Source organism: Oreochromis aureus, linkage group 7 (assembly GCF_013358895.1).
Source record: "Oreochromis aureus strain Israel breed Guangdong linkage group 7, ZZ_aureus, whole genome shotgun sequence".
NCBI classification, from domain to species: Eukaryota; Metazoa; Chordata; class Actinopteri; order Cichliformes; family Cichlidae; genus Oreochromis; species Oreochromis aureus.
The window spans coordinates 49,777,464-49,908,275 of NC_052948.1; the positions used below are offsets into that span (position 1 = coordinate 49,777,464).

Here is a 130,812-nt window from a genome sequence, read left to right on the forward strand (position 1 = left end):
GTCATACGGTGAGACCTTCTTACTATGAGGAAGCAAATTTTCCAAATCTTTTGCTTTGTAAAGATTTATGTTTGCTAAACGGGGGTTTGTGCAAAAAATGCATTGAATGATGAGCAGTGAAGTTTCCATGCTTTTTAAGGGATGAACCAGTGATGGATTTCAAATGTAGCCACTTGGGATTGTGCCAAAATAATTACTTAAATGTGTCATTATTAAATTAAAATATCAAAACATTAAATTATTTAATGGTTTCTGTGTTGCAGTGCATCATAAATTTATTTAATCTAATCTAAACCTCACCCTTCAAAGTCAGGGGGCGGGGCTAACTCCAGGGTGGTCCAAGCCATTGCATTTTTTTTAAATACACGTTTTCCCCAGTGTTTCCAGTTGTTTCTTGTTTCCAAGTACGCAGAGTTTGTACTTGTGTACTTGCTGCTTCCTGCCTGGCAAGTTGAAGACTCCAGACTTCTGAGGATGCAGGACACAACCCACACGTAGATAGCAGCTTATTTGATGACATCAGCTCGGCTTCATTGTGCACTTCACTACCTTTTCATGCTTATTATTAATATTTGTAATAGAAATAACTCATAGTTGACTGAATTACATGTGTTCTTTTAAGCTGTATGTGGAATTTTAAAGGCGAGAACTCAGCTATAGAAGGCACATGAATGTAAAATTATTTTGATAGTTCATAAATGCTGGATTGGTTGGGAAGAAGGTGGTAAAGAACTGTACACCAGCAAATTAAATTAGATGAAGACTCTTCACACAGATCAGATTAAAAAAAAAATTCTTGTAAACTTTGAAAACTTTTAACAAACAGTTGCCATTTAGAAGACAGAAAAAAACAGATAATTTGATCATTTCTGGAGCAGGCTTGACATCTTCAGGGTATCCATGCTGGGTACCCCTTCAGCTGGACTGAATGTTTCTGTTCTCTGTAAAATGTTCTCATTTTCTTCCCTCCCTATTTTTAATGTTAATTTTAAGCATAAGCATAACACAATTGAACATTGAACTAAATCATTTGTTGGTCCAAGTATACTGACAGCACTGCAGTGAGACTCCATACAGTTTAAATTATTGGATGATGCATCTCAGCACAGGAAACATAATTAAATACATTTAAAAGAAAATTATATTTTAATTATGCATTTAATAGATTAATCAAATTTTAAACAATTTAAATAATTATTTAATTTATTCATTTTGGCACTCTTGGCATGCCATAATCTTTATGGGCTCAAACTCAAATGAGCTGGGGGCCACTGCTGGCACTGTCATCTCATTGGAGGGCCACTCTAGTGTTTGACTAGAAAAAAAAACAAAAGCTGCACTTGCTTTGTAATTATAAATTACAAAAGAAATGTTTGCCTTAATTGTGGGAAAAAACTAACAAAGTAACTCCAAGAGCCAAATTGCATGAGATTTTTTACATCAGTATATTTTAATGTGCTAAAACTAGCACACTTGCAAATACTGCAGAAAAATGATGTGTAGACTTTATTATTTTTGTTGTTTTTACCTTCTGCTGTATGCCCAAAAAATATAAGCGTGAGGGAGAGAGAGGGAGGGAGAGAGACGATGGGATCGCCCGTTTTAATTTTAGGAAGAGAGCTGCTCTTAAGTACGGATGTGTGATGTCATCTCAAGTCCCATATATATGCTGAGCTCTGCCGACTCCAAGCCCAGACAGAGACGGAGCAAGAGGGAAACACGCCGGGCTGCTCCAAGGATATCACACACATACTGATTCATGCAGACAGGAGAACCGACACACTGTGTTCAGGTAAGAGCCAAAATGTGTTTTAAGGGGTTAAGTTGTGCACATATAGCTATACAAACACACAGAGCAGCATGTGCAGCATCCATCCTCATCACAGGAACACAACACTGGCACGATTCCTGCACTACGCGTGTGTCTGAACATGAATACACACAGAGCTTTGACATCATCACGGATGTGAAGGTTAAATTGAAGCTGGGATGCATTTCTTGAGACATCAGATGTATTGATGAATAATTAAGTGTCCCGTGGGAGCAGTTGAATATAAACCAGTATCAGTACAGTGACAAATGAGGACAGCAGAGGAGTCTTAAAGGCTGGCTTTAAAGAGGGTGGCCCCTGCTGTGTCCATTCACTGGGATGGGATGGGTGTGGCATGTAGCAGCAGACCACTTGTCCTCATCATAACAGGCATTTTTTTTTCACCCTTGGAACTAATGGCTCTCTGTGCACCACCCAGATTCTGCTGATGGAGCTTTGACAGTAGATTTGGGTGGTCTGGTACAGAAGAAAATTTCACTCAAGCATGGAAAAATGAATGTCAACATTCATATCGCGAACAGCCTGGGTCAGCTGCACAGATTTAGTTTTTTTCGTTTGTAAATTGTGTTGTTATTTTATAGAGTGCACAGAAACAACATGTTTTTCATTATATGGATGCAGCAGTGTAATGTAATTAGCCAGAATCACTCATGTAGGAGTGCCCAGTGTTTGTTTTTATAGCTATAAGGAAAAAACCTGGATCCTGCCTGGTTCATGCATCTATTTTTAATTCAGATTATGAACACTTGAGCGGTTACCCCATTTCTGCTGTCCTCACAGCACCCCTGTAGGTGCGTATTTGTTTTTGCAGAACCTTCATGTTTTTCAGACATACAGTTATGTTAAAACAAAAAATACAGCCTCTTACATTTCTAAGGTTTTTACATATCAGGACGTAAAAAAAATCATTTGGGCTTCATTGGGTTCTACAATTCATCAAATATAACCTCAAATAAACAAAAACGTGACATATTACACTGTATCATTATTTTATTTAACAAAAACTAAGCCCAAATGCAAAGGCAGTGTATAAAAACACATCACGTATCACATGATTCAACAGTTTCTATGGCATGCTTTAGCACCAACAACTATCTGTATGAATTTTGGCCTGTTCTTCTCTACAGTGTTGCTGCAGTTCATTGGGGGTTTGTGGGTATTTGTTCATGCACAGTTCTCTTAAGGTGCCACCACAGCATTTCAGTCAAGTTGAGGTCTGGACTTTGACTGAACCACTGCAAGACTTTGAGTCTTTCTTTTTCAGCCATTCTGTTGTAGATTTGCTGTTGTGTTTGGGGTCATTATGCTGTTGTTCTGTTGACCCAAGTGTTAGCTGTCAGACAGATGGCTTCATATTTGACTCTAGAATAATTTGGTACATAGAGGAGTTGATGAGTGACTCAGTGGCTGCAAAACAAGGCGAAATCATCACGCCTCTACCACTGTGCTTGGCACTTGAGGTGTCCTGATATGCTGTGTTTGATTTTCAGTAAGCGTGGAGCTGTGCATTACAGCCGAACACCTCCACTGGACATTGTTCCAGAAGTCTTGTAGTTTGTTCACATGGAGCTTTACAAACTTGACCCATATTGACCCATCAGTCTTTTTCTAATAAGTCATAAACTTTATTAAACATAAACTTGCTAACCGAACCCTGTAGAGTCCGAGATGTAGCTGTTGGGTTTTGTTTTTAGTTTTTTTTCTTAATTTGAAGTTTTTCTCCCAGATTAATGGGGAGACACAGATGCTTCTCCAAGATCATGGCTAATATCTTTCCTCCTTTTTGTTGTGTTAACACATACCTGAATGCTTGGGACCAGCAAACTGCCAGAACTTCAGTTTTTATAGAGGTGCTCAGACTCGTTGAGGATCAGTTTATCAAACTTCATTTGATTATCAGTTTCTGGCTGCTACCTGTCCACTTGATCCCCATGGAAGCAGTCAGGGTGTAGAACATTTTTTATACACTGCTTCTGCCTCTTGGTTTAGTTTTTGTTACGTAAATAATAAGGCGGTGTAATATGTCATCTGTTGTTGTTTATCACAGGTTGCTTTTAAAGAACCTGCTAAGGACCAGATTACTGGATTTTTATTTATATGGGATATAAAACATTACAACTTAAAGAGGCTGCACTTTTTTTTAACATGAATATAAACCAGAAACTGAGACAAATCTCCTTTTTTATCTGTTAGTTTTTGTCTTGATTTTCCATTTTCCGTTTCATATTTGTCTATTTTTGTATTTATCTTAGTCTCACAGAAAATATTTCATTGTGGATTGAGTGGTGTACAAAAAAAAGAATATTTTGCCCCTAAACTTAAAATAATGATTTTATCTGCCGCTCACTAACCTCTCATCCATTTCTCTCTTCACACATTTTTCAGATCTGCAGTGACAGCTATTCTGTATCAAGTTAAAAGACATCACACAGGAAGTCTTTAATTTATCAAATCATCAGTGTGAAGACGCCCTGTGGCCAAATCAAAGTGCCACAGTTCGAAGAGCACGTCACCAGATGAACCGTTTCTTCTGAAATGAGGGCGATTTGCTGGAGAGAAAGAAGCTCACTGACTCATCTCTGTATCTGACTTCTCTCTGTGAACTCTTCTTTTTTTCCCCCCTTTCCAAAAGCAACCGCTGTAAATATTTACATGCCGTGTCTGGCAGCTGTATGAGATAGAGAACACCAATTATGATTCTGGCTTTTTGCTTCGTGGTTAAGTCCTTCGAGCCTAGCAGGCAGGGTTGGTTGTGAATCTGATGTGTATCTGTGCAGTGCTTGCAGTTTGACAAGTAGCTTCACTTTTGGTTTTACGTCATTTTTTGGCGAACCAGCCTTTTTGCAACTTATCCATTTTTTTTCACTGCCTTTTATAGAAGAAAATACTGATTCACATTCTTGGGAAACAGGCATAGGGGTTGACAGTGACGCTGATGGTGTTTTACACTCATTAGCAGAAATTCGATACTCGAGAGCTCCTTTTCAGAAACATGACATTGAATAACTATTCAAATGTATTTAACACTGCTAATTCATTTTGCATTTTACCCCTATAATTTATGATAATGATGATATTATTTATATTTTTATGCCTGAAAACAAAAAATACGCCGTACACTTTTAAGGCAGACAAAACACGGGAACCAAGACAAGGAATGGAAATTATTGATGTTGATATGTCTTAATTCCTGTCTGCACCTGCCAAGTGTGTTGGTGAGTAAGTCACTATTTACCCTGAGACCTGCGTTTATGTATAGAGTCACTGTGCATATCTGTGTAATCTGTCCCCTCTACTGTTTGCAAACACCATGGGCTGTGCCATGTGTACGCATCTGGTTGACATGTGGACTGTGAGGGTGAGCAGGACTGGCCGCAGGGCCATGGAGCTCACCGCCTATCCGCAGATGCTCCAGGGAGACTACCACAGAGTGACGGGCCTCCACTACATGTCGTCCTTCTCTGATGCCGAGGACTGCTGCGACGACACCAGCTCAGGCAGCTCAATCACGCTGGACTGGCAGACACAAGGAACTGGCGGCTGACCCTCATCCAAGAAGTGTTATAATGCAAACATGTAAATAAACGTGGAGTCGTGCACAGAAAATGTGTATTTACAGTAAATGTGGTGATGCTTCCTGTTTCCTTTCATATCTGTACTCTCTGACAGAAAGAAAAATATGATGTGCAAACATTTGTCTTAAATCTTAAAAACAAATGAAGATTTTACATGAAAAAAATATCAGCCTACATGCAGTTTTTAGTAATTAATACAGGTTCTAGACTAAGATTCATTTAACATTATGTTAGTGTTTACTTATTAAAGCAACAGAGATAATATAATAGCAACTCAATGTATTCAAGCATGACAACATGGTCAAGACGTCAGAATGGGTGAGAAGGGGAATGATCAAAGTGACTTTGAATGCGGCATGGCTGGTGAACCCAGAAGGGCTGCTCAGAGTATTTCAGAAACAGGTGATCTACTGGGATTTTCCTGTCCCACCATCTCTTGGGTTTACAGAGAATCACCTGAAAAAGAGAGAATTCTGTAGCAGCAGACGAGCACACCGCTCCTGTCAGCTAACAGCAGCAAACTGAGCCTGGAGCTCACACAGGCTCACCAAAGTTGGAAAATAAAATATTGGAAAAACATTGCTTGGCGTCTCAATTTCTTCTGCAACGTTCAGAATTTGGTGTGGCATGAAGGCATGGATCCATATCGTCTTGTAGCAACGGTTCAAGTGACTGAGCGTATCGATCTTCTGATAACTGCTTACAGAGAGATAACGCACCATGTCACACAGCTTCAGACAAACTGCTTCCTTGATGTATAGATGTAGTTAATGGTAAATGGTACTTATATAGTGCTCTTGTCTAACATCCATAGACACACAGTATGAATTAAAAAGTAATTCCCTAAACATGAAATATTAAATTATAAAGTATTGGAGAACAAAAATCATCAAAAAGTAAAAAAATAAAGGTAGCTCCAAACACACTTAAGTGCAGTATTAATTCAGTAAAAAACAAAAAAAAAAAACCCCAAAACTTGTCTATGTAATATGATGACTAATCATGGTGTTGAGCAACTAGGCTACGTACAGAGGGCACAGCTGGATTGCAACAGAAATGTTCTGTTGTAACCTCTGATGGCGTGTTTTGCCAGCAGTCCTACAGGAAGTAATTATCTTTAAAAAGTTTATAGCATATTTTTTTGTAGGAGTCAGATAGCATGACTCAGTTTCAGATCATTCTGTGAAGTACATTCTTTCAAAAAATTTTTTTTAAAACAAAAAAGATTGACATTGTAGAAAGAGTTGAACCAGAGCCATCCATATTTGAGTGGAAAAAGCATTTAGTGGGGGTGAGGACAGGCAGGGACAGTTTTAAATATAAAGCTGTTGCTGTTGGATATATCGGAAAAAAATAGTTGCATTTATTGTGTGATGAAGTTTAAATATCTTAATAAATCTTTATAAACAGTGGACCTATTATCCCCCCAAAACCCCATCCCCTAAGAGACTGTGTCAGCTCCAAAACAGGCAAAAAACGATTTAAACATAAAAAAATCACAAAGAAAGAACAATACAGTATCCACATCTCCACCACAGAGTAAAACAGTGAAATGTGGATTATTAAACATTAGGTCTCTCTCTTCCAAGTCTCTGTTAGTACAGCGGTCCCCAACCCCCAGGCTGTTTGGTACGGGGCTGTGAGAGTTGAGGCTCGGGTGTGAAATTTATGGTTTTCAGGGTTTTTATCGTTAACTCATTTTCCCTGGGTCTTTTCCTGTGTTGTAGTTGTGTGTCTTATTTTGAAAGAAATATTTACATGTTACCATAGTGACCAGAGAGCATTAAGGGGCAGAGAGGAGGACATTACTCTCAATGTTGTTGGCACATTTCAGGAGGACGCTGCTAATAAAGTTACACAATTACACAGTGAATTTGTGTTTATTATTATATTTACAAAATACCACAGTTTTTCTCTGGGTCATATCATTTTATTTTGTTGTATTTATCCGCGACAACTTAAAATCCGTGTCCGTGAAAATATTGTCTGGCATTAAACCGGTCTGTGGTGCAAACAAGGTTGGGGACCACTGTGTTAGTACATGAGTTAATAACTTGATCAACAAATCGATTTACTCTGCCTTATAGAAACCTGCTTACAGCAGGATGATTATGTTAGCTTAAATGAATCAACACCCCTGAATCATACTAACTATCAGAATCCTCAAAGCACAGGCTGAGGACGTGGTGTGGCAGCAATTTTCCACTCCAGCCTATTAATCAACCAAAGACCAAGACAGACATAATTCACTTGAAAGCCGGATGCTTAGCCTTGTCCAACCCAGCTGTAAAACTCAGAAACCAGTCTTACTTGTTATCATATATCGTCCACCTGGGCCTTACACAGAGTTTCTCTCTGATTTCTCAGACTTTTTATCTGATTTAGTTCTCAGCTCAGAAAAAAATAATTATTGTGGGTGATTTTAACATCCATGTAGATGCTAAAAATGACAGTCTCAACACACACTGTCAACACATCCTGTCTTCCTTCTCTCCCCAACTGGTCGCGGCAGATGGCCCCGCCCCTCCCTGAGCCTGGTTCTTCTGGAGGTTTCTTCCTGTTAAAAGGGAGTTTTTCCTTCCTATTGTCACCAAAGTGCTTGCTCATAGGGGGTCATATGATTATTGGGTTTTTCTCTGTATGTATTATTGTAGGGTCTACCTTACAATATAAAGCGCTTTGAGGTGAGTTTTGTTGTGATTTTGCGCTGTATAAATAAAACTGAATTGATTTAAAAGAAAACAGGGCCAAAAATATTGGACAAACTCCTGTAAATGGTTCCCATGAAGCTAATATCAGTGTGTCGTTTGTCTCTGTTTTGATCATTTCAGTAGTTTTTGTGTTGCTTTTTGGGGTTTTGGGGGGGTTTTTGTCGTTGTTTAGCGACCCTTTGAGGTCTTTAGGCATTTAGTCCCATTTTGTGATAGTTTTCCACCCAATTCATTGTGGTCTTTTGATTGATTCTCGGAGAAGAACATTTGGCGTAGATGTTTAGTTATTCATTCATGACACACACACACACAAAAACAGCCTCTTTCTGACTCCATGCTGCTATTGTTGGAAAAACTCAGTTCTGTTTGTTGTTAGGCGTTGTTTCTTGGTGTTTCAGTATGCAGAGCATTTTAAAGTGCGTAGGTCTGGGAGGGGAGGCTGTGTAAATACAACAGTGATCAGTAGTGGGCATGGTTTTTTTGTGGGTGCTAGGATCTAGCAGAAAATGAAAAACAGCAACAACAAAAGAGTGATTAGTAGGTAAGACGGTCTACATTAGCCTGGTTGTTATGGGAACACTAACTAAAAAAATATTATTTCATCACTTGTGTTTACACATTAGGGCTTATTCTTCTTCAGATACCGGCTTCTATTCAAGAAAAATAATAAGACAATATTAGACAATAAAGTAATCTAAAACTCAACATTTTGCTGACTAATGACAACTTTTGATTAATTCAGTACATGTTGTTTTGGCAGTGAACATAAGCAGGAACATAAAAGGAGGAAACGTGACACGCTTCAGCAGTGATCCACCCACTCGTTATCCACACCTGAGGGAAATCAAGCCGGTGCACCAATCAAATCCTCTCATTGTCCCTGCAAAGCTCTCAGACCACAAGGACAAACTGTCTCAACGTAAGTAACAAGTAATTTTTCAAAGTTTAAGGGCAGGTAGAAAAGAGTGAGGCAACACGTGAACCATGTAGATTATAATCAAGTGCAGCAAATATCTTAAACAATCTTTCAAAATTTAATACAAGTGGCAAAAATGGTATGTTTGTCCAAGTGTAGCCAATGTTTAAAAAGAAAATAGCCACAGGAAATTTCAAAATCTGACCATTGTTTTTATCTAAGAAACAGCTGCAGCATTTCATCCACTGGATAAATTACAGAGCATTAACTCTGACTAAAAGTATCAAATTTCTTACTCAAAAAACTTCGTCAGTGTTTCGTCTAATGACGTTACAGTAATTATAATTGTACAGTTTGGTGCAAGTGGAATTCCATTTTAAGCCTCTGACAGCACTGTGATGTATACAGCTAGGTTCAGACATTCACCCAGTGGCAGTAGAGTTACACTGTTTCAAAAACATTCATGTATTTGACGCGTGAAGCTTCCTTTACCGTTGATTCAGCTGCCTCATGCCCGCACTGAGTTCATGGCAGCCTATCCCACACACTGGGTGAGATAGCGGATACACCGTGGATGGCCCGCATGTTTACCTCCACAGCTGCTATAGAAACACCATTTAACCTGACCTGAAAAGCAGGTCTTTGAACAGGTTCAGGATTAAAACCTTCTTGCTGCAAAGCGATTTTTACACCACTGTCTCCACTCCTCTCATCCCCAACCATTTGCGACAGATAGCCGCCCGTCCCTGAGCCTCGTTTTGCTGGAGGTTGTGATTTACACACACTATGTGTTAATAGACCTCTCTGCATCGAATCATATCTGTTATTAATCTCTGTCTCTCTTCCACAGCATGTCTTTCATCCTGTTTTCCTTCTTTCACCCCAACCGGTCGCAGCAGATGGCCGCCCCTCCCTGAGCCTGGTTCTGCTGGAGGTTTCTTCCTGTTAAAAGGGAGTTTTTCCTTCCCACTGTCGCCAAAGTGCTTGCTCATAGGGGGTCATATGATTGTTGGGTTTTTCTCTGTATTTATTATTGTGCGATCTACTGTACAATATAAAGCGCTTTGAGGCGACTTTTGTTGTGATTTGGCGCTATATAAATAAAATTGAATTGAATTGAATTTGGTGTTATATGAATAAAATGGAGTTGAATTGAACCACAGTGCTGCGAGGCTTCTCGTTATATTGGCTAACTCATACTCATACCCCAAGTTGGGCCACACGTCTATTGTCTAATCTTCTGTGAGAACGAATAAGTTGGATCCCCCCCCACCCCTTTTTTTTTTTTCCATCGTCACACTGCAACCTGCTATCACAGACAGTTTTTAGACTCACACATTCATGCACACACATCAGGAGGGACTTAGGGTTGGGTGTCTTGCCCAAGGACACTTCAACATACATACAGACTGCAAGGAGCTGGGGATCAAACCTCTGACCCTCTGAATAGTTGCAAACCTGCTCTAAATTCTGGGGAAAAAAAGGTACAAATCAAAGCTGAACATGTCACATTTTGATATTTATCCTCCAAGATAACGGAAGGAGAAATCTCTCAGGCTCCATTTGAATGATTTAAATTTGCTACCTGTTTCCAAGCAGAAGAACAAAACGCCCCTCCACCACATGTTAAGTGTAGCCTCTGGGAAGCAATTTTGGAATTCACAGAAGTTGTGCATGGATGAGAGTGCTTTCATCATTACCGTGAGTGGGTGGAGGCACTGCTACAAAACGGCCTGCCCTCATTCTCACTCTCACTCTCCCTTTTATTTCAGCAGCACGCTGCAATCTCAGAGTTCTCCTTTAAGTGTTTTTTCTCCCCGGCTCTCGCTGCAGCTCTGCGTGGATTACAGCAGTCATGTTAAGAAACTCGGTTTTCTCCTGCTTTGTTTTCTACGGCGTGCTGCTGGTGTTAAAGATGTACGTAATAGCGGTCATAACGGGACAAATGAGACTGCGTAAAAAGGTGAGTGAGCTCCTTTAGATGCAGCTTGAACGTAAATCCTGTGTAAGCTTTTCTTCGTCCTGATTGTTCTCTGGTGGAAAGTTTTTTATTTTTTTCGTTTCTTCCCTGAAAGGCTTTTGCCAACCCCGAGGACGCGCTGAGACACGGAGGTTTACAGTATCACAGAGAGGATCCATATGTGGAAAGATGTCGGAGGTGAGCGTGCAGACGGGGGTATTTTGTAAGACTATACTGCTTGTGTTTAGGGGGAGGGGGAGTTTTGGATTGGATAAAAAACAAAAAAACAAAAAAAAAAAACCCCAAAACAAACTCCCTTGTGTTTGCTGCTTATGGCAAGTATTGATTTTTCATATTTTACGCGCTTTTGAGTCATCTTACAGCTGAGTGCATAGCTTTTACTTTTTGATTGAAAAAGAAATTCAATACACTGCATGAAAACTAGTTCACCCAGGTAGATTTTAAATGCGCACAGCGTTGAAGTAGTCGAGTAAAATACCCTTGCATCATAAAATGAAAAATTTTCTATAGAATATGAATGACGTGCCGCAGGTTTTCTCCTGCGCAGATACCTGATAAAGTGTAGATTTATTTCCATTTATTTCTTAGAACTTGTAGGCTACTCCTCCACTGATGTTTCAGTAGCCTGCAGGACTGTGTGCGATAGATTTGTTTAAACTTGTCAGAATATGATCTGAGACAGGGGAGAGCAGATGTTTTTCTTACTAGTAAAACTTTCCCCTCTGTCTGTCCTGAAATGTTTTTTTGGTTTTTTTTCCTGAGAGCTTGTGGTGGGAATCAACTCTGCACCAGGGGGAAAAAACATTTCAAACTTCCATTAATAACTGTAAATGGCTGCAGCAAGACGTATTCCCATATCCAAGCTTAATCATTTCTTTTATGTGCCCTTTTTGTTTGTTTTCTGGGCAAAAAGGGGCTATGATGGCAAGTGTCCGAGAACAATATTGTTTAAAAAGCTGTTCCAAGTGGGTGGAGGGGAAACAGGAAAGTGGTGTAGCTGATTAGAGAAGGTCACAGAGCCCTTGCTTTGGTTTGAGATGTGCTAGTGTGGGTTAAATGCATATTCTTTTAGTCATCCTGAATATACATTTCCAGGAAATCATTACCCCGAATCATAGTCACTCATGTGATGTAGTCACTTTACTGCATCATAGGTAGCTGAGTCACACAACTGTGGAAAACAGTTGTGTGTCAGCCTTCGTGTGCTGACTGCTGTCTTTCATTTCAGAGCTCATATTAACGACATGGAGAACATCCTCCCTTTTCTCTTCTTGGGCGCCATCTATTCCATGACCGGACCTTCACTCTGGGTGGCACGGCTTCACTTCCTCGTCTTCTTCATCTGCCGTGTGCTGCACAGCGTTGCCTACCTGCTGGCCCTGCAAGCACCGACACGGTCCGTGGCCTACACTGTTGCTCAGATTCCCTGTGTGTCCATGGCTGTGCAGATCCTGATGGCAGTCAAATCATACGCCTAAAAAAATAAATAAATCAAAAACAAAATAAATCCAGGAACAAGGGACTGAACTAACGGCTGTGATCTGGGACTCAAGACGGCTCAATATGTGTGACCTGTGTCAGAAAGTAGTGGGAGAAGGATTCCTGATGCACTTCCTGTAAAGACAAGTGGAAGTGCAATACAAGGTCTCCGATAACACCAGTGCTGGGTTTTGAGATTGACTATCAGTATTTTTTTTTCTTCTTTTTGGCAAAGTTTGAAATATAACAGTGTCTTATAAAGATATCTGAAGCTGACATCACGTGCAGTAGATGCAAATCAAGGTTGTTGCTCCTTTTTTTTTTCTTTTCTTTTCTTTTCTTTTCTTTTTTTTAAAGCCAGGAAACTTAGACCTAACTCATGGACAGGCTGCAGAGATAGAACTCAAACAACCTGGGAAAATTTTCCACCTCTGTGCTCCACTTTGGCCACTGATCTCTTGTGTTTACACAAACCGTAGACCACTATTCATGTATTGTCATGCCACCCCATGCTTTTGTTTCCTTGTGGATGGATGCATGTGCGTGTGTCTGTTCAACAACAGCATGATGGATCCTGGTATGATGATTGATATGTTGAAAGTTTAAATACACTTGATGCTCTTTGTGTGTGTGAGAAACAGGGCGTGTACTTCCGAGTACACGCCTTGCAACAACCTTCTGAGGGATTTTCTAGCGTATAATTGTGTGTAAATGTATCTGTGAAGGCACTCGGTGAGTTTTGTAATTTATTCAATTTAATGTTTTTGAAAAGTAAACTTGTAGACAATAAAAACTATGCACATCTAAGCACACCCAGCCTCTACCTTCACTTTGTGCTAAATGAGTTGTTCTTTTAGACAGCCTTGTGCTGCAGAATTGGTATGTTCTGGGGATAGGGGGCCCCACTTTATGTGCGAGCGTGAGATGATCCAAAAGGCACCGGCAGAGTTCCAGCATTCCTTTGATTGTTATGTAAGACCTGCTATGCTGTGCTCATTTTTCCTTTTTTTCCCACCCTGAGGGCAGGAGGGAGGTGCTTGAAGGCCGTATAGAAATATTTATAGAAGGTGCCCAGCCATGCTTCCACACTGACGAAAATTAAAGTTTGTGCGCCAACATAAAATGTTTTTCCATCAGTGATTACGCTTGATTTGGCTTTTCTCACTCTGGCGTGAAACTTTTTGCCCAATTCTCAGATGATGTAATCTCGTTTCCAGTGATTTTCCAACCCAGTGATTGTGACTAAGCTCGAACTTACAGAGCTCAGGTGTTTTTGTGATTTAAACAAAATGACTGACAAGGTGGGAGGACGGGGAAAATCCTTGGCTTTTAATAACGGCATTAACAATATGTGTAATCTGGTTGAAACATAAAGCTGACATGCCGGTGACAGGGGTGTGTCTGTATCCTTGCATGCGTCAGTGTTGTCATAGTCTCAACGTGCCCCCCCAGCCCTCGAGGGTAAAAGGAATTGTGGTTCTTGACCTCCTACCTACACTTTTCACTGTAATAAGATCAGTGTGAAGTTAAATGTTTTTTGTTTCCTGTTCATGCTGTATTTTTGTTTTGTTTTTTTTTTACTTCTGGATTGGAGGAAAACTCTGACAAAAGTTTGAGAAGTGCAGGCTCTCCTGTGGGAGAGAAAGTGAGGGTTAGTTCTGACTTCAACCAGTGGATTAAAAAACAAACTGGTCATTTTACTAAAGCTACCTAAATATTTACCCCCACCTTGTGGACACACACAGAGCACTTCTCAGTCAGATGTTTTCAGCTCTCACTTGTCAACAAAATGGCATCTTTAAATCTTTGACTTTTAAATTTGTTTGTGTAGTAACAGTACATAGGCACCTATTAGAGTTATTAAAATAATAGTTCACACCAGCTAAATAATTATCTAACACTCTTCTAACACCACAGAATCTAAACTTGGCTAACTATGATGTTCCACTGTCCTGTCTTATTTCAGTTGATTAAACTGATTTATTTAAGTTTAAATATTAATGTCAACATAAGCAACATGTGGGTCTGAAAGGTCAAATGCACAGTAACTTCAGAAAATGCCAGCAAATGCAAAAATAGTGTAAAAGCACACAAAACACAACGGAAGTTAAATAAAACACAACGGAAGGAGAAAAAACATCGCTCACAAATAAAAAGGATTTTGGGGAGACAATAATGTGACGGACCAGCTGTGGAATGGACAAGCTAACAGTAAACGGCTAATAGCAAACATCTATCTGCAGTATTACATGAACTATGTGATTAAAATACAATTACCTTTAATCTTTTTCTGCCTCACAGATGAATTGCATTCTTCTTTCAATCATATCTCTACTCAGTCCTTCGCATGTTTTGGTTTCTGTCGCTTCTGCAGCTGTTCTGTCACATTAATGTCTCCCCAGAAACACTTCTGTTTTGTGTTCTTTCATAGCGTTTTCCTGCTAGTCTTTTGTGTTTTTTTTTCTCTCAGATTCACTGTAGACATAACCAAAAAAATGCAGAGATTTTGGTCTGTGTGGGTGTGACGGTACCACACAGCTGCTGCAGATTTGTCAGATGCGACTCCATGATATGAATCTCCCCTTTATGACATGGCATGCTCTCCTGTTGGAATCAGCCATCAGAAGATGGGTACCCTGTGGTTATAAAGGGATGGTTTTTAAACAATGCTCAGTTGTTAGTGTGCCAAGAAAATATTCACCAAACCATTACACTACTAGCAGCAGCTTGAACTGTTGACAGAAAGCAGGATCCAGCTTACATGCCGTTTAGATCAAATTCTGACCTTATCATCCGAATGATGCAGCAGAAATGTAAGACTTATGAGACCAGGGAATGTTTTTCTATTCTCCTATTATCTAATTTTGCTGATCCTGTGTGAACTGTGGCGTCGGTTTCTTATTCTTTGCTGACAGGTGTGGCACTCAGTCTGGCCTTCTGATGCTGTTGCCCATCTTCAAGGGCTAACATGGTGTGCATTTAGAAATGCTCTTCTGCATACCTTGGTATGAGTTACTGTTGCCTTCCTATCATCTCCATGCTATCTGGCCATTCTCCTCTGACCTCTAGCATCAGCCGTTATTGCACAGAAAACTGCTGCTTACTGGATATTTTCTCTTTTTCCGACATTTCTCTGCAAACCCTAGAACTGGTTGTGCAGAAAAATCCCACTAAATCAGCAGTTTCTAAAATACTGAGAACAGACCAGCACCAGGAGTCATGTCATTCCCATTCTAATGCTCAATTTGAACTTCAGCAGGTCAACTTGAATGCATTGAGGAGTTGCTACACCAGCTGAACAGGTGTATCTAGTAAAGTGTTGCGTATGTATGACAAACAAAAACTCTATGTAGGCTGTAGTAGAAAGGTGTCTGAATGCATAATGCATCCCATCCTGTTGATTTTGGGTCTGGTCAGAGTGTCTGTGCTGAGCCCCAATACCACAAGGGCTGACAAAGCAACAGAAAGCAACATTGGCCACGTTGTAAAGCCAAAAAGCCCAACAGCGTCTCTTCTTTCTGAGAAGACTGAGAAAGGCCCAGCTTCCACCACCGATCCTGACCACCTTCTACAGAGGAACTATCGAGAGCATCCTGAGCAGCTGTATCACTGTCTGGTTTGGGAACTGTGCCATATCGGACCGCAAGACCCTACAGCGGATAGTGGGAACAGCAGAGAAGATCATCGGGGTCTCTCTCCCCTCTATTAAGGACATCTACAACACACGCTGCATTCGCAAAGCCACCAGCATTGTGGCTGATTGGACACACCCCTCTCACACACTCTTCACACTCCTGCCATCTGGAAAAAGGTACCGAAGCATTCGGGCACACACATCCCGACTGTGCAACAGCTTTTTTCCACAAGCCATCCGTCTCCTCAACAAAAAGGGACTGGACTGATAAACACACACACACACACACACACACACACACACACACACACACACACACACACACACACACACACACACACACACACACACACACACACACACTCTCTCCATCACTCAGCTCAACTCAACTACCTCAAAGCATCAACCTGTAAATGCTCTTTTTTGCACAATATTATTATGTTTACTGTCCAACACTACCTACATACCAAGTATGTTTACTGTTACCTTTGCACTACCTACCTAGTTAGATAGTTAGTTTTAGTTAGATAGTTAGTTTTTGTTTTTTGTTAATTTATGTTGTAATTTATGTTAGGTCAGTCTGTCCTGTCTCTAGTTAGCTAGTTTAGTGTTTTTCTGTTAATTTATGTTGTAAATTTATTTATGTTGCATGTAGCACCTTGGTCCTGGAGGAACGTTGTTTCGCTTCACTGTGTACAAACTGTATATGGTTGAAGTGACAATAAAGCCAACTTGACTTGACTTGACTTGTATGCTTTTCACTTGGGGAAGAGATGGCAGCAGTGATAGGTGTTGAAAAGGGCAAGTGAGTAAAAGGCAGTGTGATGCTAGTATCGGTGTTCTGCTGGGCTTTGGCAGTTGTGTGTACTTCGCAATGTACTACAAACGTAAACATTTACATTGAACATCATAATCAGATTATAGCTGGGTGAAAAATCCAAACAGAAAGAAATGCTCCATTTAAACAACTCAAGAATAAACAACCCCAGACCTATGACTCAGTCAGCTACAGAAAAGAGGGTTAAAGCAGAAATGTATGTTGACATTAAACCTTAACATGACTTACATTGCTTTCAGCCTGTTTAAATATCTATATCTATATCTATCTATGCATGCATGTATGTATGTATGTACGTGTGTGTGTGTTGTGTGTAAGCCAAAGAAACCACCCAACAGAAATTTCATAAATATTTATTACATATCAATGAACAAAATCAACTACTTTCACAGCAGTGGTCTACAGCACTTGTTTAAAATAACTGCTCAAATAATATTAATATTAATAATAATATAGTTCAGTTTCCTTTGAGGCCACATTTGATACACAAACATTTACAAGTATTACTTGGCATTAAAAACGATGGCGATACAATATTTTAAGACACTTGGTGTTTTTTTTGTCAATTTTCTGTCATTTTGATATCACAGAGAGGTTCAGCAACAGTCTAAACAGTAAATATAGATTCAAATACAAAAAAACCCAAAACAAACTAAAATACCAACCAAAACAAACAAAAACAGTGAAAATGCCAAGGGGAGGTAGAAACTAAAGACTTGACAAAAATACAGAAGGATTCGTAACAATGCAAAGCGGGAGAAGCAGCATTCCCCGAGTCATCCACCCTCATTCAGACACTAAAGAAGAGTAAAAATCCCTCTTTCTTCCTCCTCCTCTTCCTCCTCTTTCTTCTTCTTCTTCTACCCCCTTTTCCTTTTTCTGATTCACGTTATGCTGTTAGAGGGATTCACACAGAGGCAGGCAGGAGAACAGAGCAAAGGTGTGAAAAATGAGAAAAGAGGAGGCTCATGCTCGATCTGAAGGCTGCTATGATGTGAAACAAGCACACAGAGATGCTCTAACACCTACATCAGGCTAGTCACCTTTGCCAAACATTTCCCTTTGTATTACTGTCACTTTGATTAGCTTTTACATTGACACAAAGCACCATTTAACCTTTTCAGTGCGTAATTATGTGTTATAAAGTGGGTTCTTACTAATATTAAATGAGAAGTGTAGTTGACCCTTCATGTTAGAAAGGATTGTGAGATTCTGTATGAAACTTCTTCTAGATAAAGTTACCCTGATAAAGGTTATTAGTGTTGGAGGTGCATTTACATCAGAAGTGGGGTGGATGGTACAGCTGGGGATGTTTCCCATGTTGAACCTGTGGTGGTTAAGTTTTGTCTCCCTCCTCTGGCTGTGACAGTAATTACACAAAGTTTGTTTGACCATGTTTGACCTTTTTTAAAACCATGGACTCTCACTTACCAAGTCTCTGCTCTCAGAATTACTTTTATGATTGCTCTAACGCCCATAGGTGCTCAAGCTGGGTTTAATCATGTGGAATGTCACCCTTTAGCTGATGTGGTGCATCCTTAGCTGTTTGGCATTCCCAGACTGATGTAATAATAAGAGCCAATGTAGATACTGATGTTTCCCTGTTGTCAACTCTACAGTAACTGAGCATTAGTGGTTTTATTTTTAATGGATTGCTTTAGTCTTTAATCTGAATGTGTGGAGTATAAAACGAGGAAACATTTAAAAGGTCGAGATGGTTTAATGAAATCTAGGATTGTTTTTAGAGTATATATACCATTAGAGACTTATCAGTCTCTTTTGAGCCCTCCAAATTTATGGACTGGATTTTTATCTGTATGACAATAACAAAAGATTTTCCAGATGGGCAGCCAATTAGCAATCTGATCATAAACCTCTACACTTAGTAAGGAAATGATATCTAAACTGTGAATTTAAGTGTGTGCTGCAGTGAGTTATCCCCTAACTCGTAACTCCAGGTGTCCCAGCTGTAAATCAGTGTATTTCTGGACCTCGGGGTGAAAATCAGCAGGGCTTCTGGGCCTTGAAGTTCCAAATTAGACCCAGTGATTTAAACAGCGCTACCTCCATTAAGAGCTGAATCCTTAACAGGGTTAGGCTTTCCAATTATACATAAATACATTTAGTTTTTTAAAAAAAAAGAGATGTTATGTTTTGCACTTTTAAAATTTTTAGTTTCATTTAGGCTTTAATTTTAGTTCAGTAAAAATCTAATTTTTCCTAAAGATAAAACTACTTTTTAACTAAGTGCACATTTTACTCTACAAAATAAAATACTTTTTCTTATATTACTAAGTTCAAATTGTCCTGCTTTACATTCCACATACAGAAAAAGACAAAGTAAAAGTAATTCACACTTATGGTTTTGTTTTTATCATCCCTCCTCTATCCATCTAACCACCATCTTGTTAAAGATACTCCTGTACTTTTTTTTTCTTGTCTCAGCTTGTTGTTTCTTTACTTTGTTTGGAATTTGGTATCATGTTACAGACCGCACTGTTTCCAAAGAAGCGATTTCTTTGCTGCAAAAAACACAACACTTGCAAGTCATGCAAATTTAAGGTCAGGTCTTTGTTATGGGATAAAATTATTTGTGCATGTGCCTTTGAGATTTTGCCGCCAGCAAGGGAAATCACCCGAGCTGATTGCAGTCGTTGGTTACCACTGTAATCGAACATGGACTACAATCACGGCTGCTACTGACACACACCAAAATCTGGTGGCTGTTGGACGTCTACTTGAATGGAGGACAGTGGCAAACGGCACTTGTGGGAGACTTCTTCCAGGTCTGTCTAACCTGTTTACGACGGATAAGGAGAACAATATGGGCGAAAATGTGCAGAGAGCATAAAATCAAAAATCATACTTTTACTAAATATGGGAATAAAATTGATTTTTATAATATATCTATAAATATGCATCACAAGCCAGACAGGCATATACGCCTGCATGTGTGCACTTTTGTGTATAAACAGATGTACACATATGCATATCATACAATACTTGAAAGTGGATCGGAAATAATCACATAATATACAACACATAAGCTCTTGCAACGTCAGAGGGAGTTGAGAATGCAGAGAGTTTTCTCATGCCTTGGTGCACAGATTTACATTCAGTTTGTGGTTTTGGATCAAACCGGCATCTCAAAGCTCTTGCAGAAGTCTGAATGCACCATGGCATCTTAGGCAACCTCTTTGGGTTATCTGCTGCGGGCGACACAAGCAGCCGACACACGGCGACTGAGGGGGGTACTGCTCATGAAAAAAGTCACACACGCACACAGACATGACTTCAAACCTCCACTGCACCCATCTCGTCCGCTGAACGGGGCCCCAGAATCCCAGGGTATGTAGGAAAAAAGCGCCAAGGTATCAGAGCTCAACAACAGAAAAAAAACAAAAAACAAAAAAAAAAAGGAGACCAACCAAAACAACAGAGTAAAGGCGACAGTACAGAAGTGGGCGGGCAGAGAAGTGCACAATGGGATTGTCTTCACTTTAGGTCCAAGACATCTTCTTCGAAGGATGTGGAGACGGAGAACGCACTGGTGAGAGGCGGGCTCTCTGGCTGCAGCACCGCCTTCTCTGGCTCCGCCTCCGAACTGGACGAACAGTGCAGCTGGACATCCTGATCCACTTCGCCGGACTGTGAGGCTAGCCTGTTGTGCACAGAAAGACTCATGTCTCAAGCTCAAGCTAGCATGAAGCAACCATCAAACGTGCAGCTGCTGTTCAGATGTGTCACCTGTCGCTGTTTGTGGACGTCAGCGCTCGAACTTTGGGCTCGTCCTCTGTGTTCTTTTTGCTCATCTTTCTCTGTTTCACCGATCCACTGTCTGATTTCCCACTCGGTTCCTCTGTCAAGCCTTTGTTGGTAGGAGACAACAGAAAATGGAAATGCATTGGAAACCTCAGAAATATGCTTTTTTTTGCCTTCCTGCTGAGACCGGGATGGTCAATATCCCATTTATATCTGTGATTTAAAAATGAAATACAATTGGTAGCTTAACTTAACATGAGCGTCATAGCCTTCAACCACTAGAATCCCCATAGTGTGTTTTGTTTAACCTGTCAAAAATGCATAGTACTATAAAATAACAGATGCCAGATGATTTCAAACCAAAAGTAGTAATTTTCTTGGACTTCATTTAATTTTTTTAACGACTTTTCAGTTTAATAAATCCAAAGTATATGAATATGAAATATGAAAGTATTTGAAGGTGGGGACGGATAGAAATGGCCTCTTTAGACAAAAGAGTAAATGTTCTCCATATGTTAAGTTAATGTTGCTGTAAGTTTACATTTAGTGTAAAAGTACCATATAACAGTGGGATGAATCTCCTCACACAACAGGAAGGCCAATAAGCACATTTTCCAAATGTCAAACTACTGATTTATGACTTATTACTCTTTAATGTGGAAAACTCTCAGTTTCTCTCATGCGTTTGCTTTTTGTCTATGTTTAAAAAAAAAAACTCAAAACAGATCTACTTCAAACACATTGTTTGGGATCTTCTCCTACAAAGCCAAATGTCTAAAGCCATGTGGTGATTTCATATCTCAGATATAGTCTCTAATGCTACAGTCACACTGGAGAAAACAGTAGTTAGAGATGCCGCACAACCAAAATGAATGCAACTGTGTGATCTCTGTGGTTTTGAGTGTTGCTTTTGACCACAGTTGACGTCTTCAAAGCAACTTTGGTGCATCAAGATGGTCAGAAAACAGCAATAAGTCTAAGTCAGTCTGCTATCAGTTTGTGACTGAATAAGGTCAGCTTGGAGACTGTATGCAATCTACTTGTGATAATATGATTAACTGTAAATCGTTGAAAGTCACAAACAACTACATACACAGAAATGTAACATTTAACAGAAATTCACATTAACCATTTACATTCAGAATCCAGCAATTTAACTGCAAAATGACACAGGTGCTTTTATATAGGACTATAACCAGAATACAACCAGCTGGAAACCAGTTGAGGCAAGTCTGCTATCAAAAACACACACGTAGATGATGTGTCCAGACTGACTCACACTGATTACAACCTGTTGCCAATCTGTCTCCAGGGAACCTTTGCAATCACTCTGTGATCAAAAGTGGTCAACTACAGGTTGTGGGTGTTGCATTCTTAACCTCTGGGTTACCAGTTGGTCAGTGCAACTACTTGTAATCGGCTGCTAAATTTCAAAATATTCAATGGACTCACTGGGCAACCACCAATTTTTAGTAGTTGCAAGGAGATATAGTCTCTATCATATCTTTACTCTACTGTGGCTGAGCCACTAAACTGCAATATCATCTGAGACCAATAATGCAGAGTACTTCAAAGATTTTAGAATTAGTACAGTGATGTCTCCCAGAAAGTTGATTCTGTTTATCTGGAGGTAGCCTTTTCACTGGGAGGCTGTGAGGTCACTTTCTTGATCATTGATCAACAGCTACTGATCAATGACCATGGGTACCATTCACAGGGAGTTGGGCAATGGCTGCCTGTCCTGCCTTAGACATCGAAGATACCACATATAATGTAATAACTGAAATAACACAACCAGAAATGAATAAATAAACAGATAAAAGATTCACATGAACAGGAGGAGCCTATTGAGATTCTATATAGCTGTTCTTGCAAAACCAAAATGTGTTTGTGGAATTAGCTTTTTTGAGGAAGATTTTAGAATAAAACATAGAGACGGCAACTAGATCTAACTAAAAATAAAGGAATCTCTGTATGTGTTTTTGACTGACTGTGATCTCGTCATGTAGCTTTGCTGTTGCTAGTAAGCTCAAATGTAGCCGTACCAGGCAGGAGCAGATATGTGAGGGATAATCCAAAGCTGCACCAATGGGTACTACTTCCATAAAAACAACTTAAATTTCCTATATGGCGTAAAATCATTTTCCAGTTTACCGAGCAGCTCCTTCCGTGTGCGACTGGCTATTTCTTTGATCTCCATGCGGGATAAGGAAAGCGAGTGTGTTGCAGAGATGAGGGGAGCTGGGGCCACCATGGTGGGGGCTGGTGTCGTCAGCACCTTGTTGACCAGAGGGGACTTCAGGGGTCTTTCGATGCTGCGGCCCACCAAGTTACACAGAGGGATCTTAAAAATGTGCTTGCATGCCGCTTCACCTGGGAGGAAGAAACCCAGAGGAAGAGGTAGCAGTGAGGAAGAACAATTGTGGTAGATGACTTGAGAGCGCACAAAATGAAAACATAAAAGAAAGAAGGCTTGGCTTTAGTTCTTTAGAGAAATTCAAAAACATACCATATGTTTTCAGTGATTGAACCTTTTATTTTTGTCAATATTTCAACACTTTTGCATGGCAGTGCAATGAGAACTAAATACTTTATTTTTGACTATTTGGCTGCATTAGTTACCACTGGGAAGCTACTGCTTAGCTTAGCTTAACGTAAAGATGAGAAACAGAGGGAAAGAGCTGCCTGTGCTCTTGATCTTTTTTGAAAATCTGTACAAAAACCCAGGTGGTAAAACATGTGACTACATTAGTGGTTTCCAAATTTCTACCTCTCATACAGTACTGTGCAAAGATTTTGAAGCATCCCACATTTCTTAGTAGTTTGCTTCTCAGGACCCGATTGTCTTTCTTTATTTCTACTTGACTCAAACCTTGGCATATTTCATCATGGTATGCATGTAGTTCTTTAAACATTTGAGCACACTGGACAAGTGGAAGACAAAAGAAGTTGTTCAGGACAGTGAGTGTCTACAGCTATCTGTAATACATTGTGGGGGTCTGTCATGATTTGGGGCTGCATTTCAACCAGTGGTGCTGCAGGTTTTTTAAAAAAACTGATGGAATAATGAATGCAGAAAAGCATAGTCAAATTTTGATACTCCATCGGGTGCCTAAAAGATTTCAGAAGAAACAAGGTCATACCAAATACTGACTTTCAGGCTTGTTTTAATTGTACAAACTCTGTTGTTGCTTTTTAAGTACTGTATTTCTCTGCATGTTTGCACATTTCAATATATCACTGGACCTAGTTCCCATTTCTGAGTAAAATATAAAGAAATGAGGGATGGCTCAAGCCTTTTGCACAGTACTATATATTAACTTGAACTAAATTTACAATACATCACACTCACATACATATCATCTGCAGGCATTTTCAGTGCAGCTTTAGAATACTCCAAAACTCTCGCCTGAAATTCTGTTGTTGGGTATTTTGAAACATACTCTTACCTCTGAGACTAAAGCAGCTAACCCCGTTTCACGAGACGCACATTTGTAATCTTTATGCTAAACACACTTGAAATAACCAGGAACTGGCTTCAGACATGTAAATATTGGCATCTATCTTGTATATCAACTCTAGAGGCATATTTCCGCCTTTCTGGTGCATTCAGGGACTCGCAAAGATTCAGCTTATTAACATTGCACACATGAGGTGTGCACATTCTATGTGCCAGCCACTCCAACTCACGAAAACGTTGTAAAGGTATAATGAGAAATAATTTTATTTCACTGGAAATAAAAGTCTTTGAATGCACCAGTAAGGACCAGTAAAAACCAGATAATGACTGCAAAAGCAAAAGCTTACAAAACCTGAAAAAGCAAAGGTGACACAGCTTGATCAAGTCTTTAACTTTTGTATTTTCGTAGCGCAGTAAAACATCTAAAGTCTTGTGGCATGTGTTGCAAAACAGTCAGCTGTAATTTTAATTCTGTATATAATTAGGACTCTATCAATGCTGATACAACAGAATCAAACGTCCACATTTAAATGAAGCCACTTTAAAGTGATTTATAGTGCTATTTATTGAAACAGCACGCAGTCTTAAAATTAATCTTCCTTACAACAGCGAGCTAATGTAACTGTTCAGTAGACATTTATAGCAGGCCATCTATTATTCAACAGAGACTACAAAGTCTGCTCGAGATGCATTGAATGGATGTTTGGAAGTTTTCAAGTGACACAATCTGCCCGCAAAGCTGCAGTGTGCCCACTGGCAGTGCCCAGCCATTCCACTTGGGAGCAGTGTTGGAGTTCAGAAACTGCACACTGCTCCGGTGAGGTAGGCTGGTGATAGTGAATGAGAGTGAATCGAGGCGGAGACTATGCTGCAAATAAAAAGAAAAAAAAAAGGGTCTGTCTCATCTGAAATGTCAGCGGGTGAGAGGAGAGTTAAAGAGCCACTGTGAGAAACAAAGGGTCACTGCTGATGCTTGACAGGTACACTGTGTTAGTGCTGTTACAGATCAGCTCTCACTTGCCGTTGTGTCGTCCGACGGCAAAAGGAAATAGCCAAAAATGCGGCAAGGCATGCAAGTATTTGGAATATATAGTTGCAGAGATCAATATATTCCACATGCGTTTCTGGACCAGGGGAAGTGTCACGCTCCAGCACACTGGCAAAAAAAAATCCAAAATCAAATAAATAGTTGTCAGGGATGTTTTTAGTACTAAATGGAGTCAAATTCACCAGAACAATGTGGCGTCTTTAAGCCAGTGGAGGTGGATGGTGGCTAGCAGCCACATCAGTGACATCTTGCTCGCATCACTGATGTGATTACGTCAGATGAAAACCTTCCCAAGGAGCAGATACGGCAGGCGCACAGGCAGTTAAGAGGATGGGATTTTTGTCAGCACCCTTCCACCTTTCTCCACCCCCCCCACCCTCCAAACACCCCGCCCGACCGCCCACCCACCATCAGACTGTAGCACCGCTGTTTGGACTACTTTGGATCGAAAAAGAGGGCTGACAAAAGTCTCCATGGCGACAGTGCAATCTGTAAATCATGCTGCAGCAGACGTGTCTTCTCCTTCCCTCTTTCCCTTTTCTTGCTCCTTTTTTCACCCCCCCCTCCCAGCCTCCATAACCCCTCCCTTTCTGCTCACACTCCCTGCATACCTATTCTTCCTCCCCCCCTTCCCAGTAATTTCATAACTCTTTATCTTCATCACCTCTGCCTCACTTTTGTACTTTGAGCTCTAGCACCTTCCTTTCTCCCTTCTCATTCTCCCCTCACACTAATGCTTTAATTAGTCGTCAGACAGAAAGGGGGGTGGGTGGGGGTGGGGAAGACATAATGTTCACTTAACATTCAACCAACGTTCAAGTCAACATGCCGCTTCGGAGCAGACAGGGGTGATACACTCTGGGTGCACGTGCATGTTAGTAGGTCAGCGTTATGAGTGTTTTTATGGACAGAGGACAAGTTGTGGGAGAATCCTAAAGTACCTTCAGCATCCTTAGACATGTACAGGGAAAGCTTGGTACCATAGGGGATCCGTATAGAATCTGAACCAGGGATGAAGAAGAGGGTTACACAAACTGAACACACACAGTAACATACATTTAGGAGCACACGCACACACCCACACACATACATAGTAGGTTCTCTATTATGTCTACATCTTCCAGTAATGCAGAATTATTTGCACGGCCAGTTGAATCAGAAAAAAAAGAGAATTCCTTTAATAAAAATGATATAAATAAGCAGAAATCCTGCACTTGACTAATTGCAGCAGCAACAGCCAGACCTTCCTCCCCGTTAGCCTTAATGGAACCTGTAAATACCCACTTCCCTCAGGAAAAGACTGCCTGGATGGTGCAGCGGCAGCAGGAACACAACCTTTTTATTTATTCTTCTTAAGTCTCGCTCTTCCGTGCAGTTCAGACTTACATGGACACCTTTGTGTGTCTTTAACAGCTGGACTGCACTGTCCATCAGTCAGCTGACAGACAGGGAATGACAATCTTGTACAAGCTGTATTAATCTGGAAGAGACCAGGAACAGCAGGATGGGGAGGTGGTGGTGCTGGTGGGGGTGTGTGTATTAAATGATCAAACATACAGTGAAAGATGTCTGGGAGAGTGTGCGTGCTATATTGTAACTATGATTCACAATTAAAAAGATCACAATGATGCTTTCAAATGTTCTCGTCCTTCAACTACAAATCACATTTAGCTAAGGCACAAGCTTTTTTTCATACACCTCATACTACATATGGGTATAAAACTCATATGATGCTTGTAAGTTGTGTAAGGAACGTCATATCTCAGTGAAAAGTTTGTCTCCTTGATCTTTTGGCATCATATCGATGAACAGGAGGCCATGTGGATGCCTGTTTTGAAAAATGGTGTGTTCAAGGATCCTCCAAAATTCAAGAGTTCACTGCCTGGTGACAACCCTAAAACAAAAAGGGATTCTCAAACTGTCAGGTCTGAGACAGAAACATTGGAGAGTGTGGTGGACAACCATTGTGAAAATAAGGAGTGAAACTTTAGTAGAATAAATATGATTTACAGCTAGATCTGGAAGTATTTGGACAGTTTTGTAATTTTCCCTGTATACATCACCATGTTGGACAATCAAGATGTGACTGAAGTGCAGACCTTCAGTTTCAGTTCAAGAGATCTAACAAAATATTGCATTACCTCTTCAGGAATTACAGCATTTTTATACACAGTCTCTCAAATCTTGAAATCTTAAAAAATAAATCTTAGAAAAATAAACAATAAAAATGACAAAGAGGAGTCACAGAGGGTTACAAGGCAGAATAACAATTTGTAAGTGTTGGTCTTTTTTTAAAAGAAGGCATATTCTGCAATATTCACTGTGCTTATCTGTCTAATGTTTCTTACAACAGAGGTATCAAACATAAGGCCTGGGGGCCAGAATTAGACACAGACTCCAATCTGACCCACTGGGCAATTTTAAAAATGTGAAGGAATAAAAAGGCATAAATTTTGGAGTTTTAACTATATTTTCATAAGTTTTGGAGCATGATAAAGACCTCCCCCATGGGTATACTACACCAAAGTAAATACAGCAACAACAGCAACATTTCTATATCATATAGAAAAACTGAGATTTTTTCTTATATTTTTTCTTATAAACTATCCCAGGGATTAAATGTGTAGTTAAAGTTATTTACAGAAAGGGTTTCTGTCCGGCCCACTTAAGATCAAAGTGGGATGTACTTGGTTCACAATGTAAAATAAGTTTTTGACATTCCACCCCTGCCCTACAATATAGGTAAGCAAAGTTCATCTAAAGCAAAGTTTCAGATGATGAGTAGGTCCTTGAACACACCAACAGGCAACATTTTTGTACCGGTCTTGGGTCGGTAAAAAAGATAATTAAACAAAGGCAACTTTCTACCTCATGTTTAAGTGCCACAAAAGTAATTTTTTAAGCATAAAATTTGTTGAATGAATGACTTTTTTCTGAAATAATTGTAAGCAAGAAGGTCGGTAATAAATAAAAGTAACCACATTTGTAGGTAAAATTATTTGTAGGTTTAAAAGGTTGTTGACAGGATACTTATTCGTCTACTGCTACTCTAAATACCCAGCAATGAGGACATTATAATGTTTCTCATAAAAAAAAGATGATGGCAGAAGTGATTAAAGAAAAACTTACTGTCACAGAAAACTGCACGTTATTAACCTGAACTAATGTTCGCAAATGTTGTAGAGCTTGAAGCTAAGAGAGACTCCAAAGTCAAACATCCTGCGTGGGTCTTACCATCGCCGAGCGGCGAGGGGAACATGGGCATCTCATAGCCGGTGGGCGTCTGTGGGGAACTCTGGGAACTGGTGTCTCTCGAACTGCAGTTGGAGGCTGAGCTCACTGGAGCCGATGAAACGAAATAGATGTCTGACTGTGGGTGGAAAAAGCAGATGCAAGCAGAGAGGGAAATGAGAGGGAAATGATGGACGTGCCGAGAAGGCAGGAAAACAGAAAGGTTTGAAGCAGGAGGTGAAAAAGAAAGAACAAAGAATGAGAATGAATCATCTGATCTCAGGCGCACTGTTCTGTTTGCAATTATCGGTGTGTATAAATCATAGTTGTATTATTGCTTTTGCAGCCATGCAGATTACCAGCCTTATTTCCCACAGGGATAATAAAGACGGATTGAAATGAGAGACATCTTCTTCTACAACAGAGTGAAGCCTGACACTAAAACTAAATTCACAAACTTGAGGATTCTTGTTCAGTGGGTATGATATGTTGTCATTTATACAGACCCGTGAGGCAGCCAGCTGCAGCTCTGGGACCACTGCTGTGTACACAAGATTGCCATTGACCACTAGTCGAATCTCAATGGAGTCCGTGGTGAAGGCCAGGATGTAAGGAAATGCACAAACTGCAAAGACACCAGGAGCATAAGAAAAAGTATTTCATCAAAGGGAAGCAATGTTGATCTTTCTTAATACTTCAAATTTGTAGTTATTAGTTTCAGCAAGAATTATTACTATTAGATTATTGGCTAAATATATATGCAGAAATGCCCAGCTTGTACTATAGGTGCCTCAGTGGTGGTCCCTAATTCTTTATAGTTTTGTCTCCAATGAGACAGACTTTCTGTAATTTGCGACAAAGAGATGATTCAATTTGATATCCAGACAAGTGGAGAACACAACAGACATGGAAGACTATCTGATATGGAAGCAATGTCATTAAGTAATAGGAAATAAAAATCCAGCAAATCCATCTATTGTTCAGCAAGTCTCACCAGAAACGGTCTGAGCAGGAAGATGGCTGTCAAGAAGCCATTCTTAAGGAAAGGAAGCAGGGAGAAAAGGCTGAAGTATACCAAATTATACAAGAACTGACTGAAAATCAGTGACAGCAGGTCTTAGAGTGTTGAATTCAAATTTAAAATATGGAGGAGGTCAGGAGAGAGGTGCAACAGTGTGTAACTACAGCCATCTATCTATAACAGCGGTCCCCAACCCCCGGGTCACGGACCGGTACTGGTCCGTGAGTCGTTTGGTACCGGGCCGCGAGAGTTGAGGCTCAGGTGAAATTTATGGCTTTCAGGGTTTTTATCGGTTTTTATTGTTATTTTTTATCATTAACTCGGTTTCCCTGGGTCTTTTCCCGTGTGTTATGAATAAATCTTCTTCTTTTTGGTACCGGTACTGGTTTTATTTTGTTGTATTTATCCGCGACACCTTAAAGGCCGGTCCGTGAAAATAGTGTCGGGCATAAACCGGTCCGTGGTGCAAAAAAAGGTGGGGGACCGCTGATCTATAAAACACGGCGGAGGCTCTGTCATGGTCTGTGGCATCGTCTTGAGTCAGTGATGATGGAGATCTTGTCAAAATTGATGAAATTATGTACACAGAAAATTATAGATTTTGATCCAACATACTATATCAAAAGGGTGTGATTGCTTTTTATTTTAATAATGAAAATCAAATTTTTATGCCAGGGGTGTGAACTGATTTTAAATTGAAGATCTCCCATGTTTTAATACATTTGTGTTATTACTCTGCACTGTTGGCTTTAGTGTGTATGTGCATATTAAAGCAGGACACATTACGGATGCACAGGAGGCCAGAGGGGCAGCATTTTGTTATGAGCAGTGCCAGCTTTTTTTCTTTTTCATCACCTTCTGCGTTAATAATAAAATGTACACAGAAACACACACACATGTGCGCACACACGCACAAGTAATCACTTAGGCCTGTCGAACGCTTGTGATTACACATGATGTTTCCATAGTGACACGAAGCTCGGCCAGGCCAGCGGCAATGGGCAGGGTGGGGCCCCGAGAACTGTTGCCGTGGCAACCTACCAATAGCATTGGGCATCTGGTTCCAGCTGAAGTGGAAATCCGAGGTGTTGGACTGGATCATCGGTGTGGAGCCGTTAAACGGACAAACTTTCTTATAGTAACAAATATCTGCAAAAGACACACAGGATTCAGGTTAAAGGTATTTATGTTACACCACGATCGACAGCAGCCTTTTATTGTGACTCGAAGAGGGCAGACAGCTGTTTGTCCTTTTATACAACTGAAGCAGAGGGAAAAAAAGCTCCCTGACTCTTAATATTCTGGAGCCGTCTCCGTGCAATGATTTTTATTCCAGTAGCAGAGGAAAAGGCTTTGACAGTAGAGGCAGATAGCCGACATTACACAACATCTGAAATGGTTGGAGTCAAGAGAGGGATGGTAGGGAGGGGCACTCACAGTTGTAACACAACAGCAGACCTGCCTCCCCGTCTTCATACACATCAATGGCCGCTACAAAATTTACCTGCAGGCACAAAGAAGTCAGTTTAGTGAAATCAAAGACGGTTCAGAGGCGAAAGGTCAAATAGGAGACACTGTTTTTAACAAATAATGTCAGGTCAGTACCCTTAGGCCAATACAGAAGATACACTGCATGTCAGCTACAGATTTAGTTTTCTCTAAATAGAAAGCAGAATGAGATGCTTTATTAAGGCAGCTGTTCATCCTACAGCCTGCTCATCCATTTCTCCCTTCTCTCGCCTCCCCAGCTGGTGGCTGTGAATGACAATGTGTTGATTCACCAAAGCAGGATGGTAATCAGCAGGTAAATAAAGCCGCTAACTAAAGGTTTCAGTCCTGTTTGGCTTCAATAAACATCACATAGAAATGCAAGAAAGCAAAGAGAAAGCCGCTAATATGTGTCTGTGTCTGTGTGTGTGCCTCACCCTGTTGGCCTCTGCGTGATGAAGCCGGTAGGCATCTCCAGTGCTCTCATTGATCAGGTCAAATTGATGTTTGTAGGCCACACAAATCATATTATCATTTTCCCCGGTTGGACCGTCCACCAGCGACATCACCACCGGCGGGTCGCACAGACAGATCTCCTAATGGGAGCGTGGTACACGTGGTTAACATTAACACTCTTTACTTTTACACTCCTGTCTTCCTTCTTCTTTCACCCTCTTCTGTTTGATAGATAATTAGACTCTTTTTTTAGCCCCCATTACCATTTGGGTATTGAATACAATGTACATGCTTGATTCATATGCTGTTTTTTCCATCTTCTCTTTGCTCATATGGACTTTGATTTACCCGTATGTACTGAAACTCCTCCACTGGAGAATCCGCTCCTGTGGCGACGGCGCTGAAACGCGGATGTTTCCTGGTGATGAGGAGGAGTTTGTTCCTGATGGCTGCTACTATCCTCAGCTCTGAGCCGTGGTGGGTGTTAATAGAGTACAAATGGCAACCTAGGACAAAGAAGATGAGAGGGGAGGCTGACAAAGAGATGGAAACTATAATGGATGTTTGCCGCTGCAGGTGCCGTTCCCTGGCATCGTCCCGCAGATCAATGCATGCCGCTCAGACAGCTGGCATGACACCAGTGGATATAACACTGTGTGTGTATTTGTGTGTACACTGTAAAAAGGAGATTCATTAAGGTTGCACTTCAGAATTGATTAGATACTTGTTAACCTTGTAAACAGCCTCATAAACATATTCAGATAATCCTTCAACAGGTCAGAAATGTAGATGTTTACTTCTTTAGGAACATTTGTACATTTTTCGATACAGATGTACAATATTTACAGCTCAAAGACATTATTTATGTCTGTAAGCCAAAAGCTCAGGTTTCAATCTGCTCGAGAAGCTTGTTTTCCAAGTTTTTCTACTTGCGTTGAGCTGTTGTCAGCTTGGCATGGATTTCTTCATATGGCCATCTCAGGCCAGCACTGTGGCTTTGGCTGCGCCTAATATGATGAGCACAGGCCTGTTCCAGAAAACAGAGTTTGCTAACCCTGAGATGAGGACTCCTTAATCCCTGGTCTATTCACAGACTCTGCTCGCTGGCAGGTTTTCTTTAACAAACCCAGAGTTTCTCTCTGACTCCTCCCCTAATGTTGTCCCTAAAGCAGCTGACTGAATCTCTCTTTCATTTCCACATTCATGCAATTGATAGCAAAACGATCAACTGTGTTAATTTGCAGAAGTTTATGTCTTTACAGATGCTAATTAGATTACTTTTTTACTTCAAGCTGTGCTGGTTGCTGAAGCCACCACATTCTTCCACATTTATGGGGTGACCGTAGCTCTGGAGCTACAATGGGCGCACCCATCGCAGTGTGATAGTTGGCAACACCTGCCAGAGGCCAGTGGAGAAGTCGGTTCCCAAGTAGGAACTTCTTTATCTCCTGTTTATACATACAGGAGCATTGGGGAGATGCTATCAGTCGATCCAATCTGTCTTAAAATAGGTTTTAACGTTGATCTGAATGTATGAGGGTTAGGCTTATCATCATCAAATTAGCTCTTTTCCACAGTATGCCTTTTTTCCTGTCTCCCTCCCCTCACTCCCAACTGAACCTGGTTCTGCCAGAGGTTTCTTCCTGTTAAAAGGAAGTTTTTCCTTCCCACTGTTGCCGAATCCTTGCTTATAGCGGGTTGCCTAAATGTTGGGATTTTCTCTTGTGTTATTTTAGCGTCTTGACCTTACAATTTAAAGCGCCTTAAGGGGTAATAGACACACTAGTCCACCACATGCTAAAGTTCCATTACCAGCAGGGGGAAATAATAGATTTAAAGCCAATGACCAAGGAATGTATGAAGTACATTTCAGGCTTCTTTTATGCCAGAAATGATTGAGCTAGGTAGCTGATATGTGTCAACAATTAAATGTCTTGGAAATGTCTGTTTAAATGTTTTTACATTTATTTTCATGATGGCTTGAATTTAAGCATGCATGTCCATTTCACACTTACGAGAGGCAAAGTGTGACATCCACGCAGTGGACCAGCGTGTTTTTGCTGTGATACTGGGTTGTGCGCTACTAAAATCAACTCGATTTCTTCTAAACTTCTAAATTCCCTTTTGCTTTCCTCCCTTGAGCTGCTGTTGAAGGATGCTGACAAAAAGAGCAATCTTGTAGTCTCATATTATCCTCAAATAAACCTAAAGGTATTAACAGGGGGAAAAATTTATCACAAGTGTTCGGATGGGGAACTATCTGATGCTTTCAACTTCAGTCAAATTCAAGCAGATTTTTCTATCTTGCATAAGTGTATTTACCTTTTTCACTGTGAGGATTGGTTTGCATTCTGTGCAACTGTGTGCATATTCTTGCAGATCTTGTGCGTTACCTTTCGTTTTCTCCAGTTTGTTTTCCCGGCTGTCGCACTTGCCCCTGATGAGTTGCCTCTCCTCCAGGCCTTTCTTGATCGTGCTGAGTCTGAACACATAAAGCCGAGCATCCTTTCCTGGAAACAAAACAAAAAGCTCTTCTGTTTTTTCTGCACAAAGGCTACCCTCAATTTGCTAGCTCTTATTTAGCATCCTCCCACGGCCAGGCAATGGCGTGGTATTGCAGGAGGATTACTAGAAGGCTTCTTAAAGCTGGCGCACTCGCAGAAGCTTCATCAAAGCCCACACACAGTCGTGACAAATGCCTGCCATCGCATAATGACTATCAAACCTGGACGATCCCTACTTGCTAATCATCTGCAGATCAACCATTTACATTCTTTCACAGTTAAAGCAAACAGACAAGTCCAACTGCTGTTTGTTAGTACACAGCCACTTCTCGGTTAAACTACTTGTGTGTTTTTTAAATCTTAGTCACCCTCTTTGTTTAATTTTATCCGTCTGCCTGTCTGGATATCTCTTAGTACTTTATAACCCCCCTGTGCTCTCACAGTCTATGTGGTTCTTCAGACAAACAGACACTCTTTTGTATACACATGCACACAGAACCCCTTTAGGGACTGGTTCTGTGTAGGTCAGCTTCCTAAGATCTCGGCAATGGATCGATGTTTTCACCGGACCAGTGGAGGTGGAAAGGGTGAGCGTGTACACACTAACGCACATAGGAAAAGACAGATAAAATGTAAGGCGAATAAAAAGAACAAAAATAAAGACAATCTGCCGCAAATAGTGCTGTGAGTCAAAAAGAGGATTTCAAAGGATGACAGGAGATCTCTGATGTGCAGGGAGGCAGTGCTTAGCAGTATCCTCCCGGTGGTCTAAGCCTACCTTTGTCAGTGCGGGTGATAAGCAGGTCCTGAGGCTCGAGAACGTGCATCTGCTTCACCACCATGGTTCTGTCAAACACGTGCACTGGGGGAAGGCTCTGTGGCTCTGAAAGACAAGACACAAATCACATGATTAAAGAAAGATTCAAATTAAAAAGAAAAATCCCCACCCCAAGTAGGGATTAAAAAAAAGAAAGAGCCTTTAAATAAGAAAATATTGATTGTGTCACTCACCAATGCCTAACCCTGCTGGATCAGGGCCTGAAACAGGGACAACATCATTACCATCATCATGTTAGCTGCTGCTCTCGACATTCTGCTGAGTATTGAACAATTATGCATGGGTGCTTTAATTTAGATGGCACAGGGCGTATTGATTAGAGTGACCTCACCATCGAGCAGCATGACCCCTGCTGCGTCTGTGGCAACCAGCACCGACTGACCCCAGGAGTCAGCACACACGATATCATAGGGGAATGTGCTGCAGAACAACTGGGACTCCCATGGCTGGAACACACATATTGATACAGCGCACAATAGGATTAATATTCACTTGGTTTGATAGGACTACAAATAAATCATAAATTACATTTAGCTCCCAAGAGAGATACGCCAACCCTCCCCCCCAGTTTCATTAAGTGCTTTTTAAACATTTCAAACATGAAGTTGTTTTGTTACGGCAAAAAAATTCAAAGGTTCTTTCAAGTATTAAGATCAAGGCGGTGAGATGCTTTAAAGATGTGCGCCTCACCTCTTTTCTGCACAAGCCTGTGGTGACGAGGCTAGTCGGCGCATCGCCTCTCACTATGGTCTTCAGCTTGAGGGCCTGGGGAAGAAACGGCATCAGATATGACACACGGCGTAGACACCTCTGAATTCTGCAATGATGGAAGTCTGAAGTCTTGCATCACCACAGTGTCTGACATCAAGATTTGCTCCCATGTAGCTAATGTTAGCATTAAATTCACGCTGTTGCCACGATGAGAGGGTGGCATTTAACCACCGTGGCGAGGTAACGATGATTTCTTTTATAAACAGATTTATAGTTACTCTGTATTTTCCAACCTCGAATGAGGCAGGACAGAATGAAAAATAAAGTTCAGACCTAGACAAATATACACATTTTTTTTTTAGATATTTCTTTAACTCTTTTCCCCATTAAGATGATCTACCCTGCATCATTAATAGCAAGTTTTGACGCCTTAGTAAATATCAATAAAGATGCAGTTCAATGACCATTAGACTAAATGGATTTCCCTAGGGTACCTGCATGAACAGAGACCATCCTCAGTAATTTCTGATGCACATCCAATCATGTTGTTCTATAGGCAGGCTGAAATATGACATGAACCAATCAATTCAAAACAGGGTTGCTTCTAACAGGCTATTGAGGGGTAAAGAGTTAAGATATTCTTTTTCAGCCACTGGGTTTGAGTTCTTTCAATAAACAGGATACATCTCTGTGCTACTAAAGGGACATTTTTAAAACATATATTTTGATGTTATATGTGGCTATTATGAGGCCTTGATGAACTGCTATGTATTTTTCTATCTTTTGGGCTCCATCATGTAGCTGTAAACAGGTGGCTTGCCAATGAGCTAGCATCTATCACAGTCATTCTCTGTGTTTTTTAATGACACACTGGATACTTTATATCCTTTCCAACATTCTGCTCGGTGGAGGAAATTACATTTTACGGTATTTATCTGTTATTTAAATAACATTTCGGCTTTCACACTCGTGGACCTTGCGCAAGATAAATGAGCCCTAACTTGCTGAAATACGCATGCTGTTTTCTATTACTGCTATTTGGCCTGACATTGCTTGTTTTTCATGCTTATTTAGGTTCTGAGAACTGTGACAGACAGCTCAAGAAGGTGACTGTACAAAAAGAAAAGTCATAATGCATCAAAGGTTAAAGCCGTTTCAGAATTCAAACACAGTTCGTACAAATGTGCAAGCTGCAACCATCTGACTGAAAGTGCCAATCCAAGCTGCACAAAGCATTACCATGCCTGCATAAACAGGCAATCTGGAGATGATGAGATCAATACAAACCACCACTGCGGCGGCTTAGCCGTACAGCATACTAAAGCATCCTTCAGAACAGATCCATGAGAAATCATATTCAGATTTATGAGACATTAATGGGGAACATGACATCACTGTGTACTACGTGCATAACACAGTGACTGACCCCACTGTGAGTCAGTTTAGCTGACAAATGGCTTGTCCCTAAAATAACTGAACAATCAATGACCGAAGATGTTAGTCTTCCATTGTTTTAATGCTTTATAGGAGAGCACGTCGATACCTAAGCTTTGTATGTATAAGTCGAGAACAGTAGAAACGAGATAGAACAGTTACGTAAAGAAAAGGAAACAAGGACAACAAACAAAGAGAAAAAGAGAGAATTACTAAGATTAATAAACAGCTGCTTGTTTAGAGTCGACTATAAATGGTTTTGACTTTAAAAACTAATTTCCTCCAACAGGTTTTTTCTACAGGGTACAGCTGTTATAACAAGTGTCTAGTTTTCAAGGCTCATATTGACTATTATAAAACAATGAGTGAAGATGAAGGCATTATTAGTGCTACTCAGTTCAAACCTTTGGATTTTGGATATATTTTTCAAGTTGATAAAAAAAAGACCTAATTGTAGTAAAATTATTGATGTATTTGGTTTATGAAGGGAATTATTGATTTATTATAATTTAACTCAGCTGACAGTCACATTACTCTGAAACTGTATGAGTGATCACATCAAAAATACCCACTATCTCCCAGCCTCACACAAAAAATAATTTCAAAAAATGGTCATCCGGTTCATTGCCATGTATGGTGCTTTGTAAGGTTTTTTCCCAGTATGATTATATCAGGTATATCAGCCACACAGTGACCTTCTTAGATTATTATTCCTTCTTTATCCTCCTGCAAGCAGGTGTTCAGTTCATTCAGCCTTTGAAACCCAATCAGTACAAAGAGCTTCCTCATTAATGACTGAGAGAGGGTAGTTTCTCCTGCAGTGGTAGGCAGCACTCATTACATTTGCATTTTTAGAGGGAAACAAAGAGAACAGAGCAAAATATACTAACCCATGCTAGACAGTTTCATTTCTAAAGACCAGACTAAAGTGACTCGGGTACCTTTTCTGTTTAGTTTAGAGTTATTGTTTGACTTCCCAGGCAACTCCGATTAGCATTTACTTTTCACTTGCCTTACAAATTATTACCTTTCTTCTTAAAACATCAAACAGAAGAAGCTGGTAACTGTGGAAGCACTTTTTTCTCTTATGAGTAGGACAAAATTTAACACCCCTTTTAATTTCTTTGAGTAGCTAAATCACTTGGAAAGTTTCCTGGAAATTACATCAAAACTACATGACCCATAAAGTAAATACGCCCCCACCAAAAAAGCCTAAATATTGCCACGGTGGAGAAATGGAGTGTATAGGGTGATATAAAGCTCAATGATGTTGTTTCTCTTTCTGAATTAAGCCTTTGATTACAGCTCAAGTCTGAAGTGTTCACTACAATAGAAGCTGATCAAAAAAAGATTTTTGTGAACAATAATCATGTAAAAATACTAGGACTTGTTCAAGGTCTGCAATGTCATTTCTACAACACTAAACCCAGATTTCTATATATGGAGCTGACCAATAGTTCTTTAGTCTTTCTGAACGTCTTTCAAAGCTTTTCTTTGGACATTGGCAGCTTTTTCACTCCTTTTCAGTTTTGTCCTTGTACCTGACTATTTTCTGACTGCTTTCAGTTTGTTTTTCTTGTTCTAATTCGCTTCTAATTTCTTTCTAATTTGCTCCTACTTCTTCAGTGAATCTACAAAAATGTTAAAGATAACACAGTCTGAAAGGCATAAAAGAGCATTTTTGCAACAACAAGGTAATTCCCAAAGAGCTATTACCCAAACTCTCGGCATGGTGTGCAGTTTGTTCTTAAAACATCTGAGGAAACTGGATAAGTGGAGGACAAAAGAAGTGCCAGACCTAAAATCTATCTACAGCAGATACATCTCTTTAGGGCCTGCCTCTATTTATGTCAAATAACACAAGAACTGGACCACAAATCAGTGGCAACTGATGTATCCGAATTTGAGACTTTTGGTTCAATTCTGTACATGTGAATATGTACGCAGGAGGTCAGGGGAAATCCACATTAGTGAAGCAGTGTGGGATCATCTTGACAGAGGGAAGGCAGCCAATGTCCAAAGAAGAGCTCTGAATGGGATTTAGCAAGCCTGGAGAACTTTTACTGAGAACGACTTAACGAAATGACAAGAAAACTGCCTGAGAGAGTTCAGAATAAAAGTAGTCATGCCAAATATTGACTTTCAAGCTCATTAAATTTGTACAAACTATGTTTTTACCTTATATATGCTGTATTTCTATTTATGTTTGCACATATTTCAATAAACTGTTGCACCTATCTCCTGTAGCAAAATGAATGAAAATGAGAGGTGGCTTAAGACTTGCGCAGAATTGCATGTGTACATACTCTTTGGTGTTTCTCACAGAACACATGAGGCTATTTTACATGTCTTTGTGTGCTCAGTACTTAGTTACCTGCCCTATTCTGACAAACTCAGCCTGGCGTGCCTCCTCCTTCTTACGTGCCGACTTTGGAGACTCAGGCAACACATCGCTGAAGGACCGTCTGTTTAACATGTTCTGGGGAGAAAAGGGAACCTAAACATGGAACGCACAAAATGTGACACATGCGCGCACACATGCAACCACACGGAGAGAGAAAAAGAAAAGCAACAAGGGTCTTAGAAGTGAAGTGAGAACAGCAAGAGGGAACAGTGCACTGCTTGAACTAAGCTGTATTAGGAGCAACAGTGAAAGGAGGGGAAAAAACAACAGATATAAGAACTAAAGTGATGTGAGGAGAGAGAGCCCTGCTGAGAAAGTCAGCATTGCAGCAGAATCCAGTGGAGTGTGGTGCAGTATGCGGAGGCTGCAGTGGAATACAGCAGAGGACAAATCAGCAGCGACTCCAGTCGCTGCAAGTGACTGAAGTGACTGAAGTGACTGAAGTGACAAGGAGGAGTCAGGAGGAGAAGAGCATAGATGGCCAAAAAAGTACAACAACAGGTCTCTGCAGCAGAGTCGTGGACGGAAACGCTGCTGTACCTTGTGCAGGTCAGGCATGAGGTCTTGATAGAGCGAGCGGATCAGCATGTCGAGGGTCCGCTGACGCTTCTGGGCAAACGTCGGTGTCTCCAGTGTGGCTTTCTCTCCATTGATTACTGAAGGAGATGAGGGAAGATCAGTGTAAGGGAGTCAGAGGTGCTGCAAATATGTCAGCATATCTGGCGAATTTATTTTTAACACTTTCGTACATTTGACTAATAAAAAGTCCCTGAATTCTTGGTGATCGGTAAATACAGGCGGAGATGGGAGAGGGGGTCCAAACAGTGGAACACTTTCCTCTGAGAAGATCTTTAACCTGCGGCAGAGAGCACACATATGAGGTCGTAAAGAGCCGCAGATCAAGTAACTTCATCGACTCTTCTGTAAACCAAACACACTCACCTGTAACTGTCATTCTGGCTATTGTACCTAACTAATGCAAAAATATCTTGACGTGAAAGTAAAGGAAACAATTAAACCACATACAGTCAAACTCATACAGTTCCACTGCTCTGATGTGGATGTGACTTCATTATCTGAAGCTGGTGTAAACATGACTCATGCTGTTGGCTACCACTTAATCTCTGTGACAGTCGCTGTCCATGTGAAGGATACGGGTGAAGTGTGATCGGATCATAGACGGCTTGAAGGATGACGAGGCGTCATCGCCTTCCTGGAATACTATGGTAACAATGTCATTTCCAATGTGCCTCTTTCTCTCCACCTGACAGAATGGATGAACAAGAGATACACAGAGATAAGGAAAAACACAGCAAATTAACCTCGGTACCCTTCAATTTATGTGTCACAGGAATTATCTACCATTAATTATGTTGTTTTTTGTGTTTTTTTGTGTATTTGGAATTCAAGATAACCGGATAGTTATTGGGCAGGTTCTGGAGCTATGGAAGCATTATTCCTATGATTTCCATTTCCTTGAAAAGGAAATTAGAGACAACGACAGCCTCAAAATTTTTAGGTGACACTAAATCTACAAATACGCAGTATGTGTGTTAATGTGTTTGCTAGGCCAAATCAGCCACCCAAATACTTCACCAGTGTCTTTGAGACCACAGAAATGCATGCACTTTGTATCATGCAGTGTGTTTGTCTTTAATTCACGGATCATTTATTGAAATTTATTAAGCTTCTTTTCTCCCAGGACTAAAACTAAGCCAAAATGTCAGATTTTAAACCTGTACAATCATGTAAAAATGCCCAAACTCTAGTCTGAGACTCCTTTGGCCTCTTTACCAGTAAGAATATATTTCTTTCACATCAAACAATACAGAAGTATTGCTGTATATGATTAACACAACACCTTCACCAGTTAAAACAATCTGACTTTACATTACACCAAGACTAAGGTGTGATATAGAGTGTGACTGGAGCTGCACCCACATGCACTACAGGCACAGACTATTCCTTATTAATCACTGCCAGAGTGAATATCTCAAGATGTGCCAGATTTGCTAAGCAGCAGCCCTTTGAAATCATACCTAATGCCCATTTCTTTTTATTCTTCTCCTCCTATACTAACAGGATTCTACTGCATTCGTGCCACAGCACTCACTTATGGATACATAACAACTGTATACATAAAGATACAGAAATAGACATTGAAAGGAGTACTGAACAACAGTGTTGTCAGTCTCCTGGTATTTTTGTCACTTTTGTATGATTTCAGTATTTAATGAGATGTGCTACAGACGTAGTAGCTATGTATGGCTCTCTGATGGGATCTTCCCAGCCTTCTGAGTGCAATGTCAGGTTTATGTCACAGCAGCAAGTGATTGAACTGGTCATTACCATTTTTCTTTCTTTTATTTGTTTGTGTAATGGTTAATGCATCAGTTTGAGCAAGCTCTGTAATCAAAATTATATTTTTAATGCTTAACTATAATTGTTGTTATTGATGAATTTTGAAATGTACCGTTTTACATAAAAAACAGGCAAAAATAGTAAAGGAATTATTATTTTTTGATTAAGATGCCAAATTACAGTCAGTTACTTGCATCCCTGAATGGAAAAATGAGCTATTATGGTTGAATTTAAAGCTTAATTAACTTCCAGCGTCTGCGTGAAGGCCAGTGGGCTGGCTGAAATGGTGCATGGATTCAGTTAGTTAACTGTCGAATAAATAAATGTGTTTCTGACAGATTTTTAAAATATTTGTGTTTTGTTGGTTTTATGACAGGCGGTCTAACACATATAAAGTCAGAGGTGGGGAGAGAGATCATTAAGACCCCTGTGCAGAATGGGGCAGGGCATCCGGAGCCATCAGCTGATGTTGGCTAAAAATCTAAAAAAGATATTTCACGGAAAACCACAACTTCAAGGTTTTACCAAAACTATTAGAATGATTCTTCTGGACATCATGAATGTTTGTACAAATGCTTATATCATGTATCCATACTACAATATTTCATCTAGACCAATGATCCGGAGAGACATAGTGACTGACTGTAAAAAAAACAACTATGTATAAAAATATATGAAATCGAGAAAACACTAAAAGTGTTACAAAAAAAGAGAGACCAAATGTGTACAACCACACTTGTAACGCACCTGCTGTTTGTTCTCTTTAGAGTAGGGTAACATGGTGGAGACGTGGAACATGAGCTCATGACCTTGATACACTGTGTAGATGGACTTAATTCCTGTAGTGTCATCTGCAGACAAAAACAGTATAACAATACACAGAGAAAAAAAAAACCTTAATGGATGGCCTCCTTTTGAATGTGATGTTTTGTTATGTGATCAAACGGTGCACATTCTTACTCTTGGTGTCTAACCCTCCTCGATAACCTGCCCATCCCTGCAGTGTAATGGTATCACCCAGCAGACTGAGAAACTTGTCGAAGTTCTCACTCCCCGTCTCTGCAACAACACAAGTCATTAAGCAGATATCTTCTATTGTGGGATGTAGTGTTTTTTATTCTACTCTGACATTTTGGAAAAAGTACACTTTTGGCGACCAGATCTACACCACTCTAAAGTTTATATGCTAAGCTTAGTTTAGCTTAGCTTAACATGAAAACTGTAAACAAGGTGAAAAAGCTAGCTTGGTTAGTAACATTAATGAGGTTATAGAAAGTCTTGTAATCTTGCTAACTGTTTTAAGCCTATCCTTTAACAAGGCCATCAGAGCTTATCTTATCTTTTCTACATTTTTACATGCTGTAGTGCCTTTTTTAAGAGTATTTCAAGTTGCTATGCATCAATACAACCGTTATATCCCAAATTTGAATAATATGTATGTATCAAGTCCATAGTAACTACATAAATTACTAAAAACTGTAATAAACTACAAAGAAATTGAAAATCGGTTTTGTTTTGCTTACACATTTTTTCTAGTTACAGAAATGTCAAAGGTGTAGCCCTCGAAATTTTAAATGCAAAAAAAGTTGAACGAAATAGTTTTCAACCATAGGAAATTCATGTTTTCATAATTTCAGTTTTACATTTTTTATAAACTGCAACAAAACAAAAATAGATATTATTGTGCAAAAAATCTGCATGTGCATCAAAATAAACTATATGGAAGAGGATTAGGACCACTGGGAAAAAAAAAAGTGGGCACGTCTTTCTTTGTCTTACTTTCCAGAATTCTGAGATTAAAGTAAAAAATCTGACTTTTTTCTCAGAATTCTGACTTTAAAAAAAAGACATGCCCACTTTTTTTTTCTTTCGGTGGCCCTAATCCTCTTCCGTAAAACTATTTCCAACAGTGCAATCAAAGTTCTAAGTGTAAAAAAGGCACAAAGTCAAACATAACTTTCAATTGCACCAGTGGATCTTTAAATGGCCCTGAAATTAAAAAAACAACAAAAACAACCTAAAACTACATTTCCTGCAAAAATGACATAATTTCTGGTTTTCGCAGTAAGTGGCAGACGTGTTAGTTCATGCTGATAACGTGATGATGTTTATTCCAGCTTAGGAAGTGCAATGGACAGTTGATCAGATCCGCAAAGCGTGTGTCTGGATTTCTTCTGACGCTATTTTTGCAAACCCATTAGTAGAAGGAAACTGCGGCCGGCGACAAGTTGAATGCATGATATGTAAGTAAACTCCTCTGTTTTCATGTCAAAATGCTCTAACTTATTTGATTGTGGGTCTACCGGGATTTAAAAATAGTTACGCAAATGGAATTGAGGGCACTCCCGTCAGCGTTTAAGGGCTAAACAAGCTAGCGCTAGTGACCAAAAATGATGACGCCCAAAGATGGCAGCAACCTAACTGTTCATTTTAAGCTTCAAAATGATAATCCACTCATAAATGGTTGATGTCACAGTGACTGTGTCCTTTTTTATATACAGTTTTTAATTTGAACACTAAATAATAAATGAGCATAGCAGGATTTACCATTACTAAACATCTCGTCATCTGTGAGCTGTCCATCTTTGGCATACAGCACACCAAACTTAAAGTTGACAGAACCCTAAAAGAAAATTTAGTTAGATTAGAGATTAAACGTGCAAAATAAATTCTACATTTTTTTTAAAAGAAATTAAAAAAACATGTAATAAATTAAACAAAAGATCCACAAAAGGTAACAAGAAAAGCTAAATACTGATGACCCAACTTGGAGACAAGAGAAATAGTGTATAGTTACTATGTAATCACATAAGAGCAAGAAACATATTAATCTGCATAACACTTGAAAGAACAATTGTAGTTGTACTCATGCAACCATTTCAGCATATAAAAAAGACATATGCACTCAAACATGCAGAACACTAGAAAAAAAGAAAATCAAACTGTATTAATGACAGAAAATTCCAGGATTACCACAGATATGCTAAATTATCCCATGAAAAGCATATCATATTCATACCTCCTGTTCCTCCAACACCAACAGGTCCTGGGGAAAGAGGACACAACAACTGTCACTGACCAGCACTGCAGCTAGAGATGACACAGCCTAAGGACATTATGAAGTTTAGATGTCGCTGATCCGGGTTGGCATGAAATCGGTCGGTGCTATATTTCATTAAGAGCCTGCCGTTGTGCTGGTGTCATTCTCACCTTCTGAATCTCCGGGTTGAGGATTTCCCTGGGGCCTTTCTCAAACCTGTCCATGTTCATTGCACTGTACGGGCAGAAGCAGGAGGGGCAGAAAAAGGAGGAGTGGAAGAAACAGACAAAAAACCCAAGTGTTTAGGGTTGACGAAAGACAAACAGCCCAAAGGTTAACACTCATTAAAACCTGATACAGGGGATTTCCCATCTAGCTTGAACCATTTGTATTCATTTAGAGTTTGTGGAACAACTTAGCCTTGAGGAATTTAACACCTCAAACCTTCTTTTTCGTACATATTTTAATATCTTGTTACCAGTCACTGATGACATCTGCTGATGAAAATAAAATGCTGAGGGGAAAAGAATGACCAGGAAATATTTGCAAAGTTCTGGTGAAATTATACAAATGTTGCATATTTTTTCAACATTTTCTTCCCTATTAGCCTCTGTTTACTGGCTCTCTGTTAAATCCAGAATTGAATTAAAACCCTCTCCTCACATTCAGGGTCTTTAATAATCAGGGCCCATCTTATCTTAAAGACCTTTAGTAACCGATCATATAGAGCACTTTACTATCATACTGCAGGCTTACTTGTGGCTCCTAGGTCATTTAGAAGTAGAATGGGGTGCAGCGTTCAAGTCCCTCTTTTGTGGAACCAGCTCCCACTTTGGCTAGAGGACACGGACAGCCCCTTTACTTTTAAGAGTAGGCTTAAAACTTTAACTCAGTTATACGGCACTAGGCCTAGGCTGCTTGGAGCTTCCCATAATGCACTGAGTATTTTTAATTCTCTCACCTTTCTTTCACTCTCTGTCTGTTTTTAGACTGCTTTGCATTTAATCATTAGTTCATTACTCTGGCTGTCTTCCACAGCGTGTATTTTTTCCTGTCTTCCTCCCCCTCACCCATCTGCTGCAGGTTTCTTCCTGTTAAAAGGGAGTTTTTCCTTCCCGCTGTCACCGAGCGCTTGCTCATAGCGGGTCATGTGTTGGGGTTATTTCTCTATTACTGTAGATCTTTACCTTGTATTACTGTGATTTGATTTGATTTGATTTGATTTGAATGTTTCTTGTGTTCTGAGTTAAGCTACATTGTGCAATGCAAAAATTACATCTCAACTGTAGAATGAGATAACAACAATATAAATTCTCATTCATGCATTGGAAAGAGGGTATAAAGTGTAGTGACTAAAAGGTCGGAGCTGCACGTCTCACCTTAGTATGGACTTGACTGATAGTGTTTTTGTTGGGCTGTAGGGAAGGGAGATCTTCAGAGTCCCCTGTGTGAACAAGAGTGACACAGATCAGTGATTATCATATTATAGCACAGTGGGTTTCATTCATTGTTCATTTTGGAAATAATTAGTTTTTTTTTTATGTGTGTATTTAGAAATTCAGACAACAAAAGAGATTTTTCAACTACTTGCAGAATAATTACAGAGGACTTAAAAGATTAAACAGAAGCAATTCAAGAGAAGACAAAGTTGTTCTGTTCAACAACAACATCCTGTACCAGTTAGAGTCTGACAGAAACAAGATAAATCAATGTGATCAGGCAGCGGAGGTGCATCACCCTAATCAGGTTCCAGACGAGGCTGGAGGGCAAAATTAGATCCAAGCTATCTTGGTCATGAAACTGAATCACAGAACTAGATGCTCACCATAATAATCATGCATCTCTCTCTAACACACACTCACACACCTACACAAACGGTGACTCAAAAGTGGAGTAGCATAGTGCCTTAAAGACTATTTTTAAGGGACTTTGCACATTTTGTGCTTTTCCATGTTTAGATCGGAGGAACAAAAAACACACCTCCCACAACTGTTTAATTAAGCAGAAAATGTCAGTGTTCAGGATTAATCTTTGCACCAGTGTGCTAAAACTTTTAATCCCTGCACTTTTAGTTGGAGGAAAGATTTCACATTTTATGGGAATTTAGACTCCACGACTACCGCTACATTTATCTAACTCGCTTTACAGATTAAGATTTTAAAGAGAATAAATGTTTGTGAATTATTCTTTAAGATTACACACAATGATTTTTTGTTCATCATCTAATTGGTCTGGAGCTATCTGATGAAACTATTGAAAAATATCTCAACATTTATCGGTCCAACAGTAAGAGACTGCTTACAAGACAATGAAATGCAGTCACGTCATATGATACAGTTTGCTGAAAATGCTTTCAATTAATGGTGCTTGCAAAAATATAAAAAGCTTATATATAATTTTACTCAGATGAAAATGTATTGCATACATCCTGAATGTCTAAGGTGCACAGACAGTGAACTCACCGTCTTTCTCCAGAGGATGGCTCGGTACTGAGGAACACGTTGGTTGTTCTGGTCCGAGAGGACCACCGATAGGTAGAAGGGATTCTTCTCTGCATCCGTGCCCACATAATTTTGGTGGACTATGGTGGACAGAGATCATTTACAGATATGATTAAGATTAAGAGATCAAGATTATTCAACTGATTAACTTATACAATAGTACAATGGATATTAAAATCAGAGCTCCTGCCATTATTTTTACTCTAGATGCAGAAACAAATGATAGATTGAGCTGGAAATTTCTGCCTCCTATAACATTTTGGATTTGGTCCTTACATAAACAGCTAATTCTATACATCTGTAATCACTAATGGACAAATATCCAACCCATTCAAATTAAACAGAGGTACGAGATAAGGATAATCACCATCTCTTCTGACACTTTTCATTGAACTTCTTGCCTCAGCCATAAGACAGACTGATGACATCAGAGGTATAGCAACAAATTTACATAATCACAAATTCACTTTATATGCGGATAACATTCTTCTTTATTAACTAATCTGACGACCTCACTTCTGTCAGTCCACACTCTGATCAACTGCTTTGGAGAGTTCTATGGCTACTCAGTCCACTGGTCCAAATCCAAGATTCTGCTTTTCAGCCATACACACTGGGACACTGGGACTTATACCTTGGAATATACGCTCCAGCTAATCCAAAGGATATCTTCAAATTCAGCTTTAAACCATTGCTTTATAAAATGCAAGAAGACTTTGACAGATGGAGCTTTGACAGAGTAAGCTATCTACTTGAACTGACCCGTGTTATTCCACCTCCAGGCTGGTTCTCCTCCTGGAGTTAAAGTTTTGATTAGTTTAAGTTAAAAAATTGAGATTTTTCTGTTATAGTAGGGGCCCAGTCATCTCTCTGCTTTTACTCTTTTGTTGTTGATGTTTTTTCACTTTTTGTCTTCCTTCCTGCCTTTTCTTTCATTAAATTCTCTTCTGTCATTCAAAACCTGGAGTTACACAGATCGCAGCAGAGTCTCACATTCATGCCTCTGCCTCTTTGGTTGACAGGGTAACATATCCAAACAATGCCAAACAGCCATCCAAACCCAATTAGATGCAGGTTCTCTGCTGCCTCTTTCTTTGTCCTCACCTCAGCTAATGCTTTCTTTTCCTGTGTATGTGTGTGTGTCGCTTTTATTCTATTTGGTTATAAGCTCTGTTTATTCCTAATCGGTGATGTTTTTAAGCTTAAGGTAAGCAGTAACGTGAAGCTGTGTTCCAATTATAGGCTTACTACTGAGCCTCGTTCTTTTTGAGCAGCCTCAAGAATTATTGTCATATTTAATGGAGTTTAATAGGGAAACAGACATAGAGAGATTTATTCTTATCAGTAAGATGTGTGCCACTGTGGGTGTTTCATCAAACGGGAAGCTTGTGTTAAAGTAGCTGGCCTCGAGTTCATAATGTGTTGTTTTGTGCGATGCAGTCGACTCTGCCCGGGCTGTGAGACACAGATGGCTCAGCTGCAGTCCAAAACAGGTCGAGCCAAATTTCTTGCGACGTGGCTCATTTTTAAACTGCCCGTGCCATAGTATGATTAGACCCTGGCTAGAAGAGGAAAAAGATGCCTCTTATTCTCTTATTCCATAGCTGATAGTTTTCCTGTCTTAACTTTCTTTCACAAGTATCTCTGCTCTTTACCTCACCTCTTAGCTGATTGTAATCTTCCTCACTGAACTCATTACAGGGAAACCTCAGCAATGAGCTTTTAAGAAAGAAGTAATGCAGAGTGATTCCCACTCTGCATTACTCCCACTCTGCAGGAAATTATGAAAAAGGTGCAGGACAGGTGACCAATACTAATAATTGTTGCTAGGTTGCTGCACAGTCTCATTTCAGAAGCTAAGGGTAAAATTTTAATTGTGCTATCTTGTGCAGCGTTGTCTGTCTAGTGATACTGTATGTCCTTAGTGAGCTTTCTCCTTGGGTGACGTATTGGACTGGGGTGTAGTTGAGACTCTCAGTGGGGATATGGTTAGATGCAAATACGTTTTGGCCTTGAATGAAAAGCGGTGCATGAGGACAAGGCTGATAACAAGCTTCCAAATATGGAGGCATTTCTTGATCTATGTCATGCTAGCTCTGTGCGTGAGTGCATTTTTTAAACAGAGCACAGCAGAGAAGCACTGACCTTTTCCCAAAAAGTATTTAAAGAACCATCTGGTGTGGTACTCTGGATTCTCCAGATGGACATCGGTTCTCCTCCAGGTTCCTGGAGTGTAGTCCAAAGTCTGTTTCAAACACACACACACACACACACGCACGCACGCACGCACGCACGCACGCACGCACGCACGCACACACACACACACACACACACACACACACACACACACACACACACACACACACACACACACACAACCACACATATGCCACAATGTTATAATGATAGTCACAGCTTGAGTCACAGCAGTCTTCATTGTGGAAAACTGTTACACAATAAAGCAGTACTGATTATATTACAGGGCAGGAAATCAGATACAGCAAAAGCAAGCTATGATGTAACTGTTTATTACTTGTATCATGGCTCTCAATTTAAAAATGTGGGAGGACTAAGGTTTAAGATTAAGAGAACCTTTGTCTTTGCGGATTGCATCACGTCCTAAATAATACCAAAATGTTGGACAAAATCGAGGCAGTAAATCATAATAGGGCGGCCCCATGATAGAGATGCATTGTTGCTGCATTCTCGGAAATTGACTTAAAAAGGAAACAAAGATCAGCAAATGCAGGAGCTGTTCGCAGTACTGGTGTACTGGCCAGCGTTTGTTTTGCTCACTCAAAGTTATCTCTTGTCATACATTATTAGTGACCAGCTGACAGAGGACAAATGCCATTGCCACAAATAATTTTATGTACGTGTGCATGTATTTCTTCACATAATAATCTTCCTGACTTTTCCACAACAAATGTTTCACAATTAAAGTCTTAATAAGAAATGGGATGGCTTAGTATAAAGGGAATTTAATTAAACACAGATATAGGAAATGTTGAGGCTGTGTAAACAGGATAATGCACTAACTCAAAAGGGACTAAAATATGACTATAGTTATCTAAAAAAGGAATGACGTATATGATCAGTTTAAGCAGATGAGGTAAATAAAGACCTGCCACAAGAAGAAAACAAACTGTGTTTAAATTTCATCATTTTAACTCTTCCCCACAAAAAACCCCCACCAGACAGACTAGATAAAAAAAATCATTTTGAAATCCCTGTACCCTCTGAAGGTAGCCTGCAGCTAACGGCAGCTTCAAAGTTGGAATGTTTTCTTGCTGTGCTCGAGCTGACATTGCAAATCAATCATCACATCAATATGACAGCTCTGACCAATTTGTCAGTTTGTTTTCATGGGCTGGCACAAAATAAGGTTTATGATAAATGTCTTTTATGATAAATGTGGCAATTCTACTTCCTCAGGGGAGAAAAAAAAAGTGTTTGCTGTGCTCTGGCACCACACTAACCCCTGTGCATATCACTATAAAATAATGGTGTGTCCACTAGGAGTGTGTAGATTGCTTGATGTGAACAATTTCAGCAGCTACAGAAGCAAACTGGCCTGCATTTAACAAGAAAAAAAACCCAACAACTACGGGAGAAAAGCCAGAATGTACGAAACAGGCCTGTTTTTTTGTCTTAATCATCCATTATTCATCTTGTGACCCCTTAGATATATCTTTTTGACCTAATGGATGAGTCATAAACCCAAATTTGGGAAGTACATGAAGAAGCAATTCGTAGCGGCAGAGAGTCATGTTAAAGGGATACTTATTGTCCTCTCTGCTGAGCATTAGATAAGAAAATCAATACCACCTTCATATAACATCGTAATTTAGAGCTTTAGAGGGCCTGGTAGGTGTTTTTTGTAACTTTGCACAGAACCAGGAAATCAGTTTTCCCATACTTCCAGTCTTTATATTACTCTACCCCAACCACCTCCTAAATTAGCTTTAATACTATTCAGTGAAAGAATGGCAAATGAAGAAGAGCTTAAAATATTTTTTTATGAAATTTTCTGTCACCTTCAATCAGCTTGAATAAAAACAGGCCTTCAAAATAATTACGGATCCAAAAATCAGTACAAGAAAACCTTGAGAGCCAGACTGAGACAAGAGACTTGTTAGGATGCATTTGCGCACAAAAGTGTGTGATATAGTGCGCACCTCGTCTGAGGAGCCATTCTCCACCCTGAAGCGTCCTGCCCTCTGAATGGCCCCATCTGCATCACTGGATATCAGCTGAGAGGAAGACAGAGACAGACATAGTGAGAGGGAGACATGTTCAAAATTAGACACCTGATAAACAGTGACTTGTGGCAGACAGTAATAAACCGGCTATAAATACACCAGAACAGGCTGCACTCACAGAAAAAAGAGGAACCATGGTAAAACATCACCTCCATGTGACAACAGCAGCATTAGCAACCCCTTTCCATGAATATGTTACCAACTAACCCTATTCACCCTTATTCACTCAAGTCTCCCTTCACTTTAGAAACAGTTCTTAACTTCTAAACTTTTCTCCTAATTTTCCTCAGGCACCCTCTACTTATCACCACAATTATCTGTCTCTTGCTGACTCACCTCTTACTACTGCAGCACCAGAGAGGAGACATCATGAGATGAAATGGGAAAGTTAATAGTGTGGAGACTGAGTGAAACAAGAGAGGACAAAGCCTGAGAGCAGCTCAGCTATCCTGTCTAACTGTGCACAGCTTCCAAAAATGGTCCCATATTTGGGCAAATTTTGATGCTTAGTCACTCTCTTGCAAAGAGTTGCCGCTGACTTTTGTGCAAAGTCAGTGATTCCAAATATTACCTAGAGTCATCATCATGTCACCATTTCAATTTAAGCACTTCAGACCTGAGGTGCAGTTATAGTTTTCTAGCTTGCTAACATTTCACAGCACTATGTGCACTCCTGTAAAACGCTAAGTACAGCCCATGATTCAGTAACTTGTAGAACCACCTTTAGCAGCAATAATTTAACAGTCTCTGTCATTGCTTTGGAGGAATTTTGTCCTACTCCTCTGTACAACATTGCATCAGTTTATTGAGGTTTTTCGGGAAACCAATCACAGCACACTTAAGATCCCACCAGAGCATTTCATTTGGGTGGAGGTAACAACCCAAATAATGACCCCTCCACCGCCGTGCTTGGCAGTTAGTGTGAGGTGTTTGCGGTGACATGCAGAAGTGTTGTGGTTTGTTCAGATGTACCATTGTGAACATAAGCTGTGCTGGATTTAGAGAGAAGAGGCTGGTAACCTTTCTAAGGAGAACATACTAGTTCAGTCTTTTTCTAACTGAACTGTCATGAACTTTATCATTTAACATGCTAACTGAGTCTCAGATGTAGCTCTACAGATTTTTTTGTAGTTTCTCTGAGCATTGCACAGGCTGATCTTGGGAGAATTTTCTGGGATGTCTTCTCCTTGGAAGATTATTGCACTGTGATAACACATATCTGAATGCTGCCACCAAATTTTTCGCTTTAATAGAAGTGCTAAGGCCCTCCTAACTCCCTTGAATGCAGTACAGATGTGTAGGTTTTTCACATGACTATAGCAGTAGACAGTAATTTGTGTCTTTTAAAGCATTTATAATGAGACCATGAGTCTAGCAGGAAAGATGAATGACCTGCGCAGGCCAAACAACAGTCAAATTGAACATTTCCACTAATCTTGATTAAACTAAGTCATTAAGCAATTGCTACTACACATCAAACTACACAAAATACACACTGAAAAATCATTCACAATATCTTAAAGTAATATGGTGTTAATATAAGCCCATTACACTTGGCTTGCAAAATTGTTTTTGTTTGCAAATATGTGTCTTTTTATGACCTGATCTGAAAAGTAATCGAAAAATATCTTTTATAAATGTGTATAAACAAATGCTGTGAAGTTATTTTTATAAAAGATCAAGAATATCAACAAGATCAATGATAAATAAAGAAAAATAGTCAGTTTTGCTGTTTTTTTTTTACAACTTTCTTCTTGTTGATGTGGACACATGTAAAACTCCTTTCAGTCTATTACTCTTCACCTCCTCATTCCTCTTTTAAACCCCCATTCCCATCATGGTAACTGATGCTCTGTTACCAGGGAACACATCAGAGACTCTTTCCTCCCATATGCACTTCCTTTGCCCTTTGCCCTTTGATCCTGTTGACTGCCGTGCTCTATTTTACTGCCCTCGCCGACAGAGGTCTCTGATCTGCCAGTACATTTGAAAAAAAAAGACAGATCTGGCATGGATGTATATTCCTGCATGCGCTACGGTACATCCAGATGGCCAGAAATGGTTTGGAGAGGCCAAGCAAAAAGATAATGACAAGCTAGGTCCTGAGAGGTAAGGAGCAAATACAGAAAACTACTAAACAGCATCCAGTGTTGCTGACCTACAAAGTTAAAAAGTTTGCAACTAATATAAAAAGCAGAGGAAAGCAAGTGTAACAATCACCTATAGACAACAAGAATATGGTCAAAAGCAGAATAAGACTATAAACTAGGACTGTGCACTTGTTACCTCAAATAAAGCTCAAAGTAGAGTGTGATGATGTAAGGAGTTATGAACAATGATAAACTAATAACCAACACAATATTCTGAGTGGCTGCCAAAGCCTGTGCAAAACCTGGGCAAGGCACAATGCTGATCAGTATGAAGAGTGGGTGGTGTGCCCCACTTCAACAGCTCATTAGATCAAGAGTGATGAGAGAGAGACAGAGGGTTCAAGTCCACTCAAAACATTCCTGTGGGTAAGTGAGGATAAAAGGCAAGAGCTTTGCATCCTAAATAAAATCATTAATAACTGTCACTCTGACTTTATTGTTCATACTAAATTAAATCTGATATGGAGTACTGTAGCTGGGGTTTTGGTGCAAAGCTCTTAAATTAAATTTTGCAACTGACTCTACTGGGGTCGGGTTGAAAATAGGCATTTGGATTGTAACAAGGCCAGTAAGGAAATTGTGGGTTTTATTTATATGTCATCCTCAGAGTTTTTGCCTATTGAGCATACAAGACACTCTTCTGTATCAGTTACTTTGTGACATTAACTGTAAATTCATGTGTTTTTTGCATTATATGCTTATCCAAGTGTTATGCAAAACAATATTTAAATTGCTGTTCTGATATGGTATGTGTACACAGTGGGGATGCCAACAGAATAAGTAAGGCAATCAGTGTTTGCTAAAAACAGACATCATGTTTGCATCCATCGTGTAACTTCCTGCCTTCCGGCCATGCTTGACTATTGTCTCTGGAAGCTAGCTTGAGTACAAGCTGTTGTCATTTTCATGGGTGCTGCTAGCAAGGGCAGAAGCCTGGCAAACTGAGATAAGGGAAGCAGTTTTTTTGGCTAATTTTGTGAGCACATCAAGGATTTACCTGTGATCCTTGATAGAGGATTGATAGGTGACTAACTACAGGCAATTTTGTGAGTTGCCCCTCCCTCAGCTTCCACTGTTCAGAGATCAGTTATGGTACTGCATTCAGTACTATCTACAACTGTGTAGATGTATATGGAAACTCTAAACTGAGGTAGCTGTAACAAGAAAGCAATGAGAAAATGACACTATGATTTATATCTGAACGGAAACATCTGCTGTGTGGATTTACGATGTTTTGCGAAGCAGTTTTTAACAACTCCTTTCGCATGTTTGGAAGGACCAGCATTATGACTCAGGTGATGGAGAGTAGGCTCCATGTGTGAAGACTACAAAAAGCATCTTCAGATTAAGCTCAAACGGAAAACAACGAGCGTCACTGGCTAATATCTAGCTAGCTATTTACAACGCTTGCTACAATTTTAAAATCACAGTCACCTTAATCCTTAAGTGAAATAAATCTCAAGCCAGTTAAAACTGTATGATCTTTTATTAAGGGCTTTGTCTGCAGGTGCTAGCAGTTGAACCAATTTAGCTCAACTGCAAGGCCAAAGCAAACAGTTAACCTTGCATGAGTGGAAAATGAGTCCGTCTGTTTGCTGTAACTCAAAGAACTGAGACACCGTAAGTGTCAGACACAGTGATTGCAAAAGAAATGGGAGACCTGTAAGTGTTGTGTGCATTTATGCAGACTATACTGTAGGTTTGTTGAATTTGATTAAATTGGTGATTCAAAAAAGAATTCTAACAACATATTTGCAACATTTTTCTTATTAATATGACAGTGATTTCACTCCGCCCTGATGTGCACACAAGTACAGCACTATAGCTGCATTTACTTCCTTAGGTAAAGTGTATATAATGGCATAATAAAATCAATACAGACCAAAGCATGTTTACTGCAGGTCTGAAGCTCTGATAAATGACAGACTTCTTTGCAATAACTCATTTTGTTATAGAAGAAACTGATGAAAATAAGATGCTCTCTCTTTTTATATCCATATTAAAAGGCATCAAAATTCCCTGCACATTTTCGCATGTCAGGGTATGGACCTGTACGTGCCCATGTTTATGGGTGACTGAATGAGCTTTGCGACTCTGCTAACATCTGTATTTTGTATTCGAGGGCTGAAAATGGAAAGTAAATGTCGAAGCTGTTGGCCACCATCTCCCTCTATTTTTCGTGCCTCCTGCAACATTAACTGTCCAATCGCAAGATAATGGAGGGGAAACCAATGTAGCATTTATACAGAGCAATGCACTACCTCCCTGGTGGATGTGTTTGTGTGTGTCGCTGGATGTGAAGAAAAAGGAGAGAGACATTCAGTATTAATTGTGTTTTTAGGTAAGTGTTTGTGCTGCAGTGTGTGAATAGGCTTTCAGTTGTTATGGGGTGAAAGAAAGAAAAATGTCAGAAGAAAAGAGAGATTAAGCTCTCTGGGGAGTCTGTGTGTGTGTTTTTGTGTGTGTCTATGCATTGTGCAGCCACTGCTTTTAAATCATGGAACAGAAGAGTGGCAAAGAAGAAAAAGCTGCACTCCAACGAAACCCGGTGGGCTGGGGGAGGCAAAATGAGGGGCAACAGGGGAAAAGGGGCAGCCTGTTATGCTTCTGCGCTTTAACAAACAACTCATAAAACACCTCGACACTGCTGGGAACAATACTGGAGACACAGGAAAAAGAGGAAAAAAAGGAGGACCAAACCTATATAGGGTGGGGGAAGTAATTATTTGATTCCCTGCTGAATTCCAAAGAATTTTGATGAAAGTTTAATTTTAATCCAATCCAAAATGCAAAAAACAAAAACATTATTACATAAAAGTTAACAAAATTGATTTGCAAGTCAGAAACTGTATATAAAATTATAACTGTATATGTAAATAAGTATTGGATGACCAAGTAAAACATGACTTAGCACTTGGTGGAGAAACCCTTGTTGGCGAGCACAGCGATAAGATGTTTTTTGTAGCTGGTCACCAGGTTTGCAGACATCTCAGGAGGGATTTTGGCCCACTCCTCTTTACAGAGACTCTCTAAATCCTTTTGGTTTCTTGGCTGCAGATTGGCAACTCGAAGCTTCTGCTCCCTCCACAGATTTCTTATAGGATTGAGGTCTGGAGACCGACTAGGCCACTCCATGACCTTAATATGCTTCTTTGTTGCCTTGGTGGTATGTTTTGGACACTGTCACACTGGAAGACCCATCCATGACCCATCTTCAGTGTTCTGGCTGAGGGAAGGAGGTTCTGGTCCAAGATTTTACAGTACACAGCATTTCTCCTCCTCCAACCACGGTAGGTTGAGTTAATGCCTGAGAGCTTCATTTTGGTTTCATGTGACCACAGCGCTTTCTCCCAAGCCTTCTCTGAATCATTTAGATGTTCACTGGCAAACTTAAGACAAGCTTCTATATGTGCCTTCTTGAGTAGGAGGATGTTGCAGGCCCTCTTACAGACACACTTAAACAGCTCACATTTTAGGGCATGACTTGAGCATTTCACACGTACACGCAATCGAGCTCGTACCAGAGCCTCTGATTTCCCCCGAGGCCCACGGGACAAAAAAGAGATGCAGTGCAGAGAGGGGGGTGTTAAATCAATACTTTTGTGACTGCTGATAGATAATTGATCTCATCAGCGGGCCTGTTCATGCACACCCACAACCCTCCAGGAAAGCAGGAAACACAGAGGCGTAGTTCAGTAGAGCAGGAGAGGATGTGAAAGAGGGTGAGGAGGGAATGGCACGGGGAGGGAGAAAAAGGAGAGAGGCAGGTGCACACTCAGTGAGAAGATATAAAAAAAGACACTGAAAGAATTAAGATGGAGATTAGGAGTGGGAAAAGAGAGAAGCAGAAACTGCTAAAGAAAAGGACTAAGCGAAAAAACAGGAAGATTAAACAGAGTTCCTTGATTAAAAATAAGTCACTGAATGGGAAGAAGTTGTCAAAAGAATCATGGAAATTCAGTCTCTTCTTTTCACCTTCCTCTTGGTCTACGGTAATAAAACTCTTCATTGTGTTTTTTATTCGGATGAATTACAGATGCAGAGTGGAAGGAGTTGAAGCACTATTAATTGCTCCCATATAATAAGTTATGTAACTTAAAATTGAAACACTTCCTGAGCTTGGATTAGCATAAAACCCGTCTTCAATCAGACCAAATTCAGTCAGGAAATGCAAGCTGAAGCTCACAAAAAAAAATCAGCTGTACATGCTGTTAGTCTGCAAAAGAAGCAAAATAATGCGCTGACATGACATTAAGCAAGCTAAACTCTGCCATACAATATTCCTGAAAGCTCTTAAGAAGGTGCCAATCTTCTAAAAAACACTGCCGGTAGTCTGATTCATCTATGCCACAGATATCTATTTTGTTCTTTTTTGTAATTACTGGCACACAGGATTAAGCTATGAGAGGCTACATAGAATTGTTAGCAGGAACATTTTATTTTCACTTTCACTTTTTATGAAACATGAAGGGGGGGTGCAGGACAAAAGACACACTGTGAAGGAGAGCCAGATTTTAATAATAACTACATGCAAAGCAGTGTATAAACATATGGAGAGTGAAAAGAGGTTCGAGAATAACTTTTCAGTGCATCATGGGAACTCTCCAGCAGCTTAAACCTATTGGAGCATAGCTAAGGGAGGGTTCAGGGTCACCTGATCCATCTCGGACTATAAGCTTTGTCAAAAAGTAAAAGATTTAAGACTAATCTTTTACTTTTAAATGTTAAGAACCACGAGTGAGTCTACAATCTGAGAGCAAACATCTCTATTGGGGTGATATGGTACTATGAGGTATTTAAGATAAAAAGGAGAACAGTTTTAAATCTGTTGGTAACTGTTTGTCTCTCCTTGGTTTAGGCACCACCCCTCTACTCCTGTGGTGCTGACTCAGGTGACTCAGCACAGAATACAAAAGCTAGGAGAAGAACAGGCAGCCCCAGCGAGCCATTTTCAGTGCTGTGAGTGACTAGTGAGTGGCTGTGTGCAAAGGAAAGTGTTTTTCTTTCTTTGGAATTTTATTTTGGGGTTTTCGATAGATGTAGTGGCTTCACCTGGAGCCTATCCCATCTATCTTGGGGTGAGAGGCAGCTTATACCCTAGATGGGTCACCAGTCTATTGCAGTGATATAACTTGTTTTGTAAGTGAACTTGCCTTATTTGACTATTTTCAACCGAGCACTTTAAAGGTTTCCTCCCCTCATCCTGTGTCCATTCTGCAAAACGTAGCGATCAGTGATAGCTGTGATTTGTTCAGTAAATATAAGCTAAACAAAAAAGGAAAAACAAAACAACAACAACAACAACAAAAACAGCACCCACCCACCTCTGCTCATTACTGACTTTTTAACTATTTCCACAACATGAATAACAGTAACATAACAGTGACTGAAGTGCAAAGAAATGAGGGGAGTTGCTTTTACTTTTCTGTTATATATGCTTAAGTGAAATGTTTGTTCGCTCAAACATGTGGATGCGTCACTTTGAGTCTGCACTGGCGACCCAAATATCAGTCGCACCAATCAAATTCAGATTCAGATCAGATATCGGTCCAATCCTGACTCAACGTGACAAAAGGATAATTTATGCAGCAAATCCATTTAATTCAAATCTGTGTTGTTCTATCTTTACTACACTATGGGTCACCAGCAGTGCATTGATTTGGAAAGAAGGGAAAAAAAGGATCAGCACAACCACCCACGACATCAGGCTTCTTAGCGTGTCTTCAATAATTTGCATAACACAACACAACTGTGCTGGAACATTCAAAAAAAGGCGATTTGAATGGCTGGCGTTCAAATGGCTGTGTGGCTGTTTGATCTTTTCTCAACTTTCTGCAAAGAGCCCACAATTCAATTTAGCAATGCAACAAGTCACCCCTTTTAAAATGATTATGACTCGAGACGACCGAAGCCTGAAACACGTACGTGTGATTCTGGCCTAATGGATAAACACTTCAGTGTCTGCGTCACAAAAGCAAAACTACACACAGCATACATCTATTTGCTTTTATCTTAATTGCCACTTGTGGCCAAAGTGTCTTCTGCTCGGCCGAATTTATGCAGTTAATAAGCAGACGAACAGACGCGTCGCAAACAGTGTGATACACGCTGAGAGTGGGAATAAATGCAGTGTGACAGTGCAGTCAAAAGCCTCTGAGGCAATGACAGTAACACTGGTAGGCAGGTGGGAGCGGAGCCGTCTGCTCACCAGTCGCTGTGCAAGACTGACAGCTAACCTCTCAGCACACACATGCACACGCACCGATTCTGCCAGTAGTGCCAGTCCCATTTAGTGTTGTGCACTGCGGCACATCAAATAGCACGAAGCTAAGCCAAATACAATGTCCGCACGCAGAAAAAATTACCATGAGAATGTGTGTCTGAAGGGTTTTATCCTATTCTTTTTCCCGTTTGGCGCACCAGAGACTGCCAGCGCCCACCTCACTGTCACCAACTCCATCACTCAGCCTCAAAGACAATTCAGTTCACTAGAAAAACGAAATTCCATGCTTTCCGAGCTGTTGTGTCAGGATAAAACAATGCACAATTAAGCTTTTTAAAGTGGACGGTGGCGTTGTTGCAGAATGAAATGACAAGACAGGGTGGGCGTCGCTTTTATGACTGTGTTGTTTGTCCCCGTCTATGAACAATGGTGACAGGATTTCTTGCTCAGTTCTGTGGATGAGCACTTAAAAATATAGATTTGTGCCTGTGTGCTGGTTATGAGTTCAGCAATCCAATATTTCTACTCATCCGGACACTTAAAGCTAGACTGCGCTGATCTGTAGATCTGATCTGCTGAATTCAGTTCCATATTCAGTTCCATATTTCATCACTGTTCACTACTGTGCGAGGAGGAGAGCTAACATTTGGAGCCCATCAGCTTTTCTTTGTGTGTTTTTTGACTTTAATGCAAACTGTGGCCGTGCCTTGTTTGCTTTAACTCTCGTTCTAAGTTGCTTTGTTCCAGTTAACATATATTGACTTAATATCACTTACAGTGCTATGAACATGTATTTGCCACATTAATAATTTCTTTTTTTTTTTTATATATATTTGTTAAACTTAAATGTTTCAGATCATCAAGAAATTTAAGATAAGACAAGATTATTAATGGAAAAAAGCAATTAGAGAAAAAGTAATTGCCCCCCTTGTTAAATCATGGGTTAACTGTGATTAGCCATTATTGTAGCCGTGATTTTTGGAAAGTTGGGTTCACAGAGACATCCGTGGGAGAGTTCCAAGGAAAATATTCTGTGGAAAGTTGAACTATGCGAAGGTTTGCTTCCCGTTACATCTGGAGTAAAAGTACCACAGCATTTCAGTCTGTCAGACATGGCGGTGGTAGTGTGATGGCCTGGGCTGGTTTGCTGTTTCAGGACCTGGACAACTAACAGAAAATTCTCAAGGAGAATATCTAACCATCAGTTCATGCCCTGAAACTCAAACTCAGATGGGTTATGCAGCAGGACAATGGTCTGAAACACACCAACAAGTCAACCTCTGAATGGCTAAAAAACAAAACAAAACCCAAATGAAGGTTTTGGAGTCTTGGAGTTTTGGAGTCAGTTATTAATGCTTGAAAACCCTTAAATTTGTCTGAAATAAAACAACTCTGCAAAGAAGAATGCGTCAAAATTCCTCCACAGCGATGTAAAGACTGATTACCAGTTATCAGAAATGCTGAAATTGTCATTTTTGCTCCCAAGGGTGGCAATCAGGGTTTAGAAGGCAATTGTTGTTTCACACTAAACCAAGTAGGTTTGGATAGGTTTTTTTTCCTGTGATAAATGAAATCATTTAAAAACAGCATTTTTTTTAAATTTACTCAGGTTATCTGGTTAAGATTTGTTTCAGATCATCATCTGAAACTGTGCAAATATGTTAAAAAAAACAACAAAAAAAAAAACAATAAAAAAATCAGCAAGGGAGCAAAAACCTTTCCAGACACTGTAACTTCACAACTCTTGTCAGGTTTATTCCACACTGCATGTGATGCATGTCAGTGTGAGGAGATGCACACAGAGTGAAACTGAGCGCATCAACCATGGTAACAGTAAACATGCACATATACACAGGAAATAAGAAAAAACAAACAAGAACCCCTTTAATATGATGCTGATGTCCATCTTTAACAGCAGAGCACTCTAATGACTGTTCAGTGTTTTGTATGGGCTCAAATTGTGGTCATAAATATTTTGTACTTGTAAATCAGTTTTGTACTTGTAAATCAGGATTTGTATGTGTAAAAAAATTTTGTGTGTGTGTAGAAAAGATTTGTATGTGTAAAAAGAATTTGTGTGTGCGTAAAAAAGATTTGTGTGTGGACTTAGCCAAAAAATACGTGTGAAACTCTGCACTCAAGTTTCAAGTTACAAGTACGAATTTTGACCCTATTTTTCTTCCTTTCATCTGATTGGTCAATGTCATGTCAATCACAAATTTAACTATCCAATCAGAGAACAGATGGGTTTGGCTGTCGGAGGGGCGCTTTTTTGAACTGCAGGTCCTTGAAGGGTAATACAGTTTGAAGCTGGAGGATCTCTATATAAATATCCGATAGAAGCTAGGTCCCCTAACTTTCAGTAGCTGTTGAAAGGATAAAGTTGTGGTATATCAGTGGTTAGAAATACCATTATTACTTTAGGATTAGTTTAACACAAAGTCAGGGCTGACCCGGGACCATTGCTGTGAGTCACAGTGTGCAGCATAAAGGTCCTTTCACATCGGATGCAGCATGTGCTGCTAATGCTAACTAAAAGCCAAGGATCCAGAATTTGTTGCGCCGGCTGCTGAGCTCTGTGGGGTTTTGTAGCAGCTCTACCTGTACTAGATGCACCTGCTCCTTGTCATTTCTATCTCTGACTTTATGTCCTCTACAAGAGTTTCTGTTTTTTTTGCTGGTTCTTCAAATGTTCAATAAAAACATGTATGCTAATTCATAACGAAGAAAGCTTTGTAACTATCCCCACTAGTGAAGACTGTCATTTGGCTAATCAGATGAAAGGAAGAAAAATAGGGTCAAAATTCGTACTTGTAACTTGAAACTTGACTGCAGAGTTTCACATGTATTTTTTGGCTAAGTCCACACACAAATCATTTTTACACACACACAAATTCTTTTTACACATACAAACCCTGATTTACAAGTACAAAACTGATTTACAAGTACAAAATATTTATGACCACAATTTGAGCCCATAGTTTTCACCATCAAATGATTTTAACAGTACAAAGTCTCTTATAATGCAAGTAGGCTGAAATGAAACCGGATCCTATACATATCTCTATAGTGTCTTAGTTGTGTGTGGACAAGAGTGAATCATATCATACATTGTAGGGAGCCCTGCTACCACTGCTTCCATGATGCCAAAAATAAAACAGACAGGGTGAGTCATGGCTCTGCTTATGCTGGTCTCTCTTATTAGGGAGTCCCTGCTTTGAATCAATATCTTCTAGTTGTGACATTTGAAAACATGTTCTTTAGTACTAAAAGAACTAAAATAAACCACCATCAAACCGTGCCCAAAAAAGAAAGAATACAAAGAGTGAAGCCACTGGAGCCTATCCCAGCTGTCATAGGGGGAGAGGCAGGGTACACCTTGGACAGGTCACCAGTCTGTCGCAGGGCTAACACTAAGATACAGACAACTATTCTCACTCATATTCACACCTATGGACAATGTAGAATCATCAATTAACCCAACCCCACTAACTGCACTATACCCGGAGAGAACCCACGCAAACTCCACACAGAGTAATGACGCATATAATGTAGTCACGTTTCCTTATGCAGCAAATGGTGAGATAATCGATAATTATGTTGAGTATATTCCTTCTCCATGCATGTGGGGTTTAGGGCCCATTTCAGCCAGTGTATTGAGAGTCTTATCAAAACTATGAATGCAGAAAAGTTCCATTAGATTTTGATTCACCGTGCAATACCATCTGGAAAAAATCTAATTGGCAACAGCTTTGTTTTATCAACATGATAATGATCACAAACACACTGGCAATCCAGTAAAAACATATCTGAATAGAAAAACACAAAATGGAACACTATCTGTCATGGATTGGCCTCCCTAGATCCTGGACTTCAACACTGCTGAAGCAGTGTGGGATCATCTTGACAGAGAACACAGCAAAAACACTGAAACTCCCCAAACAAGTCACAGCTTTACTTGGCCACATGCCTTAACTTCATCCTTCTTGTGTGTCATTGCAAGTGAGCCCCAAACTTAGTCTCTGCAGAAAGCTTTGACCTCAACATTGTCATCTCTGCTGGACACTACTCTGCCCACATTAACATCACACCACCACAGGCGCCACAGGTGAAGCCACAGCATCGCCATCACAGAGTGCTTGCAGCTCTGACAGCCCAGCAGACGTGCACTGAAGCATCTCAAAGATAGACATACAACATTTTAACCATCACACATATAACAGGTAATTGTGACTTTAAGAACAATTGAATAATTCTTTGCAGGAAATGTCAGGTCCTAATAACCTTCCAACACCACACTAGGGAGACAAACAGACACAGAGCACATCGATTCAATGCTGTCAACACAAAGAGCTGTTTGTTGGCTAAAAGGCAACATAACCTGAATTACCACAGACTCGTTCCCGACCTTTGCACAAGCCTCCCCCAGAGACATACAGCCTTAAGCAGCATGAGTGCCAGACTTGACAAAAACACTTTCTGCTGTATGTTCACACACACGCAATTATATTTCTTCTCCCACAGAAAGCCAAGAGCTTAATTTCACTACGGAGTTGAGGCGCAAAAATATACCACAGGTAATGTGGTTATACTCCCTGAGGTCCTTTGTGAATATAAAGGTGGTTTATCAAGCCCTGTATTTAATTTCCTTCTGCCCACTTCCTCGTCTCTTAAACATGCCATTTTGCCTTTTATCACACCTGAAATTGCCATGTCTTACTAACCGAATCGTCCTGGATGAAATGATTATTTTGAAGTTTTATGTGAATTTGTTTTAGCACCAATAATTAGTTGAATTATGCAACCTGAAACCTGTAATTAATCTGGAATACACTATAATAGCATTAGAAAGGCACAAAGGTGGCTGTACTAAAGTTTATTATGATTAACATAAGCTACACAGCCTATCCAGCTTCCTTCAGAGCATATGGATAAATGTGTTAACCATTCTGTCAAACTAAACTTCAAAAGTAAATCTCTAAAAGTTCTAGACTTAGGGCATATTCTCATGGCAGTTAAACAAATGCATATTATGAATGTTTGATGTTTTGCTCAGACTCTGGTGAGATGATCAATAGCAATCTCAGTGCAATAACAGTACAATACTATAATTGCAAGCATCCAGTTAGCTTAGCTTAGCATGGAAACTGGCAGAATAGGCAAGCAGCTAGAGGGGGTCTAGCCTTCTCATTGTGATGTTTCCAGGAAAGCGTGAACACCTGAGCAATTAGCCATTGCACCTGGCTAAGAAATTGTTCCGACACCTAACTCACTTTAAAATGAAAACTGTAGCTTTCACAAGAGATACACTGTGATGTTGCTTAGTAATCTTATAGCAGTGAGTAGATTTTTTTATACTTTAGACCAATTATTTAAGACATTATTTAAAGATCTGAGATGTCAAATGTCAGGATTTGCAACTTTTTGGACTTTCATAACATGGTAATTATTTTAAGAATATGCTATTAAATCAATAAAATATTCAAAATAGTTGCAGCCAAGGAGTTTAAGTGGGTCAGAAAATCATTATTTCTTTTCTTGTTATCATTTTGTATGCATTTAAATGTCAATAAAGCTGCAGTTTCTGTATTTTAGCATCTGGCTAAATAACAAAACTAAAATGAGCAGAACTGCTTTGCATTGCTTTTTTTCCTGTAGTGGCAGATGGCTGCAAGTTCATTGTTTAAAATACAGGTGAACAAATATAAGCAAATTCAATTCTCATTTTATTTCACATGTTATTTCACAACAGGTTGTGAAAAGGAAGAAGAAGGGTTATCTTGTTGAGTTATCTGGTTATTAATTCATATTGTGACGTAACCGTTATCATCATACTATAATGACTGCAGAGTATGCATGTCTGTATGTTTATTCCCAAACTCCTCCTAGATGATTGATTGGTGCTATCTAAGACACCAATATTTCTAACATCTACATGGTGACTGGGCAAAATATTTACTTCAAATAAAAAGTACTCTTTGTCTTTGTATCAGTATATAAAAACACTGGTTTATAAGTGTACACTCCTGTTTTTATGCACATAAAATGAACATAGCGTTTGCACATTCATAGGCACGTTACATGTACAATTTAATGCTTATGAGAGGGTTTAATTTTTAACAACAGGCAAATTTTTATTTCCTATCTGACGCACCTTTACAATTCCATGGCATGAACTGAAGGTGAAAGAGGGTCACAACAGATGGCAGAGAAAGGGGAATCTTTCCAGACATTTGCTTGCTACATTGAAAGAGCCATGCTCATGTAACCATACCAAGTTTGTCCCAAAAGGTTAATTCAGTTCATCTGGATGTAGCAAAAATCCCAAATCTTGGGATCCCAAATCCCAAAAGGTTGATTTTGTTCAGATGAATGAATCAACCTTTTGGGATTTGGATGATTGAGCATGCATCAAGACATACCAAGTTTGATGCCGGCATGCGAAAAACTGCCCGTAGGATGGGTTTTTGCCAGTATATCAAATGATCAACTGTGTTGCATTGGTCAAAGGACTAATGTGAGATTACTGGAACTAAGTAGTCTGCAGTATCTGTGGTAAGGCTTACAGTAAAAACTAATGTGGACTCATGCAGAAGAAGGCTAGAAGTCATCAATTTGAGTTTAAGCTCTTTAGTATCACTTGTCAAATTCCACCTTTATTATTGATTTTACAGTAGTTATTAATGCAAGACCTGCCAGTATATTCTAGGGTGTAGTTGGCTAAATTGAAAAAAAGAGCTGTAAACTTCAGTCTCAGATGAATCAATAACACCTCTGCCCACAAAGAAATGAAATCCATATTTTTAAAAAGGCTGTTTATAAATGACTTACATTAAAATACATAATCTACGTATTTTGTTTTACTACTATTAAATCCCCGATGCTAGGTCAGAGTCACTTTTTACCTTGCTTCGCATAGTGACGGTCTGAGCTAATGCTAGAAAAATACATTTTAAGGTGTAGCAGAGGTAATGAAATGAGAGGACACCACTGACCCACTGCAACAAGTCACTGAAGCTATTAGTGACCTCACCCTGTCTCACACTCACAGTTTCTGGATACTAGCCTCTCATTTTTTTCACTGACACTCCCCACTCACACAACTTCACTGTCCACACTGTCTGTATGCTAGTGCTGATAGGCACAATGTGGTTTCTCCTCATCACTAATCTGCTGAGCACGTGGTGCCCAACACTCATGGACAAACCCGCAATATGTCTCTGGTAGGAAGTACGATTGCTGCGTGAAAACCCTAGGACTTCCTGTCCCTCTGCGCTATCGGGAAGTACAGACTCAGCTCACAGTGGAGGGGCATACGCTTACACACATGCACAGACACATACACACATGCTCCCCCACGGCAACAATGACTCAACAGCTTAGTAATCAACCACAAAGACACACACTGTGCCGCAGCTTTACACCAGCAGCATCAAAACAAAACAAATTAAGTTTGGAGGCTGGTAGGCAGAAAGCATCCTGCATTGCTGTTGCCGAGCTCTTGCTCACAAACCACGGTCAGATCTGTCCCTATATTATCGTGAGATGTTTACCTTACACTTTAAAATCCCATTAGATTAATACACTGTGCTTTATTAATAAAAACAAAATTGAATTAAATGACTTTGAGTGGAGAACTGTTGTGATCCACACTGGTAAAGCACATGCCTGAACCACGCCCTGCATGTCATGACTCATCAGTCCCCCTCTGTTGACCATCCATGCCAACAGGGAGTGGGAAAGACAGATAGAGCAAGAGAGCGAGAGAGAGGGAGAGAGAGAGAGAGAGAGAGAGAGGAGGTCATCAACAGAAGAATCAATGATGAGGATGAGAGGAAAGAAGAAAAGGAGATGCTCATGCTGAGAAACAAAAGAGAGCAACAAAGACGTGAGTGCACTGTGGGTGGGACTCACCAGCTCGACCGAACCATAGTGTTTCCTGCTGAAGTCTCCACGCCTGCACCCCAAGTCTTCTGAGGCAGAGCTGTAACACAGAGGAACGGTCAGACTCAGATGCATGTCCTATGTGGTCTCATCACATACGTATACAATGCATAAACTGTGACATCATTCACACACAAGTGGCACTTGCAGCATCTGTTTTTCTTCAGTCTCTTTATCATAATATATACAATATAATATTACTAGAGAACACATTTTTGTGTTTGTCTGTGTTTCACCGTTCTTCACATTCAGACAGTACTTGGTTACAAGGCAATGCATGCAAAGAAGGCGTCTGCACAACTGGGTAACCTCTTTAGCTTCTGTTACTGAGCTGTGTTTTTTTACACTGATGAGGAAGACCAAAAAGAAAAAGAAGAGCTGTCTGACTTGACTGGTAAAGTCCTATGAGGCCCGGTGAATGGAGAAGCTGGAGACCACAGGTAAATACTAACAGGTTTCTGCTAACTCTTTCCACATGCACATGTCCTGCTTATTTTCCTCTGCTAACACCTACGTTTGGGTGCGCTGATACAATGATCCTGCCCATCAATGTGCTTAAATTTCCAGCTATTTCATCACACCGTGAGATATTGTGTCTTATTTATGCATATCTATGGCCTCAGGTATGTACTTTTACTGCTTTAAAAAGTTATTGAATGACAACTGCATTTGAAACACTCACTTTTCAGCTACGTGCTGTGAGGACAGGCAGTAGTGAATCACACTACAAGAATAAGTCATTGGAGCCACCTGAGGCTACTGGGACTCATCACTTAACCGCTTAATGCATGGTGTCCTCCTTACTCACATGCCACCAGTCAGTCTTGTGTCATATATAAACATTTTCAAGTTGTCTTTATAAAGTATTAAGTTTATTAATGCATTATAACACACCACTAGCCGTCTCCCCTCACACTACTGTCTCACTTTTCATCTAAGCACCACCTGGACAATTGTAGGAAAATCAGGGTGACTAGGTCAGTGAAGCCGCCAGAGGATAGAGCCATTTAATTATTCATACATGCCTATTACTTCTTTTATGCACTATGCTCATGAAAGGACTATAATACCATTTATTATGTATTTACTATACACTCACCAACTACTTCCACTGCTTATTAATGGATTTAGGCATGAAACATGGTCAGGACGACCTGCTTAACTTCAAACTGAGTATCAGAATGAGAGGAAAAAAAGGTGATTTAAGTGACATTGAAATGCAACATTAACTCAAACTAAGGTATGCAGAAGAGCATCTCTGACCGACTCTAACACGTTCAACCTTTAAGCAGATGGGGCACAGTAGCAGAAGACCACACAGGGTCCCATTTCTGTCAACAACAGAAGTGTAAACAACATGATATCCCGCTCTGTATCAAAGGTTCAGGCTGGTGCTGGTGGTTTAATGGTTTGGAGGATAGTTGCATCCCATCCCTTTGTCCCAGCATGATAACACACCATGTCACAAAGCTCAGATCATCTCAAACTAGCTACCTGAGCATGACATTAAGTTAACTATACTCAAATAGCCCCCACAATCACCAGATCTCAGTCTAATAGAGCAACTTTGGGATGTAATGCAATGGGAGGTTGGCATCATGGATGCACAGCTGACAAATCTGCAATAACTGTGTGGTGCTACTGAGCCATCATGTACCAAAATCTCTGATGGATATTTCCAGCACCATGTTGTATCTGTGCCATGAAGATTTAAGGTAGTTCTCACGGCCAGTGGCCAGTGAGTGTCTAAAGAAAAAAAAAATCAAATCCAGTTTTTCCACTTGTGGCCACTCCTTCAAAGTGAGTATTGGTAAGTAATCATCTTCTGCTTGTATTCACATTGGATTACTAACAAATGTGAACTGTGTACTGTAATATGGGAATTCTATGTGTGGCTGTCTGTGCTTTTATATTATTTGTCCTTTCCAAATTTACCACTTTAACTACTGCGTCTTGCCCTTTGCACAGGATATTTTTTAGAGGTAGGATCAAAAGTTCCAAGGGGAATAACGAAAACTGGGGTGGCGGGTGAAAGCAGTGAAGAGGGCAGGGGTACAAGGGTGAGACTCTTAGAGTTCAAGCAAGGGTCAGCGAAAAGGTTGCCATGACCCAAAGGGCACTTCTTTCCATTGTCAGTGATCCTACTTGTCCTTTTGTTGATTGGCATTAAATTCATATTCTGTCTTTCCTTCTTATGGTTTTCTTTTCTTTTCTCTGTCTGTTTCTCAGTATGGTGTGGCTGCCAGCAGCACGGTGACTGACCCGGGAGCTGTGTCCAACTCACTTCTGATTGAGATGGGGGTCCTGATTGAATTAAGCTCGAGTGATAGATGGAGATTGGTGTGGAGAGATGACTGCTGGTGATACACACTCGCACAGAGTTGACACAGGGACAGATTCAAACCAGTGCACACTCGTACACACACACACACACACACACACACGCATGCGTAAAAGTCAAAAAATACTAATACAAAAAATTTAATTGTTTCTCCAATATGAATAACGTTATCTGGTCCTAAAAGCATTATAATGCAGACATAAAGTAGTATTGCACAGAAGGGACAAAAGATAAGGAGCTGTTTTCTCTCTGGTTTAAGGAAAAATAAAATGATGACAAATTGAAAACACTAAAACATGCACAAGTGTAAGTTCTCCAGTTTTCATTCTAGCTGAGATGTAGATGAAAAGAGCAATAGCATTAGAGATCTGAGTCACTAAGCTTATCACAGCATAGCTCTGACTCTCAGCTATAACATATTTAACACAGACACGGCACTTTCATGAATCTCATCATTTAACACTGAGAGGAAGTAAACAAGTGGATTTCTTTCCTCTCAGTAAATTACAGCAAAAGCTGGTCAGTCATTCAAGTGTTTTTGTGTTTATAAATGTCAGGTTTGACACTCGGTGCGCCACACAAAAGACCGAATATTGGTTTCCGTCCCTACGAAAACTTTGCTAAGAGACTCTGACCTCAGTATGACAGCACTGAATTGCCCTACAGTACTGCTGAAACACCCATGTATCACTGCTTATTTTCAGTCATGACAATCGTGTTATTATCGATCCAACGCTATCCATGTAGAAGATATTCTTAGTAGCAATTTAAAAAGCCTCAAATCTTAAAGATGAATTGAAAAGAAAAAGCGAGCCGAGTATAATTCTAAAACGATCAATTAATTTGTCTATTCACAGCAGGCAGCGTTCTCAAAGTTCCCTTTGTGACGCTTTATGTCTTTGGAATGCTAAATGTCATAAGAATCTAGTTAAATCCTATTAGCAATAAAGCCATTTATGAAGCAATGGCACTGCCAAATAGAAGTGGATGTGCAATGCAATTCGTCATGCTGTGCAGTGTCATTCCCTTCCTCAAATGTTAATCAGAGAAGTTCCAGTAAGTGATTAGGTTAAGAGAAGAGTGGCAGAAACAATGCCTCTCTGTCTATAGAATTTTATAAGATTAGACTGAAGATAGAGAGCTGGATAGACAATCACAGGTGCTGCTACGCTACCAGTTCATGCTCACATATGAGACATGTTTTTCTTCACAAGCATACACACTGAGTACACATGGATCTGGGCAAATATCTCACAACTTGCAATATCACTACAGACATAACTGTTGGAGAGGAAGTTTGTGGGAGTTAAAAGTTATTCGGCTGTCACGCAGCAACTGCGTGAAAACTGAAGTTGCATGTTCTCATCGGTACAGTATGCTAGTTGATGCTTCAGGACAAACTGTTCAAACACAAGCACAAGTGTGTGTGACCCATCACAGAACTGCTTAAATCTTTAACGGCCTTTATGATTTTATACATTTAACTTATGAGAGTAGGATTAAAGGCAAGGGGTAACACCAGAAGCTTTCTGCTCTCTGTATTCAGTCCACCTGTAATCCATCTTCTCCTAACCAATCACATTTGAACGGGATCATACTGGGTGCAGTAAACAACCCACAATAAGGACAAAACATAAGGAGTGCAATTGCCAAATATTGTGGGGGGGAAATCATTATTTGATCCCTGCTGAATTTATACGTTTTCTCACTTCCAGAGAAAAGAAGTCTCTAATTTTTATGGTAGTTCCATTTTAATGGATAGACAGTGTTTTATTTTGTTTTTTTCTGGATGTTTGGTTGATATTCTAACTGGCTTTGTACACATGCGTCACACAGATTCCAACCAAACCTGTACAACACTGGAATGGGCTACAAGACCATCATGAAGAGGCTTGGTGAGAACTTAACAGCTATTGATGTGATTATTAAAAAATGAAAGAAGTATAAAATAATCAATTGCCTTTGATTTGGAGATCAATGCAAGATCTTGCCTTTTGGGACGAGGATGATCATGATAAAGGTGATGGATCAGTCCAAAACTACACAGCAGGAGCTCGTTAATGATTTGAAGGGACTAGAGACAGTCACCAAGAACATCATTGGGAACACACTATGCTGTAATGGACTGAAGTCTTACATAGCCCACAACATCCTCCTATTCAAGAAGGCACATATAGAAGCTTCTCTTAAGTTTGCCAGTGAACATGAAATGATCCAGAGAAGGCTTGATCCAAAATGAGGCTCTCAGGCATCAACTCAACCCACCGTAGTTGGCGGAAGTGAAATGCTGAGTATGGCCCAAAGAACAAAATCCCCACAGTCAAGCATGGAGGTGGAAACATTATGCTTTGGGGATGTTTTTCTGCTAAGGGTGCTGGACAACTTGATCTCATTGAGGGGGCAATGAACAGTAGTGTAGTGTTGGACCAGAACCTCCTGAACACTGAAGATGGGTCGTGGATGAGTCTTCCAGCATGACAATGACACAAAACATACCACCAAGGCAACTAAGAAGAAGAAGAAGCTCTTTAAGGCTACGGAGTGACATAGCAAATCTCCAGACCTCAATCCTATAGAAAATCTATAAAGGAAGCTGACGCTTCGAGCTGCCAAGAAACCAAAAGAATTTATAGAGTTTCTGTAAAGAGGAGTGGGCTAAAATCCCTCCAGGGATGTCTGCAAACCTGGAGACAGACTACAAGAAGAATCTTACAGCTGTGCTGTGAACAAGGATTTCTCTACTAAGTACTGGCATTAAAACCATATATAGTCTCACAATGCTGCTGCCTTTTATTAGTTTTTCAAAAGTAATCTGCATAGGAAACAATGGTACAGGAAGTCCTCAACTAGAGATCCACCGGCGACACCAGAAGCCCCAAAATATTAGCCATTGCTCCTGAAAGCTAACTCAACAGATTAACTGATGGGTGTTCAGCTTGATTCAGTGAACAACATTGTGCTATTAGCTGTATACCTTCCACATTTTGAATATCTTGTGTTACCATGTATCATGTACCACGACTGCCTATTATGACCCCCATGTTTAGGTTCCTCTTCCTTTTTAGCCAACGCCCTCTATTTCCCTTCTACCTCCATTTAACTCCTCCCTCTGTGGTAAGGTTTATTTGTCTCTGCAGACGAGATAAAGGCAGAGATAGGGCTGTTAATACATAATGCCCACTCAGGCTTAAAGGTTGCATGTGTGTGTGTGTGTGTGTGTGTGTGTGTGTGTGTGTGTGTGTGTGTGTGTGTGTGTGTGTGTGTGTGTGTGTGTGCAAACTACAGGATGTATCCATCATCTTCTCCTTACACTCTCCCATCCCTCATTCTTGCCTCTTCTACAGAGATGCGATTAAGAAAGTGGTCCAGCACGACAATACCTTGAACTATATGTGCCGTGGGTTTTTCTGCCCATAATGGGAGTCGCTGTCCTTCACTGTACCTCTGTGAGAGAGGGTCATGAAAGGGACTCTATCTTGGAGGAAGGTGATTAGGTGAAATTACTTCAACCATCTCCTTAATGAGAACCACTGCATCTCCCAGTGAAGCTCATTTTCTTCATTTTATTAGTTTGGAGCTTCCAGTGATGCATGAAGATTCTCATTTTTTGAGTTAGGGCTGAACTGTGAGAAAGATGCATGTACAAGTGGTTCTGCATGCAGAGTAATCAAATCTTTACAACTGATAATTCTTGACTTATTTTGATTTGTTTATTTTTTTCAAAACCTCATAACCTCCATAAGGCTCAAAGGGAAAAACATTGTTGCCAGACCGAGGCTACATCTTCGTATGTTCTGGAAAACACTTGTAAAACGAAAGGTATTTTAACACGTGTGAGGTGTAGCCAGTTGCTTGTTTGTGCTGTTTGTGCTCAAGGTGGTTTCAGTCAGACCAAACAGATAAGCAACATTCAAGCTGTGCTAACAAACTATTAGAGAGGTGGAACAAGCTGCGGGAGTGAAGTGCCCTGAATGTGATGAGGAACATGTACCTGTCAGAGAACAGAGCTGCAGGAGTGTAACACAGACAGGATTTCAAGTATATATTCCAATTTATACACATACTCACTGGTGACAATATGGGGTAGACCTGTTTAACTGATTGTTAATGTAGCTATTCTTTCAGCCAATCACACAGGAGCAATGCAGTACATTTTAACATGTAGACATAGCCAAGGACGACCTGCTGAAATTCAAACTGAGCACAAGAATGAAGAAAAAAGGAGATTTGAACGTGGCTTCATTGTTGGTGTTCTACACACACAGGTTCACAGACAATCACAGTTCTCTGGGTAAAAATGCCTTATTGACCATAGGAGTCAAAGGAGAATGACCAAACTGCCTTAAGCTGATAACCAACCAATACTAACTCAACCACTGGCTACATCTAAGGCATGCAGAAAAGCATCCCAACATGCCGAAGCTTTAAGCAGATGGGCTGCAGAAGGAGAAGATAATACCAGGTGCCACTCCTGTCAGCTAAGAACAAGAAACTGAGGTTATGGTTCACGCAGGCTCACCAAAATTGGACAACAGAAGATCAGAAAAAAGCTGCAAGGCCTGATTAGTATCGAGTTGTGCTGCAACATTCGGATGGTAGGATCGGAATCAGTTGTAAACAACAGGAATGCATGGCTCCATTCTGCCTTCTAGCAAAGGTTAAGGTTGGTGCTGGTGGTGTTATAGTGTGGGGGATAGTTTCTTGGCACACTTTAAACCACTCTTAAACACCACATCCTACCCGAGTATTGCTGCTAACCATGTCCATCCCTTTATGACTACAGTGCACAGATCTTCTCGTGGGTGCTTACTGCAGGATAATGTGTGACGTCACAAAGCTCAAATCATCTCACACTGCCTTCCTGTACATGACAGTCTGTTCACTGTACTCAAACTGCCTCCATAGTCACCAGATCACAGTCTAATAGAACGTCCTGGAACAGGAGATCAAATACAGCCAAGAAATCTGGAGCAACTGTGTGATGCCATCATGTCAATCATGATCATGTATAAGGAATGTTTCGAGCACACAGAATTAAGGACGTTTTTAAGCTAAAAGGTGTCCAAGTAAAGTGTACTGGTAAAGTGTATCCGATAAGGTAACCAGTGAGTGTATTTATATATTTCATAACGACATTAAAATCCTCAACTCTGAAATCAATATAGATAGTTAATCTATATACCATTCCCCCCACCCCCTGCTGTCTGTGTCTGTAACACAGTGTACTAAAAGTGTGTACATGATGAACTTTACACCTGCTTCACATCACCTTGTTTGCATCAGAACAGCTAGTCCACTTTCAGGCTTGCATGACTGGCTGTAAGCCCATCAAGCTACCTCACTCTCCTGACATGGTGTGTCATTACATGGTTTTGAGATATAGCACAGCTGAAATTATAGTCCCGCATTTGAAGCCACCCATATGTTTAGACATCATAGCTTGAACTCTGCACCACAGCAGCCCAGACAATCACTTTCCAGCAGCATAATGGCAGTTAGCCAAAGAAAAATGACTTTGAAAGCTCAGAGCAAAGAGAAATCGCTTCGAAACGAACAAGGTACGATGGATATTCATTACTCAAGTGCTGCCCTCAGTAATGCAGTACAGGAGAGGTTACAAATTGTGGTTTCTGTCACAAGACAATGGACAGCAGCCTTTGAAATGGAGTGAAATGTAGAGTACAACCATCACACGAAACCTCCAACTGCTCCGCGAGACTAAACCAGTCATTTTTTCCTATTACATTAAGCACTGTGTGACTCTTTAATCACAACAAAATGGGATTTGTTTATGAGAGAAAAGGAGAAACCTGCAATGCCAACAGGAGCAGGAACAATGCCAAGCAAAATACTTTTGGGGCCGACATAAAATGTCCATTAGCTGGTACACAATTCAGAAATAATGTCACATTTTGAAGGCTTTCCAACATAGGCTGTCATAACAACACATGAAGAAATACTATAAATATTAGGAATTACTGCAAAAATATGATGTTATACTACCAACTGGAAGACTATTTTTGGGTAGTATGAGAAATTCCTTAAACTAATTTGTTAATTAAACATTCACTATCCCAATTATAATTTCTTATTGTGCACTCTAGGATGTGATATAGAAAATTTGCATGTAAATATCAAGGTGAAGTTACTGACAGAGCTGGACAGCACACTACAGTATATGTATGCAAAGTAACTACTACTCATTAACTTTCTATAAGGGCTTATGAATTATTCCCAATAAAACTAAGTCACAATTTGCAAAGCTAAGATTATGCAAAAATCACACAAAATGGGGCAAAACAATCCAGATCATCGATGTTAGAAATCATTTTAAGAATGGACATTTCACAGTCATCTTCACACACACGCTGCAGTATGCTGCTGGCACCTCAGAGTATTTCCTATACACCCAGTCTCTGTGTTCAGCTGTCACTGCAGCCCAAAGCTCTTCCTTTTAAGCTGCTAAAAGAGCTGCAGCGGTGGCATTTCCCATCTACTGTAAAAAAGAAAGAAAGAAGAAGAAGCTGGAAATGAGCTCCCACACAGTAAGCAACCTTGGACTACATCTAAACTCAGCTGCTCAGCTTAAGCCAGATGCCTGCCTTCAGTGTGGCCCACATATGTTATACTGACACAAAGCCAGAATGCCGAATGCACCTCCACACCTTGAACTGAAAAGCAGGTTATGAATAATTCATATTTTTCCATGCACATAGCGCCTGTGATGTCTGTTCTCTCGGGGGAAAAAAATGAAAGACAATAAATGAACCAATTTGGTTTGCTTTCGTTTGTTTTTAATGTTTAAAACTAACGACAGTAATTCGTTAATTAAAAACTGTACGTTGAGGAGCTTTTTACTTCCAGACTGGAGACTTGTGGATTCAGCGGCGCTTTTAGTTAACAGAAGTAAATGAGCAAAGATCGATAAATCATGCACCTCTCATGTAAAGTAGCCAGAACTCGACCAAAACCTGCCAGTTAGTGCACAAACAAGTCGCGGATCTAGCAGGTGCCAATGCGCACTTTGCGCACCGACAAATTGTGACATCGCTGGAAGACACCAGAGCAGGTGTTTCCAGCCTAATTTGCTTTCAGCTGCGTAAAATATGCGAGTGCTGCAGGAGATACGACAGCATGCAATCAACAGATGAGTGAGCGGCATTCACACAGGTATGTCTTTTGTTTTTTACCGCTGATTGAAAGTCAACAGTTTGTTAGAGGATGGATCCACACTGCTCATGTCCCCATGCGATGTTAGTCCAGCGGACAAGGCGACAGCAAACGGCAAACGGACGTCTTTCTCCACCCCTAACCCGCTAAGAGCGCTTGGACATCACTGCGGCGCAAACTCCGACAACTGCTGATCAAAAAAACAAAAAACAAAAAAGCCCCACAACTGGTATTCCAACTGCTTTTGTTTTTTTGCAGCTCTTCCTTCAGAGCCAAAAAACTGTTCACTGCGTGATAGTGAAGCGGAACGGATCTGCCATAGGAGCTGTGCGTTTACTGTGTGGTCGCCCTCGCTCTCTCCCTCTCTTTCTCTCCCCCCTTCTCCCTCTCTCTCTTACACATAGACTCTTCATTAATGGTGCATTTCAAGTGGACACAATTTGTTGCTTGAAGCTCTGCAGCAAAAAGCACCATTCAGAGCGGCTTATTCTTCTCCAGGTTGCTGCCGCTGTTACATCACAGTCAATTATCCCGTGCGCGAAGCTTCTCGGTATCCTGGAGCGCAAAGTGAAGTTCAAGATGCATGACTTCAGGCTGAGGCTCACTTAAGAAAAAAAATGTGAATGGAAATTTAATTTTCGATCTCTTAAGTATCACTCCTGGTCCGTAGCAGGAAATGGTCCCCAGTGTAGAATTAGTCAGCTTAAACATGTAAATTGGAAATGTTTGGTTGTAAGTAAAAGATTTATTGTTGAGAGAGTTGTTGATGTTACTGTATGTCACTGGTTGTCTATCAATGACGAACAGTTTTGGATTGCCAGGTTGTGAAAAATACCGCTGTTGTTGCCAGTTGTAGTAAAAGATCCTGCCAAGTATTTTTCGACAACCTGGCTACTAAAATGTTAATATTATTATTATTATTGTTAATATATTAGTGGCCGATTTATAAAGTATTGGTAAATGAGCAAAAACATTAAAAGAGATTTTTCTCCTTCTCTCTATAAATCAATCACTAGTGCACAGCATGCTCTGGGGGACTCCCAGAAATCTGGCCATAAACTCATAGACTGTATAGAAAAGATGGATGTCACCATTTGCAAACTCATCATTTGAACTTCGAACATCAAACAAGTTTTGGTTACTTTAAGGGTTCTTCCTCTGTGTGCTGAAGAAATGCCTCAGGGATGGTATAACCCCAGTGTAAGTAATGAGGGTCTAACTCCACATTCTGCATTTTGTATGAACAAGCACTGTATTTAATTTTTTATTTTATTTCAAATGAATGTGATGCTGTGAAGAATAACTAGTTACAGAAAATAGAAACTGTGTTGCGGCTAGGTACAAGACACAGCTGATTTGAGTAAACCAGACCAGTGACATCTCAGTTAGCTACAGTTGGATCCATACTTTTTACTCTTTTAACAAAAGTATTGAATTGAGTGTTTGGGAATTACCAACATTTTCTTCTATACAGCTCAATTTTCAGACAAAGGAGAATCGACTAGACTTAACAAAAAATGAGACATTTATTGTGGCTGATAACAGAAATGAACAAAACAGGGAAATCAAATTAAACGAAGAACTAATCATAAAAAACCTAAACTGGGAAAACGAAATAAATAACACCTGAAACCTGGAATACTTGGAAATACCATGGAAACATGGAGACACGAGGGAGTGTTAACGGACGCACTGACAAGGGACTGAGGGAGACAGAGACAATTTATACACTCAGAGAAGACAAGGAAAGTGGAAACACATGGGAACACAGCTGGAACAAATAGGCATAAGTGATGGGGAAAGCAAAACTAAACACACTAAACACTGGACGATAGACTGTCAAAATAAAACAGGAAATAAAACACAGACTCAGAAACGCAGCTTGACACCAGGGCCAGAAGGAAGGAATGTACATAGGAACAAGACAGTCTGGGGAGACAAAGGGAGGAGACACAAAGAGGGAAACATGGAAACTGTTAAGGGAGACGAGACACGGAGGGAGGGAGAGAGGAGAGACATGACCGGTTGGGGAGAACACACATTGATGCACATGACAGACAGGAGAGACATGGAATGAAAAACAAGGAGGGGAACACAAACAGGAACATGAGATGAAATTCAAAGACACACACACACACACACACACACACACACTCAGAGGGCGAGGGAGACGTAAACACAGATGACGTGACAGACTCACAAGTAACACAGGGGTGAGACAAACACACACAAGGAACCTCAGACAAACCATAAACTGGGAATACCAGAAAACTTAAACACAGAAAGAACTAGACTCGAGGCTAAACTGTAAAAGTTGAACTTAAACCATCATTATAATACAAAGGGTCACAAAAACACAATAAAGTCAAACTCAAAAGACCCAGCAACCTGACAGTGATGGTGCCAGTGGAACCAACTGCTGGTCTAAGCAGTAGCAGGATGAATTGTGAAGCAGACGGGGCTGTACTCTCTAATCTGTAAACAATGCATCTAAAAATTGTGGAATCCTTTCAGAATAGTCTGTGAAGGTTCTCAGTCATCCAGGTCATTGTAATCTAAGGAGCTTGGAAAGAAAAGTGACTAGACTTGTTTAAGTTTCTTGAAGATGTTTCACCTCTCATCCCAGAAGCTTCTTCAGTTCATGAACTGAACATGAAAAGTCCAGTGGCTTTTCTTTTCAACCTCCTTAGATTTCAGAATCATGCTGGTTCATATAAAGTTACTAACACTAAGTATCTTATCATCTACAGTATATTATGAAAAGATTCAGACAATCTGGAGAAATCTCTGTGAGCAAGCCTGAAAAACCGTTTTGGATGCCCTGGATCTTTGGGCACTCAGGTGGCGCTGCATTAGAAACATTCTGTCACGTATGCATGGGCTCAAGAACACTATACGAGCACATGGTCCAGAAACTCCAGCATCTGCTGTGAGTCAAAGCTCATTTACATTGAACTGAGGCCAAGTGGAAAACTGTTGTGTGGTCAGACAAATCTAAATTTGAAATTCTTTTGGAAAATGTGGACACGTTGTCAGCGTTCAATTCAAGAGTCTGCATCTCTGATGATATGGGAGTCTATTAGTGCCTGTGGAATTGACATATTAAATTTGGCCTATTGGAAATCCCCTCACCCACAACCAGTCACAGCAGCCCCTCCCTGGCTGCCCCTCCCTGAGCCTGGTTCTCCTGGAGGTTTCTTCCTGTCATAAGGGAGTTTTTCCTTCCCACTCTTGATTCTTGGGGTTTTCTCTGTATTATTGCAAGTTTTTAGCTTAGAATATAACGCGCCTTGAGGCAACTGCTGTTGTATTTGTGGCACTATATAAATACAAATATATTCAATGGGTGAACAGAGGAAAATTACAAAAATTGCATCATTGTCCTTTTTTAAAGATAACAATGACTTTGGATCTGGTCCTCTATTTTAACAGATGAATTTTGTAATCAGAAACAGATCTTAAGGAGCAACCATCGAAACTGTTTTCACAATATTAAGAATGACTTGAGAAATTAATAAAGCTGTCGCTTAACATCTTAATACAACAGGACAGGAAAAAAGGAAGGAAAATACTTCTCAGGTCAGTACATGGAATAAATGGATGCCGCACAAAAACTAAGCAATAATGACACCAGAAACATGTGAAGATGGATTTTAAATCATATTTCTGAGCTCTCTCGCTTTTTTCCCCTTAAGCACACAGACGCAGCAGGTGAAATGTGATCTTTAGTATATATGATACCTTCACAATAGTGCAGCCACAGCCTGTGTCTCAAGCTCAGCCTACACACACACACAAACACACACACACACACAACATGAAAGACTGCAGGAATGCTCGGCTCAGGCTACATGGCACTCAGCTGCTCATCAATTTTTAATCAGCAGAAACCCCCCTCTGTGACATGCCATGCTACAGGAAAACACCTAAAGCTACCAACACACATGGGATTTTGTCTTGTTCGTTCTCTGGATGTGATAACCTTTATAAATAGCTCATGTTGAAATGCAGCTGTAATCTGCCACAGCCTGAAGCTTCAAAAACAAAAAAAAGAAGAAGAAAAAAACCCTTTTAAAGGAGACTGGAGTTCGTGTATGCAGTTTTCTCAGGTCAGGATTGAGTTACAATGAGCCAACCTGAGATAGCTCAACACCCCTAAGCTCTAATTAGAGCCCAGGGGCCAATAACTCGCACAAAGAGGCAGTCATACAAGTTACATAAACACAGCTCTGTCACACCCTCCCACTGTCACACCATATCGTGCACTGGCGTCCGTGGCCTTTGCATAAAGGGTTTATTCTTTTAACGGATGCTATGAAGTCGTTCTTTAACAAGGGAAGTGAGAACAGGGATAGACTTCCTCTTCACAGATCAGTCTGTTAATACGGCAGAGGGGGGTGGGGTTGGAGGGCGGGCATCCTGAATGCATAACAAAACGGGCTGAGAAGAAACACTACAGTAAGTGTAATGTAACAACAGCCTGCTTGAGGTGATGAATATAATGCACAGCTTACGTACAAAGTTAAATAATACAGGACATGAATCCACCAAAATATTGCCTTTATTTTAGTTTGTACAGCTCTAGTAAGTTTGACACAACCTGAACTCTTTTAGGCAGCGTGCTTCTAATTTCTTTAAGTAGTCTTCAGGAATAGTTCTACTTGAAGGATATTCAAAGCTCTTCTTTGGATCTCCGCTGCCTTTTATTCCATTCTTTGTAAAGGTGACACCACACTGCTTCGATAATGTTGCGATGCAGGCTCTGGGATGGGGTCAATCCATAACTGATAGTGTTCCACTCTATGATGTTCTATTCAGGTATGCTTTTACTTCTTTTGGGATCATTGTTATGCTGAAAAATGAAGCTGTTGCCAATAAGATGCTTTCCAGACAGTATTGCATGTTGGATCAGACAGGAACTCACCATCCTGTAGTGTTCATATTTCCATCAGCTTTGCAAGAGCTCCAACACCACCAGTGTTGGTCAAGTTACTTGAAAAAAGTAATCAGTAACTAATTATTGATTACCTCCCCCCCCAAAAGTAATCCCATTACTTTACTGATTACTTATTTTCAAAAGTAATTAATTACTTAGTTACTTAGTTACTTTTTAAAAACACGATTTACAACCTGAATAGGTGATAAAGTGATAGATCTTTCAGCCCAATTCTACTTTTTCTGCATAATCCATCATACAAAATGTAATCAAATGGAAATGTCTCTTTTTAAAACTTGTTTTATTAGTTTTAATCTTTTAACTTCATGCATCAAGCAAAAATTTAATTATATGCAACATTCTCTGACTGGAAGAAATTTGTTTAACATTTAAACCTATTTTCTGCACATTCCAGCACATAAAATAAAATATGTTTTTGTGTTTACACTCACTCTTTCAAATAGATGCAAGCAAAACACAGCAGAAAATAAATACAATCAAAGACACAGCGGTCCTTTGCTCTATTTTCACCTGTATAGCAGGCGGATGTTTGCCCTGGTGCAGGTGTGCTGCAGCGGTCAGTGGAAGAATCCGCGAGTTTGTCTGTGAATTTCCCATTCCGTGGCAGCGTACTCGGTGCATGCTCGGAAGTTAAGGGGTTGTTTCGCTGTAAAAAGAAGTTTTCTTTCCACGCAGTGAACAGCGGACGCTAATGTTTTCGTCACTTTTTACAGAATCAAACTCAAAGTAAGGTCAGTACTTGCACGCTTTAAACGCTGCATGCTCATACTCTCTCCCGCACTCGATATATTATCCATTGTTGATCTGCACACAGCTGTTGCCACGAACGTCGCACTCGCTTACGTCACTGTCATGAGACACTCTCGCAAAAAAATCACGGTTTTAGTAACGCAGCGTGCTTACGGGAAAGTAACAGTAATCTAATTACCTTTTTGCAATAGTAATCCCTTACTTTACTCGCTACTTGAAAAAAGTAATCAGATTACCTCTGAACACCACTGGCTGAAATGCAGCCCCACACCATGACCGTGGTCTACAGATGGCTGCAGACACTCACTATTGTACCTTTCTCCTGACTGTCAACTCAATGTTGACGATTAGAATCAAAAATGCATTTGATTGCCTATTGTCACTGATTTTCACTGTAACTTGGCATGCCTCAGCCTTTTCTATCTTTTTCTACCCTTCTATTGAGACTATTTCTGATGAGGTTTCTATGAACAGTAGATGAATCAACTGAATGCCCAGATGCATCTTGCAGGTCCTGTGTCAGATCATTTACTAAAGTCCCTAAAGACAAAATTTAAAATGGTTTCTTTACCAGGTTTAGTTTAGGTCAGTGTTAAATGGCTTTGCAGTCAGTTTGAAAGGTTGCCTCCTACCCGCGAGGCAACCTGTCCAATTAATTTGCAACTGGAAGTGGTCACCACAATTACTTGCAATTGATTAGCATAAGCAAAGAAAATTAAACATAATCACTGGACTATTTTTTTTCTAGCTGCAGAGAGTTACTGCAATATTTAAATTATAGCTCCTTTTTGTTGCAGAGCTTCAATTAAAAAAATAATAATTTCATTTCATTTTGTCTTCAGGACTTCAGCAGGAAGTTAAAGATCAAGGTTTAGAGTTTGTTTTTTAACTCTTGTAGGTGTGCAGGACTTATAGTCTATAGTATTGGACTTTCTCAGGCTCTTTGTTCCCCAACTTTAAAGATCAGGTTATATATGTAGGTGTAAGCATTACAGTGTGTGGATTTACCATGTGTCAATGCCAGTAAGGCAGAGGTGCAGAGGAACACTAATTGTTTATTCACTTGCAGGGTGAGCCACGGCAGTTGAAGCACATGAAGCTAGCTACAAGGTGGGGATCAAGAGCTCTTGACTCAATAGTGCGATAATCCCTTTGAGCTCCACCGCCCTCTCTCTGGACAGCTGCCACTCAGGCCCTGCAGTCTCACCAACTAAGCCACGGCACTTTTCCCACACATAGGATAAACGAGGCTTGTCTGAAAGTGTATAATATACAGTGATGGCCACATCACACAAAATCCAGTGGGAGTACCTTCTATAAATAAATTGGTATGGATGAAAATAAGCGAAAAGATGTAAACACTGCAGACAATAATATGCAAAAGTGGACGACATGCACAGCGGGGTTATTATCTGTCATGTACGCGACATGCAAATGAAAACACCTGCCGTGATGTCACTTCTTTGATGAGCCGCTGCTTGTGGATAATGTGTAACCTGCAAGAGGAACCAGTCATTAAAGATGGCTCCATTTGATAGTGCTGTGTGATGCTGCAGAATTTGGAATCCATCCGATACCAAGTAAATACAGTACTGCCAATACCAATACTTAAGCTGCCTTTGTCAGTTAAAAGTAAGGGAGAGCAGTGTGTCATGATTTATGAGTTGATCATAAATTTGCAAGTCATGAGCACATTTTAACATCCATCACATCACAGTGATTTATACTTTCCAGAATAATTAGAACACACGACAAAACACACCTTTCAGTTTTTCACCTATTTTGAAAGTGTGTTATTTTTTCGAAGACCTGGAATGTAAATGTGCCCGTTTTTCAAACACCGGGTAAGCTTCCATTGTTAGAATATGACAGGCTGTGAAAAAAACAAAAACTAGGCGATACAGGTAAGTAAGTAAGTAAGTAAAACTTTATTAAATAGCACCTTTCTAGATAAAAGATCACAAAGTGCTTCACACAAGGATAACAAAGCATAAAACAAAACAGACAACAGTTAACAAAATGCAATTCTAAAAAGATGTTTTTAGTTATTTTTTGAAAGAAGCTACTGAGTCCAGAGATCTTATGCTCAGTGGGAGAGAGTTCCACAGATGACACGTAGACATTTTTCATAGTGAAAAATGTTTGTTTTTTCACAAAGTATCAATCCTGTCATGCTAGTATCAATCCAGTACCAATGTTAGTATCAATACTATCGATATTTGGATCGTTCCGCCCTCCTTTTGAGCGATTATAATGATTACCACACTGGAAGAGGAGCTTGAACTAGCTTGGACTGTGCAGGTTTTTATCAATGGTGTAAATGAACTACTGTAAATGCTTGTGTATGCTTTGTGTATTTCAGTGTACATGTTGCAGCACAACATTTACATTACAGTTACAGTTGATTAGGTACCTATCAGAGAAGGAAGCATGTCAAAATGCAATGACTTTAGGACAGTGAAAGAGTCGTTCCCTAACTGCGGTTATGAGTTCCAGTAGCCCACTATATTTATATTTCCCCTTTCATAAATTTTTCCAATGCTTCACACACACACACACACACACACACACACACACACACACACACACACACACACACACACACACACACACACGATTTGGATTCAGGCCTTGGCTTCTCTGTTCTTAGTGCATCTCAAATGCCAGCAGGTCACCATGTGGCCTCAGTAAAATGCCACTATGTCAGGCTGTGTCGATTGATGATGGCAGTCACGTTAAATGTAATCAGGTGAATTAACCTTTTGCCTGTGACGCTCAGACCAGTCCTGGACACCTCTGTGCCCTTGGCACTTTAGCTACATGTGCATGCGCATGTCTGCTTTTGTATGTTTTTGTTTAATGCCAAAACTGTGTTTCAGACCTGGTCACTACCAAACAACACTGGCAATAACAACAAGAGCTAGAAGACTTTATTACCCTCAGATTTATGGGAAAATGTATAGAAACGCGTGATATAGAAACACCACTCGAAAAAGAGAGAACATAACTGCTCGACAAAATGCAGAGGGCTAGCCCACAAGAAACATATCGTTATTAAAAAGTGCCATATCCACAGTTAAAAACCTTACAATAGAGAAATAAGTACAGTATGACCGTTTCAAGCAACAGGAGTCAATGCAAGTGAGCAAAATATAATAGAGTATGCCCAGTATCCAAAGTGACAGATTATAGTGACAGCTGATATTGAAACCACTTGGGTTTTTTAGTTTATAATGACTGAATCTAATATGTTTCTCTTTGTAACCAAAATATGTCTCTATTAACATAAACACTGTTAGGAATTTGAACCTTGAAATCAAAGAAAAACATCTTATTCCATAATTTCCTTATTGGATATTTGTTGTTGCTTTTAGGCTCATGAGAGATAGGGAGCTCCTGACACACCGTTTAAGATCTGTAGATGAGTGCACTGCTTGAATGCAGATTAGACATGAGATAAATTCAGCTTTTTTCACGAAAATAAACACGGTGAGGTCGATGCCTGATATGAAAGCCTGGGCGGACTCCTCCTGGTCTCCTCACAGATGTCACTGCTTTTTAATGTACACCCTCCTCCTAGTGGAGAGACGCGATATCAAACATGCTGCTCAACATGAATTTGAACTCATCCTCACATAATCTGAGCAGTTATAAAATCTCACATTGTGAGAGGTGTGTGCCTGTGTGTGAGTTTGAATTCTTCAATCCTTCTCTTTTCAGCCTATATCATGCCGCCATATGGTCCCACTGTTTTTACAGGGAGAGTCTGCCCTCTTGTGGTTTTAGCTTTTATCACAGTTGAATGAGAAGGAAAATTGCACAATCACCAAGTATTAGTTCTTGGTGAATTCTGTGAGATGTAGGAAATATTATTAGCAAGTCTGCAGATATTGCAGCTGCACATTACTGCTGTGTTACCACATCCCAAAGGAGTTGTGATAGACTCGAATCGGAGACAGAAGCCACTGAAGTCCACTTAACTCTTTCTCATGTTCATAAGAGCAGTTTCAGACAACTTGCATCATCATACTGCGGGCAACCTTTGGAAGATGCGCACGGTCAGCAGCAATATTCAAATAAGCTTTGGCCTTTAAAGTAAAATGAGTGGGAACAGCAACTGTTTACACAAGCCAGGTTGGGTCCATAAATTCATGTGCTTGAAGCCAAATTTTCTGAGCCTACCATCTTCAGCCTCAGCAGAAACTGAGTTTGATCTGACTGTCCTGTTTGTCGTGTCTTAGAAAGCCTGTGTCCACTGTAGTTTCACATTTCTGTTTTTGGTTGACAACAATGGAGCCCAACATCATTTTCTTCTGTTGATGTGAGGTGAGGTGTGAGGTGTTTTGCATCCTGACATAATCTGTGGTTTCACAGCTGTTGTATCCGATTCACCCATTTTTCTCTGACCCATGCACAACTACTGCTCATTTGCAACATGATGGTTAAACTCCAGAAACTGTTTTGCTTGGAGATCAACAGTTTCAAGAACACTAAAGCCACGATCAAAGTCACTGAGTTTACATTTTGTCCCCACCCTGATGTTTCTGAGAATACATGACTTCTGACTTTAATCTTTAACTTTTTAATCAGAGTATAGCATCAAGTCATTTAAACTTGTAGGATCTGTGGATTAGTTTCAGCTGCTTTGGTGTTAATGAAATCAACAACAGGTGCAATAGAGCAGCAACAATGAGACAACAAACAAAACAGGAGTGGTGGAGGCCACTGACATTTTTTCCCTCCTGATCTTTTCTGACTACTTTTTCATTTGACTAGGGTGAGTATCATTACTGGTAGTGATACCTGGACCCTACAGAGGTTGTAGGATGTAGTCCAACACCTCCAGGATGGGGCATCAACATGTACCATTGTCAGAAGGTTTGCTGTGTCCCCCGGCACAGTCTAGAAAACACGGAGGTGATTCCAGGAAGCAGGCAGTTACTCTAAGAGCTCGACAGGGCTGTAGAAGTTCCAAACCCATCAGCAGGACTGGTATCTACTCTTTTGTGCAAGGATGAACAGGGTGAGCTCAGCAACAACGTGACCTCCAGCAGTACACTGGTGTGAATGTCTCTGACCAAACAATCAGAAACAGACTGAGTGTGGCCTGAGGGCATTCGCCATAGAATACCAGAATTGTCAGATCCACCAGTGGCAGCCTGAGCTTTTCACAGATGAGAGCAGGTTCGCCCTGATGCTACCTGTACCACCGTTCAGCATGACTGGTTTGGTGGTGGGTCAGTGATGGTGTAGGGAGGCACATCCATGGAGGGACACACAGCCCTTTACAGTTTAGGCAAAAGCACCCTGACTGCCAGATTTGGGAGGAGATTCGCAGGACACCACCTATTGTCTCATTAGGAGCATGTCCTGATGTTGTCAGGAATGCCATACAAACTACTAAGCACCATTAATACCATTAATTTTCATTTTTATTAAATTACATTAAATGGCATCATTTCATTTGTAATGCATTACCCAGTCCCCAGTAGTGGAGATATCCAGCATGTTTTTTTTTAAATTGAGATCTGATATGTTTTCAAAGTGTTCCTTTCATTTTTTTTTTTTTTTAGCATTGCACATTTGCATGTACTTGATTTCATAGTTTAGTAAGGCTGCAACGACTCGTCACCATAATTGATCACGCCTGTGTATAAACATTTGTACTCAGTTTCTTGTTATCAGAAATAACTATACTAACATGAGTCTCTTAACCTTCCAACTAATCCAAACACCACACCAAAGGTCATTTAAAAAATGTGGTTACTAGACACCTGAGAAAAAGTATGAAAGACACTAGCCTAATTTTCTTATTTTTCAACAGGTTATCTCAATTTAAAAGCATTAAACAGTCCCACTTACTTTAACCTCCTCTTGCCTTGGGCCATATCATTGCTGTCTCAACTTCCTCAAAGGGTGTTCCCACACTAAAATGCAACAATATATCACTTCCGTTCCTCATTTGAAAGAGAAAACCGGTTATGACACATGAGGTGCTAAAGCCTAAAATTTCTCAGAGGGGGTCTTAAAGACTCTGTGTTGGACATCTTGGCAACAATAGTGATGCACTGATGGGAAAATGCATCTGTGAGTATGCACCTGTGTTTGTGTAAACTAACATGCACGATTTCTTCATCCAAAACAACACAGAAGAAATGCATCATGCAATGTAATCTGTACGCAACTGCAGTATGAGACCTATAGTGGGGTGGAGTGGGGGGGTTTGAGACAACTCCTTTGAGCAGTTTTCTGAAATACAAGCTCAAATTTAAGCGAGTTTATTTCAGCTTTGCCTTCACAACCTCTGCATGCCCTTATTTTTCTACAAGTGCATTTAAACTGCACTTCCATCTCCTTCTTTCTTACATGTCTTGTTCTGTTGCTCACCCGCTAACCAAGAAGTGGTTTTGGCTGGCCTCCTACAAAACCGCAGGGTAAAAATGTCCAACAGTAACCCTTCACACGCTCCATTTCTCACACCATCTCTCCTGGATAACTTTTTAAGGATGACCACGATACAGCTGGTGGGTGTGAAACAGCATATGTTGTATTCTCAGTTTTTCTATATGTGCAAACTTCCTTTCAAACATTTACTTTCACTTTGAAAGTGACCTTGCTATAAAGGCAGTTTGTAATACTTTGAGAAAAAATAAAACGCTCCCCAGATTATGAGTCTTGTGTGCATGTGGCTTGCGGCTGAGCTTGAGGTGGCCACATCTCAACCAATACCCGGCTTTAAGTACAACTCACTCTATGCTTGGTCTTATTCCGGCCAACTATAATGGGAAATGTTTTCCACTCCAAGCTTTCCTGGAGCAGTGCGCAGTGCATTTTAATGTGTAGGTATGTGTCTAAAAAACCCTAAATGGAAGCAGATGTTTTAGTCAAAAGAATAAAAGTTTACATGGGGTTGTAATCAAGTGAGGGACTTTTCTTTCGTTTTCAGCTTCTTCTTTTTTTTTCCTCGTAGTAATTTGAGTCTATTTTTCTGTCAAAATGAGCCTGGTGCGCTGCATCGTGCGCATGGCTGAACTGAGCTGGGTTGTGCTGAGCTATGCAGCCACATATGGGAGCGATTACAGTCCAGTGTTTATCAGACCTTGCTGAGAGACCGACTGTGTGGCTGAGCAGAGCAGAACCAGCCATGTGCAGATGATTTCAGTTCCCAGCCTACAACCTTGTAGGGGAAATCAGACAAGTAATACAATATAGCAAAACAGCGTGCGATCGGGACTCCTGGGAGCAGAAACTGAAATAACTGGTTAGTTTACCAGTTGGATAATTCATTTATAGGAAATGTATGCACGATCATTTCCATACTATAGTTAAAAAACAGGGAAGGTGCCAAAATTCAAAGCCTCAAAGTGTGTTGACAGATCTGCTGCATATGTGAAAACAGTTGTATAAAGCTGCTCGTGTCTCCAGAGGGAGCTGTGTGAACTTGGAAATGTAATATAAAAAAACAACAAAAACAAATCGAGGGATGTGGAGTCACCCATGAGTGAAAGAAACTGTAAAAATGTTTTATAAAAAAAAGTATGTATATATAATCTTACATGTCATAACACATCTTATTGTCATGCAAGTATTTCCAAATGTTTTGAGCCACCCCTTCTTTATATTTTGCAGGGAAATGGGAGAAAGGTGGCATGACTTATTGAAACATATGCAAGAATTTGTGGGAATGCAGTATATAAAGGCCAAAACAGAGTCTGTACATCATACTGATGATGATTTCAACCAAAAGTCATTTTTACTCAATTTTGTGTGTAATTTGACACATCTCAGGCTTTTCTCCCTGTTTCCTTTCCTTAAGAATGGCTTCTAGACAGCTAGCCATACGTCAAGATCATTTGTGATAAAGCTACAGTGAACAATGGATCAACTGAAAGCCCAGACACATCTCTCAGACCCCGTGACACCTGTCAAACACTGTTATCAGTGGTGCTTCTTGTAGATTCGACTGCAGAAATGGGAAAAATTGTGTGTTTTTGTGACAGGCTTCTACTAACAAAGTGCTTAAAGATATGTCTTAAAATTGGTTCTTTGCCTAGTTGTCAAAAAGCACAACATAGTCCATCCCCTGGATTTTTATACTCATTCATCAGTCAGCGTTACGTGATTTAAAAAGAAAACAAACATTTCCCTGAAGATAAACAGTTACAAGAAGTCGATTGACAATGCATGAAAAAACAACCAATGTCCAAAGAAAAACTTTGAGAGACTTACATAAAGACTGGAAAACTATTGCTTAAGACCTCTTTAAAAATGACAAGAAAATGGAAGCAAAATATGAAGAAATTAAGGGTGACTCGAGATTTTTGCACAATACTGTATAGTGTAAATATGAAACCTTTCCATATGGGTAAGAAGGAAGTATGTTTAGCTGAACTCTAAGATACACTCCCTATCTGTTAGTAAATGTATCTGCAGCAGTTAAGTTGCATTCGGAGTAATGTTTTGATGGAATAAGAACCTTTTTTGTACTCTTGTAAACTGGCTGTAAATGTAAAATTTAAACCATATTAAGATAGCAACTTGAAATGATCACACTGGATTCCTTTTACATTTTAAATACATCTCTTATTAAATTTGTCAACGTCAGTTTCCTCCATTAACCACAAACACCTTAGATTAAACAGGATTTTGTATATTTTCTTTAACTGCTAGCTTTCTGGACATGTGATGAAAAGAGAGGAAAGGAGCCAATGACAGAGGAGGTTTCTGATCAAAAGGTCAACAAAATGACTTTGACCCACAGATTGAGAAACCACAGCCTGCTTACTGTTTAAAACCAGAATCAACATTGCTTTGTTTTAAAAATCTGTGACAATGAAGGCCCACTAAACCTTGAAAGGTTAAGAGACTAAACCTGAACAAACCATAAACATGGCTCTGTCACGTGACTCTGACAGATAGATCAGTTGAATGATAATATCGGTGTATTAAATGTTTATGTTAGAATTAAATGCTCTTCTTTATTTATTTTAGAAAACTGAACACAGTGGTTTCCCAGGCATCTGGAAGCAAGCTGGGGAGAGGGACCTCTGGGCATCTCCACATAGAGACGCGCCCTGGACCTCTGACAAAAAGAAGATCATATTAAAAATGTTGTCGTGAGTCATTAAAAACAAAATCATCAGCTTTAGTTGTTTGATTTGCAGGACATAAACAATCCTAGTTACAGTTAACCTTTAATGCATTAAATTCTAACTGTCTACACCGCTCCTGCGCTCATCTTTCAATGCAAACGCATACTGTGCAGAACAAGGTTTACATCTGTGTGAGAGAACGTCCACAGTATGCAAAGCAGAGGAGTACCTGAACTCAGCAAAAATGTCAAACCAGCCTCCCCCCTCCTCCTGCTGGGTGCTTTATGACAGACTGTAAAGCAGGGGGAGACCCCAGTAAACCAGCCTATCACAGCCACTTTCTGTCTGCATGAGAGTGCATCAGCATTGCCTCTGCACATAAACAGAAGGTTGGTGTATTGGTCTAAAAACAACCTACAGGAAAGCATCTGACATTCAAAGCGTATGTTCTTCATTCACATTGAGCTTTGAAGCCTACTATAAAAAATTCACCAGGAAACCACAAAAGGACAAACCCTAATATACGTTTCCTTCTTTTTTTCTTCTTAAAGATACATATGCTCACCACTCCCACTCCAGTTCAGTTACGAAGCGCACAGACAGAGAGCAGCGGATTTCGGCTTCTCCTAGATTCAGTCGTTGGGCAATGTGACGTGCAGCAAGCTACGGCAATCCCCCCCACCTCCCACACACACACACACACCCTCACACCTCTAGACACAAAACACTGTGGGTTTGGCAACAGGGAAGGTTAATGAAGACACTGACAGCACTTCAAAGTGCGTGTGCGCTCGAATAACCAATCAAGTGAGAAGTTCAAGGCAAGTGAGGATGAAAGGGTGAGCGACTAACATTCTGTGAGAGTTTCACAGCTCGCAGGCTACCACAGAGATCTACTGTATTTGCACAGGTGACGTTGGTACTGCACTGTTAGTCTAATGAGTGAATAGAGGCATACACAGGCAGATAAGGCAACAGAAAAGTGATTGATGAACAGCACAAAACAACTAACCCATGCTGTGAAAACCTAATCTTCCCCTGCCTATAATGCAAACAGGCTTCTTATCTTGAACTGTTTAATAGGTCTGTGTTACAAAATTAAACCATAGTAATCTATTTTTTACTCATGTTGTTCTCTGTTGGTCTCTGTTAGTCTCCCTTGCAGTCCAGTAACATGCAGCAACCACTTAAATAAACTATAGCTTCTTGATGAGGGATTGATGAGCGACCCCCCTTAAATTCTACACAGCGAGGTTTCCTCTGAGTTTTTTATTCAGGCTTCATCAGAGGATGTCTTCCTCCCTGTGGCCTCTTTGTTTTTCATCTTTGTGCTTACTAGTAGCAATGAGTGCTCACATAGTTCTCTTTGTCTCTCTTGCACTATTTCCTGAAGTTGCAATTGTTCTGCCAGTTCGTGGTCAGAGTCGAGCCAGCTCTTTCTTGGCTCCTTGAAGTGACACCTAGCCTAATCTCGTTGACACACAATTAGCCAAGGCTGGTGGGGAGTGCTCTGAGACAAACCAGAGCCAAGAGTTTAGTGACAGGCGGACTTGACAAACAGACGTGTTGCGATTGTTTTGGAAAACAATGGAAAAAGACTGTAATTAGGTAAGGATTTGTTATTCCTGGAGGATATCCAGACTCTCCCTCTGTCAAGCTCAAAGCTCCAGGGCAAAGACAATACTTTCTATGTACTTTCTTTGAGTGTATGCACAAGCATAATTAACCTCATATTTCTTAAAACATACTCCAGAGATTAGCAGAGCATTTCTAGAACACTGTCGGTCTCAGGCTGGATCCAAACAGATTCAGCAGGACTGGAGATAGTCTGTTTTTCCCTTCTTTTCTTCAAAGAAGCACCCTTTCTGTGAAAACCTGGTGCCCATGTTGTCCTGGAGTCTATGCCAGCTAACACTGGATGAAAAGGGCACACCTTAATCAGCCCACCAGTCTATCACAGGGCTTCACATCCACAGTTTGCACATATGGCCAAGTTAGTTTAACCAGTTCGACTAACTAGCAACCCCCCCTACACCCAACCAGTCACACAGGAGATTGCCCAGACCTTCATGATGAGACGTGGCAGTGCTAAGAACTGCAAAGCTACGAGACCCAATGATGCTTTTTAAAATTGATCTTCCTTCATAAATATCGACTGGCAGAGGGAACAGGAAGTCCTCAAGGCTACAGAGGAAGCTTTAAAATTCCCCCAAAGGCTATAAGTCAGCACACTTGGGTTCCCAAATTAGTCACTGTACATTTCATTGCTGAACTGGAGAATTGAGAGCATTATGCTTATAGCCAATGTAGGCTTGAGCCACAAGGCACAGAGGTGTGCGGTAGGCTAGATAGACCAGAGTGTAAAATCGGTGGACTTCCCCTTTAAGTCCAAACAACTTTAGACATGTGCACAACTGTACTTGATGCACAGAAATACACACACCAGCTGAACCACCTGCATCCCTCACCGAATAAATCGAGAGCAGCAGAGGAAAGTGGCCCAGTAATTGGTTTCAGTGGTCCATCTAAGTATTGCAGCTACATGCTGTCAGTGAGAATATCCACCAACTGGTGTTCCGCTGACTTTGTTAGATAAGGCTTAGTCATGATGAAGCAGTGTCCAGATCACAGTTGGAAATATTAATGGGACGCGGCATGTTTATACCAGAGTGTATTAACTCCAGCAGCTTAGCACCGATCACGACAGCTTTACACCGTTAACTGAGCTTTTGGACTTGTTGTGAAAAGACGACACGATTGACTGACCACAGACATGTGACATGTATTTAATTTGCCCATTTGTTGCAGAACGTCGTGGGGACTTTCATGCTTTCAGACATTTGATAAATGTCACATTGGAATTTGGGAAATTACGATCTTCATCTTTCATTGCTTTTTTTTTTCTCCCTCTTTTCAGATTTATGGGCCAAGCAACGAATGAATCAACTGAGAAAGTAATAACAAGATTAAATGATCACAACAAAATCATTAGCTAGTGCCCTAAAGAACTCCTTTCAAATGTTGCAAGATGTTTCCCACTGTCTGCAGCCCGGAGGAGAAAATGTCTAGATAAAGCTGCTTCATAATAGAGTTTCCTACACGTATGTGTAGAACAACTCTGCCAGTCTGTGTGAGAGAGAGCAAGTCTGATCCTGCCTGTGACAGCATGTTTCTAATGTACAGCATGTGTGGTCACAATGTGTCACATCTGTACGGTCAGATGTGACACTCTGCTCTGCCTCTCTGCAGTGCAATGAATTATACACAGACTTCTCAGCAGAAGCCTCTCACTTGAGTGTCTTCCATATCCCCCCCTCCACCTCTCAGTACAGCAGAGAATCTATTTCCCCACGCAGTCCCACTTTAGGCCTGCCTCTGATTGATTGTCTGTTAAACTGCTAGTGTCTGAGAGACAGAGTGCCAGGAAGCTTTACAATGTGACTCTGGGTCCAGCGCAGAACAGCATCGAAATGGAAGAAGCTCATTCACTGCACGAGATAGGTCTGGCTCATTAGAAGGGATGTGTAATTTGAATGTAAGTGGACACAAAACTAGCCAAATTTCAACCCACATATGCACCCTGTGTGCAAAACATGGCTCTGTTGACATAAGTCAGACGTGCAGTCATAGATTTAGCCATCTCCCTGACAGAAGTCTCACCATCCATAGACACATTGGGACAAAGTTATTAGCCATAAGAGCAATGAAGCGAGATCCGTGAGTAATCTTGCACTTGTGTACACCTCCACAGCTTGTCTGAAATGGCAGGAAATTGGAGTGAAGGTAGGAGTAGTCAAGATGATATGACCACAGTGATAAAACTTGATTCCTAACAATTCATCATTAATAGGGAAATCAATCATAGGAATCCCTTTTTAAATATGTATATTTATTTGCCTTTCCAAGCCTCACATTGTGGTAGATAATGGAAAATCAAACACAGATCAAATGGGGGATTCATTAAATGTTGATATCAGTCTGTGCTCTGTCTCTAGGAAAACGAACAGAGGAGTTTTTAATGAACAATAAAAGTGACTTGGCTCAATATTGCACAGACACAGCACTGTGACTGAGTACCTGCAGGTTATACTGCCACACTGTTGGACCTAAAGCTCAGAATTGTGAGCCTTCCATTTTTTATATATAAGCGTTTTGCTTTATACATCAAACAATTAACAGAGAAAGTTATCTTAGTTAAAACGACCACCTAACAGATCTGCTGTCACAAGTTCTCAACAAAGACTCTCCGGCATGGAAGTACAGTCAACAAAAAAGCGATTATGTAAAGAGGAAGGAACTGGTGTGATATCAGTAAAGTGAGAGTCTTTAAAGTAAAACTGCGGCTTAGTTGCCCTGACCAAGGTACCCAAACCATTTGATGAATGATGTTACAGCAGATCAACCACAGTAGGAGGTTGCCACAGGAAGCCACACGTTCAAGCACCAGCGGGAGGTTAAACCCAGCTGTACCACACAGCCAAGTCATATTAACTCCGCAGCCTGTGGTCTATTTGTCACCAAGGCCCTCCCCGCCTTCACCTGTTTGGATGTCTGAACTCACAGGTGCCTCCTGGCACCTCACTACCGCATGTGATCTCATAACAAATACCTGCTACGTGGATTTGTTTGTATTCTACAGTGCATGTTGGTGGCAACTGGGCTGCACGATCAGCACCTGAATCGGGCTCTAAAATCACCAAAGACCGCGTCCTGCAGCTGGGCAGCTCTGTCAATAATGCAGAGTCAGGTGCAGACAAAAAGAGCCCGTGCGTAACGCATCCTTCCACGGTCCGATAAGAAACGTGAACGCACGGTGCTGAGATGGAAACGGCATGATGGCCCCCAAAATGCATCTTTTCATTTGAAACAGAGGTTAAAACCTGTCATGGTTATGAATGTACGGTCTTTTTGGATCAACAATGCTTGTTTTTCCTTTCTCAGGGAATCCCTCTGCTCATCTATGCGCGCGCACACGCCAGATCCCGGTTAAATCACCGATCCGCAAGGTAAAACATACATCAGAAACTAAGTGCCAGCTCTTGTCACGAGAGTGCAGCTCCAGTGGGATACTCTGGCCATTTTTTGATCGCCCTCATGTCCCAGACAGAAATGAAATCGCCCACCGTTAAGAAAAACAGAAAAGAGGACCTACCTGGAAATCTCGAAGCTGCAACCCTTCCGAAGGAGCAAGGCTCTCTTCCGCATGATGCCTTTGTCTTTCCCAAGATACACATTTTTTTCTGAATTCATGGGTGCTGGGCAAACAGGTAGACTCAGGGAAATCGCAGCGCTTAAGAGAAAAAAAAAAAAGAAAACGTCCAATATCGAGCAATGGACTGCGAGAGGCGGAAGAGAGAGAGAGAGAGCGAGGGGGGAAAGGGAAAAACAGGGCAGAAAAAAGGCTCTGTTGACGCTCAGTTCACCTCAGTGGAGCAAGGAAAGTGGGCTTGCAGACTTTCCCCTCCTCAGGCTAGACAAAAGACTGCCCGCTGAACGCTTTCAGAGATGCATGTTGCCGGGGCTGGTTTCACTTCATGCGCGCTTATTGGAGCAGGCTGTAGCGGAGCTGCTGCAGTCGTCACCCTGAGCGGACTGCGCTGAGGAGTCTCCGTCGCTCCAGAGATCCCGATCCTGTTATCCACTAATGTGGAGCTCACAGCGCTCCTTCAGCTTCAGCACAGCACTGAGTGGCTGCTTGTCAGTGACCTCATAAAACCCGACGGAGAGAGCGAGAAAGAGGGAGAGAGAGTAAAGAGTGAGCGAGAATTGAGTCAAATGAAGTTATTTGCGCGTGAGTAAGGAAGATAAATTGATGAAGTGAGAGTTGAACCGCGAACGTGATTTATACTCTTGTTGTATGTTAGTAAAGGAAAACTGAGAGCATTCTCCACCAAACATGTAGACTGATGTGCTGAGTTTTGGACTGGCTCAGTAACACAGGTTCGTGAATTTGCTGGCACTAGGTGAGCTGGGGGCTTAAACCCTTCAATGATCCACATTGGACATTTTTATTTATATAACCTCTTAGTGAAAAACAAAAACTATTAAAAAGAAGAAAATTAAACCAGCGGTAAAACCTTTGGCTGCACATGTTTGAAAAAACAAACCAAAACAAATCTGTGCTGCTAGCGCTAGCTGTGGGTAACCAGCTAATGTTTATGGGTGGACAACTTGAGTTTTGCTGTTAAGATGCATCTCTGGGAGATGATTTTGTACATGATTCCTAACAAACATAAACATAAGAAACAAATGTGTTAAACTTAGAGTAAGAGCACTAACATTTTCTGGTCTGTAGCAGCTATAGATTGACTGAAGAACAGCAATCACTTCAAGAATGAACATTTATTCTTAGTGAGAGTGAGGGCACTTTCACATAGAACCAGCGTGTTCTGTGCTGTGCTCTGAACCCCATTTTTTTCTGTCACATAATAACATAATAACAGCACAGCCCAGGCACACTGGACAGGGAGCTCTTGTGTATCCAACATAGTTCAATACAGTCGAAAACTTTCTATTATTGTAGGGTCTTAAGTTTACAATATAAAGCATCTTGAGGCAACTGTTATTATGACTGGTGCTATATAATACAGCTGAAATGTATTTAGACACACTCAACACAGTGACATGACCAATAGAAATGCAGAATGACAGGGAGTCATGGTCACATGTGAAGACCATGACGCTGTACTAGTTGAGCACAGTTGCCAGCTCAGAACAAATTGTGGACATTTCACTCAACCTAACTATCGAGGGGACACAGGAGTTATTTGGAAGTTTATTGTCTTGTGCATATGTGGTAGATGCTAGCAGCTCTGACAACAAGGCACTATTTAATGCCCTGAGAATGACAGCAGACTGGTCCTGCTGTGCTTTTGTTTCTGCTGTTGTCTAAATTAGACTTGCAATAAAGCAGTTATCAAAAAAAATCAGTCAAAACAATACTAATGCATCTGGTTTTGTTGAAAAGAGCAGTGCCGTTTGTGAAAGAAAAGATAACAGAACCTGAAAATAAAACGTAGAATATATATGTATTTTTAATACCTAGGTATTAAAACATACCCCTGGTCATTTTAATAAATGCTGTCACATGCATTTGTCCAATCATCCATCCTGACACTAATTGGGTTCCAGGTCGCCCTGACAACAGTCAATGCTGGGACATCCTTCTCCCTGTCCACCTCCAGCAGCTCTTCTAAAGCAACACCAAGGCAGAACCAAGCCAGGCGAAGCAGAGTAATCTATCCAGCATGTCCCAAAGGCTCCTCCTGGTAGAACATGCCTGGGACACCTCTCCTAGGTGGCACCCATCCAATAAAATGCCCAAACCACCTCCTCTGCCTTCTTTCAGTGTGGAGGAGTAGAGGCTCTCCTCTGAGCTCCTCCCTAATGACCGAGCTTCTTACCCCATCTGTAAGGCTGCGCCAACTGGACTTACTATTGTATTACCTTTATCTCATATTTGCCAGTGTTAGTAATATGATTTTCACTTTTATTACTCATCTATACTGATGTCGTTATTACTGTATTTTGCATTATCCTGTAATTGTGACCACAGCTGCTGATGAGCAAACATGATTAAGTAAACATCACATTCAGTATTTATATTTCAGATGGGTTTTTTTTTTAAGTTTACTTTTTACTGAGTGTGGCGTTTTAATGAACAGTATCCAAAAAAAGTCGACTGAAAGTAGACTGGGATTTAACCCTGTGCTTTAGATTATTGTTCCTGTCTAAAGATCACATTATATCAACTTCTTTGGCACATTTGTAGAAGCATTTTAAAATTCACAGAACTGTATTTGTATAAATACAGAAGCTGTATTTAAGAAAAGAAAGAAACTTTGTGTAGCAAAGCCCAGCCCTGTAGATAACATGGAAAAGGCTACAAAGGTAATTCATCCAAAAGCTTTCTGGCTGTACTCGTTGCTTTGGTCCAGTTCTTTCATGAAGGTTCAAGTTGTCAAAACAATAAGTGAAAATTGTCACAAACTGAGCTTTAAAATAATAATAATTAAAAAAAACCCGTTTCCACACATTAACAAAAATATCTTTTCATTATATTTAATTATAAGAGCTAACACATGGAGTCTGTTCATACAATCCCCTGAGCCCTGTGCCTGTATCTCGGTTAAATGATTTACAAATCCTTTGCTTCTGGTTATATTTACATTTCATTTGTCTCATTTACACTACAATGTATGACAGAAATACAAAAGGGGGACTTTCGTAAGACATGTAAATCTTGTAGATTTAGAAATGAAGTATAAATATTAACTGTTATGTTTTTGATTTTTTAAAATATGAGTGGACAAAAATTTCACGGATTAAAGAAAGAAATTGAGCTTATTTAACTAAAGCTTGTTCTTTATCCAGTGGTAGAATTAGATTTTTTTTCTTCTTTTTTCCTGGTACGTTTGTACCTTTAAGTAACTCAGACGACTGGCTATCAGGCTTAGTCCTGACCAAATCAGGTGCCACTCACTGAAATCGCTCCCAGCTGCCTGAGTAAATTCCTCCTTGATGCCCAAAATCAAATGATCCACAAAGAACACAGCCGGGAGTAGGAGAGGAGAAGACTGAAGAAGGTCTCTGCAGTCAGCAAGAACCAGCAGTCAGAAAGTAACTAAAACTTCTGGTGCAAAAACCCAGAGAGAATGAAGGAGAGTTTAACTACTTTTGGCGTGTCTCTATTTTCAGAAGTCAGAGGCTAGAAACCAGACAAAATCCAGGACCAGAAGAAGCAACCTAAAGATTTTCATGTGATCTCCAAAAAAGATCTCATGCCATTGAATACAGAGCGGGGAAACTGGTGGTTTTTAAGGCAGGAGGAGAAGGTGGCAGCCTAGTTTAACATCCCACAGCAGAAATATGAAAACAAGGAAAGACCTGACATTCTTGAAAAGGATAATATTAATGCCCCATTAAATTTTTAAAACATAGCTCTTGAAACTGAGGTTCTGGAGAATTACCAGTAATAGAAATCAAGTCTCCGAGAGCAGAGAGGTGAAATCAAAATCAGGGATTTGGATTGCATGAAACACAAGCCCGAAGAAAAAGATGTGAGCTTGAAGAGAGCTCAGGAACTGCTGCAAGACGGCAGAGAGAAAAAGAGAAGAGCTGCAAACATCCAAGTGATCGTTTTAGTTCACAATGGTCACTGTCCTAATTCTAAAATCTTTAGCTTTTATTAGATGAGTAAAATCTCATTCTACGACATCATTGGTCACTGGCCCTTATCCAGAAACCTCACATTCGACACCCCACCGGTACACCTGCCAAGTCTGAAGCTGATTGGTTGACCGGCTGTAGAGAAAGAAAAAGAACAGATGGACACAGACACATACAGAGATTTCTGAAGTTATTGGAGCGATGACTCGGTGGATTAGCAGCTTGTTCTTGTGTCACGTTCGGTCTGCAGCAGACTAATTAATGAATGTATGTTTGCTTTTTGTCTTTCCAGAATCTTGCCCAACTGTCCAGCGAGCAGAAGGCCAAGATAAAAAAGGCAACAAAAGAGGCTGAAAAGATGACAATTTCTTCTTGCACCCTCTCAGCCATCTTCCTCTATCCAGTATCACTTTCACTCATGACCTTAACTTCTATCTTCTCTGATGCTCTTATTTCTCTTCAATCTTACTACCAACCCCCCCAAAAAGAACACATCCATTTATCCCCCGCCCCTCCACCTCCACCTTTTATCTCTTCAGCCATATCACTTAACCTTCTCGCACCCAGCTTTCCCTATCCAGCCACCCCCACCAAACCCTACTAACCACCTTCACAGCCCTTTATGTAAGAACTGATGTGAAACATAATGCAGTTGCAATAACAGAGAAAAAAAGATGCTGCTGTAAAACAGTTATTAAGAATTAGAACCAAAATGGATCTATTACAGACATCTTAAAAAGGATGCCTGCATAAAAATGGAAAATGAAATCAGGAAAGCTAAAATGAAGCATAGGAAAAATGCATTAGAGCAGTGGACATCTTGGAGCCACCTAGGAAAGTTTAAAATAATGGCCTTGTTGAATCAATGCACAAAGGAAACAAAACTAATCTATTTTGTGCTTAAAAAGGTCTGAGTTCACTGAAAATGTCTCCATGCATAAAGGGATATCTCCAAATGTGTCGCAGCCCTATTGGGAGGCCGAGCACAGGGAAGGGAGCTGGTCCTGATGCTGTCTGTAGGTGTACGCCGTGCTGTTGTGGGTCAGATTAATAAAGGTTTGTCTGAAAATTTGCAGATTTGTTCCAAGCTTGGCCAGAAACAGACCTAGAAAATTCTGGACTTCTTGAGAAGGCTGCTGTCTAAGGCTGCTGAAAATCTTCTGCGCTGTTATCTCGTCTTCAGAATTTGAACTCAGATCGTGGTTATGCTCTGTCTTTTTTAAATGAGGTCACGGTGACGTCCAAACAAACAAACAAACAAAACAAAACAAAACATTCATTTTAAGAAAAATAACGATGAACCAAATCATAGATTGATAAATAATGAGGATATTTGAACTGTTGACATATATAATAATATACGGACTGTGTTTGAGTTCACACAAAGTCTGTAGCTTCTCCTAACAGCTGTATATCCAGTCTACTTCAAATTTAGAAGGTATGCTGTGAACCCAAGTAAGGCCAATATCAGTTATTTGTCAAGTCATTTGAATGAAGCATAGTCTTATAACATTAGTATTAACACTCACCTCACCACTACTAATAAGCAACTCAAGCTAAAAGCAAATTAATTTACCCGTGCTTCACCTGTCCATCAGATTTCATGAAATTCAGCCCTGTGGCATTTGTGCAACGTTTCCTGACTGACAGAGAAATGACACTGAACATAAACCTCCATACACGCAACTGCAAGTAATGGCACATTACACCTGCTTCCTCTGATAATGTTACATCTTAGCTGTTTTATTGATGCATCCCCATTCTGGAACATAGAGGAATTTAGAATCATCACTTTTTCAATACCAACAGACATTATGTCATGTGACCCGATTAAGGGTTGTAAAACTGTCCAGGTAAAAACAGAGAAATCCACTTGTGATGAGATATTTTGAGCAGTAGAGGAACTTTTTACTAATCAGCTGCTGTATGCAATTCCCCAAAGGATTAGTTCATTTATCCAGCCATCTGTCTTTAATGTTATTAAGTTGTTAATGTTTATTCATGAAAAATAATCTGTGAGCAAGTATTTTTGTCTTTTTAAATGCACACACTAAGAACTACGGGTCATAAACAGCAGCCGATAACTGCAATCATTCATTTGAACTTTTCATCTGGAAGACATTATGTCAGTTTAAACTGCGCCGTTGCTGTGAAAGCTTACATTATAACTGGAAATGGAGCAGTACAGTCACCTGTTGGCTGCATGGTTCACTTTCTTATTCCAGTAAAAGGAAAAGTAAGCTGAATCCCCACGAAAATATGTCCACACACACACACATATACAGCATGTCCAATTTGTCAGCCCACTGTTTAGATGAGGAATTCTCACAACGTGACTCACAGCTGCGTTCAAAGGAAGACTCGGCCATGTTTGTGTGATCGGAAGGGCTTCAGTTTTGTTACTCAAACCTTCTGAGTTACTGTGAATCAGCAGTTTTCCTGCAACACACGAGCCAGTGGTAAGAAACACCTTTAAAGAGCTGCCCTCTCACCTCATATTTAACTCATTGTGTGTATTGGAGTGTTGGTGTTTGTGGTATTCTGCAGACTGTGACCTTATAAAGACGTTTTGTTATCGTAGGAAGGTATAAAATTCCATGTCCAATTGGATCCTTAATGCTACACTGTCGAATAGACTGTTGACTCGATAAAATGCAAACATTCAAGGTGAATGTTTGCATTCAGATGTGAGGGAAAGCGAGATTACGCCGTGTGTAAGTGGTTCATTTTTGTGTTTACTGAACAGGCGCAGATAAAGCTGCGAGGAACAGAAAGTCATCAGCTCTGCAGCAGGATGTAACGAAAATCTAAACATGTTTTGGCCTTTTCCAAATCCTGTGCTGCTGTGGACCACAGCGAGGAATAAAGAAAGGAAAGTAGTTAAGCTTAAGTTGTATTTTTTAAAGTAGATTTGCTTACCTGTGTTTTATGACAAAGGGGTTGTTGGCTGTTTAAGACACACTGAGATTAGCATTTGTTTGAATAAATATCGATGACCTCTTGAAGTCCAGTAGTATTTCTACTTTTTGCCTCTTACTCCTGTGGGAAAGACCTGACTGCGTAGTGATAAATCCCTCTGTAAAGTGCATTCACATTTTTAGCTGTTAACAGTTATTTGAAGTCCGACAGGTATAGCACCCTGACCTTATCAGAGTCTTTGTTGTTGTTATTAAAGACAGAAAATCAAAAAAGACTCAAGGCACTGAAGGGATTTCCTAGCAAAGCTAACCCCTGGCTTCTATTGATTCCTGCATGCCAAAGTTTCTGACCCAAATTCAGGTCTACAAGGCAGATGAAATGGTCTGAACGCCAGTTTAAACGGAAACAATGTGAAAACACTATCACCTTAATCAACACAGACAATACACGAGTCACTGGGAGCATGGCTTATGAGCTGTAGTCAGCCTCCGGCTCGGATTATGGCTCATACTCTACAACCAGACAAACCACTGACCTCTACAGTCATTCCAATCATACAACGGCAACGTAATTCTGAAAGTAGCCTTGGTTAGCCACCAAGAGACAGAGTGCTTCAACAACAGGAATAGAATATGAAACTGTAACAAGAAGACCAAAGGGCCCAAAAGCAGGCGTAAACATATGCACACCTTCAACAGACAGGAAACAAAAGGAAGACAGCATTGTATCTACACACAGAGAGCTAATCAGGGGAAACATACAGGTGCAGACGATCAAGCTAATGAGACAACGTACCAGACTCTCAACAGTACTGTATTTGTCGGGATCTTTGTTATTCATAATGATATGTACATTTAGTTTTGTCTGAACAGTCAGGTAAAAGGAACAGGTTTCTGTCGATTCCATTAATTAAGTTTGTGTAGTTGAAATAAATAATTTCTGATATCCCCTCCTATTGCTTCTAAGGTTCTAATGCAGTGATTGAGAGAGAAGAGTGCAATCTGGCAACATGGATATTGGACCCGCGTCCATATTTCTTTACCTTGTGCCTCAGCTGCCTGTATATTGACTAATTCATCGTGTCTTGCTGACTTGAGCAATAAAGAAACCGGGGGGGGGGTGCTGCAACGTGTTGCCAAAGCACAACAGAGGTGAGTCTATCAATGACACAGAGTCCAATGCCAGCAGAAACAGCATCCCGAACCTAAACTGCCATGTGGTGATATCAAGCAGAACGATGCCAAAACTGGCATCATTGCCAGGGTTTAGGAGGCTAGGTGGCTGCATGGTGGTTGGCAGCAGGGACACGTCGGCAGCCTGTCGTCCCCTGAGGAGACTCATTGAGCAACGCAGAGAGATGAGATGAGGAGGAAGAAACAAATGTCTGAGCACCACGCTTTATATGCGACTGAGAGGCTGTTATTTAACACTGAATCAGACTTTAATGACTTCATCACTCTTTGAATCTTGAACTGAAGGATGTAATATGGGATTGTTTTCAGCAGTTTTGACACGTGACCCCTCGAAATTAAATAATTGAGCTAGTGTGACCCCAATGACCTCTGTGCAATCCATAAAAGATGTGAAATGTAAAGCTGGCGATCACCATTATGCCACTATAAAAGGCGTTACATGTCATCTTTTGTCTATAGATGCACTTTCCTGTAAAAAAAAAAAGGAGTTTTAAGGGAGTCAAAAGTGAGTTTTTCCTTTCCATTGACGACAAAGGGTTTGCTCATTGGGGTCATCTGATTTTTGGGGTTTTCTCTGTGTTATTATAGGGTCTTTACCTTACAATATAAAGCACCATGAGGCATGCTAAATAACTAATCTATTTAAATTAATTTAAGTTGTATGCAACTTTACTGTGATATCTGTTTTGAATTCAGTTTTGCAAAGTAAAAAGAAGCCTCAGAGACAGCTCACAAACTACAGGGCAGCAGAGTTATCATCTTACCTCAAAGTTATATGCATCCAAAAATGTTAAAGCATTCACACATCAACCATGGCTTATGAAAGCAAGTCAGTCGGAGACTAGTTTCCACTAGAAACTAACACAGACACAGCAGATCTGATAAACAGAACAAATGCATCTTCATTCTGCATGTTTACACCATAATTAAATGTGTCAAATAATAATATTTTCCAATCTGAGGAAGAGAATTGTCCTCCAGAGCAATGTTTTCCATATTTTTTGTGAGATGATAATTGTGCCTCTCTCATTCCAGTTGGGTGCTATGTGAAAATTGCCTTTCCACTGGAGCTGAGGTGATGGTACTTTCATAATGAAACAACTAATGATAATGCAACAAATGTCTTAAAATGTATTTATTTTCTTTTTCCTAACAATTAAACATACTCCGTGTTATTACATAACAATAGCATCTCACTGGTGTTACCTTTACTTTTGCCAGTATTATTTCTCAGTCTCACGTAGTTAAAGTGTAATGATAAAGCAACAAATTTGGAGATGATCTTTTATTTCAGTGAGGATGGCAGCTCATAGCAGGACCTTTAGTGAGTGAGTCACAGTCAAAATCCAACATGATAATGGAGTTTATAATGAAGGCACAAGTTTTCCTCCCCCAGTAGAGCAACGTCCCAGCCACACGGCATCAACTGTTCTAAAACATCCCAAAACCCCAATGCCAGACACTACGAACAACTCTAAAGGTTCTGTTCATGCCCTTATCTGTTAAAAATGTTCAAATGTCCTAGTGCAGTCTTGTCATTTACTGGTTAAACTGGTCACAGAAACAGGAAAAAAAAAACAGCACTGGATAGACTATCCTTCTGGGATTGGCATTTGCTAGTGTCTTCCTTGTGGACATGCCTGTGGATAGAGGGGACAGCATGGATGAGTAATTAGTGATATATTACTTTAAGTTTGCTATAAAAAAAATCTGAAGGACTCCAGTTTAACTGGTGTTATACTCTAGTGTATGTGTGGAGGGTACCCACATGTTTTCACTGGGCCCTGTGTTCATCCTGCGATGATGAAATTTACCCGGACCAAAGTGGATCTTTCCATGCTTACGGATCCATAAACTATAACTTTAGGGTTCCGCCTCAGAAATACGAAAGTGAGGCTGTAGATTCTTAATTTATCAGTTTTCATTTAAGAGGCAAGGTCTATCTTGTGTTTCGTTAAAAGCATTTTTATGTAGTTGACTGGAATAAAAAGCAACTATTCATGTTTTCTTAAGGGAATAGACAGATATGCCCAGGAAATAATCAAGCCAAACACAAAAGCACACCAACAAAGAACAGGGACTCTTAAATATAAAGCTCAAATCAAGCGTCCTTGAACAAGCCACTCACTTCACAAATTGGGGCTCATGCTTGAGAGAGCACAACTCCAGTGATAGTGATGTGCAAACAAGAACTGCTAAAGCATCAAGCACTTTTCCTGAGGTCACCTACCAAAGTGTTGGATTGTGGACATGTTGTGATGTTTATCTTCCTAAAGACTTGCAAAAAAACTTCTAACTCAGAGACCCTACGTCTACATGACAACGAATGTCTATGACAGAAGCAACCTCTTATTGCACACATCATAATTAAGCATCTTTTATTCATTTTAGTGAGTCACGCCTGATCAGTTCAGAAATATTGCGGGGGGGGGGGGCATTTTTTAACATTTAAATGTTATTCACATTTAAAGTGTGAAAAAAGTGTGAAAAGCTGCGACCTCTTTTTGCAGACTAAGCTAAACTGCAGCTCTTTATCAGTCCTTAAAATGTAAAAAAGGAGTAGAAACCTTGCAAAAAGCCCTAATCATTATTCAAATCAATTCAGAGGAGACTCTCGGCTAAAGATCAATTGACAGCGTGTGTGTCTGCATGTAGCCGAGGATGAACAGGTGCAGGGGTTTCATTGGGGTGGACTGCCCTCACTCAGGCCTCAGGGAGAAAGACGTCAAGGGCACTGTTACTGCAGGAAGGGACAACCTTTTATTTACTTCTTTGCTTCTCCCTCCCTTGCCTGATTAAAAGACCGCACAGCCAATCAGACAAATGACTTTGCAGATGGAAATCATGATAACAAAGGAAACTGAGGAACTCTGTCGAGCAAATGTTATTAGGTGCTGCACTTGTTCATCAGCTACAAAATCAAATAAAAGAAACATCTCCTACACCTTTAAGCTTCCTGCGGCAACTGATTACACCGATATATGCATAACGTAGGAGCAAAATCTGAGCAATCGCAGAGACAAGCGCATTAAAGTGTCTGAATACTGATGTCCTGCAGTAATTTGCTATGAAATCACAGCTGAAGCCATCATTTCATAATTGCTGAGCCACTGACAGAGCTGTTTCTGCTTTCAAAAGCCATTAGCAGTTGAAGGATGAAAAGTCTAAACATGAAAAAGTCAAAATCCTCCTTCAGCTAAGGAGAGGGGAAAAAAATTGCTCTCTGCCAAGTATTTCTGACCCCCTGTGAAATAAACAAAACATAGTCTGAATGTCTTCTCTCTTCCAGCTGTGTCGAGCGTATGTGAATGGCTATAGCACAAAGATGTTTGTAGAATAGTCGTCAGCGTCCTTTTGTCTGAACACGGTGATCCCACATCCCCAAACCAGAATTAAAATGAATGGATTGATTAATATTCTACTGATTAAAGATGAAGGCTGCTTCGACTTCTGAATTGTAATGTTTTCATACATGCGTTTAATCTCAGTCGTCACAGGGAGATAGAAAAAAAACCCTCGCTACTCACGAATACATTCATGTATTAATTGGCGGGCTGTCAGTCACCTTCTCATCACTCTTCTACAAATTCTCTCACAGCTGCACGTACTTTACTGCGGGCTAGTCATCTTGAATGTGCTTCAGTTTTTTTGTTTTTTTTCCCCAGAGTGCTACTTTGTTTTGACGCTAATCCATAAACCTCTCTGCTGCTCCATTCCTTCTTTCTTTCTCTGGATTTCTATGCTCTCTTATCGCTACCCTCGTACTTTGTAGCATAAATTATCTGAGAGTGAAAGTACAGCACTGCACTTAGGTAGTTTACTTACATGAATTTCGTTTGCTACGCCATATATTTTGGAAAGGTAGTTATTCGGGACTTTAATATTATATATAAAACCATACACAATACTAAAACATAATAAGTAAATTGATAAAGATTAAATTGAGTATTTCCTAACCTTTTTCATTCGTGGTTTCCATAATAAAGCCTCTTCTTTCTGTCTAGTCAGAAAGTCAGATCATAAAAAGATTTGTCAAACTAGCCAGTACATTTTTGCAAAAAAGAAAGAAAGTCAAAGAAAAAGGACAAAACTAAATTATATGATCATTTGCAGTTTTTAACAATGGTGAGACCTTACCAGATGTGATGGCAGGTGCTATTTCTTGCTGAGATATTTTAGTGAAGCTGATCGCTAAGGTTTCAGACACACGGGCCTAGAGGACGGTTATTTGACCCCTCGCAAGCACCGTTAAATGGACCAATCAATAAGTGGTCCCTGAAGTTTGTTGGCTGTTTCTGGATGAAACCGGTGGTTGCCAAGTGGTTGCCGTACTAAAAACATCCCTACGATTGCTTTGGACACTAGCGGATTGTGCGGTCACCTAGTTCACACAGTCAGCTGCAAACACTCGCTATAGTGAAAATTCAAAAAAGTTTCAGATGATGCAAACCAGAAATGCAGAACATTCACCTTTAAACTAAAAGTTATGCCACGTTTCATAGGATGAAACTTTTTTCTGTGTTGCACTTTTTAATTCCACTACCAATTAGTGATTAGCTTGCAAGTGTTACCCTAAAACTAATCTTTCACTGAGCATTAGCAAGCAACCTCAAGCAACCAGCTGGCAAACACTTGCTTTTTCCCTAGCAACAGACAGTTGCCAGCGATTCCATAGATCGCTTTTATGGGGAACTAAACTCATTTAGTTTTATTATATTTTTTCTTAATGCAATGGTATATTAAATAAACAATATAATGATCTGTGAGTGCGGAAGTTCTTATTAACAGTTTATCCTCCAAGAAGTATGAATATTTGCAGTTTATTGATAATACATGTGATAAACCTATAATCAGCTAAGTTGTAAGCTTTTCTGCTTTAATTTTAACTTCCATCTCACAATATTACACAGAATTAAATCAACACCTATAAGACAGAGTCAAGAAAAAATCAATATTAAGCCTTCAAAGTGTGGATTTATCATAATACTGTGCTATTCGATTAGGTGCAGGTGTCCAAGCCTCTTTTATCTACTCAAGTGTCAATAAAAGCCCAAGCCCCCATCTGCAACAAGGCAGACAAAAGGACATAGTAATTACAGCCCGGTGGTCTGTGATCACTGATGTCGACTTAATGGCCATGTGAGTGTGTGAGTGCGAATGCTAACATTTGCACACTTAAATATGTGTTTTCCGTGTGCTAAGCTGAGAAAATACAATGTAAGGTCTCAGTATGCTTTCTTCAGTGTGGTGGGTTTTGACATTTAGGTTTGTAAAAAACAAATGTCAGCAGAAACATTAACACACAGTACTGCACTATGTGTATTCAATGAATTGAGGGAAAGAAATGGGTCTTTGTAATTTACTTGAGTTTATCCTGAAGAACCAGTGCTTAGCTGACTCACTGCAGATCCCGAGTAAACTCTGACTGCTTTCTGTGTGCCTATTACAGTGTTACCTTATCACTGAAGGAGGTACACTCAAACGCACAAACAAACACAGAAACTCACAAACACTAAGTCCTTGGTAGGGAGCCAGAAAATCTTCCTCCTTTCTTTCTTTCTTTCTTTCTTTCTTTCTTTCTTTCTTTCTTTCTTTCTTTCTTTCTTTCTTTCTTTCTTTCTTTCCTTTTTCTCCTTTTTTTTTTTTTTAACAACTCTTAGCTCTCAGGTTGGGGTCACCAAGAGTAGCAGTGTTTAATGGGGCAGATGGTGCTGCTCAAAGTTCCTTAAAATATTCTAATTCAAGGCTTATCTGAAATTGAGATGAGGGCGAGTGTCATTACTTTAATGGTCAAAGGACAATGGACAAATCTAATTTTTCATCGTTTCTTATTTCTCCTAAATACAAACTTAAACTGATAACTGAATTATTATTATTGGTACTGTTTTTGTCTTATTTTAGTCATTTATTTATTCAAGTTTTACAATTTCTGAAGCCAAACTTGTCCTCCACTCCTCAAACAACTCTTAAGACGTTTGGCCACTTGCTGTGTGATAGGCAGTTATGTCAGCTAATGTGAATCACTAAGCGGAGCCTCATGAACATAACTTAAGCATTGCCCTGTTTTGGAGCATTTTTAATTCAATTCTCTTACTTGCCGAGACTTCCCAGATGTCTGTCAGTCGCTTTTGCCACTAATTAAGTAGGCCTATCTGTGTCCGGCCAACACACCCATGCATAATTTGTCTACCAAGTTTGCTAGCTTTAACTTATAACTCAGCGCTCCACCCTCATGTCATTTGTCATTTCTAGCTCAAGAAACGAGAAAGATAAAGAGAGATATGTCTGTGAAGGTTCTCAGTCATCCAGGTCATCGTAGTCAAAGGAGTTTGCAAAGAAAAAAGAGAGATAGACACTAAAGAGAGATAGACACTGTGGACGTCATCATCTGTTACAGTCTATGACTGTCCCTTGTTGTTTTATTTTTCCAAGGTTTTTTTTGTCCAGACAGTTTTCTATCAAATGCCATTCACAATGATTCGAGTTGTACTTCATGCTTTGCTCCAAGTTGCAATCGTAATATGTCAGGATAATTATTCCATCACATTTTTATCATGAGTAAGTGGACATGCTAATCTTAGCATTAGCTGCTTAAAGATATAGCTGAGTGGAGCAAGGTTTTAGTCCTGGGTAAAGAAATAATGTCCCAAATCAGCCAGCCATTATACTTTTTAGCAAATGTTACTTGAACAGGTGAAAATGTTTCCTTTGCTGAAGGCTGTTGGATCAATACACATTCAGTGTATTTAGAGCAGAAAGGTGTGTGGATTAAAACACTGCCTGCCATCATGTTAATAAATGAAGCATAATATTAGCAGTACTTTCTGGACAGCACTGAAGGTTGGGAGTAACGAGCTGCAGACATTTTGGGTTACAAGCATTAGTCACTGGCCGTGGCCTTTACATGAAAAAGCCTCATCAGCAGATGTTAAGTGAGCTGCTGTGTATATGCAGAGGAAGTCCCCCTGATGGAAACATAGATTACTAATTGAATGAATACATGCAGCTCTGTATCATGTGTCTTCCAGCTTTACTTACAATGTTTTGATGGTGTAGTGTGAGTCTGCCGGTGCATGCAGGGCACACTTACATAGGATGATCAAATTATTATTCTCACCTGTACACAACAAGCCACACGAGACGAAATTCATGCAAATCACTTGCTTCTCTTCAGCATCCCTGGCCTTTGGTGGCTTTCTGTGACCTTAGGAGGATCGGAGGAAATGATGTCAATTATTCATTATGTGTCTGTGTCACAGCATCCTGTCAGATATTGGATTAGGATTGTTTAATGCATCCGTGCAATAACCACATCTTTCCTGTTAAATGTCGCTCATTGTCTGGATCATTGGATATAAGAAACATCAATTTCTTTTCGTTTAGTTGCATGTGGCGACGCAGCTGGAGACACACTGTTATATTTGTTTGCGTGATGCGCACCTGAAAATGTATACACACGAGGGGAACTGCAAACCTGCTGTTTCCCTGGGGACGGTAGGTGGGCAGGTGCAGTCTGTGTTTGCAAGGATTCCCAGTCACCACATCTGTCAGTCACTCTAGCGAGGAAGTAGCCGAAGGGCTTTCCTTGCCTCCACACGGAGATACAAATGTATTATTGAAGGGAAAAGAAACTTGAGGGATAGATGGATTTTTTCCCCTTTTAAATGTGTAGTAATAATTTCTGCAGCCCACTTCTCACTGATAAATTTCTCTTTGTCCTTGTCACCTCTATTCTTAGCCTCTTATTCCTCCCACTCGCCCACGTTTAGTATTCTGTGTCTGATGTCTTAAAAACACTGCTCTTCATAGATGGAAAAATGTAAATGTATGTTAATGAAAACTTTGCTCGACTTAACAGGGACCCTTAGAATGCAGAACAAATCGAAGCATCTGTTCCCGTCCCGTTGCCTCTATAGTGACCAACTGCATGAGGTGGTGTGGCTGTAACAAGAGTGTGGATTTATAGAAGCAAAAAAGAGATGATTACGCATGACACATTGAGAGTAGCACAGAGTCAGCCACTGGTCATAGCTAGAAGCGACATCAGTAAACTGAAGCTTTTATCAGCATGAATATTTCTAGTTACCATCAATAGACATGCATACGCTGATATTAGCTGAATGCAATATATAATCTATAAGTGGGCTTGGACGTCTGACTGTCTTCACACAGGAAAAGACTGGGTGGAAACTGTCACTCATGCTGCTCCAGATACAGCTCCAGGCTCACTCTCTTATTCCAAACAATCACAGGCTTACAATTAAATCTGTGCCTGACGTTGACGTCCTAGTGTCTGGCGTCTTTAGTATTCTGCAACTCCTCTTCACGACTGAACACGCAAGTCTTTTAACACAGGGATGCATTTTCATTGCTTGCAAACAGAGGTGCATATAGGATGAATGCCCTCTAACACAAAAACCCACAGCTGTACTTTCGTTCCTGTTTCTCACTCTCTGAAGACAAATTTGTAGACTCATTTACATATATATGACTCTGCTGATCACTGGGACAACACACCAAAACACCAAAAAACCAATTAAAGCACAATGTTTTTCATTGCTTCGGTTGATAAAGAAGGCTTAGCTGTCGCACACGTAGCTATTCTTTTTCTTACATGTTCCTCTGCCAAGTGTACACACATGCAGGCACTGGTATCTCTTCCTTTCTTGAATTCATACAGGGGAGGATGAGGAGGAGGATAAGAGAAGGTTCTCTTGTGGCTCATTTTTGATGTGAGAGATGCGACAGTATCCTCAGAGATAAGACAATAGGAAAGGCACACAGAGACCAACAACAGTGGTTTTATCTACTATCATTGCTGATAAATCTTTAAGTCGAATGAGCGGCGGTATCGTCGCTCTCCTTCTCTGTGTGTTCAGTGTGCAATTCATTTCATCTTTTTAGTTTTTAATGTCTCTTTTAATCTTCTGGACTTTTATTTTGGAGCTTTCTTCAAATTCATTTCATGTCAGTTTTCTATTTTTGCTTCACTCCTAGAAACAAGTGATGAGGAGGTGGCGAGCATCTGTTATTTACACAATGGCCAAGATTTTGAGTGGTATACTTTAGTGATATGAAGAACACACGCATCTACAGTGAAAAGGCTAGTAACTGCTTCAAAGTTGAATTGTGCAGATTTAATTTAAGTTACATCTACACGTTCTATAATTTACCTGCTGTGGGGCAGCACGGTGTCCTTAATGTCTTGATCTGATATGTAGAGCCTACGCTTGAAGAGAGGGATCCAGTGAGATTCACAATGAAGATGAGACGCTTGTTTGCAGAGACTGACTCAGTCTCAGACTCAGATATGACTGTTTTTTTGTGCCAGAGTTTTCACTGTTGAACATGTCTGACGGTCTGATCTGTGATTAATATCTGGAAGAACGAGAAAGAATTAGCCATGTGGCTTAGGAATGATAGATGTAGCCATCCTGATGTTACTCATTATTTCATGGACTACTGTTTTGGCTATCCTTAAACGAAAGCTTTGTGGCTGTTACCGTGTACGGGAGAGACCTTATTTAGAAGAGAGCACTGCATGCTAGCTAGCATCACACACTCAGATGCCTGTTATTTAGTGTAAGTACACTAATTAGCACCTCATTAGTTAGTGCAAAATACAAACAAACCCCAGAATTTTATTCACCAGAATTGGAACACAGACTGTGTATATTGGGAGTGTGGACAGTCCGAAGATCTTGGAAAGAATGCGACAGGACTTCTTGAAGTTTTTTTTTATATATAACTGTAACTGGGAAATCTTCCAAATTCCTATCAGAATTGCAAATATAGTTGTTTTCCTGTAAATCGGATATCTGTAAGTCAGAAGGAAAATGAGGTCTGCCTGTGAATGCTTTGCTTTGGTATTCCACCACTGTGTATCCAAGTCCACATCAAACATTCCTCACGTGACATTAAAGGATTTCTTGAGGTATTTCGTCTTCTGTGCACTCTTCTGAGCTGTATCTGTGAGTGGAATACCTCTGTGAGTTGATCAGATTGAACAGATTAAGTCCTCATGTTCTGCCATTTAGGTTTCATCTGCTGGCTTCAATTAGAGCTCGATCCATCAAAGAAATCCCAGGTGGGGAAATGCAAACAGGTGTGCTGAAGATGCACTTATAGAGAGGGGGAGGAAGGAGTGGCAGAAAGGAAAAAGCTAGAACGAGGTTAGAATGAGACAGGATGGCAATTTTTATGAATGAGGAGGTAAATTACTCTTCAAGGTCATGGACGAAACACAGCCATCTATTTGATGGGTTGATGATGCCTCTGGGTCGGCAAATGGAGCTGCAATGCCAAACCGGAGACTCATATTTGCTTTAAGATACCACTATAACAAAATTACCTGCTGCTGTGCAGTTTGACGTGAGGATGGTGAACGAATGGCACTGCAACGTATGTGCTATAAAGCAAGAGAGGGAGACATATTAAAAACATAAATCAGTCAGATTTATCCCTGATTCAGGTCTGAGTTTATGGCATCATATGTGTACTTCGTGTGTGTGTGTGGGGGGGGGGTTGCGTCCTTGCCTGCACATTTTTCCTTCATGACAAGTATGAGATTGAGCGCAGCAAATGAGACGGGATGTTTTTCCGTTCCGTGTCTCTCCGGTGAGTGGTGCACATGCTGCTTCAGCACTGCTCCAATCAATTTGTCACTACAGTGTGAATAATCTGATTCATCTCCATAAAGAAGGAATTGATTTTTTTTGTTATCTCTTTTTTTTCCACCAGTGTGACTGGTGGAAAGAGTGGAGTTTATAAAATAAAAACATCTTTTTGGTGAAATAAATGCACAGATTCCAGTTTATTTTGCAGATTTAAAACCACAATCAGAGGAATTACAGGAGTGTACAAAAGGTTGGAGTAAATTACAGCTGGGAGCTTCGGTTGTCTTTTCCCCCCGTTTGATGTTCCCTTAAAAAGGATTCCCTTTTGTGAAGGCAGTCTCAAATCTCATCTCCCCTCTTCATGTGACAAATTGAGTGTGAAAACAGATTTAGAGCGAGCTGAAACAGCTGAGTGAGCTTATACCAACTAACTGGCTGCTCTGTGTCACTTACATTATGACTCTTTCTCTCTCTCTCTCTCTCTCTCTCTCACACACACACACACACACACATGCAGCGACAAGTATCTCATATAATGAACAAAGAGGCAGATGGGCAGGCCTAAGAGCTCAAAGTGCTGACTCATAATTTTGCATAGTGTGGTACGGTTGCTGTAAACCTGCAACATTTAAAACACAGCACTTTAAAGCCATGCCAGACTCTGATATTTGGTCAGTGTCTGTCTGGAAATTGAAGATGTATAGAAAAAGCTTTTATTAGCATTAGCATGCATATAATTTAGCTGTGTGGATATTTACCGCTATGCTAGTTCTCCATATTAAATATGTTGTTTGCCAATAGTAATAAAGAAGGCATTCTATGATCTGATTACCTTTTCAGATGGGCATAATTGTGTTGCCAGAACATTATTAATGGCTCTTAAAATACAGAGTTTTCACAGAACAGCTTGGGTTAAGTTTAGGAACCTTTCAGTATATGCTATAAATTACAACTTTTAGAGACCTATGAGTCCCATTAATCTATATTAACCTCTGATTGCTGTTAACATGGGTTTGCTGTAGAGCTGTCAGCGTTAATCTTGTTAAATTGACGTTAATGCCATAATCGCATTAACACAGCAAACCTTCGTTAGCGAGTTAACGCGGATCGCCCCCATGCGATGGCTGCATGGCGTCAAAGCGTTAGCGCGGGTAGCTCGTTAACGCATTAGCGCCATGCAGCCCCTCGCATGGGGTGATCCGCGTTAACTCGCTAATGGAGGTTTGCCACGTTAATGCGATTATGGCATTAACGTCATTTTAACGAGATTAACGCTGACAGCAGTAGTTTAAATAAAAGGTAAAAAATAAAGAATACACGTTTCAACATATATAATCAGTGCTGTGCTTCACATATAAAATACTTTTCCAAGATACTTTCTTTTTGAAAGATTATTTGTGGTTTCTTGGTTTCTTACCATCCAAATGAAACAGTGCCTGTAATATGGGACAGATAAATGATTTAAATGATAAATGATGGGTATTGGTTAATTAAAATGGAAAAAAAACAGTCCAGCATTCCTTCAAAGTCCCTGATTTGAGAACAAACTAACAAGTGACGATTTCTACATGTCACTAAATATACGAACCATGCAAAGCAGAGGCTGATTGGATCAAAGTAGGTGGGCGAGAAGATGATTGGACAAGAGAAATGATATTAGTATTGAGATCAACAGCGTGGGAATGCGGTAGTCATGTAAAGAACAGAAAAGCAGCCGAACACCCAGGAGGGTGATGAGCAGGCAGATTAGTGATTACAGATCTTCCTTACTGAACTTACACATAAAGTTTCATTTCAGTTTTGCTTTACTGTAATCCATTCACTTTACTTGAGTCCATTTGTATTCATTTACATATACAGTATAAAAAATAAAAACATAGTTGATGCACTTTTCTTAGCTCTGCATCGGACAGCTAAATATCGCAACACTTTGAAATCCAGAGACACAATTGATTACATGTTACTTCTTCATTTTGGAGCATGGTGTGGCAATCTGCCTCAGCTGTTCTAGGCAGGGGACACTTGTGAGTGCAAGTGAAAACACTTTATCAACACACAATTTTCTGTGCAACGAACAGTGAGTCATTCTCTCCTACTGTCCATGCGTATGAAGACTGAGCTAAGCATTTTTGTCCAGAGGGCAGATTGCGAACAAGGTCACACACACACACACACACACACACACACACACACACACACACACACACACACACACACACACACACACACACACACACACACACACACACACACACACAGATAAACACGGTGGAACTTAATGAAATGATTGTTCTCTGCTGGAAAATCAATGAGGGTCTGCTCGCTAGAATTCATTTGAGTACTCTACTGTTTTGGTAACCATGAGAAGAAGTCTGAAACACATTAACAACACTGAGGCAAGCAATGAAAAAAAAAGAAAAGAAGGAAGGCTGCGGAGGGGGCAACTAATGGAAATTTCAGTGCTTGAATAGTATATCTTACCACTGGACACTATAAGTGGATATATGACAAATGAAACTTTCTAATAAATTTAAATGTTACAGATATTTGGATAGGATGTGATAACAAATGATACTAAACATCATAACGTCATTTTATCGATTTAGTCTAACTGAAATAACAGGAGGAGGAAAAAATGTGAAAAGGTGAAAAATGTGTCTGCTTCCCTGATAGCGTAGCTCTAAAGTGCATCCATTAGCCCTTCAGTGCAGGGACTCATGCATCAAGGATTTGGGCGCATTATAAGTGCAGGATAAACTGTTTGATCTGACACAAAAGTAGTCACATGACCCCCCAAACAAAAAATACAAAGAAAAATGATGGCACATTTAACAAACTGTGGTCTTATTTAGCATTTATTAAACAAGCATGCATGGGCTGGCCAAAGCTATACTCCTTCCATCTCTAACAATCGCTGTTTTGATAGCTAAGAGTCACCGCCCTGCATACAGGGTCAGACACAGGTCACTCTGAGCTTGCTCTTCTCTGGTATTTGTAGTGTTCTCTCCCTTACTCTCACATGCTGGTGCATTAAAGATTTGTAGCCTTAGTGATGACACTGAATAATGAAGTCATTCTAAAACACAACAAACTCAGAGTCTTGCGATCTTAAGTACCACTGCATAAGTACAGCATCGTTTTAATAGTAACGTCGGTCACATCCTCTAGTGAACACTTTTGAAGATGGACGATGAAGATGATTAAATGCTTCAGTGCTTGGAAGAATTTACAAGACAGGAGATAGACAGAAGGGGCCTTCTTGAGAAAATTCTTTGAACTCTGGAGTTTACAAAGAAGAAGTGAAACTGTGCTGAAGCCATCATGAAATTGGGGTGGAGATTACTTTACTTCCGTGGGTGTGCATGATAATGTACTAATAATAAACATGGACGAAAGACTTGGTGCGTTCTGTTGCGCAAAATCCCCAAGATTGCATTTGCACATTTAGGCTGATACTTTTTGCAGCTAATGCTTCTCCAGAGATGGGAGAGCTAATCTGTGAAATCGGGTTAGCATAGCTCTTAGTCCTTACTAATGATATATATGTAGATTGGCAGAACTATAAACCACATTTTACTACACTGAATATGACTTTGTGGCTGTGACAATTAATCTAATTATTGGTTTAAAGAACGGAAAAGATCATGCCAAATTATTAACAATGTGATTTACGTTAATCCTTGTACACTGAATGGACCCCTCATGCACAGGCCTTTGTTATTTATTGGGTTTGTAACCACAGAAACTGAACAGTATTATAGAGATGACAACGTCTACATAATGCATGGACATTCATGGCTTTCTACTAACTTTAATGAAATCTCCCCCACCCGGTCACGGCAGATGGCTGCTCTGCCCTCCCTGAGGTTTCTTCCTGTTAAAAAGGAGTTTGTTATTCCCACTGTTGCCACCATTGCTTGCTCAAGGGGGTAGTCTGACTGTTGGGCTTTTCTCTGTATTATTTTAAAGTCTAAACTTCACAATATAAAGCACACTGAGGTGACTGTTGTTGTGATTTGGTGCTATATTTAAACCAAATTGAACTGAATTAAACAGAACAAATTGCATTAATGTATTTACTTCAGTTCATGACCTAGATGCTAAACTAATAATCTTGCTTCCAGCCTTAGCTCCACATGTCTGTGTCACAGATCAGAAAATAAGGATCTAAAAGCATGGTGTAAACTGGGGTTTACTGGGTTCAGCTAATTTACAAGGCACAATACAAAATGCAGGCTAGAAAGCTATAGCCAAGTCTAAAAATAGACTGCAATGAATGGTGAATCACTGATGCATATACTAAAAGCACTGTGGTAATTCACTGGGAGTGAGAGGGATATTCAGGTAATGCTACTAGCTGAAAAATGGACACGGACCATTTCATTTTAGACTGGACCAGGAAGCTGGTGTTGTGCACATTGGCTCACTGTAATGTGGCTGTGACTTACTAAATAAAAATGGGACCATAATTCATGTCTGTAACTACACCTAAGTTCACCCCAGCACGAATTGTCAAAATCACTGCTGTTGACATATTACTTTAAATATGAGAAATGATGCATGCAGCAGGAAGTTGCCGTCTTCACTCTGTAAAGCCTGTAGGTTTTCAAAGCGTGCTGATTGCGGTGCATAATAGCATGGGGAAAGCCAAGGATATAGATCTTATAGACTACATGTAGGTAGTTTGCAGATGAGCACTGTTAATTAAAGCTTGGTGGCCGTGGAATGTTTAATCATCCGGCGAAAGCAGGTTATTTCTCCTCCTGCTATGCTGTGAGCTGAGAGGATTAATTAAAGTCCTAAAGTTCATCTTGTGAAGGTTTAAAAAGTTATGAAAACAGAAACGAAAAATGATCCGAGTCTAACAGCTTCTCTCGGTGATACAGTGCAGTAAGCACATGGTTGTTGGCCCTTCTTTTTAAGCATGCACAGAAAAATATACGGCATCATTCAGAAATTCACCACAAGCTCACAATGGCCACCGGGTGCCAAACCTCAGACCCTGTTTTTAATTCTTCCATAACATGCAGTAGCCTAATCTTTGTTGCTGCTTTTGTCTTCCCCCCAATGTTTGCTGAAAAGATGTCAGGCTCTTACCCATCGTCTGCAGCAGCCAGGAGAAACCGCAGGCAAAACTGCCAGAGATAATATTATGCTGTAATCGTATATTCCTTACTCTCTGTGCAAACCATTAATTATTGTATTCCTGAAAGTCCCTCTGGATGTTTTGATTTCAGCAAAATATTTCTTTCATTGTTAGTCACACAGTATAAATGCAAATATTCTCTCTAGTTTTCATCTGTACATTTTTTGGTCCATGTATCACATCAGTGTTTGGATTATACTGATAATACTCATGACAGTATAATGCTACAGACAATAACGATGACCTGACTGTGCTGTCCTGATTTCTTAGTCTTTTACATATTTGCCATACTTACATGTTTCCGATCATTAAACAAAATACATGTTTTAAATGATGAATTTTAAATGATAAATTATTTTTTAATTTATTAAAAGGGGAAAATATCCAAACCTACCTGGCCCTGTGTCATAAAGTAATTGCCCCCTAAACCTAACAACTAGTTGTTTCACACTTGGCAGCAAGAACTGCAATCAAGCGTTTGTGATAACCGGCGAAATTCCTTCACATCACTGTGGAGGAATTTTGGCCCACTCCTATTTGCAAAATTGTTTTAATTGAGCCACAATGGAAGGACTGCATGAACAGTCTGTTTAAGGTCATGCCTACAAAGTCTAGACTTTGACTAGGCGACTCCAAAACCTTCGTTTTGGGTTGTTGAGACATTCAGAGGTGGACTTGCTGGTGTGTTTCAGATCATTGTCTTGAACTTAATGGCATGAACTGATGGCCAGAGATTCTCCTTCAGGGTTTTCTGGTACAGAGCAGATGGGAAAACATTCAGCTCATGAAGCAGCAAATCAACCCCAGACCATTGTACTACCACCACCAATTCCCACATAGCAGACAGGTCTGGCCCAGGTCTGCTATGGTAGCCAACGTTTCAAATGCAGGTTTGACAGGTTTGTGAGTGTACACTTTATCCAAAACCTCGTGAGGGTTTGCTCATGGTTACCATTGGGTGGCTGTAGCTCAGGAAGTAGAGCAGGTCACCTACTGATTGGACGGTTAGTGGTTCAATCTGCATGTCAAGAGTGTGAATGTGTATGAATGTAGTTAGGAAGCACTCAGTTTAGAAAAAGTGTGTGATTGGGTGAATGTGGCGTGTTATATACAGCACTCTGAGTAATCAGGGAGAGTAGGAAAGTGCTGTATAAGAATCAGTCCAGTCACTGTCTGAACAGAGTTTCATCATGTTACTTTCGCGGCACATGTTGTTTTTACATGGCTTGATTAAGGTACACATTAGGCTTACATCTGGGGCCAGAGCTGAAACTGTTCTGGGCCAGCACAGGGCCACCAGTGAGTCTGCTACTGGCCTTGTGCTGGCCCATGTGTAGGCCACCTCTGGCAAACCAGATCTGGGCCACCAAAGGGCCGTCATTCTTTGCGGTATGTGGGCCATGTGTAAGCACATTGTGTGGGCCAGATCCGGGCCATACCAATTTTGCTGTGTGGGTTTGGACTCTTTTTATGAAATGCTGTGTTAATGGTGTGTTAGTTTCCACAGATGTAAGTGGACTCAAACCAAAAAGTACAACTGTTGTCCCGTCATTTTGCAGAAGAGTCAAAAGTCTTGGGAGTCATCAAAGTATTTTTTTGACAAGTGTTAGAAGAACATTTCTTTTCTTTTTGGTCAGCTGTGGTTTTCTCCTTGGGACTCTCCCATAGACGCCATTTTTGTTCAGTCTTTTTCTTATTGCTGAATAACCAAGTCTGACCTTAACTGAGACAAGTGAGGCCTGGCATTATTTAGGTTCTTTTGTGACCTTCTGGACTTAAATAAATAAGTGACTATTTAAAAACGGCATTTTGTATTTACTCGAGTTACCTCTATCTAATATTCAAATGTGTCTGATGATCTGAAAATTTAAGTCTGAGCATAAGAGGTGGCCCAGGATGTGTTTCCAGTATCTGCTATAGCAAAGCGAACTGACTGCTTGATATTTATCGTAAAAATATGAACACAGTACTATTTTCCAGAAAGACAGACAGTATGAGTAATTTGCAAAGCATTAACCTACTCTCCAACAGTGACAGTAACTGAGTGGACTGGATTGCTGCTATGTTACAGGTGCAGTTTTCCTGATTTACCAAGCAACAGCTCCTGCAGAACACTCATCATCTAGCTTCCTTTGTTTGGACAACCTTTGTTAACTTAAAATCAAACATCACTTCCAAGTAGTGGTCATCGTAACTTATATTTAGCTTTGCAAAAGGGCCTGGCTTTATCAGCTCTCAGGAGTGCAAATAACAAGGGCTGCTTGGCTTTCAGACTATAGCTGACCTTTTCTGAGCATGCTGCAAGTGTGATAGGTATTACTTCTCCTCTACTTGACCTCATTACCCAAAAAAAGGAAGAAAAAAAAACATCTGTTAAAGGAAATGATTTGAAACTAGTGAGTATTTTATCGCCTCCAGGGTCTAGCTGTACAAAAAGCTCACCTAAAGCTTTTGCTCTGATATTCTGCACAGGCTCTTCAAGCAGCACACAGCAGCAGTTTTTGCCTGCTTAACATTCATGTGCTCAAAGCTGATAAAAAGAAATGACAAACAGAAAATGTAAGCTGTGCTACACACCTCCAGACAACCAAGAGACAAAAAAAATCCATCCATCCATCCATCCATCCATCCTCATCCGCTTTATCCGAAGTCGGGTCGCGGGGGCAGCAGCCTAAGCAGAGAAGCCCAGACCTCCCTCTCCCCAGCCACCTCCTCCAGCTCATCCGGGGGAACACCAAGGCGTTCCCAGGCCAGCCGAGAGATATAATCTCTCCAGCGCGTCCTGGGTCTGCCCCTGGGCCTCCTCCCGGTGGGACATGCCCGAACACCTCACCCAGGAGGCGCCCAGGGGCATCCTTGTCAGATGCCCGAACCACCTCAACTGGCTCCTTTCGATGTGGAGGAGCAGCGGCTCTACTCTGAGCCCCTCCCGGATGGCCGAACTTCTCACCCTATCTCTAAGGGAGAGGCCAGCCACCCTTCGGAGGAAGCTCATTTCTGCCGCTTGTACCCGCGATCTCGTTCTTTCGGTCACTACCCACAGCTCGTGGCCATAGGTGAGGGTCGGGACGAGATCGACCGGTAAATTGAGAGCTTCGCTTTTACACTCAGCTCCCTCTTCACCACGACGGACCGGTGCAGCGTCCGCATCACTGCAGCCGCAGCACCAATCCGTCTGTCGATCTCTCGGCTCCCTTCTCCCATCACTCGCGAACAAGACCCCGAGATACTTAAACTCCTCCACTTGGGGCAGGAACTCATCCCCGACCGGAGTGGGCACTCCACCCTTTTCCGGCTGAGAACCATGGCCTCAGATTTGGAGGTGCTGATCCTCATTCCCGCTGCTTCACACTCGGCTGCGAACTGTTCCAGTGCGAGCTGGAGGCCCCCACCGATGAAGCCATCAGAACCACATCATCCGCAAAAAGCAGAGATGAGATTCTGAGGCCACCAAGTGAAAGCCCTCCGCCACTTGGCTGCGCCTAGAAATCCTGTCCATAAAATTATGAACAGAATCGGTGACAAAGGGCAGCCCTGGCGGAGCCCATCACCCACCGGAAACAAGTCCGACTTATTGCCGGCAATGCGAACCAAACTCTTGCAACGGTTGTATAGGGATCGAATGGCCCGTAACAGTGGGCCAGACACCCCATACTCCCGCAACACCTCCCACAGGACACCCGAGGGACACGGTCGAATGCCTTCTCCAAGTCCACAAAACACATGTAGACTGGTTGGGCAAACTCCCATGCACCCTCAAGTATCCTCGAGAGGATAAAGAGCTGGTCCAGTGTTCGCGACCAGGACGAAAACCGCATTGTTCCTCCTGTATCCGAGGTTCGACTAACGGACGAACTCTCCTTTCCAGCACCCTGGCATAGACTTTCCCAGGGAGGCTGAGGAGTGTGATCCCCTATAGTTGGAACACACCCTCCGGTCTCCCTTCTTAAAGATGGGGACCACCACCCCGGTCTGCCAGTCCAGGGTACTGCCCCTGATCTCCACGCAACATTGTAGAGGCGTGTCAACCAGGACAGCCCTACAACGTCCAGAGCCTTCAGGAACTCGGGCGGACCTCATCAACACCAGGGCTCTGCCACCGAGGAGTTGTTTAACTGCCTCAGTGACCTCGACCCCAGAAATTGGCGGGTCATTCCCTCATCCCCAGACTCTGCTTCCTCCTCGGAAGACGTGTCAGTGGGATTAAGGAGGTCCTCAAGTATTCCTTCCACCGTCTGACAATTTTCTCAGTCGGCGTCAGCAGCGCACCGCCAGCACTATACACAGTGCAGGTAGAGCACCGCTTTCCCCTCCTGAGACGCCTGACGGTTTGCCAAAATCTCTTCGAGGCAGTCCGAAAGTCTTTTTCCATGGCCTCTCCGAACTCCTCCCACACCCGAGTTTTTGCTTCAGCCACTGCCTGAGCCGCATTCCGCTTGGCCTGTCGATACCTGTCAGCTGCCTCTTCAGCCTGGTGGCTCCCTTCACCTCTGGTGTCCACCATTTGGTTCGGGGATTACCACCACGGCAGGCACCAACCACCTTGCGGCCGCAGCTCAATGCAGCAGCCCGGCAATGGAGACGCTGAACATGGTCCATTCGGACTCAATGTCCCCAGTCTCCCTCGGAATGTTGTTGAAGCTCTGCCGGAGGTGTGCGTTGAAGATCTCGCGGACTGGGGCCTCTGCTAGACGTTCCCAGCACACCCTCACCACGCGCGTTTAGGTGCACCGGGTCTGTCCAGCGTCCTCCCCGCCACCTGATCCAACTCACCACCAGGTGGTGATCAGTTGACAGCTCAGCCCCTCTCTTTACCCCAGTGTCCAGAACATATGGTCGCAGGTCTGGTGATACGATTACAAAATCGATCATCGACCTGCGGCCTAGAGCATCCTGGTGCCACGTGCACTTATGGACACTCTTATGTTTGAACAAGGTGTTCGTTATGGCCAAACTGTGATTTGCACAGAAGTCCAATAACAAAACACCACTCGGGTTCAGATCAGGGAGGCCGTTCCTCCCAATCACGCCCCTCCAGGTCTCGCTGTCGTTACCCACGTGAGCATTGAAGTCTCCCAGTAGGACAACAGAGTCTCCAGGTGGGGCACCTTCCAGCACCCCCAGGGACTCTAAGAAGGCTGGGTACTCTGAACTGCCACTCGGCGCATAAGCGCAGATGACAGTCAGGACCCGTTCCCTGACCCTGAGGCGCAGGGAACAAACCCTCTCATCCACCGGGAAAAACCCAACGCGTGCCGGCAGCAAGCCGGGGATATTAGAATACCCACCCCAGCCCGCCGCCTCTCACCAGGGGCAACTCCAGACTGAGACAGAGTCCAGCCCCTCTCCAGGAGACTAGTTCCAGAGCCCAAGCCATGCGTGAGGTGAGCCCGACTATATCTAGCCGGTACTTCTCAACCTCACGCACTAACTCAGGCTCCTCCCCACCAGAGAGGTGACATTCCATGTCCCTATTGCCAGTCTTGGCAGCCGGGATCGGTCCGCCAGGGCCTCCGCTCCTGGCCGCCGCCCGACACACATTGCACCCGACCCTATGGCGCCTCCTGCGGGTGGTGGGCCTGCGGGAGGATGGGCCCATGTCTCCTCTTTCGGCTGTGCCCGGCCGGGCCCCATGGACCAAGGCCCGCCACCAGACGCCGCCCTCGGGCACCCTCCCGGGCCTGGCTCCAGGGCGGGGCCCCGGTAACCCTATCCCGGGCAGGGTAAACTGTTCCCTCGATGTTCTTTTCATACGGGTCTTCTGAATCGCTCTTTGTCTGGTCCCTCACCCAGGACCAATTTGCCATGGGAGACCCTACCAGGGGGCAAAAGCCCCCAGACAACATAGCCCCTGGGATCCCTGTGACACACAAACCCCTCCACCACGATAAGGTAGCGATTCACGGAGAGGACAAATAAATGAATAAAATCTGCATTTTCTAAACTCCCGCGTATGGCTCTCTCATTGTAAAAATAACACCAAAAAAAGATAACAGGGATTTTACCAGCATTAAGGTGTAAGACCATCAACACACATTTCAAAAGGTGGACAGTCCAACAGCTTGTGTCTCTCCACAGTCCTACCACTTTTTCTCTTGTTCCCAGCTCCATCTGTCTGCCTGTTTACATATCTGAAATGTCTATCTTCCTAATAAAGCCATGACATAGTGAAAGAAGACTCCGGCTACAAAGGACCAGAGAGGAGTGCTCCACTGTGTCTGGTTTGGGCTTTATGTGAAAGCATATATGTTGATATAAACAAGACCACAGATATCATTCTTGTGCTTGTCTGGATTGAATTTCATGACATTTTAACTTATTCGTGATCACTACATCCATTACAGTCACATATCTATTTAGGAAAAAGCCAAGACATTCAACACTCAGCCTCTCCCTCACTGTGAAGTCAGCTCTTCAGCGTATAGGGGGAACTTTGGATTCACCATATTTGACTCAGCCTCTCCTGATCTCTGCTGCATTGGCTGAGGGCAGCTGGGTACTTTATTCATAAGCTGTGGGACAGTCAAAAGTCAAATCCTCTTTGAAATTCAGCGTCAGTGCTCTCTCACTGCATCCTGTTGTTTGCTTGCTGTGATCGGCTCTACAAAGGCAAATTTGACGTAGAAATATATCAGACCTAGTATGTAGTGCCAGGGTAAAAAAGCACAGTTTTTTTAGGCTTTGACTTTTTAACCATGTCTGTTTTTCTTTATAGTTAATATACATTAGTTCTAAACAAGCAATTTTATTGGACAACAGGCAATAGATATAGAGACCTGGTGTAACCTATATATTACTAAAAATATAACCCTTATACCAAGGGTGGGGAATTCCAGGCCTCAAGTGCCAGGTTTTAGATATCACCCTGGGTCAACACACCTGAATCAAATGATTAGTTCATTACCAGGCCTCTGGAGAAGTTCAAGATATGTTGAGGAGGTAATTTAGCCAGCCCTTAGTTACACAGGCCCTTGAGGCCTGGAGTTCCCCCACCCCTGCCTTATACAATGCATACATATTAAGTTACTTTTAAGATTAGGCTTGAAACTTTGACCTTTGATAAAGGTCATAGTTAGGGCTGGATCAGATGAGCCTGAACCACCAGCGGCTGGCCTTCCTGTCTCTTAGCTGTTAACATTTTTCCCAGTATTTCTCCAGGTCAGCCTAGACTGTTGTTATTATCCCCGCCACAACCCAAGACTGACATGCTAGTTATTATAATAAAAAAATAAAGGTTTGGGTACAACGTAATCTGTTTACCTAACTGCTTCTCAAAACTTTCTAGGGGGCCCGTTTCCTGCTGTTGTTCTTTCCTCCCCTCACAGCCAACCAGCCAACAAACCAAGCAGATGGCTGCTGCTCCCTAAGCCTGGTTCTAGCAGAGTTTTCTTCCTGTTAAGACGGAGGTTATCCTTCCCACTGTCACCAAGTGCTTACTTGTAGGAGGTTGTCTGATTGTTGGGGTTTTCTCTGTATTATTTTAGGGTCTTTACCTTACAGTATAAAGAGCCTATGATTTGGTGCAATTGAAACTGCAGGCAAGCAGGCCACCCGCAACCAGTGACAGATGGCTTCCCCTCCCTGAGTCTGGTTCTGCCAAAGCTTTCTTCCTGTTAAAATGGAGTTTTTTCTTCCCACTGCCACTGCCAGCACCACCAAGTGCTTGTTCACAGTAAATTTCAATTCAATTTCTCTTGAATATTGTAGGGTCTTTACCATACAATATAAAGCATGTTTCTGTGAAGTGGCACTGTATATATAAAACTGAACTGAACTGAAGTTGTGATATAAACAAGCCTCCAGAAAACCAATCACAAACTTGTATGCAGGACTGAGAATTTGCATCAGTTACGTTTTCAAAAATGCTGTAAAAGAGGTCACAAGGGCAGGGGAAGACAAGCAGCACACCATGCCCCTATTTCCTGTTTCACTTAAACCAGCGCAGTATTAAAATATTCGACACTATAGAACAACAGTATAACCGGACAATCAAAAAAAGGTTACAGAACATAGTGTGATACCTGATTCAGTTGCACTTGGTAATGACGGGCACCTCAAACTTGACTCATTCGTCAAAAACATGATAAGGGTAAATTTCACAAAGTATTTCACTAAAGAAACTAAAAGAAGGACCCATCCAAGGACCCAAAAAAACTGAAAGGGCGAGACAATCACTTCTGTCTGAAAGCATCTCTTCAAAAATATAAGAGCAAAAGTCATCAGAATCAGAATCAGAGAGACTTTATTTATCCCCAAGGGCCAAATCTGCAGCCGACCTTGGAAGTAATCATCTTTCACAAATGTTATCAGGATGTGATAAAAGGCAGGGATGTTCAAGGTTCAAGGTTCTGCATAGTTATACAAGTATAACACACAGTGAAATGTAACCTGACACGCTCCTCGACTTGTGCAAAAATGAGGGGGTGGGGTGGGGTGGGGGTAGAGGAAGGACATTATATATATAATATATACATTAGTTGAATGTGCAGTAGTAGCATGTATGCAGCAAGCAGGTGAATTCTGCTTGCTGCATGTGTGTATGTGTACATATTACACTGGTTTGGTTTGCATTGCCATGGTATGTTTACCTAAAAACAATACCCTGGCACAGCTACACTCCAACCAGTGTAGAAATCTATCAAGTTATTTTCTTTTAGATGTGCTTTGTGGTGTAGATGGTGAAGCCAACCAAAGTCATTCCCATATAACTCTTCTCTGCAATTGAATGTACAGCTAGTGTTTATGCTTTAAAAATATTTTTTGTTGAATCAGTATGTTAAACTTCAGCTTATTATGAGGAAACACTACAGAGCAATATCTAAACCATGGGTGTCAAACATAAGGCCCCGGGGGCCAGAATAGGCCTGGTAAACACTCCAATGGCCCACTGGACAACTTTGGAAAATGTAAAGGAGGGCATAGATTTTGGACTTTTAACTGTATTTTCATATATTTTACAGCTTTTCCTACTGATAGAGAACTCCCCCATGGTCATTCATACCAGGCCAAAGTAATTTTGTAACAGATCAAAAAAAGCAATTTAAATACAAACATTTTTTCCCTCACTTCGTCTGAAAGGTGCTGAGTCACGTGACTACAGCCTTCTTTGTGCACGAGTTTAGTGATTTCACTATAAATATTAATAACAGAGAAGAAAGTGGAAGCGAGACACTTTTCACATCCTGTGTATATAAAAATGGAGTCACTGAAACCTTTAAAAGGAAAAAACTTTTGCCCTGAAAACTTCTATCCTGCCCTCTGCTTTGAACTTCTTGCTAATGTGTTTGCTACATAATTATGACCCGAGAAAAACTGATGGTATCCAGCAAGGACTTACAAATTTGCATTTAAAGAGAGATGACACTATCACACCCTCTATCTTCTCTGTTTACTTTTTTGAGCCTTCCGCCCTGTAAATACTAAATTCGGCTGAACATTTAAACATTAGATTAATTAAAATGCACTGAATGCTATCTTCACATCCCTGTTGTGTTGATGTCAGAATTAAACTGCTGGGCTTCGTCATTCTTGGAAGATTGTTTAAAAAAAAAGGTAACAAGATCTGATTTGTTTCTTTATCTTTGTTTCTACTGGCAGCTGTTAAAAGCAGCAGGCTTTGCATAATGAGTCGGTCTCTGTGCCTGTGATCACCAGCAT

At 40.7% G+C, this 130,812-nt stretch overlaps 2 protein-coding genes and 1 long non-coding RNA gene across 8 annotated transcripts; 2 read left to right on the plus strand and 1 right to left on the minus strand.

Moving 5' to 3' along the window:
• Window positions 1-8,908: 8,908 nt before the first annotated feature.
• Window positions 8,909-13,305, plus strand: ptges (prostaglandin E synthase). Of its 2 annotated transcripts, none has more exons than XM_031754717.2 (4): window positions 8,909-9,036; window positions 10,867-10,996; window positions 11,109-11,191; window positions 12,243-13,305. In XM_031754717.2, the coding sequence occupies exons 2-4, from the start codon at window positions 10,889-10,891 to the stop codon at window positions 12,490-12,492; spliced, it is 441 nt and encodes a 146-aa protein (XP_031610577.1). In that variant the 5' UTR covers window positions 8,909-9,036; window positions 10,867-10,888; the 3' UTR covers window positions 12,493-13,305. The 2 variants fall into 2 exon arrangements, with proteins under 2 accessions (XP_031610577.1, XP_039470126.1); XM_039614192.1 differs by having other exon boundaries at window positions 8,981-9,036; window positions 10,806-10,996.
• Window positions 13,306-19,843: 6,538 nt separating this feature from the next.
• On the minus strand, window positions 19,844-97,795 carry garnl3 (GTPase activating Rap/RanGAP domain like 3). 5 transcript variants are annotated; one of them, XM_039615434.1, is made up of 32 exons: window positions 97,537-97,794; window positions 97,266-97,403; window positions 67,774-67,843; window positions 51,403-51,477; window positions 49,370-49,469; window positions 47,186-47,304; window positions 46,103-46,167; window positions 44,894-44,957; window positions 44,703-44,729; window positions 44,231-44,306; window positions 42,644-42,742; window positions 42,431-42,534; window positions 40,478-40,586; window positions 40,265-40,310; window positions 40,072-40,178; window positions 39,863-39,978; window positions 39,293-39,415; window positions 35,464-35,538; window positions 35,105-35,219; window positions 34,947-34,973; window positions 34,714-34,818; window positions 33,825-33,941; window positions 31,780-31,937; window positions 31,413-31,571; window positions 30,925-30,991; window positions 30,529-30,636; window positions 28,973-29,091; window positions 28,470-28,605; window positions 26,177-26,236; window positions 22,882-23,100; window positions 20,713-20,833; window positions 19,844-20,626 (listed from the first exon to the last, which is right to left on the minus strand). In XM_039615434.1, exons 2-32 carry the CDS (start codon window positions 97,361-97,363, stop codon window positions 20,461-20,463), a joined length of 3,150 nt encoding a protein of 1,049 aa, XP_039471368.1. In that variant the 5' UTR covers window positions 97,364-97,403; window positions 97,537-97,794; the 3' UTR covers window positions 19,844-20,460. The 5 variants fall into 5 exon arrangements, with proteins under 5 accessions (XP_039471368.1, XP_039471369.1, XP_031610552.2 ...); XM_039615435.1 differs by having other exon boundaries at window positions 39,293-39,397; window positions 97,266-97,794; XM_031754692.2 differs by lacking the exons at window positions 97,266-97,403; window positions 97,537-97,794 and adding an exon at window positions 77,335-77,605.
• On the plus strand, window positions 89,003-92,261 carry LOC120441209. The gene is made up of 3 exons (XR_005613882.1): window positions 89,003-89,108; window positions 89,424-89,545; window positions 92,013-92,261. It is a non-coding gene; the product is annotated as an uncharacterized LOC120441209 (long non-coding RNA).
• Window positions 97,796-130,812: the final 33,017 nt, after the last annotated feature.

Excerpts from the sequence above, each read along its gene's own strand:
- garnl3 (XM_039615434.1), bottom strand. The coding sequence starts at position 97,363 with ATGAATTCAGAAAAAAATGTGTATCTTGGGAAAGACAAAGGCATCATG. Across the intron at positions 47,305-49,369 it reads TAAATACTTTTTGGGAAAAG|TCCACCAAAATTATGTGGGC; the intron begins GTCAGTGCTTCT and ends TGTCCACCATAG. Across the intron at positions 30,637-30,924 it reads TCTGCTGTTGTGTTACAACT|ATATTTGTTACTATAAGAAA; the intron begins GTGAGTGCCCCT and ends TGTCTTTTGCAG.
- ptges (XM_031754717.2), top strand. The coding sequence starts at position 10,889 with ATGTTAAGAAACTCGGTTTTCTCCTGCTTTGTTTTCTACGGCGTGCTG. Across the intron at positions 10,997-11,108 it reads AAATGAGACTGCGTAAAAAG|GCTTTTGCCAACCCCGAGGA; the intron begins GTGAGTGAGCTC and ends CTTCCCTGAAAG. Across the intron at positions 11,192-12,242 it reads TATGTGGAAAGATGTCGGAG|AGCTCATATTAACGACATGG; the intron begins GTGAGCGTGCAG and ends CTTTCATTTCAG.